This window comes from Leopardus geoffroyi, chromosome X (assembly GCF_018350155.1).
Source record: "Leopardus geoffroyi isolate Oge1 chromosome X, O.geoffroyi_Oge1_pat1.0, whole genome shotgun sequence".
In the NCBI taxonomy this organism is placed as follows: Eukaryota; Metazoa; Chordata; class Mammalia; order Carnivora; family Felidae; genus Leopardus; species Leopardus geoffroyi.
In genome coordinates, this window is record NC_059343.1 from 49,123,856 (window position 1) to 49,268,034 (window position 144,179).

Here is a 144,179-nt window from a genome sequence, read left to right on the forward strand (position 1 = left end):
ACTTAAAACAAAACACAATAAACCAAAAAGTCAAAACAGTAAGAAAGTCTTTAAAGTCAGCATGATTAGGATGCAGATTTAGATATGATTCATTATTCAATTACTGCAAAAATGTAGTATTTTTCCAATTTGTTATTCTAAATATATAACTTTACATGAAAACAGTTCATGGCATAAAAATAAATTTCAATATATTCATTTTTTTTTCTTTTTTGAACTTCATGGTTTATAGTCACAATACAATAGACACAATGCAGTTTTTACAGAAGTATTTGTATATAGGGGTACAGGTGTGAGGAATTTGCTAAAGCACATTGACTCCAAATCTCTTGTAGAGAATCTTGTTAATTTTTCTACATATCACTAGTTACTGTCTAGCACAGTACATATTTTATTTGTTTTGTCTCTTGGTCTTCATTTTCTGCTAGAACATAAACTTCATGAGGGCAGAGATTTTTGTTCATTGCTGTAACTCCAGCATCTAGAGTCGTCTCTAGTACATAATACACATTGGAAATTTTTTTTATAATATATGAAATTTATTGTCAAACTGGTTTCCATACAACACCCAGTGCTCATCCCAAAAGGTGCCCTCCTCAATACCCATCAACCACCCTCCCCTCCCTCCCACCCCCCATCAACCCTCAGTTTGTTCTCAGTTTTTAAGAGTCTCTTATGCTTTGGCTCTCTCCCACTCTAACCTCTTTTTTTTTTCCTTCCCCTCCCCCATGGGTTTCTGTTAAGTTTCTCAGGATCCACATAGCAGTGAAACCATATGGTATCTGTCTTTCTCTGTATGGCTTATTTCACTTAGTATCACACTCTCCAGTTCCATCCACGTTGCTACAAAAGGCCATAGTTCATTTTTTCTCATTGCCACGTAGTATTCCATTCTGTATATAAACCACAATTTCTTTATCCATTCATCAGTTGATGGACATTTAGGCTCTTTCCATAATTTGGCTATTGTTGAGAGTGCTGCTATAAACATTGGGGTACAAGTGCCCCTATGCATCAGTACTCCTGTATCCCTTGGATACATTCCTAGCAGAGCTATTGCTGGGTCATAGGGTAGGTCTATTTTTAATTTTCTGAGGAACCTCCACACTGCTTTCCAGAGCGGCTGCACCAATTTGCATTCCCACCAACAGTGCAAGAGGGTTCCCGTTTCTCGACATCCTCTCCAGCATCTATAGTCTCCTGATTTGTTCATTTTGGCCACTCTGACTGGCGTGAGGGGATATCTGAGTGTGGTTTTGATTTGTATTTCCCTGATAAGGAGCGACGCTGAACATCTTTTCATGTGCCTGTTGGCCATCCGGATGTCTTCTTTAGAGAAGTGTCTATTCATGTTTTCTGCCCATTTCTTCACTGGGTTATTTGTTTTTCGGGTGTGGAGTTTGGTGAGCTCTTTGTAGATTTTGGATACTAGCCCTTTGTCCGATATGTCATTTGCAAATATCTTTTCCCATTCCATTGGTTGCCTTTTAGTTTTGTTGGTTGTTTCCTTTGCTGTGCAGAAGCTTTTTATCTTCATAAGGTCCCAGTAATTCACATTTGCTTTTAATTCCCTTGCCTTTGGGGATGTGTCGAGTAAGAGATTGCTACGGCTGAGGTCAGAGAGGTCTTTTCCTGCTTTCTCCTCTAAGGTTTTGATGGTTTCCTGTCTCACATTCAGGTCCTTTATCCATTTTGAGTTTATTTTTGTGAATGGTGTCAGAAAGTGGTCTAGTTTCAACCTTCTGCATGTTGCTGTCCAGTTCTCCCAGCACCATTTGTTAAAGAGACTGTCTTTTTTCCATTGGATGTTCTTTCCTGCTTTGTCAAAGATGAGTTGGCCATACGTTTGTGGGTCTAGTTCTGGGGTTTCTATTCTATTCCATTGGTCTATGTGTCTGTTTTTGTGCCAATCCCATGCTGTCTTGATGATGACAGCTTTGTAGTAGAGGCTAAAGTCTGGGATTGTGATGCCTCCTGCTTTGGTCTTCTTCTTCAAAATTCCTTTGGCTATTTGGGGCCTTTTGTGGTTCCATATGAATTTTAGGATTGCTCGTTCTAGTTTCGAGAAGAATGCTGGTGCAATTTTGATTGGGATTGCATTGAATGTGTAGATAGCTTTGGGTAGTATTGACATTTTGACAATATTTATTCTTCCAATCCATGAGCAGGGAATGTCTTTCCATTTCTTTAAATCTTCTTCAATTACCTTCATAAGCTTTCTATACTTTTCAGCATACAGATCTTTTACATCTTTGGTTAGATTGATTCCTAGGTATTTTATGCTTCTTGGTGCAATTGGGAATGGGATCAGTTTCTTTATTTGTCTTTCTGTTGCTTCATTGTTAGTGTATAAGAATGCAACTGATTTCTGTACATTGATTTTGTATCCTGCAACTTTGCTGAATTCATGTATCAGTTCTAGCAGACTTTTGGTGGAGTTTATCGGGTTTTCCATGTATAATATCATGTCATCTGCAAAAAGTGAAAGCTTGACTTCATCTTTGCCAATTTTGATGCCTTTGATTTCCTTTTGTTGTCTGATTGCTGATGCTAGAACTTCCAGCACTATGTGAAACAACAGCGGTGAGAGTGGACATCCCTGTCGTGTTCCTGATCTCAGGGAAAAAGCTCTCAGTTTTTCCCCGTTGAGGATGATGTTAGCTGTGGGCTTTTCATAAATGGCTTTTATGATTTAAGTATGTTCCTTCTATCCCGACTTTCTCAAGGGTTTTTATTAAGAAAGGGTGCTGGATTTTGTCAAAGGCCTTTTCTGCATCAATTGACAGGATCATATGGTTCTTCTCTTTTTTTTTTTTTTTTTTTTTTAATGTGATGTATCACGTTGATTGATTTGCAAATGTTGAACCAGCCCTGCATCCCAGGAATGAATCCCACTTGATCATGGTGAATAATTCTTTTTATATGCCGTTGAATTCGATTTGCTGGTATCTTATTGAGAATTTTTGCATCCATATTCATCAGGGATATTGGCCTGTAGTTCTCTTTTTTTACTGGGTCTCTGTCTGGTTTAGGAATTAAAGTAATACTGGCTTCATAGAGTGAGTCTGGAAGTTTTCCTTCCCTTTCTATTTCTTGGAATAGCTTGAGAAGGATAGGTATGATCTCTGCTTTCAACGTCTGGTAGAACTCCCCTGGGAAGCCATCAGGTCCTGGACTCTTATTTGTTGGGAGATTTTTGATAACCGATTCAATTTGTTCGCTGGTTATGGGTCTGTTCAAGCTTTCTATTTCCTCCTGATTGAGTTTTGGAAGAGTGTGGGTGTTTAGGAATTTGTCCATTTCTTCCAGGTTGTCCAATTTGTTGGCATATAATTTTTCATAGTATTCCCTGATAATTGTTTGTATCTCTGAGGGATTGGTTGTAATAATTCCATTTTCATTCATGATTTTATCTATTTGGGTCATCTCCCTTTTCTTTTTGAGAAGCCTGGCTACAGGTTTGTCAATTTTCTTTATTTTTTCAAAAAACCAACTCTTGGTTTCGTTGATCTGCTCTACAGTTTTTTTAGATTCTATATTGTTTATTTCTGCTCTGATCTTTATGATTTCTCTTCTTCTGCTGGGTGTAGGCTGCCTTTGCTGTTCTGCTTCTATTTCCTTTAGGTGTGCTGTTAGATTTTCTATTTGGGATTTTTCTTGTTTCTTGAGATAGGCCTGGATTGCAATGTATTTTCCTCTCAGGACTGCCTTCGCTGCGTCCCAAAGCGTTTGGATTGTTGTATTTTCATTTTCGCTTGTTTCCATATATTTTTTAATTTCTTCTCTAATTGCCTGGTTGACCCACTCATTCGTTAGTAGGGTGTTCTTTAACCTCCATGCTTTTGGAGGTTTTCCAGACTTTTTTCTGTGGTTGATTTCAAGCTTCATAGCATTGTGGTCTGAAAGTATGCTTGGTATAATTTCAATTCTTGTAAACTTATGAAGGGCTGTTTTGTGACCCAATATATGATCTATCTTGGAGAATGTTCCATGTGCACTCGAGAAGAAAGTATATTCTGTTGCTTTGGGATGCAGAGTTCTAAATAGATCTGTCAAGTCCATCTGATCTAATGTATCATTCAGGGCCCTTGTTTCTTTATTGACCATGTGTCTAGATGATCTATCCATTTCTGTAAGTGGGGTGTTAAAGTCCCCTGCAATGACCACATTCTTATCAATAAGGTTGCTTATGTTTGTGAGTAATTGTTTTATATATTTGGGGGCTCCAGTATTCGGCGCATAGACATTTATAATTGTTAGCTCTTCCTGATGGATAGACCCTGTAATGATTATATAATGCCCTTCTTCATCTCTTGTTACAGCTTTAATTGAAAGTCTAGTTGTCTGATATAAGTATGGCTACTCCAGCTTTCTTTTGACTTCCAGTAGCATGATAAGTAGTTCTCCATCCCCTCACTCTCAATCTGAAAGTGTCCTCAGGTCTAAAATGAGTCTCTTGTAGACAGCAAATAGATGGGGCTTGTTTTTTTATCCATTCTGATACCCTATGTCTGTTGGTGGGCGCATTTAATCCATTTACATTCAGTGTTATTATAGAAAGATACGGGTTTAGAGTCATTGTGATGTCTGTATGTTTTATGCTTGTAGTGATGTCTCTGGTACTTTGTCTCACAGGATCCCCCTTAGGATCTCTTGTAGGGCTGGCTTAGTGGTGACAAATTCCTTCAGTTTTTGTTTGTTTGGGAAGACCTTTATCTCTCCTTCTATTCTAAATGACAGACTTGCTGGATAAAGGATTCTCGGCTGCATATTTTTGCTGTGTAGCATACTGAAAATCTCGTGCCAATCCTTTCTGGCCTGCCAAGTTTCAAAAGAGAGATCAGTCACGAGTCTTATAGGTCTCCCTTTATATGTGAGGGCACGTTTACCCCTTGCTGCTTTCAGAATTTTCTCTTTATCCTTGTATTTTGCCAGTTTCACTATGATATGTTGTGCAGAGGATCTATTCAAGTTACGTCTGAAGGGAGTTTTCTGTGCCTCTTGGATTTCAATGCCTTTTTCCTCCCCAGTTCAGGAAAGTTCTCAGCTATTATTTCTTCAAGTACCCCTTCAGCACCTTTCCCTCTCTCTTCCTCCTCTGGGATACCAATTATGCGTATATTATTTCTTTTTAATATATCACTTAGTTCTCTAATTTTCCCCTCATACTCCTGGATTTTTTTATCTCTCTTTTTCTCAGCTTCCTCTTTTTCCATAACTTTATCTTCTAGTTCACCTATTCTCTCCTCTGCCTCTTCAATCCGAGCTGTCGTCGTTTCCATTTTGTTTTGCATTTCGTTTAAAGCGCTTTTCAGCTCCTCGTGACTGTTCCTTAGTCCCTTGATCTCTGTAGCAAGAGATTCTCTGCTGTCTTCTATACTGTTTTCAAGCCCAGCGATTAATTTTATGACTATTATTCTAAATTCACTTTCTGTTATATTATTTAAATCCTTTTTGATCAGTTCATTAGCTGTTGTTATTTCCTGGAGATTCTTCTGAGCGGAATTCTTCCGTTTGGTCATTTTGGATAGTCCCTGGAGTGGTGTGGACCTGCAGGGCACTTCCCCTGTGCTGTGGTGTATAACTGGAGTTGGTGTGCGGGGCCGCAGTCAGTCCTGATGTCTGCCCCCAGCCCACCGCTGGGGCCACAGCCAGACTGTGTGTGCCTTCTCTTCCCCTCTCCTAGGGGCGGGATTCACTGTGGGGTGGCGTGGCCCATCTGGGCTACTTGCACACTGCCGGGCTTGTGATGCTGGGGATCTGGCGTGTTAGCTGGGGTGGGTAGGCAAGGTGCATGGAGGTAGGAGGGGCGGGCTTGGCTCGCTTCTCCTTAGGTGATCCCCTTCAGGAGGGGCCCTGTGGCAGCGGGAGGGAGTCAGATCCACTGCCGGAGGTTTGGCTCCGCAGAAGCACAGAGTTGGTTGTTTGTGCGGAGGGAGCAAGTTCCCTGGCAGGAACTGGTTCCCTTTGGGATTTTGGCTGGGGGATGGGCGGGGGAGATGGCACTGGCCAGCGCCTTTGTTCCCCACCAAGCTGAGCTCTGTCGTCCGGGGGCTCAGCAGCTCTCCCTCCCTTTGTCCTCCAGCCTTCCCGATTTCTGAGCAGAGCTGTTAACTTGTGACCTCCCAGACGCTATGTCGCGCTTGCTGTCGGAACACAGTCTGTCAGGCCCCTCCGCTTTTGCCAGCCAGACTCGGGGGCTCTGCTTGGCTGGCGAGCCGCCCCTCCGCCCCGGCTCCCTCCCGCCAGTCCGTGGAGCGCGCATCGCCTCGCCGCCCTTCCTACCCTCCTCTGTGGGCCTCTCGTCTGCGCTTGGCTCCAGAGACTCCGTTCTGCTAATCCTCTGGCCATTTTCTGGGTTATTTAGGCAGGTGTAGGTGGAATCTAAGTGATCAGCAGGCTGCGCCGTGAGCCCAGCGTCCTCCTAAGCCGCCATCTTCCTCCTCCCCCTTCTGCCCATTTTTAACTGGATTATTTGTGGGTATTGGTGTAGAGTTTGATAAGTTATTTATATATTTTGGATAATAATCCTTTATCAGATATGTCATTTGCAAATATCTTATCCCATTCCATAGCTTGCCTTTTAGTTTTGTTGATTGTTTCCTTCACTTTGCAGAAGTTTTTTTTTTATTTTGGTGAAGTCCCAATAGTTCATTTTTGTTTTTGCTTCCCTTGCCTCAGGAAACAAATCAAGAAAGGAGTTGCTATGATAGATTTCAAAGAGGTTACTTCATGTATTCTCCTCTAGGATTTTGATGGTTTCCTATCTCACATTTAGGTCTTTTATCCATTTTGGATTAATTTTTTGTGGAGTAAGAAAGTGGTCCATTTTAATTCTTTTGGAAGTTTCTATCCAGGTTTCCCCACACCATTTGTTGAAGAGATTGCCATTTTTCCATTGGATATTCCTTTCTGCTTTCTTAAAGATTAATAATTGACTATATAGTTGTGGGTCCATTTCTGGGTGTTCTATACTGTTTTATTGATCTATTTCTGTGCCAGTGCCATACAGTCTTGATCACTACAACTTTGTAATATAACATCAAATCCGGAATTATGATGCCTCAGCTTTGTTTTTGTTTGTTTGTTTGTTTGTTTTTTGTAAGACTGCTTTGGCTATTTGGTGTCTTTAGTGATTCCGTACAAATTTTATGATATTTGTTACATATATGTGAAAAATACTGGTGATATTTTGACAGGGATTGCATTACTTGTGGAGATTGCTTTGGGTACTATAGACATTTTAACAATAACTGTTCTTCCAATCCATGAACATGAAATGTTTTTCCAATTCTTTCTGTCAGTTTTTTTCTTCAGTGTTTTCTAGTTTTAAGGGTACAGATATTTTATCTTTTTGGTTAGGTTTATTCCTAGCTATCTTATGGTTTTTGCAACAAATGTAAATGGGATGGATTCCTTCATTTCTCATTCTCCTACTTCATTATTGGCATGTAGAAATGCAACAGATTTCTGTTCAATGATTATGTACCCTGTGACTTTACTGAATTCGTGTATCGGTTGTATCAAATTTTTGGTGGAGTCTTTCAGGTTTTCCATATATTGTATCATGTAATCTGCAAGTAGTGGAAGTTCAAATTCTTCCTTGATGATTTGATTCCCATTATTTCTTTGTGTTTTCAGATTGCTGTCTGGAACTTACAATGCTATCTTAAATAACAGTGGTGAAAGTGGATGCCTCTGTCTTGTTCCTGATAATAGAGGAAAAGCACTCAGTTTGTTTCCATTGAGGATGATATAAGCTGTGGATCGTTCATATATGGCCTTTATGATATTAAGGTATATTCCGCTATACCTAGATTGTTTAGGGCTTTTATCAAGAAATGATGCTGTACTTTGTCAAATGCTTTTTCACATCTGTTGAGAGGATTATATGAGTCTTATTCTTTCTTTTTTTAAATGGGTGTATCACGTTGATTGATTTCCAAATACTGAAACACCCCTGAAGCCAAGGAATAATCCCATTTAATCATGAATAATTCTTACATGTACTGATTCAATGTCCTAGTATCCTGTTGAGAGTTGTTACATTCATCTTCATCAGGGATATTGGCCAGTAATTCTTCTTTTTAGTGGAGTCTTTGGTTTTGGAATCAAGGTAATTGTGACCTCGTAAAATGAATTTGGAGGTTTTCTCGCCATTTTTTTTTTTTTTTTGTATTTTTTGGAACAGTTTGAGAAGAATAGGTATTACCTCATCTTTAAATGTTTGGTAGAATTCCCCTGGGAAGCCATTTGGCCCTGGACTTTTGTTTATTGCGGGATTTTTTTTTACTGATTCAATTTGTTTCCTGGTTATGAGTCTGTTCAGATTTTCTATTTCTTCCTGTTTCAGTTTTGGTAGTCTTTATATTTCTAAGAATTTATAAATTTCTCTCAGATTGCCCAATTTGTTTGCATATAATTTTCATAATATTCTCATAATTATTTGTATTTCTGTGCTGTTGGTTGTGATCTCTCCTCTTTCATTCCTGATTTTATTTATTTCAGTCCTGTTTCCTTTTAGATAAGACTGGTAGGGTTTCATCAATTTCATAGTCCTTTCAAAGAACTGGCTCTTGATCTCAATGATCTGGTTTCATTGATCTTTTCTCCTGTTTTCTTTCTATATAGTTTGTTTCTGCTGTAATCTCTATTATTTCTATTTTTCTGCTCTTTTTAAGCTTTATTTGCTGTTCCTTTTCTAGCTCCTCTAAGTGTAAGGTACTTTGTGTATTTGGGACTTTTCTTACTTCTTGAAGTAGCCATGTTTGGCTATATACTTCCCTATTATGACTGCCTTTGTTGCATCTCCAAGTTCTGGAAATTTTTGTTTTTAATTTTCATTTGTTTCCATGTATTTTTTAAATTTATTCCTTACTTTCCTGGTTAATCCATTCATTTTTTAGTAAGATGTTCTTTAACCTCCATATATTTGTGGTATTTCCAAATATTTTCTTGTGGTTGACTTCAAGTTTTACAGCATTGTGGTCTGAACAGATGTTTGGTATGATCTCAATCATTTTGTACTTGTTCAGTCTTGATTTGGTACCCAGCAAGTGATCTATGCTGGAGAATGTTCCATGTGCACTTGTAAAGAAAGTATTCTGCTGTTTGGGGATGAAATGTTCTGAATATATCTGTTAATTCCTCTGGTCAAGTATGTCTTTAAAATCATTGTTTCCTTGTTAATATTTTGCTTAGATGATCTGTCCATTGCTGTGTGGTGTGAAATTCCCCTACTATTATTGTATTATTATCAATGAGTTTGTGTTTGTTATTAATTGATATATATATTTTGGTGTTCCAATTTGGGAACATATATATTTATAATTGTTAGATCTTCTTTTTGGATAGTCCCCTTAATCATGATGTTGTGTCCTTCATTTCTTATGACAGTCTTTCTTTTAAAATCTAAAGAAATTTAAAATTTATTTTAAATTATAGCTTGTTTGGTTAAAGTATGGCTACTCTGGCTTTTTTATTTTTTGAAGTCCATTAGTATGATAGATGGTTCTGCATTACCTCACTTTTAATCTGGAGGTCTCTTTAGGTCTAAAATGAGTCTCTTGTCTTTCTGTTGCTTCATTGTTAGTGTATAAGAATGCAACTGATTTCTGTACATTGATTTTTTATCCTGCAACTTTGCTAAATTCATGGATCAGTTCTAGCACTCTTTTGGTGCAGTCTATCGGATTTTCCATGTATAATATCATGTCATCTGCAAAAAATGAAAGCTTAACTTCATCTTTGCCAATTTTGATGCCTTTGATTTCCTTTCATTGTCTGATTGCTGATGATAGCACTTCCAACACTATGTGAAACAACAGCGGTGAGAGTGGACATCCCTGTCGTGTTCCTGATCTCAGGGAAATGCTCTCAGTTTTTCCCCGTTTAGGATGATGTTAACTGTGGGCTTTTCATAAATGGCTTTTATGATGTTTAACTATGTTCCTTCTATCCCGACTTTCTCGAGGGTTTTTATTAAGAAAGGTTGCTGAATTTTGTCAAAGGTCTTTTCTGCATCGATTGACAGGATCCTATGGTTCTTATCTTTTCTTTTATTAATGTGATGTATCACGTTGATGGATTTGCAAATGTTGAACCAGCCCTGCATCCCAGGAATGAATCCCACTTGATCATGGTGAGTAATTCTTTTTATATGCCGTTGAATTCGATTGGCTAGTATCTCATTGAGAATTTTTGCATCCATATTCATCAGGGATATTGGCCTTTAGTTCTCTTTTTTTACTGGGTCTCTGTCTGGTTTAGGAATCAAAGTAATTCGGGCTTCATAGAATGAGTCTGGAAGTTTTCCTTCCCTTTCTATTTCTTGGAATCGCTTGAGAAGGAAGGTATTATCTCTGCTTTAAACGTCTGGTAGAACTCCCCTGGGAAGCCATCAGGTCCTGGACTCTTATTTGTTGGGAGATTTTTGATGACTGCTTCAATTTCTTCGCTGGTTATGGGTCTGTTCATGCTTTGTATTTCCTCCTGATTGAGTTTTGGAAGAGTGTGGGTGTTTAGGAATTTGTCCATTGCTTCCAGGTTGTCCAGTATGTTGGCATATAATTATCCATAGTATTCCCTGATAATTGCTTGTATTTCTGAGGGATTGATTATAATAATTCCGATTTCATTCATGATTTTATCTATTTGGGTCATCTCCCTTTTCTTTTTGAGAAGCCTGGCTAGAGGTTTGTCAATTTTGTTTATTTTTTCAAAAAAACAACTCTTGGTTTTTGATCTGCTCTACAGTTTTTTTAGATTCTATATTGTTTATTTCTGCTCTGATCTCTATTATTTCTCTTCTTCTGCTGGATTTAGGCTGTCTTTTCTGTTCTGCTTCTATTTCCTTTAGGTATGCTCTTAGATTTTGTATTTGGGATTTTTCTCGTGTCTTGAGGTAGGCCTGGGTTGCAATGTATTTTCCTCTCAGGACTGCCTTTGCTGCATCCCAAAGCGTTTGGATTGTTGTACTTTCATTTTCATTTGTTTCCATATATTTTTTAATTTCTTCTCTAATTGTCTGGTTGACCCATTCATTCTTTAGGAGGGTGTTCTTTAACCTCCATGCTTTGGAGGTTTTCCACACTTTTTCCTGTGGTACATTTCAAGATTCATAGCATTGTGTTCTGAAAGTATGCATGGTATGATTTCAATTCTTGTGTACTTATGAAGAGCTGTTTTGTGACCCAGTATATGATGTATCTTGGAGAATGTTCCATGTGCACTCGAGAAGAAAGTATATTCTGTTGTTTTGGGATGCAGAGTTCTAAATATATCTGTCAAGTCCATCTGATCCAATGTATCATTCAGGGCCCTTGTTTCTTTATTGACTGTGTGTCTAGATGATCTATCCATTTCTGTAAGTGGGGTGTTAAAGTCCCCTGCAATGACCACATTCTTATCAATAAGGTTGCTTATGTTTGTGATTAATTGTTATATATATTTCGGGGCCCCCCTATTCGGTGCATAGACATTTATAATTGTTAGCTCTTCCTGATGGATAGACCCTGTCATTATTATATAATGCCCTTCTTCATCTCTTGTTACAGCCTTTAATTTAAAGTCTAGTTTGTCTGATATAAGTATGGCTACTCCAGCTTTCTTTTGACTTCCAGTAGCATGATAAGTAGTTCTCCATCCCCTCACTCTCAATCTGAAAGTGTCCTCAGGTCTAAAATGAGTCTCTTGTAGACAGCAAATAGATAGGTCTTGTTTTTTTATCCATTCTGATACCCTATGTCTTTTCGTTGGGGCATTTAGTCCATTTACATTCAGTGTTATTATAGAAAAATACGGGTTTAGAGTCATTGTGATGTCTGTAGGTTTCATGCTTGTAGCGATATCTCTGGTACTTTGTGTCACAGGATCCCCCTTAGGATCACTTGTAGGGCTGGTTTAGTGGTGATGAATTCCTTTAGTTTGTTTGTTTGGGAAGACCTTTATCTCTCCTTCTATTCTAAATGACAGACTTGCTGGAGAAAGGATTCTCGGCTGCATATTTTTTCTGTTTCATCACATTGAAGATCTCCTGCCATTCCTTTCTGGCCTGCCAAGTTTCAGTAGAGATTTCGGTCACGAGTCTTATAGATCTCCCTTTATATGTTAGAGCACGTTCATCTCTAGGTGCTTTCAGAATTTTCTCTTTATCCTTGTATTTTGCCAGTTTCACTATGATATGCCGTGCAGAAGATCGATTCAAGTTACGTCTGAAAGGAGTTCTCTGTGCCTCTTGGATTTCAATGCCTTTTTCCTTCCCCAGATCAGGGAAGTTCTCAGCTATTATTTCTTCAAGTACCCCTTCAGCACCTTTCCCTCTCTTCCTCCTCTGGAATACCAAATATGCATAGATTATTTCTCTTCAGTGCATCACTTAGTTCTCTAATTTTCCCCTCATACTCCTGGATTTTTTTATCTCTCTTTTTCTCAGCTTCCTCTTTTTCCATAATTTTATCATCTAGTTCACCTATTCTCCCGTCTGCCTCTTCAATCCGAGCCGTGGTTGTCTCCATTGTATTTTGCAGCTCATTGATAGCATTTTTTTAGCTCCTCCTGGCTGTTCCTTAGTCCCTTAGTCTCTGTAGCAATAGATTCTCTAGTGTCCTTTATACTGTTTTCAAGCCCAGCGATTAATTTTATGACTATTATTCTAAATTCACTTTCTGTTATATTGTTTAAATTGTTTTTGATCAGTTCGTTAGCTGTTGTTATTTCCTGGACTTTTTTTTGAGGGGAATTCTTCCGTTTTGTCACTTTGGATAGTCCCTGCAGTGGTGCAGGACTGTGGGTCACTTCCCCTGTGCTGTCTTGAATAACTTGCATTGGTGTGCGGGGTCGCAGTCAGACCCGATGTCTGCCCCCAGCCCACCGCTAGGGCTACAGTCAGACTGGTGTGTGCCTTCTCTTCCCCTCTTCTAGGGGCGGGATTCACTGTGGGGTGGGGTGGCCCATCTGGGCTACTTGCACACTGCCAGGCTGTGGTGCTGGGGATCTGGCGTATTAGCTGGGGTGGATCCCAAGGTGCACAGGGGTGGGAGGGGCAGGCTCAGCTTGCTTTTCCTTGGGAGATCCACTTCAGGAGGGGCCCTGGGGCATGGGGAGGGAGTCAGACCCACTGGAGGGATGGATCCGCAGAAGCACAGTGTTGTGTGTTTGCATGGTTCAAGCAAGTTCCCTGCAGGAACTGGTTCCTTTTGGGATTTTGGCTGTGGGATCAGTGAGGGAGATGGCCCTGGCGAGTGCCTTTGTTCCCCGCCAAGCTGAGCTCTGTCATCCGGGGCTCACCAACTCTCCCTCCTATTTTCCTCCAGCTCTCTCGCTCTCGGAGCAGAGCTGTTAGCTTATAACCTTCCAGGTGTTAAGTCCCGCTTGTTGTCCAAACACACTTTGGCCCCTCTGCTTTTGCCAGCCAGACTCAGGGGCTCTGCTTGGCCAGCGGGCCGCCCCTCTGCCCTGGCTCCCTCCCACCGATCCGTGTATCGCGCACTGCCTCTCTGCCCTTCCTACCCTCTTCCGTGGGCCTCTCATCTGTGCTTGGCTCTGGAGACTGCATTCTGCTAGTCTTCTGGTGGTTTTCTCCAGAAGTGCAATTCTTTACTGATTTTCTATATGAAGATCTATCCATTGTTGAAAGTGGGATATTGAACTGCCTTGCTATTGTTGTATTGCTGTCTATCTCTCCCTTCATATCTATTAATATTTGCTTCATATATTTATGTGATTTTATTTGGGTTAAATAAAATTTACAATTGTCCTCTTTAGGTATAGACCTCTTTTTCATTATATTATTAGCTTCTTTGTCTATTAGTACCATGTTAAAGTTAGTTTTGTCTGATATAAGTATAGCTACCTCTAATTTATTTTTGTTTCCATTTTCAGGGGATGCATTTTTTTCCATACCCTCACTTCCAGTCTATGTATGTCCTTAAAGCTGAGGTAAGACTCTCTAAAGCAACCTCATATTTTTAAGTTCATTCAACCATTTCAACCTGCTTATGTTAGAGAACTTAGTACATTTAGATTTAACATAATTATTGATAAGTATGGACTTACTATTGCCATTTAGTTAATTCTTTTCTAGATGAATCATAATTCCTAGGTTACTTTCTCTCTGTCTTGCTCTATTCGTTGTGATTCTATGACTTAGTGTAAAGTTATGCTTAAATCCCTTATGTGTGTCTTTTGTGTATCTACAATAGGCTTTTGTTTTGTGCTTATAATGAAGCACACATAAAACATATATAATGTTTGGGTGTTGATGATTGCTTTGAATGCATAGAAAGGACCTCCTAACCCCCTATTTTATGTTTTTGATGGCATACTTTGCATCTTTTTATATTGTACATTCACTAACTAAATATAGTAATTTTTAAAACTTTAGCTTTTAAATTTCATGCTAGAGTAATATATGATTTATTCACAACCACTATGATATTAATACATCATGATTTTTAAATGTTTATCTTTTATACCAGAAGGCTTTATACTTATATATGTTTTACTCTTATTTTTTTTACAGCTTGAAAAACTACTTTTAACATTTCTTATAAGGACTAAGCCCACTGGTGATAAACTCCTTCAGCTCTTATTTGTCTGAAAAAGGTCAGCTTTGATGAGTACAGTATTACTGACTGGCAGGGTTTTATTTTTTTAAGCACATTCATTAAGTTTATCATCCCCTCCTTTCTGGCCTACAAGACTTCTTCCTTTTTTATTCTTATTTATTTACATACTTACATTTAACTTTTATTTTTTAATTTAAATACAAGTTAGTTAACATATACTATAATAAAGGTTTCAGGAAAAGAATTAAGTGATTCATCACATTACATATAACACCCAGTGCTCATTTCAACAAGTGCCCTCCTTAGTGGCCATCACCCATTTAAACCATTTCCCACCTACCTTCTCTGTAACAACCCTCAGGTTTTCTCTGTATTTACGAGTCTCTTATGGTTTGCCACCCTCTTTGTTTTTATCTTATTTTTCCTTCCCTTCCTCTGTGTTCATTTGTTTGTTTCTTAAATTCTACATGTGAGTGAAGTGATATGGTATTTGTAATTCTCTGAGTGACTTATTTTGCTTAATACTCTCTAGCTCTATCCACATTGATGCAAATGACAAAATTTTATACATTTTAATCAACGAGTTATATTGCATTATATATATATATAATGCACTATATATATGTATATATATGAATATATATGTAAGTATATATATATGTGTGTGTGTGTGTGTGTGTGTGTAATCACATCTTTTTTTTTGAGAGAGAGAGAGACTGCACAATCAAGGAAGGGACAGAGAGATAGAGGGAGAGAGAGGATCCCATGAAGGCTCCACGTTCAGTGCAGATCCTGGTGGGGGGCTTGATCCCATGACCCTGGGATCATGACCTGAGTCAAAATCAAGACTTGGACATGTAACTGACTGAACCACCCAGGTTCCAGTTATACCATATCTTCTTTATTCCTTCATCAGTCGATGGATATTTGGGCTTTTTCCATAATTTGGCTATTGTCGACAGTGCTGCTATAAATATTGGGGTGTATGTGCTCCTTTGAATCAGCATTTTTGTATCCTTTGGATAAATACTGAGTAGTTAAATTTCTGGGTCTTAGGGTAGTTCTATTTTTAGTTTTTTGAGGAACCTCAATACTATTTTCCAGAATGACTGCACCAGTTTGCATTCACACCAATAGTGCAAAAGGATCCCCCTTTCTCCACATTCTCGCCAACATCTGTTGTTTCCTGAGTTGCTAAGTTTAGCCATTGTGACATGTCTGAGGTGGTATCTCATTGTGGTTTTGATTTGTATTTCCCTGATGATGAGAGATGTTGAGCATCTTTTCATGGGTCTGTTAACCATCTAGATGTCTTCTTAGGAAAAGTGTGTATTCATGTTTTCTGCCCATTTTTTCACTGGATTATTTGTTTTTTGAAGGTTGTTGAGTTTGATTAGTTCTTAACATATTTTGAATACTAACCCCTTATGAAATATGTCACTTGCAAATATTTTCTCCCATTATGAATGCTGCCTTTTAGTTTTATTGATTATTATCTTCGTTGTGCAGTTTTGTTTGTTGATGAGGTCCCAATGGTTAATTTTTGCTTTTGTTTTCCTTACCTCCAGAGACATGTCTAGTAAGAAGTTGCTATGTCCAAGGTCAAAGAGGTTGCTGCCTTTCTCCTCTAGTATTTTGATGGAATCCTATGTCACTTTTAGTTATTTCATCCATTTTGAATTTATTTTTGTGTGTCGTGTAAGAAAGTAGCCCAGTTTTATTCTTCTCCATGACACTTCGGTCACTTCTGCACTTCTGCATGTCCAATTTTCCCAACACCATTTGCTGAAGAGATCATCTTTTTGGATACTGGATATTCTTTCCTGCTTTGTCGAAGACTAGTTGTACACACATTTGTGTGTCTATTTCTAGGTTCTCTATGCTGTTCCATTGATCTATGTTTCTGTTACTGTGCCATTACCATACTGTCTTGGTGATTACAGCTTTGAAATACAGCTTGAAGTCCAGAATTGTGATGCTTCCAGCTTTAGTTTTCTTTTTCAACATTAGTTTGGCTATTTGTTTTTTTCTAGTTCCCTACAAATTTTAGAATTGTTTGTTCCAGCTCAGTGAAGAATGCTGTTGTTATGTTGATAAGGATTGCATTGATTGATTAGATTGCTTTGAGTCGTATATATGTTTTAACAATATTTGTTCTTTTGATTCATGAGCAAGGAATGCTTTTCCATTTCTTTGTGTCTTCTTCAATTTCTTTTATAAGATTTCTGTAGTTTTCAGGGTAAAGATCTTTTACCTCTTTGGTTAGGTTTATTCCTAGGTATTTGATGGCTTTTGGTGTAATTTTAAATAGGATTAATTCCTTGGTTTCTCTTTCTGTTGATTAATTATTGGCATATAGAAATGCAACCAATTACTGTACGTTGATTTTATATCATGTGACTTTGCTAAATTCATGTATCAGCTCTCAGTTTTTTGCTGGAGTCTATCGGATTTCCCACGTAGGGTATCATGTCATTTGTGAAGAGTGAAACTTTGACTTCTTCCTTGCCAATTTGTATGCTTTTTATTTTTATTTTTTTGTTGTTGTTGTCTGATTGAGGCTAGGACTTCCAGTATTATGTTGAACAATAGTGGTGGGAGTGTACATCCCTGTTTTTTCCTGATCTTAGGGGGAAAGTTTTCATTTTTTCCCCTTTGAGGGTGACATTAGCTGTGGGTCTTTCATATATGGCTTTTATGATGTTGAGGTATGTTCCTTCTATCCTTACTTACTTGAGAGTTTTTATAAAGATGCTATATTTTATCAAATGCTTTCTCTGTGTCTGTTGAGAATATTATGTGGTAAACATGCTTTCTTTTATTAATGTGAATTATCATGTGGATTGATTTGTAGATATTGCACTGTCTTTGCAGCCAAGGATTAAATCCCACTGGATCATGATGAATGATTATTTTAATGTATATCTGGATTGGATTTGCCAATTTCTTGTTGAGAATTTTTGCATCCATGTTCATCAGGGATATTGGCCTGTAATTCCCTTTCTTAGTGGAGACTTTGTCTGGTTTTGGAATCAGGGTAATGCTGTCCTAATAAGATGTTTTTGGAAGTTTAACTTCCATTTATATTTCTTGGAGTAGTTTAAAGCTCTTTTCTAAGTACGTGGTATAATTCACCTGTGAATCCATCTGGCGCTGGACTTGTGTATGTTGGGAGATTTTTGATTTTTGATTTAATGTCTTTGTTATAAGTTTGTTCAAATTTTCTATTTCTTCCTGTTTCAGTTTTGGTAGTTAATATGTTTCTAGGAATTGATCCTTTTTGTCTAGATTGGCCCATTTGTTGCCATATAATTGTTCATAGAATTCTCTCATAATTCTTTACATTTCTTTGTTGTTGCTTCTTATTTATCCTCTCACATTTATCATTTTATTTTTGGATGCTTCCTCTCTTCTATTTAATAGAACTCCATGGTATGTTTATCAATTTTATTAATTCTTTCAAAGAACCAGCTCTTGGTTTCAGTGATATGTTCTATTGGGCTTTAATTTTTTCCATATCATTTATTTCTCCTCAAATATTTATTATTTCCCTTCTGCTGGATTGAGCCTCTATTTATGTTATTTTTAGCTTCTTTGGGTGTAGGTTCAGGTTGTATATTTGAGATGTTTTGCTTCTTGAGATAAGCCTGTATTCCTATATACTTCCCCCTTATGACTGCATCTGCTACATTCCAAATATTTTGAATTGTTGTATTTTCATTTTCGTTTGTTTCCATGTATTTGTTTACAATTTTTCTTTAATTTCCTGGTTGAGACGTTTATTGATTAGTAACATGTTTTTAACCTCCCTGTATTTGTGGTCCTTACAATTTTATTCTTGTGTTTGACTTCTTGTTTCAAGTGTTGTTGCCAGAAAGTATGCATTGTATGACCTCAATTTTTTTTTTTTACTTGTTGAGTCCTGATTTGTGACCTATATGTGATCTATTCTGTTTTAGGTCCCACCTGAAATCAATGTCTATTCTGTTGTTTTATTATTTTGTCTTTCTTTCTTTTTTTATTCTGTTGCTTTAAGATAAACTGTTCTGAATATATCTGTTAACTCCTTCTGGTCCAGTATGCCATTCAAACCCATTGTTTCCTTGATTTTCTGCTTAGATTTTCCCATTCACGTAATCGATGTGTTAAAGTCTTCTATTATTATTGTATCATTATCAAGAAGATCCTTTACATTTGCTATTGTTTTGTATATTTGGGTTCTTCCAGCGTGGGAGCATAAAAATTTATAACCATTAAATCATATTATTGACGTTCCCTTTATTATGATATAGTGCCCTTCTTCATCTCTTATTACATTCTTTGGTTTAGAATCTAGTTTGTGTAATATAAGTATTGCTACACCAGCTTTGTGCTGATGTACATTTTCATGACAAATATTTCTCCATCCCTTTTATTTCAATCTGCAGGTGATCTTAGGTCTAAAATAACTCTGGTAGCCCCTATACACATGCACACACAGAATTTTAAGATCTTAGAGAAATTTAGTTCAGACTTTGGAGATACCACCTCCATAATATATCAACTATATTAAAATAAGTCATGGAAATCACTTACAACTTTACAGGTTGAGCTGAAGTAGACTACTATATATAATATTATGTTCTAAAGATAGGTAAATTGAATATTATTTGGAGGAGGGGCCAGATGCTGGAATAGCATGGAAGTTCTTTTTGCATCTCTCGTCACTGAAATGCACCCAGATCAACAGTAAAACATCTTGCACACCTAGGAAACTGATTTGAGGATTAGCACAACAATAAACACAACCTGAACCACAGAACTTGGCAGGTATGCAGCACAGAAAGGTGAACAGGGGGAGAGAGAAGCTGCGGAGGACAGGGAGCTGTTTTGGCTTGAGGAGAGAGGACAGAGATGGGAGGAAAGTATGGGAAAGCATGCTTCCCATGAAGGCAGCTGGAGAGAAAAGCAAGAGTATGTAAAGTAGTGAACAAAATTGGAGAAAGGATAAAGGATAGGGTTAAAATTCCATTGAGACTCTATAAACAGGGGGAGTGCAGAGTCTGAAACTCTGCAGCTCAATACCTTGGTGGAGCTCTGGTGGGAAGGGAGAATCCCCAGGAGCAGAGAGCAAGGTCCAAGGGGACTTTGGGGCACATGGGGAGAGGCGGTTCCCCTGTTAGGAAGACATTTGGTAGAGGCGGTGTGGCCATCCCATAGGCAAAGGTACCAGCAGCCACTGGAGAACAACCACATTCACTGATGCGGGAACAAGGATGTTAATGAAGAAGCCTGGTGCCAGATGTGTGTTGTGATTTACCATGATCCCAGACACATCGCTACTACACGATCACATGAACTTTTTCTGAGTGGGCTGGCACCCAGCCACAGACTCTGGGCATCATGGTCCCATGAATGTTCGTGGGGGCAAGCAGGCACCTGGCCTGCTCAGTGAGACCTTACCCCAGAGGGTCAGAATGAGTCAAAGCCACAGTCTGTCAGAAGTGAGGGGTTGAGAAACACAGCTGCATATGAGATAAAACTCAGGAAGTAGATGCCCCTTGGCAGCCTGATGGCTTGATCACAGACAATGTAAAAGCAGGAAGTGGACGGAATCCAGAAACAAAGGAGGGTGTTTTATTGCCAGTCAGGAAGAGCACAGAGTTCTGATACTAGAGGCTGAGTTTCTAGGTGATGCCATTTCACCCCTCCAGTGCATGTGCATACACGCCTTTATGCGCCACAAGAATCCACCCCAGTAAACTAAGTAGCGCCATTTAGTGGACAATGGAGCTGTTACACTAAGCCCTACCCAACTAGGCCAACCTCGCTCTTCAGGAACAACACACATCTCTGTACTTGCTTCATTTACAGACTATAAAGGGCTTCATAGTTTGACTTCTAAGGGAAACCCATATAACTCCACAAGTCCATGTATTCAATTTTTTCTTTTTATTATTTTTCTTATTCTTGAATACATAAAGAGAAAAATATTATTTTATTTTCCATTTTCATTAAAAATAGTTTCTTTACTTTTTCTACTATATTTTTTGCTTTTTTGCACAATTTTTTAAATTTTTTTTACTTCCATCATTTCATTTTATTCTATTTTATTGTATTCTTTTTTCACATTTTCAAACGTTTTCCTTTTTTTTCTTTTTTTCCTTTTCTAGTCTCTCTCTTTTTTCCCTAATCAAGCTCCCTTCAAAAACCAGACCAAAACACACCTAGGATCTAGCATCCTTTGTTTGATTTTTTGTTTCTTTTTGATTTTTTAATTTTATTTTTTTACCTTAATAATTCATTTTCTTCCTTTAGCATGACAAAATGAATGAATTCACCCCAAAAGAAAGAACAGGAAGAAACGACAGCCAGGGACTTAACCAACACAGATAAGAACAAGATGTCCGAAACAGAAATTAGAATCACGATAATAAGAATACTATCTGTGGTTGAAAATAGATTAGAATCCCTTTCTGCATAGATAAAAGAAGTAAAAGCTAATCAGGATGAAATAAAAACATGTTATGAATGAGCTGCAATCTTGAATGGATGCCACAGAGGCAAGGATGGATGAAGCAGAAGAACGAATCAGCAATATAGAGGACAAACTTATGGAGAACAATGAAGCAGGAAAAAAGAGAGACACTAAGGCAAAAGAGCATGATTTAAGAATTAGAGAAATCAGTGACTCATTAAAAAGAACATGAGAATCATAGAGTTCCCAGAAGGTGAAGAGTGAGAAAAAGGGGTAGAAGGTTTATGTGAGCAGATCACAGCAGAAAACTTTCCTAACCTTGGGAGAGACACAGACATCAAATTCTAGGAAACACAGAGGATTCCAATTACAGTCAACAAAAATCGACCATCAACAAGGCATATCATAGACAAATTCAAAAAATACTCAGGCAAGGACAGAATCATGAAACATCAAGGGAAAAAAAAAGCCTTTATCCTACAAGGGAAGATAGAAAAAGGTCACGGCAGACCTATCCACAGAAACTTGGCAGGAAAGAATGGAGTGGCAGGATATATTCAATGTACTGAATCATAAAAATATGCAGCCAAGAATTCTTCATCTAGTAAGGCTGTTATTCAGATAGGAGAGATTAAAAGTTTCCCAAACAACAATTAAAGGAGTACATGACCACTAAACCAGCCCTGCAAGAAAGGTTAAGGGGAACACTCTGAGGGGAGAAAAGACAGGAAAAAAGAGACCAAAAGCAAGAAATACTAAAAAGGACCAGAGAACACCATCAGAAACTCCAACTCTACAGGTAATATAATGGCAATAAATTCATATCTTTCAGTACTCACTCTAAACATCAATTGACTAAATGCTCCAATCTAAAGACATAGGGAAACAGAATGGTAAGAAAACAAGTTCCATCTGTATGCTGTTTACAAGAGACCTACCTTAGACCTAAAGACACCTTCAGATTGAAAGTAAGGGGATGGAAACCATCTATCATGGTAATGGTCACCAAAAGAAAGCTGAGGTACCCATACTTATATCAGACAATCTAAACTTTAAAATAAAGATTGTAACAGGAGATGACTAAGGGCATTAAATCATAATTAAGGGGTCTATCCATCAATAATATCTAATAATTGTAAACATTTATGCTCCAAATGTGATAGCACCCAAATATATAAATCAATTAATTACAAACAAAATGAAACTCATTGATAATAATACCATAACACTAGGGGACTTCACACCCCACTTACAGCAAGGGACATACCATCTAAACAGAAAATCAACAAGGGAACAATGGCTTTGAATGACACATGACCTGATGAACTTAACAGATATATTCAGAACATTCCATCTTAAAGCAGCAGAATATACATTCTTCCCCAGTGCACATGGAACGTTCACCAGAAGAGATCACATAATGGGACACAAATAAGGCCTCAACAAATACAAAAAGATCGAGATAATACCGTGCATATTTTCAGACCACATGCTATGAAACTGGAAATCAAACACAAGAAAAAATGTGTAAAGATAACAAATACTTGGAGACTAAAGACCATCCTACCAAAGAATGAATGGGCTAACCAAGAGGTTAAAGAGGAAACTAAAAAGTACATGGAAGACAATGAAAATGATAATACCAAAGCCCCAAACCTCTCAGACTCAGCAAAGGCGGACACAGGATGTAAGTATATAACAATCCTTCCAAAAGAAGGAAGAAAGGTCTCAAATATACAACTTAACCTTACACCTTAAAGAGCTGGAAAAAGAACAGCAAATAAAACCCCAAAGTAGCAGAGGACAGGAAATAATAAAGATTAGAGCAGAAATCAATGTTATTGAACCCCAAAAAACAGAAGAGATCAATGAAAACAGAGGCATTTTCTTTGAAAGAATTAACAAAATTGATAACACCTAGACAGTTTGTTCAAAAGGAAAAAGGAAAGGGCCCAAATAAATAAAATCCAGAGTGAACGAGGAGAGATCACAACTAACACAGCAGAAATACAAACAACAGGGGCGACTGGGTGGCTCAGTCATTTAAGCAGCCAACTTTGGCTCAGGTCATGTTCTCGTGGTCTGTGAGTTTGAACCCCATGTCAGGCTTTGTCCTTACATCTCAAAGCCTGGAGCCTGATTTGGATTCTGTGTCTCCCTCTGTCTCTCTCCCCTCCCCCAATCTCTCTCTCTCTCTCTTTCTCTAAAAAATAAACATTAAAAAAATTAAAAAACAAGAAATAAAAACAATAATAAGAGAATATTATGAGCAATTATATGCCAATACAATGGGCAAACTGGAAGAAATGGCAAATTCCTAGAAACATATAAACTACCAAAACTGAAACAGGAAGAAATAGAGAGTTTATCAGACCAAGAATCATAAAGAAATTGAATTAGCAATCAAAAATATCCAAAGAAACAAGAGTCAAGAGTCAGATGGATTTCCAGGGGAATTCTACCAAACATTTAAAGAAGAGTTAACACCTATTTTCTCAAATCTTTTCCAAAAAATAAGAATAGAATGAAAACTTCCAAACTAATTCTTTGAAGCCAGCATCACCTTGATTACAAAACCAGAGAAGACACCATTAAAAAGGAGAACTACAGACGAATTTCCCTGATGAGCATGGCTGCAAAAATCCACAACAAGATACTAGCCGACCAATCTAACAATACATTAAAGAAGTTATTCACCACGACCAAGTAGGATTTCTAACCTGTGATGGAGGACTGGTTCAATATCCAGAAAACAATTAACGAGATTCATCACAACAATAAAAGAAAGGACAAAAACATGATCCTTGCAATAGATGCAGAGAAAGCAGTTGATAAAATACAGAATCCTTTATTGAAAATAACACTGAAGAAAGTAGAGATAGAAGGATCATACCTCAAAATCATAAAAGCCATATATGAAAGGCCAACTGCTAATATCATCTTCAATGGGGAAAAACTGAGAGCTTTCCCCCTAAGGTCAAGAACAAGACAGCGATATCCACTCTCACTGCTATTACTCAACATAGCATTGGAAGTCTTAGTCTCAGCAACCAGACAACACAAAGAAATAAAAGGCATCTAAATCAGCCATGAGGAGGTCAAACTTAAGCTCTTCCAGATGACAGTATACTCTATATGGAAAAGCCAAAAGATTCCACCAAAAAACTGCTAGAATTGATTCATGAATTCAACAAAGTGGCAGGATATAAAAATCAATGCATAGAAATCGGTTGCATTCCTATATACCACTAATGAAGCAACATAAAGAGAAATCAAGGAATTGATCCCATATACTATTGCACCAGAAAACACAAAATACCTAGGAATGAATCTAACCAAAGGGGTGAAAAATCTATACACGGAAAACTCTAGAAAGCTTATGAAAGAAATTGAAGAAGACACAAACAATTGGAAAAATATTCCATGCTCCTGGATAAAAAGAACAAATATTGTTAAAATGTCAATAATATCCAATGCAATACCTATCAAAATAATACCAGCATTCTTCACAGAGCTAGAACAAACAATTCTAAAATTTGTATGGAAGCAGAAGAGACCCTGAATAGAGAAAGCAATGTTGAAAAAGAAAAACTAAAGCAGGAGATATGACAATCCAGACTTCAAGCTTTATTACAAAGCTGTAATCATAAAGACACTATGGTACTGGCACCAATACAGACACTCAGATCAATGGAACATAATAGAAAACCCATAAATGGACCCACAAATGTATGGCCAACTAATCTTTGACAAATAAGGATAAGGAATAAAGACAGTCTCTTCAGCAAATGGTGCTGGGAAAACTGGACAGCGACATGCAGAAAAAAATGAACCCAGACCACTGTCTTACACCACACACAAAAATAAAGTCAAAGTGGATGAAAGACCTAAATGTAAGACATGAAGTCATCAAAATCCTCGAGGAGAAAGCAGGCAAAAAACGTCTTTGACCTCGGCTGTAGCAATTTCTTACTCAACACGTGTCCAGAGTCAAGGGAAACAAGCAAAAGTAAACTACTGGGACCTCATCAGAATAAAAAGTTTCTGCACGTGAAAGAAACAAACAGCAAAACTAAAAGACAACTGACAGAATGGGAGGATATATTTGCCATTGACAAATCACATAATGGGTTAGTATCCAAAAACTATAAAGAACTTCTCAAACTCAATACTCATAAAACAAATAATCCAGTGAAGAAATGAGCAAAAGACATGAATAGACACTTCTCCCAAGAAGACATCCAGATGGGCAAATGACACATGAAAAAAAATGCTCAACATCACCCATCATCAGGGAAATACAAATCAAAACCACAATGAGATACCACCCCATACTTGTCAGAATGGCTAACATGAACAATTCAGGCAAAGACAGATGTTGGAGAAGATGCAGAGACAGAGGATGTCTTTTGCATTGTTGGTGGGAATGCAAACTGGGCAGCCACTCTGGGAAATAGTATGGAGGTTCCTCAAAAAATTAAGAATTGAACTACCCTACGACCCACCAATTGTACTACTAGATATTTACCCACGGGATACAAGTCAGCTGTTTCAAAGGGGCACATGCACTCTAAGTTTATACTTGTGCTATCGACAATAGCCAAAGTATGGAAAAAGCCCAAATGTCCATCGATGGATGAATGGATAACGAAGATTTGGTATATGTATATGTAGTATACATACTATATATATATAGTATATATATGTATATATGTATACATATATATATATAGCATGTATACACACACACAATGGAGTATTACGAAGCAATTGAAAAATGCAGTCTTGTCATTTGCAACTACATGGATGGAATTAGAGGGTATTATGCAAAGCAAAATTAGAGAAAGTCAAACATCATATGACTTCATTCATATGACGACTTTAAGATACAAAACAGGTAAACATAAGGGAAGGGAAGCAAAAATAACATAAAAACATGGAGGGGGGCAAAAACATAAGAGACCCTTAAATATGGAGAAAAAACAGAGGGTTGCTGGAGAGGTTGTGGGAGGGGTGATGGGCTAAATGGGTAAGGAGCATTAAGGAATCTACTTCTGAAATCACTGTTGCACTATATGCTAACTTGAATGTAACTTAAAAATATAAATTATAAATTAACTATAATTCATTTCAAAATAATAAAATTAAAATAAAATGAAATGAAATGAAATAAAAAGTCTCCTGTAGACAACATGTAGACAGGTCTTCATTTTTATCCATTCTGACAACCTATGTGTTTTGATTGGAGCATTTAGTCCACTTATATTCAGAGTAATTACTGATACACATGTATTTAGTGCCATTTTATTACTTGTTTTGTCATTTTTGTGGAGATATTTTCTGTTCCCTTCTAGTCTTTGTCCCTATTCTTCTTTCTTCCTACTCAAAGTGTCCCCTTTAATATTTCTTTTAAGACTGGTTTAAATCTCATGAACCACTTTAGTTTTTGTTTGTCTGGGAAACTCTATCTCTCCTTCTATTCTGAATTATAGCTTCCTAGAGAAAGTATTCTTAGCTGCATATTTTTTCCATTCAGCTCGTGGAATATATCATCTCACTCTCTTTGGTCTTGCCACACTTCTCTGAAGAGATCTGCTGATAACATTATTTGTGTTCCCTTTTAAGTTAAGGATTTGTTCTGTCTTGCTACTTTTAATATTCTTTTCTTAACTACTGTATTTTCCCAGTTTAATTACAATATGTCCTAGTGTTGCCCTGCTTTTGTTGATTTTTATATGAATATAATTTACTGTCAAATTGGCTTACACAAAACTCCAAATTCTCATGCCAACAAGTGCCCTGCTCAATGCCCATCACCATTTTCCCTCTCCCTTACCCCCCATCCACCCTTAGTTTGTTCTCCGCTTTGAAGAGTCTCTTGTGGTTTGTCTCCCTTCCTCTCTGTTTGTAACTAATTTCCCCTTCCCTTCTTCCATGGTCTTCTGTTCAGTTTCTCAAGGTCCACACATGAAGGAAGACATATGATATCTGTCCTTCTCTGACGGACTTATTTCAGCACAATACCTTCCAGTTCCATCCATGTTGCTGCAAATGGCATGATTTCATTCTTTCTCATTGCCAAGTAGTATTCCATTGAATATATAAACACATATCTTCTTTATCCATTCATCAGTTGATGGACATTTAGGCTCTTTCCATAATTTGGCTCGTGTTGAAAGTGCTGCTATAAACATTGTGGTACATGTGCCCCTATGCATCAGCATTCCTGCATCCCCTGGGTAAATTCCTAGTAGTGCTATTGATGGGCCATAGAGAGTAGCTCTATTTTTAATTTTTTGAGGAACCTCCACATTGTTTTCCAGAGCGGATACACCAGTTTGTATTCCCACCAACAGTGCAAGAGGGTTCCTGTTTCTCCACATCCTCGCCAATATCTGTTTCCTGAATTGTTCATTTTAGCCTCTCTGACTGGTGTGAGGTGGTAACTCAGTGTAGCTTTGATTTGTATTTTCCTGATGAGGAGTGACATTGAGCATCTTTTCACGTGTCTGTTGGCCATCTGGATGTCTTCTTTAGAAAAGTGTCTATGTCTTCTGCCCATTTCTTCACAGGATTATTTGTTTTTCAGTTGTGGAGTTTGGTGAGTTCTTTATAGATTTTGGAACCTAGCCCTTTATCCAGTATGTCATTTGCAAATATCTTTTCCAATTCCATTGGTTGCCTTTTAGTTTTGTTGATTTTGTCCTTTGTATTGCAGAAAGTTTTTATCTTGATGAGGTCCCAATAGTTCATTTTTGCTTTTAATTTCTTTGCCTTTGGAGATGTGTCGAAACTATATGGGTTGATTATTCCAGAGAGAGAGAGAAAGAAAAGTAAAGAAGGAGGTGTAGAACATGTATCAAGAAAATAGATTAAAAATGTCTGTTTCAACAAAACAATAACTAGAGTAACCAGCCTAGAGGAGGAAAGAGAAAATGAGAAATGGAAGGGAGGATATCTCTATAACAAGAATTGTCCTAGAATTAATCCAGGCAATGCAGCAGTGCTGGTCTGGAGGAGGGGTCCGTCTGGTTCCACAGTGTCTATCGCTCTCTAGTAGATATGCAGTCACCCGGACAGAGGGGTTTGGTTTGGTGTAGGCCGGTCTCGCCTCCACTGTAGGCCCTGCAGAACAATCCCTGAGGCCCTGCCTTTGTGGTGGTGGGGAGAAAATGGCAACCCTGTAGTCTCTTCTACATGAGCCAGTGTCCCAAATCACTCCTTTGGAGCCATGATCACTGTGCTGCAGGCTCAGAGGAGACTCCTCTGCCCCCAAGCTTGGCTGGGATTTAAGCTTCCACTCTGTGCACGCAGGTACTGGGGAAGTGCCTCCCCATGCCACCTGATATGTAGTCCCAGCTGGTTTTATCCTGTACGCAGCACTTCAGGGGAGGAAACCAGTTTTTCCTGCTGTGGACTGTACCCATGACCTACCACGGAACCTGGAGGTGGCTCCCCTCCCCACCAGGTCTGCGAACAGGGCAGTCAGCCTCATTCTGAAGAAAGCCCTGCAGTTAAAGATGGGATCTCTCTCCATCCCAGTCCAAAGTTTTTTTTTTCTTTTCCAGATACAGTCCTATGCTTCCCCAGCTGCTCTTTCTCTTCCCTTTGTCTTTCAGCAGAAGATCCCTCCCTTCCATGCCTACACTGCCCGTTTTACCTCCCCCAGTTTGCAATCACCCACCTATGGCCTGTCAGGTTGTCCTGGTTTCTCCCTGGTAGACTCAGTCTCTTTTCCTCCCAGACTCTTGGGGGTCAAATCTTTGGGTTCAGCCCTTCTTTATTTGAAAGATGTGGGAAGTACGGATCCCCCAACATCTTCGCCATGTTGGCCCCTCACAAAAGCTCCTGTCTCACTTTTAGGTCTTTCATTCGAGTTTATTTTTGTGTATTGTGTAAGAAAGTGGTCCAATTTCATGTTGCTGTCCATTCTCCAATCACCATTTGCTAAAGAGACTGTCTTTTTTCCATTAGATACCCTTTCTTGTTGTCAAAGATTAGTTGGTCATACATTTGTGGGTCCAATTCTGGGTTCTTTTTTCTATTCCATTGGTCTATGTATATGTTTTTGTGCTAACACTATACTTTCTTGATGGTTACAGCTATGTAATACAGCTTGAAGTCAGGGATTGTCATACTCCTGCTTTGGTTTTCTTTTTCAATATTACTTTGGATATTTGGGGTCTTTTGTGGTTCATACAAATTTTAGGATTGTTTGTTCTAACTTTGAGAAGAGAGCCAGTGCAATTTTGATTGTGATTGCATTGAATGTGTAGATTGCTTTGGGTAGTATTCACATTTTAACAATATCTATTCTTCCAATCCATGAGCATGGAATATTTTTCCCTTTCTTTGTGTCTTCAATTTCCTTCATAAGCTTTCTATACTTTTCAGCATACAAATTTTAAATCTTTGGTTAGGTTTATTCCTAGGTATTTCATGGTTCTTGATGCATTTGTAAATGGCATTGATTTCTTGATTTTTATTTCTGTTGCTTCATTATTGGTGTATAGAAATGCAACTGATTTCTGTACATTGATTTTGTATCCTGCAACTCTGTTGAATACATATATCAGTTGTAGCAGCTTTTTGGTGGAATCTTTCAGGTTTCCTATATAGAGGATCATGTCATCTGCAAAAAGTGAATGTTTGACTTCTTTCCCAACTAGGATGCTTCTTATTTCATTTTGTTCTCTGATTACTGATGCTAAGAATTCCAAAATTATGTCAAACGACAGTGGTGAGAGTGGACATCCCTGTAGTGTTCCTGACCAGAAGGGGAAAGCTGTCAGTTTTTCCCCATTGAGGATGATACTAGCTGTGGGATTTTCATATATGGCTTTTATGATGTTTAAATTCTTTCCTTCTATCCCAACTTTCTTGAGGGTTTTTATTAAGAATTGATGCTGTATTTTGTCAAATTCTTTTTCTGCATCTATCAACAGGATCGTATGGTTCTTATCCATTCTTTTATTAATGTGATGTATCACACTGATTGATTTGTGAATATTGAACCAGCCCTGCAGCCCAGGAATGAATCCCACGTGATCATGGTGAATAATTGTTTTTATATGCTGTTGAATTCGATTTGATTGTATCTTGTTGAGAATTCTGCATCCATGTTCACTGGGAATTTTGGCCTATAATTATCCATTTTTGTGGGGTCACTGTTTGGTTTTGGAATGAAGGTAAGGCTGGCTTCATAGATGAGTCTGGAAGCTTTCCTTCCGTTTTTATTTTTTGGAACAGCTTGAGAAGGATAGGTAATAACTCTGCTTTAAACATCTGGTAGAATTCCCCTAGGAAGCTATCTGGCTCAGGACTCTTATTTGTTAGGATATTTTTGATAATTGATTCAATTGCTTTGCTTGTCGTGAGTCTGTTCGAATTTTCTAGCTTTTCCCATTTGAGTTTTGGTAGTGTTTGGATATCTAGCAATCTGTCTATCTTTCAGGTTGTCCTGTTTGCATATAATTTTTCATAGTATTCCCTGATAATTGTTTGTATTTCTGAGGGGTTTGTTGTGATATGTCCGATTTCTTTCAAGATTTTATCTATTTGGGTCCTCTCTCTTTTCTTTTGAGAAATCTGGCTAGGGATTTATCTTTTTTGTTCTTCAAAAAAATAGCTTTTAGTTACATTTATCTGTTCTATGTGAGGTTTTTTTTGGATTCTATATTGTTTATTTCTGCTCTAATCTTTATTGTTTCTCTTCTTCTGCTGGCTTTGGGGCTTCTTTGCTGTTGTGCTTCTATTTCCTTTAGGTGTGCTGTTAGATTTTGTACTTGGGATTTTTCTTGTTTCTTGAGATAGGTCTGGATTGCAATGTATTTTCATCTTAGGACTGCCCTTGCTGCATCCCAATGTGTTTGGACTGTCGTGTTTTCATTTTCATTTGCTTCCACATATTTTTTAATTTCTTCTTTAATTGCCTGGTTGACCCATTCATTCTTCAGTAGGTTGTTCTTTAACCTCCATGCATTTGGAGGCTTTCCAAACGTTTTCTTGTGGTTGATTTCAAGTTTCATAGCATTGTGATCTGAAAGTGTGCATGGCATGATCTTAATTCTTTTGTATTTTTTGAGGGCTGTTTTGTGACCCAGTGTGTGATCTATCTTGGAGAATATTCCATGTGCACTCGAGAAGAATGTGTATTCTGATACTTTCGGATGAAAAGTTCAGAATATATCTGTCAAGTAAATCTGGTCCAATGTATCATTCAAGGCCATTGTTACTTTATTTTCTGACTAGATCATCTATCCATTGCTGTAAGTTCAATATTAAAGTCCTCTACAATTACAGTATTTTATCAATAATATTGCTTATAATTCTGATTAATTGATTTATATATTTTGGTTCTCCCAAATTGGTGTATAAACATTTATAGTTGTTAGTTCTTCTTGATGGATATAGCCCATAATTATGATATAATGCCCTTCTTCATCTCTTGTTACAACCTTTAGCTTAAAATCTACTTTGTCTGATATAAGTATGGCTACTCCAGCTTCCTTTTGACTTCCAGTAGCATGATAGATGGTTCTCCATTCCCTCACTTTCAATCTGAAGGTGTCCTCAGATCAAAAATGGGTCTTTTGTAAACAGCAAATAGACAGATAGTGTTTTTGTTATCCATTCTGATACTCTGTGTCTTTGATTGGAGTGTTTAGTCCATTTAGATTCCGAGTTATTATTGAAAGATATGGATTTATTGTCTTTGTGTTACTTTTAGGTTTCATGCTTGGTGATGTCTCTGGAACTTTGTAGTCTTTGCAGTATTCCACTCACAGAGGCCCCCTTAGGATCTCTTGTAGTGGTGGTTTAGTGGTCATGAACTCTTTCAGTTTTTTGTTTTTTGTTTGTTTTTGTTTTGTTTTTGTTTTTTGGTCTGGGAAAGCCTTTGTCTCTCCTTCTATTCTGAAGAAAAGCCTTGCTGGATAAAGGGTTTTTGGTTGTATATTTTTTTTCTATTCAACACATTAAATATTTCCTGCAACTGTCTTCTGGCCTGCCAAGTTTCAGTGGACAGGACTGCTACTACCATTATGTGTCTACCTTTGTTGGTTAAGGCCCATTTGTCCCTAGCTGCTTTCAGAATTCTCTCTTTACCTTTGTATTTTGCCAGTTTCACTATAATATGTCCTAGAGAAAACCAGTCCCTGTTACATCTGAAAAGAGTTCTCTGTGCCTCCTGGATTTGGATGTCTGCTTCCTTCCCCAGATGGGGAAGTTCTCTGCTATAATTTGTTTAAGTAAACCTTCTGCCCTTTCTCTCTCTTCTTCTTCTTATGGAACTCTTATAATATGGATATTACTATGCTACATTGAATCAGTTAGTTCTATAATTCTCCCCTTGTGGTCTAGTTTTTTTTTTGTCTCTCTTTTTCTCAGGTTCATCATTTTCCATAATTTTATCTTCTATTTCACTTATTCTCCCATCTGCCTCTTCCATCCTCACTGTCACCCCATCTAGTTCATTTTTTCACCTCATTTACAGCATTTTTAAAGTCATCATGACTATTTTTTAGTCCCTTGATCTCTGCAGCAATACATTCTCTGCTGTTTTCTATGCTTTTTTCAAGCACAGTGATTAATCTTATGACTATTATTCTAAATTATTGTTGAGTTTTATTTTTTATATCTGTTTTGAGCAGTTCTTTAACTGTCATTGTTTCATGCAATTTCTTTTGAGTAAAATTCTTCTGATTCATTATTTTGGCTAGTTTCTGGTTCCTTATATGTTTTAAAAAGCTTGTTATGTGTCTTGCACTTGCAAGCACTACTATTAAAGAGTGATCATACACTGTTCAGGACCGTGCCCTTCGGGAGGTATCTTTGGAGTCTGTTACATGCTCTCTGTTGTCATCACTCTGGTTTCTGTATCTCCCTAGTCGTCATGGTGGTTTGGACCCTCTGCTAAGTGTGCTTTGATTTGTTCATTGAAGTAAACCTGGAAAAAAAATAAAAAGGAGGGGTGGTGTTGGTTGAAGAAGCCTATTCCATGCAAAGAGAGAAATGACAGGGGTGGGGAAAAAAGATAGAAAATAAAATTGACCAGGCAGAGAAACTATATGGCATAATCCTAGGAGAGAGGAAAATAAAGAAGGAGATACAGAACATATGTAAAAAGAATATACTATGTCTGCTTAAACAAACCAACAACCAGAATAACTAGACTAGAGAGTGAAGAAAGTGAGACTGAGAAGTTCCACCTGACCACAGGTGTGTGGGGTTTGGTGTAAGTTAAGCAGCCAGTGTCAATGCCTCACTGCTTCCTGTAGTTGACTGTGCTAAGAGGTGGGACCGTGAAATGTTGTCAGCTAGATCCTTTGTTATTGGAAAGTTGACTCTTATCATGGTTGCCTATCAAGGACACACTCTAATAATCTCCCCACTGTGTGACACAGCCACTCCAAGATTTCTGGTTTCATGGTGTCTTCCCCTGCATTGTTTGCCTGCCTTCTATCCAGGAACAGAGCAGTTTTCTCTGTGCTCTACCACATGCAAGCCTGTTGACCTCTAAAACTCCATGCTTTAAGCCTTATTGTTTGCAAAAACTCATAAAATTTAGTCCCTCTATTTTTTCAAGCCAGTGGCTTTGGGGAAATGTTATCCTTGTGTGTCCCCCTATGTGTTCCTCTTCCTCACCCTTCTCTGTGACCAAAGCTCCCTCCCCTCTGCAGCACAAGGCATCCATTTCCCCTAAACCCAGTTTCCAATTTTCCTACCTTCTTCGAGGTGGCCTCTTCTCTCCTTTAATAATGTAGTTTATTCTTTCATTCTTCAGGTCTATTTCTGGGGTATTTAGGATGATTTGATAGTAATCTAGTTGTGTTCATGAGACAAGTGGGCCTAGAGTCCTCCTACTTTGCTGACATCTTCCTCTCCCTTGTTTAGATTTATTTTAACTGATGATTATAAACTGGACAAAGTTGAGTTCACCATGTTATAATTTATGTTACTAGGTTTCTTCCTTGCAATATCTAGAGTAAAGATAGCTTTCTTTGCATAATTAGGCAGAACATTAGCACAGTAACACCTTTCAAGATGATATATCACAAATGAAACCCTCAGAACAAGATCATCTTGAGTTTTGTTTTGTTTTACTTTGTTATACTTCCTGAAAATCTGTCATAACAATAATTTTTAATTGTGGGTACTTGAAAGTTAATGTGCTTTTTAGTCTTCTGAAATTACCTACAAATATTTGTGTGTGTTTGTTCATATAAGAATATGTATATTTTATAGAGAGATTTTTCACAGCTCTCATCAGATTCACTTGGGATCCATGACCCATAAATGATTAAGATCAACTGTGCAGAATACTTATATTTCTGATTACTGCAACTGCTGAGGTTAAGCAACCATGAAAGTTAAAAAAAAAAAAAAAACAACAACCTGAACTCAGAGTTTGATTCAATGCCAACAATTCCACACATAACTTTATCACTTCCAGTCATATCTAAGGTTATTTCCACCATAATTTTGATTAGTGGCATGGTGGGGTTTTTTTCCCCTATACCTACTGGTATAACAAACATTTTTTAAATTTTTTAAATGTTTATTTACCTTTGAAAGAAAGAGTGAGAGACAGAGGCATGAGCAGGGGAGGGGCAGAGACACAGACTGCAAGATCATGACCTGAGATGAAGTCGGATGCTCAACTGACTGAACCACCCAGGCACCACTGGTATAACAAACAGTTTTAGCAAAAGGGAAATCACTGATAACAAGATTTAAAACTAAGAAGCTAAGGGCATTATATATTCTACAGTATACTGAGCTTGTCATTTAGGAAGGAGCAAGAATGAGGAATATGAAAGAAACATTTTTATAATGATATAATGAAATAGACATGGTCAAATTGGTTAAGGCTTTCCTTCTCCTAGTGTGAGAACATGCAAACCATTGTATTCTTCAAGTGTGCTGCATAAGTTTAGTGGATAGATACATTCCTTTTGGGTTTTGGTGAGGGAACAGAAGGATAAGAAGGAAATAAGGATGGAAATATCTCTAGGTTGATAAGCCTGGAACAAAGCCATGCATTTTCCAAATCTGATAAAAAGGCTTTGTTGAGTCACTTAATCGGTGTCCCTCTTTGAGACTTTTTTTTTTTTGTCATGGAGGAAGAAAAAAAAAAACAGAGGGGAGTTTAAAGCTTAAAAGGGAGAGATTTTTAGTTACATACTGTCATCCTACTCCTCTCTCTCTTAGAAAAATAGCCCTAAGACCAGAGTGACAAAACCCGATTACAACATCATACCTTCCCTTTTCTATGGTTGCAGCTGTTCTGAGCACCATAACATTCTGGTTACCAAATTAGTAAATATAACATATGCCTAACAGTTTGTATCAGAATTGGCTTTCTCATATGAGATTTTGTTTGCATTTCCCAACTCTGGAGCCTTCAACCTGTTGGCTTCTGTAGCAACCAAGGTTGAGAGCAAATGAAAACTACATGGAAACCATCTGAGGAAATAATATTATACTTAAACTTCATGAATTTTGACCATCTAATGAAGAATTTGTATAATCCAGAACCAGGCTGTAATAAATTTAATTGCCATAGTACACATGTTAGAAGTTATCTAAGCAAATTCATGTTATAAACAATTCTTCAAGAGTAGGTATTTAACAAACAATGGAGAGGACACATTTATCTAGCTTTTAGCAGCCGCCATCTAGAAAAACAATTAGTGCACTGGTTATAAATTCTTATAAATCAGATCCCAATGTCTTTATAATCCAACTCTTTGTTGTCCAGTTTGGTTATTGAATTTCCTTCAAAAGATTACATTTCCATCTCTTTAAATATCAGATTTGTCATGAGTTCAAACTGCGTTTTCTTTCTCTGTTAAAATTAGGAAATTGAGACTATTTCAAACAATCAAAACCTCTATTTTAGTTTGTTAGTAAGAAAAGTCATTGTAAAAGCTTCTCTACCACTTTTCCTGGCACCCATACAACAATTATTATAAGCATACTCCTGAATGACCCCATGCTTTTCATACAGACTAAGAGCATAACTCTGATGGAGTATTGACAAAGATAAAGTAATGGCTGAAATCTCTTTCAAAAACTTCAATGCCTCTACTCATTATAATTATCTTTAGTCTTTAGTGGCCAGGTGTTCAGGCCTTGAAAAGAGGTTTAGACAGGGATGTCATAAAGCATACTCAGCAGGGTCTCAGCTTCTAGCAGGGAGCATGTTGCCAGGCTGGCTAATAACTATAATTTCCTCTTGAATCACCCTCCTGATTTGGACATTAAGGAGGATTCAAGATAAAATGTCTTAGGTCCCAAGAAAACTTTGATGTTTTCAATTAAGTTAAATGAAAAAATAGGGTCATGAATACCACGGAGTGGCACTGGCACTTCTAGTCTAGTAACAACCATGTGCATAACATACATTAAATCCTTTGTTCTGACAAATCAAAACCAATCCTTAGATTATTCTACATTTTCCCAGGATTGATTTTTCTCTCTTATTGCTAAATTACCTTAGTTGGGCATATTTCATATCTTTCCTTTAGTAATACCCCTAAATTTAAAAAGCTGAACACTCTTGCTTAGTGTCGGGTGTAAGAGAGATCCAAAACTGTTAAACAGGTTAAAGTGGTTTAACTTTTCAGTTCATTGGGACATATGGTGGGTAGCAGGCTATCATGACAATTCAAATGACTATCCCTTTTTTCAGGCAATAAACATACCAAAAGAGAGAAAAAGGTAAAAATTTGTTTGAAAAAGAATGTGAGAAACAAGGCACTAAAAAACCTAAAATATTCTGGGGCATCTTGGTGGCTCAGTCCGTTAAGCATCGGACTTCAGCTCAGGTCATGATCTCACAGTTCGTGAGTTTGAGCCCCGCACCACAGAGCCTGGAGCCTGCTTTGAATTCTGTGTCTCCCTCTCTCCCTCTCTGCCCCTCCCCCACTCATGCTCTGTCTCTCTCTCTCTCTCTGCTCTCAAAAACAAACACTAAAAAAATTTTTTAAAAACCTAAAATATTCTGTTAATGTACAGAAAGCTTTTGTGTTTGTTTGTCATAGTAAGATTCAACCCATTTAAAAGAGACTAAGATACAAAAATTTAAAATACCAAAATAATAGAACAAATAATTTTATGATGATTTCTCTGGGGTGACATTGAGGAATCACTTAGAATTTGACAGAGAAAAAGCTACCTATTTGGAAGAAAAAACAACTCTTGAAATATTGAAAAAAATTTTTTCTAGGTATTATCATTCAGACATATGACATTATCTATTATTTCCTAACTCCAACTATGTGTGAGGATCTGTGTGGTGTATTTTACATCTACTATCTCACATTTCAAAAGCAACTGTGGACTCTTATTATGGCTTTTTTAATAGGTTAGGAAACTATGGGTTATAGAAATCAAGTAATTTTGCCAAAGTCACATTGCTAAAATAGAAAAATATTGAAAATGCCAGTCCACAGGGACAGTTAAGATGGCAGAAGAGTGGGGAGACCCGGAGCTTGTTTCATCCTTCAAACACAGCTAGATAGTTATCAAATCATTCTGAACATCCCCAAAAAATGAATTGTAGGTCTGAAAGAACAAAAACTGCAAGTCTAAATGTAAAAAAGTGGCCAAATTCTGCAAGTTGGGAGGTGCAGAATGTTGACATGGGGAAGAAAAAGCTACAGGTACAGTGGCAAGGAAGGAATCCTGCTTATAAGAGACTGCCACAAAATAGTATAAGCAGTGGCATGCAAAACCTGAACTCCTAGAAGTCTGATACAGTGGGCAATGTGCCTGGCTTAAAGGTGCACAGGTGGCCGAGTAGGGAGGAATCTCATGAGTGATACCATTGTGTCTGAGGATTCCCTGGATCACAAGAAAGACACGTGGTGCCAACATGCTCTGCTGTTCCCAGGAATAGGAGAAAGTTACTGGGACTGAGGATAGCAAGGAAGGGTGCCAGCTATCTGCTGTTTTGACATAAACTCTGAACTACTGCACAGTCATGCGACCACCTTCCTTGCAGAGGCCAGCAAACTGCGGCAAGACTGTCTCCCAGAGAAACAAAGTGTTCTGTAGCTGGGAATCTCTAAAGTTTGCTTTTTTGAAATTAAGTAATGCACCTAAAATAAAAAGGCTTAGATGCATGCAGGGTGAACGCAGGACTCTGATGGAAACTGGGACACAAGAAGGGTGATTGAATACTCTTCTATGAGGGTTCCCTGAAGAGTAGCAGGTGTGATTTTTCACAAGTGCTGGAGATTGGGGAGTTACCATATTCACCCTGCCCTTCAACACTGAAAATCTTCAGGGAACAAAGCGATGCCACCTAGTGGAAACTGGAGATGCTTACGCCAGGCCCCGCACCCCTGCACCATGGAAGTGCATTTCTATTGAAATAAATCATCCTGAGAACCACCATAGTAGTCCCATAAACCAGAAGACCAGCACAACCAACTTGCCTATAACAAATCTACTGATCATAGAGTGCTACAAAAGCTTCAGGTCTAGGGGAAATAAGATCTAGCTACCTGTTTAATTTTATTATTTATTTTCTAATAGTTTTCATTTATTATATTTTAATTACTTTTTATTGTAATCATTGTTTTTTTATTTTTAGTTATATATGTATATATATATATATATATATATATATTTTTGTTTGCTTAATTTAATTTTCATTTTTGGATCTAAGTTGTTTTATCAAGCAGACCAAAACACACCCATGATCTAGTTTCTTGGTTTTGTTTGTTGTTTTTCCTTTCTTGTTTTCTTTTCTGGACAAAATAACGAGGCAGGGAAATTCACCCAGAAGAAAAAAACAGGAAGTAGAAACCATGGCAAAGGATTTAATCAATATAGATGTAAGTTACATGTCTCAGCTAGAATTTAAAACAATTATAGGAGGAGCCAAGATGGCAGAACAGCATGGAAGTTTTTTGTGTGTCTCGCATCCATGATATACAGCCAGACCAACACTAAACCATCCTGCACACCTACAAAACTGAGTGGAAGATTAACACAACAATCTGCACAACCTGAATCACAGAATTCAGCAGGTATGCGGCACGAAGTGAACTTGGGGAGCAAGAAGACGCAGGAAGGGAGTTGCTTTTGTGAGCAAAGAGAGGAAGTAGACTGGGGGGTGGGACAGAATATGGGAAAAGCAGCCCTCCCAAAAAGCAGCTGGAGAGAAAGTGGAAAATTGGAAACAGCTGCAGGGAATAAACTAAAAAGGGAGAAAGGAGAAAGGACAGGGTTTAAATTCCATTAAGACTGTAAACAAGGGGAGGGGTGCCTGGGTAGCACAGTCAGTTAAGCGTCCGACTTCAGCCAGGTCACGATCTCGCGGTCCGTGAGTTCGAGCCCCGCATCAGACTCTGGGCTGATGGCTCAGAGCCTGGAGCCTGTTTCCGATTCTGTGTCTCCCTCTCTCTCTGCCCCTCCCCCGTTCATGCTCTGTCTCTCTCTGTCCCAAAAATAAACGCTGAAGACTGTAAACAAGGGGAGCACAAAGGCTGCAACGCCGCAGCTCAATACCTGGAGGTTCTCTGGTGGGAAGGGTGACTCCCCAGGAATAGAGTGGGGTCCAAGAGGATCTCAGGCCACATGGGGAAAAGCGGTTCCACTGCTGGAAGGACATTTGGTAAAGACTGCTGAAGCCACATGGTCCCAGCAGACCCCAGAAAATGGCCACATTCTCTGGTGCTGGAACAACGTCATTAAGGGTGAAACCTGGTGCCAGATGTGTTTTGTAATTTTCCATAATCCCTGAAATTCTGCTGCTACACTATCTCATGAAGTTTTTCTGGGGCAGGCTGGCACCTGGCCACAGTCTTGGAGCACCAGCAACAGCAGGGTCAAACAAGCCTTCCTAGGTACAGCCGGCATTTGGCCATTGTTCATTTGGTCATTGCTCAGTGAGACCATTCCCCAGAGGGACGGAACAGGTCAAAGCCTCAGTCCTTCAGAAATAAGGGGCTGGGAAAAACAGCTGCATCTGAGACAAAACTCGGGAGAGAGGTACTGCCTAGGGCCTGGTCACAGAGAGTGAAAAAGTGGGGAGTGGACAAAAGCTAAAGACAGAGGAAGGGTGCACGATTGCTGATCTGGGTGAACAGACTGGGTAGCTGGCTGGCACCATTTTCACCACTCCCATGCATGCACGTACGTACTAAGGAGCACCACAACACTCCACCTCAGTAGGCTAGCAGGGCCATTCACTGGAGAGTGGAGCCATTACACTGAGCCCCACCCAACTGGGCCAACCTTCGAGAATACAAGTCTCACCACCAGCTTAGTTTATGGACTATGAAGTGCTACATAGACTGACTTCTAGGGGAAAATGAAGTAATTTCAGTCCTACTTCAGTCTCTTAGCAGGTCCATCTATTCATTTTTTTTTCTTTTCTCTTTCACACTTCTTTTTCTTCAATACAGAAAGAGAAAAATTTATTTTTAATTTCAATTTTTATTAAAAATATCTTTCTTTAATTTATATTACTATATTTTTTACTTTTGTGTATTTGTATCAAATTGTATTTTACTTCCATCATTTTATTTTAGTCTACTTCATTGTATTCACCTTTTCAAATTTTCAAACGATTTCTTTTTTTCCTTTATCTTTTTTCTCTTTTTCGTTTCTTTTCTTTTTCTTCAACGCAGAAAAACTTCATTTTTACCTTCAATTTCTATTTAAATATTTTTCTTTAATTTTTTACTATATTTTTTGCTTTTATGCAATTTTTTTCAAATTCTATTTTACTTCCATCATTTTATTTTAGTCTCCTACAGTGCATTCCCTTTTTCAAATTTTCAAACGATTTCCTTGTTTCCTTTTTTTTCTTTTTTCTCTTTTTTGTTTTTCTGTTTCTTGAATATATAAACAGAAAAAAAATTCTTTTTTGTTTTTAATTTTTAATAAAAATATTTTATCTAATTTTTTCTACTATATTCTTTACTTCTGTGTATATTTTTTTCAAATTATATTTTAACTCAACCATCTCATTTTAGTCTAATTCAGTGCATTCATTTTTTCCAATTCTCAAATGATTTCCTTTCTTTTCTGTCCCCCCCTTTTTTTCTCTAATCTGTCAAACCACTTTCAACACCCAGAACAAAATACACCTAGGATCTAGCATCATTTATTTGATTTTTGGGTGTGTGTTTTTAATTTTTATTTTAATATTTTCTAAAATTTAATTTCTTCTTAATTTTAAATTTTCTACCTCATTGATTCCTTTTCTCCCTTCAAAATGACAAAACAAAGAAATTCCCCCCAATATAAAGAGCATGAAGAAACGACAGCCAGGGACTTAACCAACACAGATACAAGCAAGATGTCTTAACCAGAATTTAGAATCATGATAATAAGAATACTAGATGGAGTCGAAAATAGATTAGAATCCTTTTCTGAAGAGATAAAAGAAGTAAAAAAATAGCATGAAATCAAAAATGTTATAACTGAGCTGCAATCATGGATGGATGCAGCAGTGGCAAGGACGGACCAGGCAGAACAGAGAATCAGCGATATAGAGGACAAACTTATAGAGAATAATGAAGCAGAAAAAAAGAGGGAGATTAAGGCAAAAGAGCATGATTTAAGAATTAGAGAAATCAGTGACATTAAAAAGGAATAACATCAGAATCATAGGGGTCCCAGAAGAGGAAGAGAGAGAAATAAGGGTAGAAGGGTTATGTGAGCAAATAATAGGGGAAAATTTTGCTAACCTGGGGAAAGACACAGATATCAAAATCCAGGAAGCACAGAGGACTCCTATTAGATTCAACAAAAAACATCAACAAGGTATATCAGAGTCAAATTCACAAAATACTCAGGCAAGGAGGGAATCATGGAAGCAGCAAGGTAAAAAAAGTCCCTAACTGGGGCGCCTGGGTGGCGCAGTCGGTTAAGCGTCCGACTTCAGCCAGGTCACGATCTCGCGGTTCGTGAGTTCGAGCCCCGCGTCGGGCTCTGGGCTGATGGCTCAGAGCCTGGAGCCTGTTTCCGATTCTATGTCTCCCTCTCTCTCTGCCCCTCCCCCGTTCATGCTCTGTCTCTCTCTGTCCCAAAAATAAATAAACGTTGAAAAAAAAAAAAAAAAAGTCCCTAACCTACAAGGGAAGACAGATCAGGTTTGCAGCAGACTTATCCACAGAAACTTGGCAGGCCAGAAAAGAGTGGCAGAATATATTCAGTGTGCTGAATCAGAAAAATATGCAGCCAAGAATTCTTTATCCACCAAGGCTGCAATTCAAAATAGAAGGGGAGATAAAAAGTTTCCCAGACAAACAAAAATTAAAGGAGTTTGTGGCCACTAAACTAGCCCTGCAAGAAATTTTAAGGGGGATTCTCTGAGGGGAGAAAAAATTAAAATATATGTACACACACACACACACACATATCAAAAGTAACAAAGATTAAAAAGGACCAGAGAACACCACCAGAAACTCCAACTCTACAAGCATCATAATGGCAATAAATTCATATCTTTCAGTACTCACTCTAAACGTCAATGCACTCAATGCTCCAATCAAAAGACATAGGGTAACAGAATGGGTAAGAAAACAAGATCCATCTATATGCTGTTTACATGAGACCAACTTTAGACCTAAAGACACCTTCATATTGAAAATAAGGGGAAGGAGAACCATCTATCATGCTAACAGTCAACAAAAGAAAGCTGGAGTAGCCATACTTATATCAGACAATCTAGACTTTAAAATAAAGACTGTATCAAGAGATAAAGAAGGACATTATATTATAATCAAGGGGTCTATCCACCAAGAAGATCTAACAATTGTAAGGATTTATGTGCCAAATGTGGTAGCACCCAAATATATAAATCAATTAATCACAAACATAAACAAACTCATCAATAGTAATACCATAATAGTAGGAAACTTCAACACCTCACTCACAGCAATGGACAGATCATCTAATCAAAAAATCAACAAGGAAACAATATTTTTGAAAGACACAGTGGACCAGATGGACTTCACAGATATATCCAGAACATTTCATCCTAAAGCAACAGAATATACATTCTTCTCCAGTGCACATGGAACGTTCTCCAGAATAGACCATACACTGGGAGACAAATCACCCCTAAGTAAATACAAAAAGAATGAGATCATACCGTGCATATTTTCAGACCACAATGCTATGAAACTTGAAATCAACTGCAAGAAAATTTTGGAAATGTAACAAATACTTGGAGACAGAAGAACATCCTATTAAAGAATGAATGCATTAACCAAGCAGTTAAAGAGGAAATTAAAAAATATATGGAAGTCAATGAAAAATAACACCACAACCCAAAACCTCTGGGATGCGGCAAAGGTGGTCATAAAAGGAAAGTATATAGCAATCCAGGCCATCCTAAAGAAGGAAGAAAGATCTCAGATACACAACCTAACCTTACACCTTAAGGATCTGGAAAAAGAACAGCAAATAAAACCCAAAACCAGCAGAAGACAGGAAATAATAAAGATTAGAGCAGAAATTAATGCTATAGAAACCAAAGAAACAGTAGAACAGATCAATGAAACCAGAAGGTGGTTCTTTGAAAGAATTAACAAAATTGATAAACCACTAGCCGGTTTGATCAAGAAGAAAAAGGAAAGGACCCAAATAAATAAAATGAAGAATGAAAGAGGAGAGATCACAAGCAACACAGAAAAAAGAAAATAAGAGAATATTATGAGCAATTATATGCCAATAAAATGGGTAATCTGGAAGAAACGGACAAATTCCTAGAAACATATACACTACCAAAACTGAAACAGGAAGAAAGAGAAAATTTGAACAGACCCATAATCAGTAAGGAAATCGAATTAGTAATAAAAAGTCTGCCAAAAAACAAGAGTCCAGGGCCATATGGCTTTCCAGGGAAATTCTACCATACATTTAAGAAAGAGTTAACACCTATTCTCTTGAAGTTATTCCAAAAAATAGAAACGGAAGGAAAACTTCCCAACTCTTTCTATGAAGCCATCATTACCTTGATTCCAAAACCAGAGACCACACTAAAAAGAACGATAGACCAATTTCCCTGATGAACATGGATGCAAAAATCCTCAACAAGGTATTATCCAACCAGATCCAACAATACTATAAAAAAATATTCACGACCAAGTGGGATTTATACCCGGGATGCAGGGCTGGTTCAATATCCACAAAACAACTAACATGATTCAACACATCAATCAAAGAAAGGACAAGAACCATATGATCCTCTCAAGAGATGCAGAGAAAGCATTTGACAAAATACAGCATCCTTTCTTGATAAAAACCTTCAAGAAAGTAGGGATAGAAGGAACATACCTCGAGATTATAAAAGCCATATATGAATGACCCAATGCTAATATGATCCTCAATGGGGAAAAACTGACAGTTTTCCCCCTAAAGTGAGGAAAAGGACAAATATGACCACTCTCGCCACTGTTATTCAACATAGTATTGGATGTCTTAGCCTCTGCAGACAACACAAAGAAATAAAATGAATCCAAATCAGCCAAGAGGAGGTCAAACTTTCACTCTTTGCAGATGAAATGATACTCTGTATGGAAAACCCAAAAGATTCCACCGAAAAACTGCTAGAACTGATTCATGATTTCAGCAAAGTTGCAGGATATAAAATCAATGCACAGTAATAGGTTGCATTCCTATACACCAACAATCAAGCAACAGGAAGACAAATCAAGGAATTGATCCCATTTACAGTTGCACAAAAAAACCATAAAATACCTAGGAATAAATCTAACCAAAGAGGTGAAAAATCTATACGCTGAAAACTATAGAAAGTTTATGAAAGAAATTAAAGAAGACACAAAAACAAATGGAAAAAGATTCCATGCTCCTGGATAGTGTTATGCCCAGAATTCACGATCCCCAAAGACCACCAGGGAGCTGAATCCAATGCAAAAGCAAAGAGCCTTTATTCGAGCTAGCTAGGGCTCAATACCATACCTGCACTGACGCAGCAGTGAGATGCTGGAGAGAGCCAGCAAGTTTCAAAAGCACAAAGGTTTTATAGGGGTCTAGGGACAGTTGGTGAGGTAATGGCTGTGGCCTTAGCCGATTGGCTGGGGAAGGGTCATGGCCTCAGACGATTGGCTGGGGAAGGGTTGGAGTCCCATTACGCAGGTTGCCAGGCGTATTTTGATCAGGAAGTTTGAACGGGTGAGCGGGAGGTTACTCAAGGGGAGGAGGCGTGGTCTGAGGTTTCTGCGGTTTTCCCGGAAAGGGGTCCATGTCGGGGACATAGTCACTCAAGATGGAGAACACAGAACACGATGGAGTCAGCTGGCATAGGTCCACTCTTTCAGATAGGAAGAAAAAGTATTGTCAAAATGTCAATACTACCCAAAGCAATCTACATATTCAATGCAATCCTTATCAAAATAACACCATCATTCTTCACAGAGCTAGAATAAATAATCCTAAAATTTGTATGGAACCAGAAAAGACCCCGAATAGCCACAGTAATTTTGAAAAAGAAAACCAAACCAGGAGGCATCACAATCCCAGACTTCAAGCTATACTAAAAAGCTGTAATCATCAAGACAGTATGGTACTTGCACAAGAACAGACACTCAGATCAATGGAACAGAATAGAGAACCCAGAAATGAACCCACAAACGTAGGGCCAACTAATCTTTGACAAAGCAGGAAAGACTATCCAATGGAATAAAGACAGTCTCTTCAGCAAGTGGTGCTGGGAAAACTGGACAGCGATATGCAGAAGAATGAACCTGGACCACTTTCTTACACCATACACATAAACAAACTCAAAATAGATGAAAGACCTCAATGTAAGACAGGAATCCATCAAAATCCTTGAGGAGAAAGCAGGAAAAAACCTCTTTGATCTTGGCCGCAGCAACATCTTACTCAACATGTCTCCAGAGGCAAGGGAAACAAAAGCAAAAATGAACTACTGGGACCTCATCAAAATAAAAATCTTCTGCACAGCGAAGGAAACAATCAGCAAAACTAAAAGGCAACCTGCAAAATAGGAGAAGATATTTGCAAATGACACATCAGATAAAGGGTTAGTGTCCAAAATCTATAAAGAACTGATCAAACTCAACACCCAAAGAACAAAGAATCCAGTGAAAAAAAGGGCAAAAGACATGAATAGATGCTTCTCCCAAGAAGACATCTAGATGGCCAACCAACACATGAAAAAAATGCTCAACATCACATATCATCAGGGAAATACAAATCAAAACCACAATGAGATATCACCTGACACCTGTCAGAATGGCTAACATTAACTCAGGCAAAAACAGATGTTGCCAAGGTTGCGGAGAAAGAGGATCTCTTTTGCCTTGTCGGTGGGAATGCAAGCTGGTGCAGCTGCTCTGGAAAACAGTATGGAGGTTCCACAAAAAACTAAAAATAGTACTACCTTACAACCCAGCAATTTCACTACTAGGCATTTATCCAAGGGATACAGGTGTGCTGTTTTGAAGGGACACATACACCCCTATGTTTATAGAAGCACTATCAACAATAGTCAAAGTATGGAAAGAACCCAAATGTCCATTGATGGATGAATGGATAAAGAAGATGTGGTGTATATATATACAATGGAGTACTACTCGACAAACAAAAAGAATGAAATCTTGCCATTTGCAACTTCTTGGATGGAACTGTAGGGTATTATGCTAAGTGAAATTAGTCAGAGAAAGACAAAAATCATATGACTTCACTCATATGAAGACTTTAAGATACAAATATATGAACATAAGGGAAGGGAAACATAAATAATGTAAAAAAACAGGGATGGGGACAAAACAGAAGAGATTCATAAATATGGAAAACAAGCTGAGGGTTACTGGAGGGCTTGTGGGAGGGGGAATGGACTAAATGGGTAAGAAGCACTAAGCAATCTACTCCTGAAATTGCTGCACTATGCTAACTAATTTGGATGTGAATTGTAAAAAATAAAAAATAAATTAAAGAAAAAAAGAAACCTTGGAATTCTTAGAAAAAAACTTAAAATTAAAAAAAAAGTTTGATGAATTTGAAATAAAATAAAATAAAATAAAATAAAATAAAATAAAACAACAATTATAGGAATACTAACTGAGCTTGAAAAAAGTATAGAAGATACCAGAGAATCACTTTCTGCAGAAAAAAAAAAAGAATTGAAATGTATTCAGACTGCAATTAAAAATGCTATACCTGAGATGCAAAGGATGCCATGACAATAAGGATTGATGAGCAGAGGAATGAACTAGTGATATAAAAGATAAAATCATGGAAAATAATAAAGCTGAAAAGAAGGAAACAAAAAATTGTGTATCACCGAGGCAGACTTAGGGAACTCAGCAACTTATTAAAACAGAACATATGTATCATAGGAATATCAGATGATCAGGAGAGAGACAAAGGGGCAGAAGGTTTATGTGAGCAAATTACATCTAGAAATTTCTCTAATTTAGGGAAAGACATAGACATCAAAATCCAAGACAAAACCTGACCATTGCCAAAGCATATCATATTCAAATTCAGAAAATGCTCAGAGAAGGAAAATCTGGAAACCAACAAGGGAAAAAAAACGTTTGTTACCTACAAGAGAAGACTGATAAGGTTGTCAGCAGATCTGTTGACAGCAATTTTTCAAGCAAAAAGGAGGGGAAAGTAATATTCAAAGTGAGAGTGGGGAGAATATGCAGCTAAGAAGTCTTTATCCAGAAAAGTTGTCATTCAAAACAGAAGAAGAGATAAAGAGTTTCCCAGACAAAAAATGAAGGAGATTATGATCACTAAAACAGACCTGCAGGAAATTTTATGGGGGACTCTTTTAGTGGAGAAAAAAAAAAAAAACACGACCAAAAGCAACAAATACTAGAAAGTACAAGAGAACATCACCAGAAACACCAACTCTATAGTTAACACGATGGCAAGGACCTCATATTTTTACAATAATCATTCTGAATGTAAATGGACTAAATGCTCCAATCAAAAGACATAGGTATAATAATGGATAAAAAAAAAATCCATCTATCTGTTGCTTACAAAAGACTCATTTTATTTTATTTTATTTTTTTTTTTGTATATTTTTTTATTTATTATTTTTTTTATGATATATGAAATTTATTGTCAAATTGGTTTCCATACAACACCCAGTGCTCATCCCAAAAGGTGTCCTCCTCAATACCCATCACCCAACCTCCCCTCCCTCCTACCCCCCATCAACCCCCAGTTTGTTCTCAGCTTTTAACAGTCTCTTATGCTTTGGCTCTCTCCCACTCTAAACTCTTTTTTCCTTCCCCTCCCCCATGGGTTTCTGTTAAGTTTCTCAGGATCCACATAACAGTGAAACCATATGGTATCTGTCTTTCTCTGTATGGCTTATTTCACTTAGCATCACACTCTCCAGTTCCATCCACGTTGCTACAAAAGGCCATATTTCATTTTTTCTCATTGCCACGTAGTATTCCATTGTGTATATAAACCACAATTTCTTTATCCATTCATCAGTTGATGGACATTTAGGCTCTTTCCATCATTTGGCTATTGTTGAGAGTGCTGCTATAAACATTGGGGTACAAGTGCCCCTATGCATCAGTACTCCTGTATCCCTTGGATACATTCCTAGCAGTGCTATTGCTGGGTCATAGGGTAGGTCTATTTTTAATTTTCTGAGGAACCTCCACACTGCTTTCCAGAGCGGCTGCACCAATTTGCATTCCCACCAACAGTGCAAGAGGGTTCCCGTTTCTCCACATCCTCTCCAGCATCTAGAGTCTCCTCATTTGTTCATTTTGGCCACTCTGACTGGCGTGAGGTGATATCTGAGTGTGGTTTTGATTTGTATTTCCCTGATAAGGAGCGACGCTGAACATCTTTTCATGTGCCTGTTGGCCATCCGGATGTCTTCTTTAGAGAAGTGTCTATTCATGTTTTCTGCCCATTTCTTCACTGGGTTATTTGTTTTTCGGGTGTGGAGTTTGGTGAGCTCTTTATAGATTTTGGATACTAGCCCTTTGTCCGATATGTCATTTGCAAATATCTTTTCCCATTCCGTTGGTTGCCTTTTAGTTTTGTTGGTTGTTTCCTTTGCTGTGCAGAAGCTTTTTATCTTCATAAGGTCCCAGTAATTCACGTTTGCTTTTAATTCCCTTGCCTTTGGGGATGTGTCGAGTAAGAGATTGCTACGGCTGAGGTCAGAGAGGTCTTTTCCTGCTTTCTCCTCTAAGGTTTGGATGGTTTCCTGTCTCACATTCAGGTCCTTTATCCATTTTGAGTTTATTTTTGTGAATGGTGTGAGAAAGTGGTCTAGTTTCAATCTTCTGCATGTTGCTATCCAGTTCTCCCAGCACCATTTGTTAAAGAGACTGTCTTTTTTCCATTGGATATTCTTTCTTGCTTTGTCAAAAGATTAGTTGGCCATACGTTTGTGGGTCTAGTTCTGGGGTTTCTATTCTATTCCATTGGTCTATGTGCCTGTTTTTGTGCCAATACCATGCTGTCTTGATGATTACAGCTTTGTAGTAGAGGCTAAAGTCTGGGATTATGATGCCTCCTGCTTTGGTCTTCTTCAACATTACTTTGGCTATTCGGGGCTTTTTGTGGTTCCATATGAATTTTAGGATTGCTTGTTCTAGTTTCGAGAAGAATGCTGGTGCAATTTTGATTGGGATTGCATTGAATGTGTAGATAGCTTTGGGTAGTATTGACATTTTGACAATATTTATTCTTCCAATCCATGAGCAGGGAATGTCTTTCCATTTCTTTAAATCTTCTTCAATTACCTTCATAAGCTTTCTGTACTTTTCAGCATACAGATCTTTTACATCTTTGGTTAGATTTATTCCTAGGTCTTTTATGCTTCTTGGTGCAATTGGGAATGGGATCAGTTTCTTTATTTGTCTTTCTGTTGCTTCATTGTTAGTGTATAAGAATGCAACTGATTTCTGTACATTGATTTTGTATCCTGCAACTTTGCTGAATTCATGGATCAGTTCTAGCAGACTTTTGGTGGAGTCTATCGGATTTTCCATGTATAATATCATGTCATCTGCAAAAAGCGAAAGCTTGACTTCATCTTTGCCAATTTTGATGCCTTTGATTTCCTTTTGTTGTCTGATTGCTGATGCTAGAACTTCCAGCACTATGTTAAACAACAGCGGTGAGAGTGGGCATCCCTGTCGTGTTCCTGATCTCAGGGAAAAAGCTCTCAGTTTTTCCCCGTTGAGGATGATGTTAGCTGTGGGCTTTTCATAAATGGCTTTTATGATCTTTAAGTATGTTCCTTCTATCCCGACTTTCTCAAGGGTTTTTATTAAGAAAGGGTGCTGAATTTTGTCAAAGGCCTTTTCTGCATCGATTGACAGGATCATATGGTTCTTCTCTTTTTTTTTTTTTGTTAATGTGATGTATCACGTTGATTGATTTGCGAATGTTGAACCAGCCCTGCATCCCAGGAATGAATCCCACTTGGTCATGGTGAATAATTCTTTTTATATGCCATTGAATTAGATTTGCTAGTATCTTATTGAGAATTTTTGCATCCATATTCATCAGGGATATTGGCCTGTAGTTCTCTTTTTTTTACTGGGTCTCTGTCTGGTTTAGGAATTAAAGTAATACTGGCTTCATAGAATGAGTCTGGAAGTTTTCCTTCCCTTTCTATTTCTTGGAATAGCTTGAGAAGGATAGGTATTATCTCTGCTTTAAACGTCTGGTAGAACTCCCCTGGGAAGCCATCAGGTCCTGGACTCTTATTTGTTGGGAGATTTTTGATAACCGATTCAATTTCTTTGCTGGTTATGGGTCTGTTCAAGCTTTCTATTTCCTCCTGATTGAGTTTTGGAAGAGTGTGGGTGTTTAGGAATTTGTCCATTTCTTCCAGGTTGTCCAATTTGTTGGCATATAATTTTTCATAGTATTCCCTGATAATTGCTTGTATCTCTGCAGCATTGGTTGTAATAATTCCATTTTCATTCATGATTTTATCTATTTGGGTCATCTCCCTTTTCTTTTTGAGAAGCCCGGCTAGAGGTTTGTCAATTTTCTTTATTTTTTAAAAAACCAACTCTTGGTTTCGTGGATCTGCTCTACAGTTTTTTTAGATTCTATATTGTTTATTTCTGCTCTGATCTTTATGATTTCTCTTCTTCTGCTGGGTTTAGCCTGCCTTTGCTGTTCTGCTTCTATTTCCTTTAGGTGTGCTGTTAGATTTTGTTTTTGGGATTTTTCTTGTTTCTTGAGATAGGCCTGGATTGCAATGTATTTTCCTCTCAGGACTGCCTTCGCTGCGTCCCAAAGCGTTTGGATTGTTGTATTTTCATTTTCGTTTGTTTCCATATATTTTTTAATTTCTTCTCTAATTGCCCGGTTGACCCACTCATTCGTTAGTAGGGTGTTCTTTAACCTCCATGCTTTTGGAGGTTTTCCAGACTTTTTCTGTGGTTGATTTCAAGCTTCATAGCATCGTGGTCTGAAAGTATGCATGGTATAATTTCAATTCATGTAAACTTATGAAGGGCTGTTTTGTGACCCAATATATGATCTATCTTGGGGAATGTTCCGTGTGCACTCGAGAAGAAAGTATATTCTGTTGCTTTGGGATGCAGAGTTCTAAATATATCTGTCAAGTCCATCTGATCCAATGTCTCATTCAGGGCCCTTCTTTCTTTATTGACCGTGTGTCTAGATGATCTATCCATTTCTGTAAGTGGGGTGTTAAAGTCCCCTGCAATGACCACATTCTTATCAATAAGGTTGCTTATGTTTATGAGTAGTTGTTTTATATATTTGGGGGCTCCGGTATTCGGCGCATAGACATTTATAATTGTTAGCTCTTCCTGATGGATAGACCCTGTAACTATTATATAATGTCCTTCTTCATCTCTTGTTACAGCCTTCAATTGAAAGTCTAGCTTGTCTGATATAAGTATGGCTACTCCAGCTTTCTTTTGGTTTCCAGTAGCATGATAAGTAGTTCTCCATCCCCTCACTCTCAATCTAAAGGTGTCCTCAGATCTAACATGAGTCTCTTGTAGACAGCAAATAGATGGGTCTTGTTTTTTTATCCATTCTGATACCCTATGTCTTTTGGTTGGCGCATTTAATCCATTTACATTCAGTGTTATTATAGAAAGATACGGGTTTAGAGTCATTGTGATGTCTGTATGTTTTATGCTTGTAGTGTTGTCTCTGGTACTTTGTCTCACAGGGTCCCCCTTAGGATCTCTTGTAGGGCTGGTTTAGTGGTGACAAATTCCTTCAGTTTTTTTTGTTTGGGAAGACCTTTATCTCTCCTTCTATTCTAAATGACAGACTTGCTGGATAACAGATTCTAGGCTGCATATTTTTTCTGTCTAGCACACTGAAAATCTCGTGCCAATCCTTTCTGGCCTGCCAAGTTTCAAAAGAGAGATCAGTCACGAGTCTTATAGGTCTCCCTTTATATGTGAGGGCACGTTTACCCCTTGCTGCTTTCAGAATTTTCTCTTTATCCTTGTATTTTGCCAGTTTCACTATGATATGTCGTGCAGAAGATCGATTCAAGTTCCGTCTGAAGGGAGTTCTCTGTGCCTCTTGGATTTCAATGCCTTTTTCCTTCCTCAGTTCAGGGAAGTTCTCAGCTATTATTTCTTCAAGTACCCCTTCAGCACCTTTCCCTCTCTCTTCCTCCTCTGGGATACCAATTATGCGTATATTATTTCTTTTTAGTGTATCACTTAGTTCTCTAATTTTCCCCTCATACTCCTGGATTTTTTTATCTCTCTTTCTCTCAGCTTCCTCTTTTTCCATAACTTTATCTTCTAGTTCACCTATTCTCTCCTCTGCCTCTTCAATCCGAGCTGTCATCGTTTCCATTTTGTTTTGCATTTCGTTTAAAGCGCTTTTCAGCTCCTCGTGACTGTTCCTTAGTCCCTTGATCTCTGTAGCAAGAGATTCTCTGCTGTTCTCTATACTGTTTTCAAGTCCAGCGATTAATTTTTTGACTATTATTCTAAATTCACTTTCTGTTATATTATTTAAATCCTTTTTGATCAGTTCATTAGCTGTTGTTATTTCCTGGAGATTCTTCTGAGCGGAATTCTTCCGTTTGGTCATTTTGGATACTCCCTGGAGTAGTGAGGACCTGCAGGGCACTTCCCCTGTGCTGTGGTGTATAACTGGAGTTGGCGGGCGGGGCCGCAGTCAGTCCTGATGTCTGCCCCCCGCCCACCACTGGGGCCACAGTCAGACTGCTGTGTACCTTCTCTTCCCCTCTCCTAGGGGCGGGATTCACTGGGGGGTGGCGTGGCTCATATGGGCTACTTGCACACTGCCAGGCTTGTGATGCTGGGGATCTGGCGTATTAGCTGGGGTGGGTAAGCAAGCTGCACGGGGGCAGGGGGGCAGGCTTATTTCGCTTCTCCTTAGGTGATCCATTTCAGGTGGGGCCCTGTGGCAGCGGGAGGGAGTCAGATCCGCTGCCAGAGGTTTGGCTCTGCAGAAGCACAGAGTTGGGTGTTTGCAGGGAGCGAGCAAGTTCCCTGGCAGGAACTGGTTCCCTTTGGGATTTTGGCTGGGGGATGGGCGGGGTAGATGGCGCTGGCGAGCACCTTTGTTCCCCTCCAAACTGAGCTCTGTAGTCTGGGGGCTCAGCAGCTCTCCCTCCCTTTGTCCTCCAGCCTTCCCACTTTCCAAGCAGAGCTGTTAACTTATGACCTCCCAGACGCTAAGTCGCACTTGCTGTGGGAACACACTCAGTTCATCTGGCCCCTCCGCTTTTGCCAGCCAGACTCGGGGGCTCTGTTTGGCTGGCAAGCTGCCCCTCTGCCCTGGCTCCCTCCCGCCAGTCCATGGAGCATGCACCGCCTCGCCGCCCTTCCTACCCTCTTCGGTGGGCCTCTCGTCTGTGCTTGGCTCTGGAGACTCCGTTCTGCTAATCCTCTGGCGGTTTTCTGGGTTATTTAGGCAGGTGTAGGTGGAATCTAAGTGATCAGCAGGACGCGCGGTGAGCCCAGCGTCCTCCTACGCCGCCATCTTCCAATACCTGCTCAGAGAATGAGTGATTCTGTTTGTATGGGAAGAAACATTTGCGCTGTAAAAACCACAGGAGTCGTTTTGATTTTGCAGAGACCAGGGGCAGGGGAGCCCGGCAGAGGAGTTTCTCAGGTTTAGATCGCAATCTCCCGGTCATCTCTCCCAGGCGGTTAAAGGACCGCGGTGGTGACTGCGCTGGCGTGGACGCCACCTCGTGGGGCTCTGACCAAGACTCATTTTAGACATAAAGACACTTGAAGATTGAAGGTGGTGGGGAACCATCTATCATGCTAATGGATGTCAAAAGAAAGCCAGGGTAGCCATACTTACATCAGACAAACTAGATTTTATAACAAAGACTGTAATAAGAGATGAAGAAGGGGTCATATAATTAAGAGGTCTATCCATCAAGAAGATCTAACAATTGTAAATATATATGCAGCCAAATTGGGAGAACCAAAATATATCACCCAATTAATCACAAACATAAAATCTCGAAAACAATGCGACAATAGTAGGGGACATTAACACCCCACTTACAGAAATGTAATCATCTAAGCAATTAATCCAAACTGAAAATCAACATGGAAACTATTGCTTGGAATGACATACTGGACTGGATGGTCTTAACATATATATTCAGAAATTTCATCCAAAAGCAGCAGAATAAACATTTTTTTTTGAGTACCCATGGGATATTCTCCAGAATAGATCACATACTGGATCACAAATTAGGCCTCAACAAGTACAAAAAGATGGAGGTCATACCATGCATATGTTCAGATAACAAAACTATCAAACTTGAAATCAACCACAAGAAAATATTTGGAAAGTCCTGAAACACATGGAGGCTAAATAATATCCCACTAATGAATAGCTTGGGAGTTTAGTAGGTGGAGAAGTAGGGGGACCCTGGGATTTCCTCGTCCCAGAAACACACCTGTATCGAAGTCAGATCACTTGGAACACCCAGGAAATTGAGTGGCAGTGGCAGAAAGATCTCCATAGTTACAGGGGGACATCTTGACAAGTGCAAAGTGCGTAAAAGTGAATTGGGGGAAATAAACATGGCGGTGCCACAGAGTGGAGGGATCCATTTCCATGTAGAGACAAAAGGAAGAGAAAGACAGAGGTTGAAAAAGTGCAGCATCAAGATAGCACAAGAGGAAAACCTTTCTGAACTGCAGACTGGTTTGGGAAGTACTGAGTTTCCCAGGTCTTTTTTTTGCAAACAGGGTTTGGAGGTTACACTCTGTGGTTTTGGAAGTGTGCAACTTTCTCCAGAGTGGGGCTATAGTACACACTCCTGGGAAGAAATTAGCCAGCCCTGAAGTGTATAAGGATGTGTAGAGATATCCAGGGCACACTGACAGAGAACATTAGCTTCCTGGAATACTTTTTGAAGAGGCTTTATTGCCCCCCAAGGACAAAAGACGCTACAGGTGCTAAAGCCTTTCATCAGCAGGGTGGAGAGGCTCTACTCTGGAGGAGGGGAGCATATCAGTGTGGTGCCAGGTCATCTAAGGCTTTGGGCTTTTAATCAGTTGCATACAAAAGATAAAACACAGGAGAACTGTGGCACAGGGCTCGCTTACTGCCCTCACTATTCTGTGAAGGACTCTTAAATAGATGAGGATGTGAGATCCCCGGTCCAGGGATGAGAGGTTGGGGTGGCCCCATTTTCCTCACAACATCCACATGGTGGGACATCAGAGAGTAACACAGCGGCCAGCAATGGAGGTGGGACCCACTGACAATACCACACCCTGTCCTCCCTCACCCCCACTGAGCCTGGCAACTGCATATTTACTGGGGAAAGACTGACTCTGATACAATGCAGTGGACCTCTCCTCAAGAAGACCAGCACAGCCAGCACCCAACATGCACCAAGTGCAGTGAAAATCAGATGCCTCAAAACAAACACCAATAATTGTTTTTTTTTCTCTCTCTCTCTTTTCTTTCCTCTTTTTTTTCTTTTGGAATCCGTCACATAGCTTCTTGTTTATTTTTCATTTACTTTTTTTCTCTTGGATCAGCATTTTGGATTCCTCTTTTATTCCTTCTTCTTCTTTCTTCTTCTTCTCTCTTATTCTTCTCTTTCTCCTTCTCCTTCTTCTCCTTCCCTTCCCCTTCTCCTTCTTCTTCTTTCTTCTTCTTTCTTCTCCTTCCTCTTTCTTCTCCTTCTTTCTCCTCCTTCTTTCTCCTCCTCCTCCTTCTCCTCCCTCCCATTCTCCTCCTCCTTCTTCTTCTTCTTCAGAATCAGCCTTATCATTTTTTGATTCTCTGGTTGGGATTTTTTTGGTGTTTTTCCTAGTCTTTTTTTTTTTTGGATCAGACTCCCCCCATCTTTTCCCCAAAGTTACTTCAACAAAGAAATCAAATTCACCTACTGAAAAGTTCCAACATTCCATCACATCATTGCAAGCAAGGAGGAGATCTGCAGAGGACTGACCAGTGGTAAATAGCAGTCAAAACACAAGGGAAGAGTGCACACAACATGCACAAGAAACACTTCCTGAAGTGCCAGGCCCTAGGCAGTGTATGTCCACTTTTTAATATAGCAGTACTCTCAGATAAGAACATAAGTTTTGAAACACGCAAAAGACAGAAACTTAGCCAAAATGATCAGATGGAAGAATTCTCCCCAAAAGAAATGTCAATAAAAAAATCAGAGTGAGCAACTTGCTCAAAACAAATATAATCAATATATATGAACAAGAATATAGGACAAGAGTAATAAGACTACTACTACCTGGGCTTGAAAAGAACATAGAAGTCACCATAGAAAACTTTGCTGCAGACTTCAAAGATCTAACAATTAGGATGAGATACAAAATGACATAACTCAGATGCAAAACACACAGGATACAGTGATAGTGAGGATTGAAGAAGCAGAGGATAAAATAGGTGAAATTGAAGATAAAATTATGGAAAATAATGAAATTGAAAAAAAGAGGGAAATTACTACATCACAAAGATGACACTGAGAACTGAGTGATCCATTAAATCAAATGATATCCATTTCATAGGAATCCCAGAAAGAGAACAACATGGAAAGGGGGCAGATGGTTTATTTGAACAAATTATAGCTGAGAACTTCCTTAATCAGGGGAAGAAAATATGCATTCAAGTCTAAGGGGCACAGAGAACTCCACTATAAATCAGCAAAACAGGTCAACACCATGACATATCATAGTGATATTTGCAAAATACAAATATAAAGAGAGAATTATGAAAGCGGCTGGCACAAAATGTACTTAACCTACAAGGCTAGACACATAAGGTTAGTAGCAGACTTGTCCACCAAAACTTAGCAGGCCAGAAGGGAATGGTAGGAAATATTCAATATGCTGAGTGGGAAAAATATGCAGTCGAGAATCTTTTATCCAATGAGGCTGTCATTCAGAATAGGAAGAGGGATATAGATTTTCCCAGACAAAAGCTAAAGGAGTTCATAAACAATAAACCAGCACTGCAGGAAATTTTAGGTGGGACTCTCTGAATGGGGAAAGAAAAAAGAACAAAAAAGCAACAAAGACTAGAAAGGACCAGAAAACATCACCAGAAACGTGAACTCTACAGGTAATATAATGACACTAAATTAATAACTTTCAATAAGCCCTCTGAATGTAAATGGACTAAATGCTCCAATCAAAAGACATGGGATATCAGAATTGATTTAAAAAAAGGTGACCCATCTTTATGCTGCCTAAAAGAGACTCATTTTATACATAAAGAGACAATGCAGATTGAAAGTGAGGGGATAGAGAGCCATCTATCATGATAATGAAGATGTAAAGAAAGCCAGAGTACTCGTACTAATATCAGACAATCTAGATGTTAAAACAAAGACTGTAATGATATAATGTAAAGGAGCATTATGTCATAATTAAGGGGTCTATCAAACAAGAAGATATAACAATTGTAAAGGTTTATGCCCCCAACATGTAAAAAACCCAAATAGATAAATTAGTTAATCACAAATATAAAGAAACTCATTGATAATAATACCAGAAGAACAGAGGCTTTAATATCCCACTTACAGCTATGGGCAGATAATCTAAGCAGGAAATCAAAAAGAAAGCAATGGCTTTGAATGACACACTGGACTTGATGGTCATAACAGTTATATTCATCCTAAAGCAGCAGAATATACATTTTTCTCAAGTATACATGGAGCATTGTACATAATAGATCATGTACTATGTCACAAATCAGCCTTCAACAAGTACAAGAAGATATAGATGTTACCATGCATATTTTCAGATCATAACGCTCTGAACCATGAAGTCCACCATAAGAAAAAACTTAGAAAGCCCTCAAGTACATGGAGGTTAAATAATATCCTACTAAGGAATGAATTGTGGAGTACCTGGATGGCTCAATCAGTTAAGCGTCCAACTTCAGCTCAGGTCATGATCTCATTGTCCATGGGTTCAAGCCCCACATGAGGCTCTGTGATGACAGCCCAGAGCCAGGAAACTGCTTCAGATTCTGTGTCTCCCTCTCTCTCTGCCCTCCCAAACTCACAATCTGTCTCTATCTCTGTCTCTCTCTCTGTCAAAAATAAACACTAATTTTTTTAAATGAATTTCTTACCCAAGAAATTTAAGAAATAATAAATACATAAAAGTAAATGAAAATGAAAACATGACAGTCCAATCTCCTTGGGATGCAGTAAAGGCAGTCCTAAAAGGAAAGTATATTGCAATTCAGACCTATCTCAAGAAGCAAGAAAGGCCCCAAATACACAAGCTAACCTTAACCCAAAGGAGCTTGTAAAGGAAAAGCAAATAAAGCCTAAAGCCAGCATAAGAAGGAAAATAATAAATATTAGAGCAGAAATAAGCAATATAGAAACAAAAAAATCAGTAGAATATATCAATGAAACTAAAAGTTACTATTAAAGAATAAACAAATTGATAAAACCATAGCCAGATATATAAGAAAGAAAAGACAGAGGAACCAAATAGATAAAATCATGAATGAAAGAGGAGAGATTACAACCAACACCACACAGAAATACCAAAAAATAAAGTGAATACTATGAAAAAGTATATGCCAGCATACTGGGCAATCTGAAAGAAATAGACAAATTCCTAGAAACTCGCACACTACCAAACTGAAACAGACAGGCACAGAAACTTTGAGTAGGCCCATAACCAAAAATGAAATTGAATCAACTATCAAAAATCTCCCAAAAAACAAGAGCCCTAGGCAAGATGGCTTCCCAGGGGGAATTCTACCAGAAATTTAAAGAGGCAATACCTATTCTTTTCAAAATATACCAAAAAGGAAAATGGAAAGAAACTTTCCAAACTCAGTCAATGAAACCAGCATTACCTTGATTCCAAAACCATACTAAGACCCCACTAAAAAGGAGAATTACAGGCCAATATCCCTGATGAACCCATATACAAAAATTCTCAACATGTTATTAGCAAGTCAAATTCAACACTATATTAAAAGAATTATTCACCACAATCAAGTTGGATTTATTCCTGGGTTATAGGGCTGGTTCAACATTAACAAATCAATCAACATTATACACCACATTAATAAAAGAAAGGACAGGAACCATATGATCCTTTCAATTGATGCAGACAAGTGACTTAACAAAATACAGCATCATTTCCTGATGAAAACAACCCTCAAGTAGGGATAGAAAGAACATTCTTCAATATCATAAAAGCCATACATGAAATATCATCTTCAATGGGGGAAAAACTGAAAACTTTCCCCATAATGTCAGGAACACGACATGGATGTCCACTCTCACCACTGTTGTTCAACATAGTACTGGAAGTCCTAGCCTTAACAATCAGACAACAAAAAGAAGTAAAATGCATACAAATTGGCAAAGGAGTAAAACTTTAACTCTTCCCAGGAGGCATGATATCATACATGGAAAACCTGAGAGACTCCACCAAAAAATACTAGAACTGATATGTGAATTCAACAAAGACAGTCTATAAAGTCAAAGTACAGAAATTGGTTACATTTCTATACACCAATAATGAAGCAGCAGAAAGAGAAATCAAGGAATCAATCCCATTTACAATTGGAGGAAAAAACATAAGATACTTAGGAGTAAACCTCATCAAAAAGGTTAAAGAGCAGTACAATGAATACTATAGAAAGCTTATGAAAGCAATTGAAGAAGACACAAAGAAATGGAAAAACACTCATCGGTTGGAAGAATAAATATTGTTAAAATGTCCATGCTACCCAAAACCTATCAAAACAATGTCAGTATTTCCAGAGTTAGAACAAACAATTCTAAAATTTGTATGGAACCAGAAAAGACCCTGAGTAGCCAAAGGAATGTTAAGAAAAACAAAGCTGAAGGCTTTGGACTTCCAGATGTGAAGTTATATTACAAAGCTGTAATAATGAAGAGAGTATGGTAATAGCACAAAAACAGACACATACATCAATCACATAAATCAGTGGAACACAACAGGGCACCCAGAAATGGACCCAGAAATGTATGGCCCGCTAATCTTTCACAAAGCAGGAAAGAGTATCCAATGAAAAAAAGATAGCCTCTACAGCAAATGGTCCTTTGAAATTTGGACAGTGACATGCAGAACACTAAAACTGGGCCACTTTCTTACACCATAATCAAAAGTAAATTCAAAATGGATGAAAGACCTAAATGTGAGACAGGAAAACGTCAACATACTATAGGAGAATACAGGCAACAACCTCTTTGAACTTGGCCAGAGCAACTTCTGAATGGACTAGTGATTGAATGCAAGGGAAATAAAATCAAAAAATGAATTATTAGAACCTCATCAAGATAAAAAGCTTCTCCAGAGTAAAAGAAAAAATCACTAAAACTAAAAGGCAGTGTACATAATGGGAGAAGATATTTGCAATGACATAGTGGATAAGTGGTTAGTATCCAAAATCCATAAAAAACTTATCAAACTCAAAACCCAAAAAGCAAATAATCCAGTGAAAAAATGTACAGAAGACATGAATAGACACTTCTCCAAAGAAGGCATCCAGATGGCCAACAGACACATGAAAAGATGCTCAACATCACTCATAATCAAGGAATACAAATCAAAACCATGATGAGATATCACCTCACACCTGTCAGAATGGCTAACATTAACAACTCAGGCAACAACAGATGTTGGCGAGGATGCAGATAAAGGGGAACACTTTTGCATTGTTGGTGGGAATGCAAACTGGTGCATCCACTCTGGAAAACAGTATGAAGTCTCCTCCAAAAATAAAAACAGAAGTACTCAATGACCCAGTAATGGTATTATTAGGTATTTATCCAAAGGTTACAAAGATGCTGTTTTGAAAGGGTACATGCACCTGAATATTTACTGCATTGCTATCAACAATAGCCAAAGTATGGAAAGAGGCCAAATATGCATCCACTAATGAATGGATAAAAAGATGTGGTATTTATATACAATGGAATATTACTCAGTGATCAAAAGAATTAAATCTTGCCATTTGAAGCAGTGTCGATGGAAATAGAGTGAATTTTGATAAAGGTAACAAGTCAGTTAGAGAAAGACAAATATATGATTTTATACATATGTAGAATTTAAGAAACAAAACAGATGAGTATAGGGGAAAGGAAGGAAAGCTAAGATAAAGTCATAAAAAGAAACAAATCATAAGAGACTCTTAAATACAGAGAACAAACATACTAAAGCTTGCTGGAGGAGAGGTGTGTGGAAGGAAGGGGTTAAAAGAGTGATGGGCATTAAGAAGGGCATTTGTTGGGACGAGCACTAGGTGTTATATGTAAGTGATAAATTACTGGGTTCTACTCCTGAATCTGATACTATACTCCATGTAAACTAACTTGAATTTAAGTAAATAAATTTTTCAAAAGAATGAATTAGTTAACCTGGAAATTAAAGGTGAAATAAACACATACATGGAATCAAATGACAATGAACAAGATAGTCAAAAACCCTTGGGATGCAGCAAATGCAGACCTCAGAGGAAGGTATATTGCAATTCAGACCTATCTCATAAAGCAAGAAAGTTCCCAGTACACAACAGAATATTGCACCTAAAGGAGGTAGAAAAGGAGTAGCAAATAAAGCCTACATCCTGGAGAAGAAGGAAAAAAAAAAGATTAGAGAAAAAAATAAACGATATAGGAAAAAAAGAGTAGAACACACCAAAGAAACTGAGAGGTGGTTCTTTGAAACAACAGAATTGATAAACCTTTAGCCAACCTCATCAAAAAGAAAAGAGAAAGGATCCAAATAGATAAAATCATGAATGAAAGAGAGAGTTCACAACCAGCAACAACAACAAAACAACAACAAAAACACGAACATTTATAAGAGAATACTATAAAAACTATATGCCAAAAACTGGGCAATCTGGAAAAAAAATGGACAAATTCCTAGACATTCACAAACTTCCCACTCTGAAATTGGAAGAAATAGAAAATTTTAACAGTCCCATAACCAGCAAAGGAAAGGAACCAGTAATCAAATATCTCTAAACAAACAACAGCCCATGGCCAGGTGGCTTCCCAGGAGAGTTTTACCAGACATTTAAAAAAGAGTTAATACCTATTCGTCTCTAAGTAATATGAAAAGTAGAACTGGAAGTACAATTACAAACTCAATCTACAAAGCCAACATTTCCTTCATTCCAAAATCAAAGACCCAATTAAAAAAGAGAATTGCAGGCCAATATTCCAGATGAACATGGAAGGAAAAATTCTCAATAAAATTATATCAAATTAAATTCAACAGTACATTAAAAAGATTATTTACCATGATCAAGAGGGATTTATTTCTGGTCTGAAGGGATGGTTCAAAATTTGCAAATCAATCTGACATGCCACATTAATAAGAACCATATTATCTTTTCCATAGATGTACAAAAAACATTTGACAACATAGAGTGCCTGTTGTTGAAAAAACCCTCAACACAGTAGGGAAAAACCTCGACATCATAAAGGATATATATAAAATACCTACAGCTAATATCAGCCTCAATGGAAAAAAAAAACTGAGAGCTTTTCTCCTACACTAAGGAACAAGACAAGGATGTCAACTCTCATTATTACTATTTAACATTACAGTGGAAGTTTTGGCCTCAGCAGACAACAAAAGTAATAAAAAGGATATAAATAAGTAAGGCAAAACCAAATTTTCACTAGTTGCAGATGAGATGCAACTCTATGTACAAAACCCAAAAGACTCCACCCAAAAATTGCTAGAACTAACTCATGAATTCAACAATGTCACAGGGTATAAAATAAGTGTGCAGAAATCTGGTGTATTTCTACACACCAATAATGAAGTAGCAGAAAAAGATATCAAGGAATCAATGTCATTTGAAATTGCACCAAAAACAATAAGATACCTCAGAATCAACCTAACCAAAGTGATCAAAGTTCTATACTCTGAAAACTGCAGAACACTTATGAAAGAAAGTGAATAGGACACAAAACTGAAAAGCATTTCATGCTCACAGATTGGAGGAAAAACATCATTAAAATGTCTATAATACCTAAAGCGTTCTACACATTTAATCAAATTCCTATCAACATACCACCATCAGTGTTTGCAGAGCTAGAACAAACAATCCTAAAATTTGTATGAAACCACAAAATACCTGAATAGCCAAAGCAATCCTGTAGCAGAAAAGCAAAACTAGAGGCATCACGATTCTGGATTTCAAGCTATATTGCAGAGCTGTAGTCATCAAGACAGGAATGTGCTGGCAAAAACAGACACATAGATTAACGGAAGAGTAGAGAACTCAGAAATGGACCCACAACTATATGGTCAACTAATCTTTGACAAAGCAGGAAACAATATCCAATAGAAAAAAGACAGTGTCTTCAAAAAATGATGTTGGGAAAACTGGACAGCACCATGCAGATTAATGAAACTGAACCACATTCTTACACCATACAGAAAAATTAATAAAAATGAGTGAAATACCCAAATGTGAGACAGAAAATCATCAAAATCCTAGAGGAGAAAAGAGGCAGCAACCTCTTTGAACTCAGCTGTAGCAACTTAATAGACATGTCACTGAATGAAAGGGAAACAAACTAAACATGAATAATTGGGACTTCATCAAAATGAAAATCTTCTGCACAGTGAAGGAAACAATTAACAAAACTAAAAGGCAGCCTACAGAATGGGAGAAGATATTTGCAAAGGAAGCGTCTGGTGAAGGGTTAGTATCCAACACCTATAAATAATTTATCAAACTCACCCCAAAAAACAAATAACCCAGTGAAGAAATGGGCAGAAGACATAAGTAGACACTTTTCCGAGGAAAACTTCCAGATGGCTAACAAACACATGAAAGATGCTTCACATCACTTATCATCAGGGAAATACAAATCAGAACCACAATGAAATACTGCCTCACAGCTGTCAGAATGGCTAAAATTAACAATACAAGAAACAACAGATGTTGACAAGGATATGGAGAAAGGAGAACCATCTTGTACTTTTGGTGGTAATGCAAACTGGTGCAGCCACTCTGGAGAAAAGTATGGAGTTTCCTCAAAAAACTGAAAATAGAACTACTCTATGACCCAGCAATTGCACTATTAGGTATTTACCCAAAGGATACAAAAATACCATTTTGAAGGGGTACATGCACCCTAATGTTTATAGCAGCATTATCAATCTTAACCTAACTATGGAGTGAGCCCAAATGTCCATCGATTGACAAATGGATATAGAAGATGTCGTGTACATTACAATGGAATATTACTCATCCATTAAACAGAATGTAATATTTCCATTTGCAAAGAGGTGGATGGAGCTGGAATGCATTTTGCTAAGCAAAATAGTTCAATCAGAGAAATACAAATACCATAGTATATCACTCATATGTGGAATTTAAGAAACAAATAGTTGAATATATGGGAAGTGCAGGGAAAGAGGAGACAAAGGGAACATACCCCAAGAGACTCTTAACAATGCAGAATAAACTGAGGGTTGATGGAGTGAGGTGTGTGGGAGATGGGCTAGATGGGTTACTGGTATTAAGGAGGGCACTTGTTGTGATGTGCACTGGGTGTTGTATGTATGTGATTAATCACTGAATTCTACTCTTAAAACCAATTTTGCACTGTATGTTGGCCAACTAAATTTTAAATTAAAAAATATATATTACGTTAGCTGAAATTTTTACATATATGTCCTTTATTATTGTAAGGTATGTTCCTTTAAAAACACTTTGTTGCAGTGAATAAAACAGAGAAAAGTCTCTGCCCTCATGAAGCTTACATTCTAGTGGGGTAGGGAGATAATTAACAAATTAATCATAAAATCTACTAAATGTCAGATGGTAATAAGAATAATGGAGACAAATGAAGCAGAGAAGAGGGATACAGTGTTGATATGGGGTAGGGGTGTTATTTTAAATAAAGTGGTCAGGGAAGAACAAAAATAAAAAATAAAAAATAAATAAAAAATAAAAGTAAAAACACTTTGTCAAGAGCTTTAATCATAAATGAATACTGAATATTGTCAAATTATTTTTCTGCCTTTATAAAATAATCATACAAATTTTATCCTTCATTTTGTAAACAGCATTTATGATGTTGATTGATTTGCATATATTGAACCATCCTTGAATTCCCAGAATAAATCTGACTTCATAGAGGTACATGATCCTATTAAGTTATTGTTAAATGTTATTTGCTGATATTTGGTTCAGAATATTTGGAAAACTGTTCATTAGGGAAACTGGTTTTTTTCTACTTCTTTTATTTTTTATCTTTCTCTTTCCTGTGTTTGTCCAGTTTTGTAAACAGGTTAATGTTGACGTTATACAATGTATTTGGAAGCTTTCCTTTCTCTTATAAATTTTGGAGTAGTTTGATGGGAATAGGTACTAATTTTTCATTAATTGTTTAATAGAATTGACTTGCGAGGCCATCTCATCTTGGACTATTTTCCGGGAATATGTTAATTTTATTTTATTTTTTTTAATTTATATCCGAATTAGTTAGCATATAGTGAAACAATGATTTCAGGAGTAGATTCTTTAATGCCACTTACCCATTTAGCCCATCCCCCCTCCCACAACCCCTCCAGCAACCCTCAGTTTGTTCTCCATATTTATGAGTCTCTTCTGTTTTGTCCCCCTCCCTGTTTTTATATTATTTTTGTTTTCCTTCCCTTATGTTCATCTGTTTTGTCTCTTAAAGTCCTCATATGAGTGAAGTCATTTGCAACTACGTGGATGGAACTGGAGAGTATTATGCTAGGTGAAATTAGTCAGTCAGAGAAAGACAGAATCTTTTTTTATTACTGATTCCATTTAATTGCTTTTTACTTGTTCAAATATTTTATTTCCCCCGTTATAGTTTAAGAGGTTATATATTTCTTTCAAGTTGTCCAATTTACTGGCATGTAATTTTTCATAATATGTGCTTATAAGTCTTTGTATTTCTGTGGTGTTCATTGTTGTTTCTCTTCTAAGAGGGAAATTTATAACAATACCAGATAAAAACACTACAAAAAAAGAACTAAAGGCCAACAACTCTGATTACTATAGACGCAAAATTCCTCAAAATATACTAAAATGGAAACCAACTATACATTAAAAAATCATTCACCATGATGAGGTGGGATTTGTCACTTGGATGCAAGGGTGGTTCAATATTCGCATCACAGCAACAAGAGAAAAAGTAAAAACCATATGATCACTTCAATAAATGCAGCAAAAGCATCTGACAAATTCCCACCTCATTTCATGATAAAAGCCCTCAACAAAGTTGGTTTAGAGGTAGCATGACTCAACATATTAAAGGCCTTATCTGAAAAACCCACAGCTAACATCATACTAATAGTGGAAAACTGAGTTTTTCTCCTAAAGACAAGAAAAAGACAAGGATTCCCACTCTCACCACATTTATTCAACATAGTACTGGAAGTTCTAGTCACACCATAAACTCAAGAAAAATAAATATAAGTCATCCAAATTTGTAAGTAAAAAGCATAACTTTTACTATTTGCAGATGACATGATACTATATATAGGAAACCCTTAAGCATCTACCAAAAAACTACTAGAACTGATACATAAATTCAGTAATGTCATGGGGTACAAATTCAACATACAGAAATCTGTTGCAATTTTCTATAAAAAATACTGAAGTAAGAGAAAGAGAAATTAACAAAACAATCCCATTTTCAATTGCACACAAGTTAATATGATAACAAGAATGAACTTAACTAAGGAGGTGAAAGACTTGGACTAAATTAGAAAATTAGAAAATATTAATGAAAGAAATTGAAGATGATACAAAGAAATGGTAAGATACTACATGGTCATGAATTGGGAGAATAAATATTGTTAAAACATACATACTACCAAAAGTAATCTACAGATTTAATGAAACATCTATCAAGAGATCAGCAGCAGTTTTTCATACAACTACATCAAATAATTGAAAAATTTTATGGGACTTCAGAAGATCCCAAATAACCAAAGCAATTTTTAGAAGTACAAAACTGTAATATCACAATCCCATATTTAAAGATATCAAAAAAAGCTGTAGTAATCCAAACAGTAGGTACTGGAACAAAAAATGTAAAAATATTCCAATGGAAAAGATTAGAGAGGAAAATATAAGCACTTGATTATAGGCCAATTAATCTACAGAAAGTAGGCAAGAATATGCAATAGTAAAAAGACAGTCTTTGAAAATGGTGCTAGGAAAGCTGGTCAGCTAAATGCAACAGAGTGAAAGTGGACCACTTTCTTATACAATAAACACAAATAAAATCCAAATAGATTAAATACCTAAATGTGACACCTGAAACCATACATTTTTTTAGAAGAAAACATAGGCAGTAATTTCTCTGACATCAGCCACAGCAATACTTTTTCAAAATATATCCCTAAGGCAACAAAAACAAAAACAAAAATAAACTATTTGGAACACATTGAAATAAAAATCGTTTTCCCTGAGGTTTGAGAAAAAGACTAGGAGGACTCTAGGCTCACTTTCTCCCATGTTTACTACTATGTATCACTCACATCTGAATAAAGAAACAAGATAGCGATTGGTGGACTGGCGGAAAAAATTCCACAACTAAATGTGGAGAAGAAGGTGCATTGAGAGGTTAGGAAGTGCAACAATGGTGGTGAGGAGCTACCTGAAGGAAAGAGAGAGCTGTGATTACAGAGACTGGAAAGCACCAGGGAGCCCACACATGGAAAACGAATCCCTATTAAGTCTGGCCTTGAAAAAAAGAGAAGTTCAATTCCACAAGTTTGTATAAGCAGTGTTTCTTGGAGACTGGAGTTTTAAAGTCAGCTGACTCATCACTGGGTGAGTCACGAGGGCCAGTGGTAACTGAAGCCCTACCCATAAAGAGACAACAGCCTGAGGAGAGACAACATAGAAGTGACAGCTTGCACGATGGGCAGATCTGTTTATTGGTTTCAGAGCATGTTGGGGGACTTCTCTGGGAAGAAAGGAGCTGGTAGGCACCATTTTCCTCCTGTGCCCTCCAGCATAAACACAGGCCATCTGTGAGAGGCAATGCTGCATAGACACTTGCTACCTAACTCACTAGCAATATGTCCAAGGACTTGCCCACTCCAAGTGTGCTGACCTTGGCCCTGGGCTCAGCACAAAGTTTGTTACCTATGCTGCACCCCCTGCAGCCACCAGGTCTAGGACTAGAGGTTCAAAGCAAATTTCACTAACAGGGCCATTCCACACCCAGGGTCATCTGTGGTCATGCTTCCTCAGAGACAGCCTGCCTGGGGCTCACTATCATCAAAGAGAGCAAGCACAGCACACAAAAGGAACAGAGTCAATGCAGGTGTCTGGATTGAAAGGAAAAGCAACTCAGACACAATAGTAGGATGCAAGCAACACACATAAGAGATTCTAGTGAAGTGCCAGGTTCTGGTGAACAGGAGACACTGCACTGTAGGGCACTACAGGAACTCTTCTTCATAAAGCCACTGCATTCAAGAGCAGAAGATGTAGCTTAATTTCCTTTTTCTCCCCCTTCAAGGGTTAAAAAATAATACATTTAATTATTTTACCTTTAATATTTATTCATTTTTGAGAGAGAGAGAAGGAGGAGGGGCAGAAATAGAGGGAGACACAGAATCTGAATCAGGCTCCAAGCTCTGAGCTGTCAGCACAGAGCCTGATGTAGGGCTCGAAGTCATGAATGGTAAGATCACGACCTGAACCGAAGTTGGATGCTTAACCAACTGAGCCACCCAGGCACCCCAAATTATTTTATCTTTAAAATCTATACTCAAAGTGTAAATCATTCAACTCCTCTGGTAATATTGAAGCTTTCCTCAGGTATAGCCATAAAAAATTACAGCATTTCTTCAATTTTATCATGTTGGCACAGTATGGAAGATCATTTGTGAAACACAGACATAAGGAATATACTAACAATTTTACAAACATTAGAACCTTTAGTTTCAGAATTGGTTGGATTCTGGGCATCTAGAACCTAATGTGATCCAAATTTTGCAATAACACATTTTTGTTTTTAACATTTAATTTATAATTTCCTCCAATTTCAAAAATGAAGTAGACAACAATAGAAGTAATATATTGTCATAGGAGGACATATTTATGTCACTGGGGAGAAATGCAGATGGCTTTCCTAATTCAGAGAGAAAGGCATAGAGAGAGAGAGAGACAAAATGAGTAAACAGAGAAATACGTCCAAAATCAAAGAAAAGGACAAAATCACAGCAGGAAATCAAAGAGAAAAGGAAATAAATAGTAAACTCGATATGGAATTTAAAGTAATGATCATAATGAAACTCATTGGACATCAGAAAAAGGTGCAGGATATCAGTGAGACCCTTGACAAAGAGATTAAAAATAATATATTGGAGATGAAGAATTCGATAAATGAAATTAAAACTACAGAAAATGGAATAGTAGGAGGCTACAAGAAGAAAAGAAACATAACAGTGACCTGGAGGATAGAGTAATGGAAAGCAATCAAGATAAGTGGGTTGGAGACAAACAAACACTGTTTAATGAAAATAGACTGAGAACTCAGTGACTACAACAAACATAATAACATTTGAATTGTAGGGATCCAAGAAGAATAAGAGAGAGAACTGGGGTCAGAAAGAGGATTTGAGGAAATAATAGGTGAAAACTTCCCTAATGTGGGGAGGGAAACACAGATCCAGATTTAGAAGGCACAGAGATCCTCCAACAAATTCATCCCAAGGAGGTCCACACCAAGACAAATAGAAATTAAAATGCAAAGAATAGTGATAAGAAAAGTAATTTTTAAAGGTTCAACAAAAAAGAAGACAGTTACATCAAAAGGAAACCAAATAAGGCTGTCAGCTGATTTTACAGCATAAACTGCACAGGCCAGAAGGGAGTTCATTGATATATTCAAACTGCTGAAAAGGAAAAATCTGCAGCCAACAGTAGTGTACACATCAAGGCTATCATTAAGAATCAAAGGACAGATAAAGAGTTTTCCAGACAAAAAAATAAAAAAAATAAAAAAAAATAAAAGAATTCATGTCTGCTAAACTAGACCTAAAAAGAAATTAAGGAAGACACTTTAAGTAGAAAACAAAAACCATAACTATGAGTAAGAAAAATAGGAAGCAAAAAATAAAATAATGTTAATGATGATAACAAATATAAGACAAAATTTGGTGACCATCAGCTTAATATAGACTGCTATATGCAAAGTATGTTGTATAAAAACTGATGGTAAACCCAAATACAAAAAGAGTAAGGGCGCCTGGGTGGCTCAGTTGGTTAAACATCCAACTTTTCATTTTGGTTCAGGTTATGACCTCGTGGTTCGTGATTTTGAGCCCCACATCGAGATCCACAATGACAGCACAGAGCCTGCCAGAGATTCTCTCATTCCCTCTCTCTCTGCCCCTCCTCTGCTTTCTCTGTCTCTCTGTGGGGAATAAGCTTAGGAATTTCCTGAGCTTGCACGGATGGGTTAACAAGGCATAAAGAATTAGAAAGCCATAGGATGTACACACCCAAGTTTGGGTAAACAAGATTAGGTAAATAAGATTAGGTAAACAGGGCAAATTCTCCCAGTATATGTAAATGGGGCAAAGGACCCCAGTGTAGGATAAGTGGGGCAAAGTCCCAGTATAAACAAAGATATAGGAATAGGGAATCTCAGAATGAAAACATCCAATATGAGGTAAACAAGATTAGGTATTCAGGGCGAAAACGCCCCCCAATTTAGTACAATAGCAGAAAGCTGCTTTCACAGGAAGGAAGAACTAAATTAGGTAGACAGGTAATAGGACTATAGACTGCTGCATGGTGAAGTTTCCCAGATCAGAGCTAATTAGCAAAATAAAGGTGCCTTGTTAACCTTGAGGTAACATGCTCTGTCTTTCTTGTCCCCTAGACTGGTTTAGGTAAACAGAGCTGGTGCCTCAAATCTGCTTTAAACAACCTTCCACCTGGCACCAGGATTTTGTTTTGTATTAACCCAAGCACCTAACACCGCATATCTTCAAAACCCCCTTTCCCTCATGCCCATGAGTTAATCTTGACTATTTCATTATCTCTTTGGGCCTACCCATTACCACGTTGGTAAACCTTCTGATCCTAATAAAAATGGAGCAAGGACCCTTTCTCGGGGCTATGGCTTCTCCTGGATATTAGCCTCTCTTGAATTTTTTTTACATTTATTTATTTTTAAGAGACAGAGCATGAGCAGGGGAGCGGCAGAGAGAGAGGGAGACACAGAATCAGCAGCATGCTCCAGGCTCCAAGCTGTCAGCACAGAGCCCAATGTGAGGCTTGAACCTATGAACCATGAGATAATGACCTGAGCTGAAGTTGGATGCTCAACTGACTGAGCCACCCAGGTGCCCCTCACATTTTTAATCCTGCATCCCTCTTTCATGCTGGACAAGAGAGAACTCCAGACCCAGAGTCTACAACATCTCTCAAAATAAAGTTTTAAATTTTTTTTAAAAATTCAAATACAAAAAAAAACCTAATAGATATCCAAAAATAAACAGTAAGGAACAAAAGTGTATATGACACTGAAAAACCCCAGTAAACCATGAAACAGAGGAAGACAAAAAAGATCAGGAAAAAATATAGAAACAAAACAAAAAAATAATAAAAAAGCTGTAAATACATATCTTTCAATAATTACTTTAAATTAAAATGTACTAAATGCTCCCATCACAAGACATAAGGAGACAGACTGGAATAAAAACAAGACCCATCTAAAAACTGCCAAGAAGACATTCATTTTACACCTAAAGACATGCAGTATGAAACTGAGGGGATGGACATTAAATTCAAAAATTCCAGCCGTTACCAAGGCATATCATAGTCAACGTCACAAAATACTCAGACAAGGAAAGAATCCTGTAAGGAACAAGGGAACAAAAGTCCTTAGCTTATAAGGAAAAAGAGATCTTGTTCACATCATATCTGTCCACAGAAACCTGGCGGGCCAGCAGGAAATGGCGGGATACATTCACCATACTAAATGGGAAAAATGTGCAGTCAAGAATTCTTTATCCAGCAAGGGTGTCATTCAGAACAGCAGGAGATATAAAGAGTTTCCCAGACAAACAAAAACTAAAGAAGTTCGTGTCCATTAACCAGACTAACAAAAATATTAAAGGGACACTATGAGTGAGGAAAAAAGACCAAAAGCAACAAATAATAGAAAGGATCAGAGAACATCACAAGGAACTCCAATTTTACAGGTAACAAAATGGCACCATACTCCTAACTTTCAATACTCACTGAATGTAAATGGACTAAGGGTTCAATAAAAAGACATAAGGTATCAGAATGTATTAAAAAAAACAAAACCCAGCAATATGGTACTTACAGAAGACTCATTTTAGACCTAAATACATTGGCATATTGAAAGTGATGTGATGGAAAACCATCTATCATTCTAATGAACTCCAAAAGAAAACTGGAGTAGCCATACTTATATCAGAGAAACTATAATAAACTAAACATTTCAACAAAAAATGAAAAGGCACATTGTATCATAATTAAGCAGTCAATCCACCAAACTCTAATAATTGGAAATATATATGCCCCCAAATAAAAGCACCCACATATATAAAGAAATTAGTAACAAACATAAAGAAGTGTTTTGAAAATAATACAATAATAATATGGGACTTTCACACCCTATTTAAAACAATGGACATGTCATCTAAGCAAAAAATGAACAAGGAAACAGTGGCTATAAGTGACACACTAGACCAGATAGACTTAACAGATATATTCAGAGAATTTCATCATAAAGCATCAGAATACTCATTCTTTTTGAGTGCACATAGAACATTCTCCAGAATAGATCACATACTGGGTTACAAGTAAGCCCTCAACTAGTATAAGAAGATTGAGATCATAGCATGCATATTTTCAGACCACAACACTATGAAACTTGAAGTCAACAACAAGAAAAAAAATTTGGAAAGACCACAAGTACATGGAGGTTAAGGAACATCCTACTGAAGAATGAATGGGTTAACCAGGAAATTAAAGAAAAAATAAAAAAGTATACAGAACTCAATGAAAAATAAAACACAATGGTCCAAAACCTTTGGGATGCAACAAAGGCAGTCTTATGAGGGAAGTATATTACAGTACAGGTCTATCTTGATAAGCAAGAAAAGTCTCTAATACACGATCTAATCTTACACCTAAAGGAATGAGGAAAGAAACAACAAATAAAGATTAAAGCCAACATAGGAGAGAAATAACTAACGATTAGAGAAGAAAAAAATTTATATAGAAACAAAAAAGTAGAAAAGATTAATAAAACTATTAGTTCAAAAGAATTAATAAAATTGATAACCCCATAGACAGACTTATCAAAAAGAAGAGAGAAAGGACCCAAATAAATGAAATCAAAAATGAAAGGGGATAGATCACAACCAAGACCACAGAAATAAAATTATAAGAGAATACTATGAAAAATTATATGCCAATAAAGTGTGCAACCTGGAGGAAATGGACAAATTCCGAGAAACTCACAAAGTACCAAACCTGAAAAAGGAACAAAATTTGAAAAGACCCATAACCAGCAAAGTAAAGTAATTGCATCAGTAATCAAAAATCTCCCAATAAAAAGAGTACTGGACCAGGTGTCTTGCCAGGGAGAATTCTACCAGATATTTAAAGAACAATTAGTAGTTATTCTTCTCAAACTGGTCCAAAATGTAGAAATGGAAGGACAATTCCAAACTCATTCTACAAAACCAGCATTACCTTGATACCAAAATCAGACAAAGACCCCACTAAAAGGCAGAATTACAGATCAATATCGCTGATGAACCTATATGCAAAAAATCTCAACAAGATTCTAGCAAATGGAACCCAACAGTATATAAAAAGAGTTAGTCACCATGATCCAGAAGAATTTATTCCTGGGCTGCAGGGCTGGTTCAATATTCGCAAATCAAACAACATGATACACCACATTAATAAAAGAAAGGATAAGAACCATATGATCTTGTCAATAGATGCAGAAAAATCATTTGACAGAATACAACATCCATGCTTGATAACAGTCCTCAATAAAGTAGGGATAGATGGAAAATTCCTCAATATCATAAAGGCAATGTATGAGAGACACACGGCTAATATCATCTTCAGTGCAGAAAAACTGAAAGCTTTCCCCTACAGTCAGGAACAAGACAAGGATGTCCACTCTCACCATTCCTATTTAATGAGGTACTGGAAGTCTTAATTTCAAAAACAAGACAACAAAAATATCAAAGGCATCAAAATCAGCAAGGAAGAAGTCAAACTTTCACCATTTGCAGACAACATAAAACTTGCATTTTCACTATTTGCAGACGACATGTAGAACACCTGAAAGATTCCACCAAAAAAATTGCTAGAACTAATACACGAATTCAGGAATGTGGCAAGTTATAAGATCAATGTACAGAAAATTGTTACATTTCTATATGCCAACAATGAAACAGCATAAAATGATATCAAGAAATTGATCTCATTTTCACTTGCACCAAAAAAAATTAGATACCTACTAATAAACTTCACTTAAGAGGCAAAAAGATTTGTACTTTGAAAACTATTGAATACTTATGAAAGAAACTGAAGAGGACACAAAGAAATAGAAAAGCATTCCATGCTGATGGATTGCAAGAAACATTGTTAAAATGTCTATACTACCAAAGCAATCTACGCACTTAATGAAATCACTGTAAAAATACCACTAGCATTTTTCACACAGCTAGAACAAACAATCCTAAAATTTGTATGGAGCAAAAGACCCCAAATAGCCATAGAACTCTTGAAAAAGGAAAACAAAACTGGAGACATCACGATTCCAGATTTCATAATATAAAACGATAGACATCAAGACAGTACAGGACAGGCGCAAAAACCGACATGTAAATAAATGAACAGAATAGAAAACTCAAAAATGGACTCCACAATTGTATGGTCAACTAATCTTCAACAAAGCAGGAAAGAGTATCCAATGCAAAAAGTCTCTAGAGCAAATAGTGTTAGGAAAACTGGACAGCACCATGCAGATTAATGAAACTGCACCACTTTCTTACACCATACACAGAAATAAATTAAAAATGGATGAAAGAACTAAATGTGAGACAGAAAACCATAACAATCCTAGAGAACACAGGCAGCAACCTCTCTGACCTTGATTATAGCAACTTTTTACTACACATGTCTCTGGAGGCAAGGGAAACAAAAGCAAAAATGAACTATTGGGACTTCATTAAGATAAAAGCTTCTGCATGGTGAAGTAAACAATCAACAAAACTAAAAGGCAGCCTATGGACTGGGAGAAGATATTTGCAAAGCACACGTTTAATAAAAGGTTAGTATTGGGGCGCCTGGGTGGCTCAGTTGGTTAAGCGTCCAACTTTGGCTCAGGTCATGATCTCACAGTTCGTGAGTTTGAGCCTCACGTCGGGCTCTGTGCTAACAGCTCAGAGCCTGCAGCCTGCTTCAGATTCTGTGTCTCCCTCTCTCTCTGCCCCTCCCCACTCATGGTCTGTCTCTCTGTCTTAAAAATAAATAAAACATTTAAAAAAAGGTTAGTATCCAAAACGTATAAAGAACTTATCAAACTCAACACACAATAAAACAAATAACCCAGTGAAGAAATGGGCAGAAGACATGAATAGACATTTTTTCAAAGAAGGCATCTAGATGTCTGATACATGAAAACATGCTGGGCATCACTCATCATCATTGAAATGAAAATCAAAACCACGATGAGATACCACCTCACACCTGTCACAATGGCTAAAATTAACAGCACAAGAAACAACAGGTGTTGGCGAGAATGTGGAGATAGGGGAACCATCTTGCATTGTTGGTAGGAATGCAAACTGGTGCAGTTAATCTGGAGAACAGTATGGAGATTTCTCAGAAAGATAAAAATAGAAATACCCTATGATTCAGCAATTGCATTACCAGATATTTACACAAAGGATACAAAAATACAGATTCGAAGAGGTACATGCACCCCAAAGTATATAGCATACTTATCAACAATAGCTAAACTATGGAGAGATCCAAAATTTCCTTCAATTGATGAATGTATAAGGAAGGTGTGATATATAAATTTTTAACGTTTATTTATTATTGAAAGACAGAGAGTCAGAATGTGAGCAGGGAAGGGGCAGAGGGAGAGGGAGACACAGAATCTGAAGCAGGCTCCAGGCTCTGAGCTGTCAGCATAGAGCCCCACGTGGGGCTCCAACTCACAAACCACGTGATCATGACCTGAGCCAAAGTTGACGCTTAACCGACTGAGCCACCCAGGCGCCCCATATATATATATCACACCTTCCTTCATATATATATACACACACACACACATAATTGAATATGGAATATTACTCAGCCATCAAAAACAATGAAATCTTGCAATTTGCTATGACATGGATGGAGCTAGAGTGTATTTTGCTAAGTGAAATAAGCCAGTCAGAGAAAGCCAAATATCATCTGATATCACTCTTATGTGGAATTTAAGAAACAAAACAAATGAACATATGGGAGGGGGGAAAAGTGAGAGAAGGAAATAAACCATAAGAGACTCTTAAAGAAAAAACTGAGGCTTGATGGAGGGAGGTAGGCAAATTATGGGCTGGATGGGTAGTGTGTATTAAGGATGGCACTTGTGGGGGAAGAGCCAAGATGTTGGAACAGCATGGAAGTTTTTTGTGTGTCTTGCATCCATGAAATACAGCCAGACCAACACTAAAACATCCTGCACACCTAGGACACTGATCTGAGGATTAACACAAGAATTTGCAAAACCTGAACAGAATTCAGCAGGTATGAGGTGTGGAAAGGTGAACTTGAGGAGATAAAAGACGCAGAGGGCAGGGAGCCACTTTTGTGTGGAGAGACAGGATGGAGACAGGGATGTAGAATATGGGAAAAGCACCCCTCCCCAAAAGCAGCTGGAGAGAAAGTGGAAAATTGGAAACAGACACAGGGATTGAAAAAAAAGGGAGAAAGGAGAAAGGAAAGGGTTTAAATTCCATTAAGAATGTAAACAGGGGGAGCACAGAGTCTGAAACTCTGCAGCTTGATACCTGGCGGTACTCTGGTGAAAAGGGTGAATCCCCAGGAGCAGACTGGGGTCCAGAAGGTTCTCAGGCCACACAGAGAGAAGTGGTTCCACTGCTGGAAGGATATTTGGTAGAGACTGTGAGGCCACCTGGGCCCAGCAGACCCAAGAGAATGGCCAAATTCATTGATGCTGGAACAAGGTCGTTGGGGGTGAAATCTGGTGCCAGAATGGGTGTTTTGATTTTCCATAATCCCTGAGGTGCTGCTGGTACACTGTCTTGTGAACGTCTTCTGGGGTGAGCTGGCACCTGGCTGCAGTCTCTGGGCATCAGGAGTACTTTGGTCCCACAAGTGTTCTTGGGTGTGGCCAGCACCTGGCTTTTGCTGGGTGAGACCCTCCACAGACTGGTGGAGCAAGTCAAAGCCTCATTCCCTCAGAAGTGGGAGGGCTGGTGAAGGCAACCATATCTGAGAAAAAACTCAGGAGGGAGGTGTTGCCTGGGGCTTGGTCATGGACAGTGTGGGAGCAGGGAGTGGATGGATGCTGAAGATGAAGGATGGGTGCACAATTGCTGATTGGGGAGAAGAGACTTCCAATACTAGAGACTGGGTAGCTGTGTGACGCTATTTTCACCATTCCCGCGCATGCACATACACACCTAGAAGTGTGATGACACTCCACCCCAGTAGGCTAGCAGCACCATCTAGTGAAGAACTGAGCCATTACACTAAATCTCGCCCATCCGGGCCAGCTTCACTCTTCAAAAACAGAAGTCTCACCGCCTGCTTAGTTTATGGACTATAAAGCACTTCATACTTTGACTTCTAGGAGAAAAGGAAGTAATTTCAGTCATATTTTAGTCTGTTAGCTGGTCCAACTATTCAATTTCTTTCTTTTTTTTCTCTTTGTCATTTCTGTTCTTTTTCTTCAATACAGAAAGAGAAAAAATTAATTTTTATTTTTATTACAAATATTTTTCTTTATTTTTTTCTACCATATTTTTTCCTTTTTTGAAAATTTGTTCAAATTCTTTTACTTGCATCATTTCATTTTAGCCTACTTCAGTAATTCACTTCTTCAAATTTTCAAATGATTTCCTTTTTTTTTCCCCTTTTTTTTTTTCTAATCTATCAAGCCACTTTCAACACCCAGAACAAAACACACCTAGGATCTAGCATCACTTATTCGAATTTTGTGTGTGTATTTGTTTTTAATTTTCTAATTTTAATATTTTTTTTATTTTAATTTTTTAAATTTGAATATTTTCTACCTCATTAATTCCTTTTCTTCCTTCAAAATGACGAAATGAAGGAAGCAACCCCAAAGAAAGATCAGGAAGAAAGGACAGCCAGGGACTTAACCAAGACAGATACAAGCAAGATGTTTGAACCAGAATATAGAATCATGATAATAAGAATACTAGCTGGAGTTGAAAATCGATTAGAATCCCTTTCTGCGGAGATAAAAGAAGTAAAATGTAGTCAGGATGAAATAAAAAATGCTATAACTGAGCTGTAATCTTGAATGGATGCTGCAGAGGCAAGGATGGATGAGGTAGAACAGAGAATCAGTGATATAGAGGACAAACTTATAGAGAATAATGAAACAGAACAAAAGAGGGAGATTAAGGCAGAAGAGCACGATTTAAGAATTAGAGAAATCAGTGACTCATTAAAAAGGAACAACATCAGAATCATAGGGGTCCCAGAAGAGGAAGAGAGAGAAATAGGGGTAGAAGGGTTATGTGAGCAAATCATAGGGGAAAACTTTCCTAACCTGGGGAAAGACACAGACATCAAAATTCAGGAAGCACAGAGGACTCCCATTAGATTGAACAAAAACTGGCCATCAACAAGGGATATCATGATCAAATTCACAAAATACTCAGACAAGGAGAGAATCATGAAAACAGCAAGGCAAAAAAACTCCTTAACCTATAAGGGAAATACAGATCAGATTTGCAGCAGACCTATCTACAGAAACTTGACAGTCCAGAAAAGACTGGCAGGATATATTGAATGCGCTGAATCAGAAAAATATGCAACCAAGAATTCTTTATCCAGCAAGGATGTCATTGATAAAGAGAGATAAAAAGTTTCCAGACAAACAAAAATTAAAGGAGTGTGTGACCACTAAGCCAGCCTCACAAGAAATTTTAAGGGGGACTCTCTGAGGGGAGAAAAGATGAATAAATAAATAAATAAATAAATACCAAAAGCAACAAAGATTAGAAAGGACCAAAGAGCACCATCAGAAACTCCAACTCTACAAGTAACATAATGGCAAAATTTCATAAGTTTCAGTACTCAGTCTAAATGTAAATGGATTAAATGCTCCAATCAAAAGACTTATGGTAACAGAATGGATAAAAAAAAAAACTAGATCCATCTATATGCTGTTCACAAGAGACCCACTTTAGACCTAAAGACAACTTCAGATTGAAAGTAAGGGGATGAAGAACCATCATCATGCTAACAGTCAACAAAAGAAAGCTGGAGTAGCCATACTTATATCAGACAATCTAGACTTTAAAATAAAGACTGTATCAAGAGATTAAGAAGGGCAATATATCATAATTAAGGGGTCTATCCACCAAGAAGACCTAACAATTGTAAACATGTATAGGCCAAATATGGGAGTACCCAAGTATATAAATTAATCATAACATAAAGAAACTCATCGATGGTAATAATATACGAGTAGGAGATTTCAACAACCCACTCAGCAATGGACAGATCATCTAATCAAAAAATCAACAAGGAAACAATGGCTTTGAATGACACACAGGACCAGATGGACATAACAGACATATTCTGAACATTTCATCCTAAATCAGTGAAATATGCATTCTTCTCCAGTGCACATGGAACGTTCTGCAGAATAGGCCAATACTGGGACACAAATCAGCCCTCAGCAAGTACAAAGAGATTGAAATCATACCGTGCATATTTTCAGACCAGACACTATGTAACTTGAAATTAACCACAAGAAAAATTTGAAAATGTAACAAATGCTTAGAGACTAGAGAACATCCTACTAAAGAATGAAAGGGCCAACAAAGAAGTCAAAGAGGAAATTAAAAATTATATGGAAGCCAATGAAAATGATAACACAACAACCCAAAAACTTTGGGACGCAGCAAAGGGGGTCATAAGAGGACAGTATGTAGCAAATCTAGGCCTTCCAAAAGAAGGAAGAAAGATCTCAGATACACAACCTAACCTTTTGCCTTAAAGAGCTGGAAAAAGAACAGCAAATAAAACCCAAAGCCAGCAGACGACAGGAAATAATAAAGATTAGAGCAGAAATTAATTCTATCAAAACCAAAAAAACAGTAGAACAAATCAATAAAACAAGAATCTGGTTCTTTAGAAGAATTAACAAAATTAATAAACCACTAGCCAGTTTGATCAGAAAGAAAAAGGAAAGGAAGCAAATAAATAAAATGAAGAATGAAAGAAGAGAGATGACAACCAATACAGCAGAAATAAAGACAATAATAATAGAATATTTTGAGCAATTATATGCCAGTAAAATGGGCAATCTGGAAGAAATGGACAAATTCCTGAGAAAATATACACTACCAAAACTGAAACAGAAAGAAATAGAAAAATTGAACAGACCCATAACCAGTAAGGAAATCAAATTAGTAATCAAAAATCTCCCAAAAAACAAGAGTCCAGGGCCAGATGGCTTTCCAGGGGAATTCTACCAACTATTTAAGTAAGAGTTAACACCTATTCTCTTGAAGGTGTTCCAAAAAATAGAAATGGATGGGAAACTTCCAAACTCTTTCTATGAAGCCAGCAGGACTTTGATTCCAAAACCAGACAGAGACCACACTAAAAAGGAGAACTATAGGCCAATCTCCCTCATGAACACGGATGCAAAAATCCTCAGCAAGATATTAGCCAACCGGATCCAACAGTACATTTAAAAAGTTATTTACCACCACCAAGTGGGATTTATACCTGGGATGCAGGTTGGTTCAATATCCGCAAAACAATTAACGTGATTCATCACATCAATCAAAGAAAGGACAAGAACCATATGATCCTCTCAATAGATGCAGAGAAAGCATTTGATAAAATACAGCATCCTTTCTTTATAAAAACCTCAAGAAAGTAGGAATAGAAAGATCATACCTCGAGATAATAAAAGCCATATATGAATGACCCAACGCTAATATCATCCTCAGTGGGGAAAAACAGAGCTTTCCCCCTAACGTAAGGAACAAGACAGGGATGTCCACTCTCATGACTGTTATTCACTGTTGTATTGGAAGTCTTAGTCTCTGTAATCAGACAACAAAAAGAAATAAAAGGCATCCAAATTGGCCAAGAGGAGGTCAAACTTCCACTCTTTGCAGATGACATGATACTCTATATGGGAAAGCCAACAGATTCCACCAAAAACTGCTAGAAATGATTCATTAATTCAAGAAAGTTGCATGATGTTAAATCAATGCAACGGAAATCAGTTGCATTCTTATTCATCAACAATGAAGCAAGAGAAAGAGAAATCAAGGAATCGATCTCATTTACAATTGCACCAAAAACTGTAAAATACCTAGCAATAAATCTAACCAAAGAGGTGAAAAATCTATATGCTGAAAGCTATAGAAAGCTTATGAAAAAAATTGAAGTCACAAAAAAAAAAAGAAAAAGATTCCATGCTTGTGAATAGGAAGAGCAAATATTGTTAAAATGTCAGCACTACCCAAAGAAATCTACATGTTCAATGCAATCCTTATCAAAATAACACCAGCATTCTTCACAAAGGTAGAACAAATAATCCCAAAATTTGTTTGGAACCAGAAAAGACACCGAATAGCCAAAGCAATCTTGAAAAAGAAAACCAGAGAGGGGAGGGAAGATGGCGGCGTAGGAGGACGCTGGGCTCACCGCGCGTCCTGCTGATCAATTAGATTCCACCTACACCTGCCTAAATAACCCAGAAAACCGCCAGAGGATTAGCAGAACGGAGTCGCCGGAGCCAAGCGCAGACGAGAGGCCCACGGAAGAGGGTAGGAAGGGCGGCGAGGCGGTGCGTGCTCCACGGACTGGCTGGAGGGAGCCGGGGCGGAGGGGCGGCTCGCCGGCCAAGCAGAGCCCCGGAGTCTGGCGGGCAAAAGCGGAGGGGCCTGACGGACTGTGTTCCGACAGCAAGCGTGACTTAGCCTCTGGGAGGTCATAAGTTAACAGCTCTGCTCGGAAAGCTGGAAGGCTGGAGGACAAAGGGAGGGAGAGCTGCTGAGCCCCCGGACGACAGAGCTCAGTTTGTTGGGGAACAAAGGCGCTCGCCAGCGCCATCTCCCCCGCCCATCCCTCAGCCAAAATCCCAAAGAGAACCAGTTCCTGCCAGGGAACTTGCTCGCTCCGCGGAAACACCCAACTCTGTGCTTCTGCGGAGCCAAACCTCCGGCAGCTGATCTGACTCCCTCCCGCTGCCACAGGGCCCCTCCTGAAGTGGATCACCTAAGGAGAAGCGAGCTAAGCCTGCCCCTCCTGCCCCTGAGCACCTTGCCTACCCACCCCAGCTAATACGCCAGATCCCCAGCATCACAAGCCTGGCAGTATGCAAGTAGCCCAGACGGGCCACGCCACCCCACAGTGAATCCCGCCCCTAGGAGAGGGGAAGAGAAGGCACACACCAGTTTGACTGTGGCCCCAGCGGTGGGCTGGGGGCAGACATCAGGTCGGACTGCGGCCCCGCCCACCAACTCCAGATATACACCACAGCACAGGGGAAGTGCCCTGCAGGTCCTCACCACGCCAGGGACTATCCAAAATGACCAAGCGGAAGAATTCCCCTCAGAAGAATCTCCAGGAAATAACAACAGCTAACGAGCTGATCAAAAAGGATTTAAATAATATAACAGAAAGTGAATTTAGAATAATAGTCATAAAATTAATCGCCGGGCTTGAAAACAGTATACAGGACAGCAGAGAATCCCTTGCTACAGAGATCAAGGGACTAAGGAACAGTCACGAGGAGCTGAAAAACGCTTTAAATGAAATGCAAAACAAAACGGAAACCACCACAGCTCGGATTGAAGAGGCAGAGGAGAGAATAGGTGAACTAGAAGAAAAAGTTATGGAAAAAGAGGAAGCTGAGAGAAAGAGAGATAAAAAAAATCCAGGAGTATGAGGGGAAAATTAGAGAACTAAGTGATACACTAAAAAGAAATAATATACGCATAATTGGTATCCCAGAGGAGGAAGAGAGAGGGAAAGGTGCTGAAGGGGTACTTGAAGAAATAATAGCTGAGAACTTCCCTGAACTGGGGAAGGAAAAAGGCATTGAAATCCAAGAGGCACAGAGAACTCCCTTCAGACGGAACTTGAATCGATCTTCTGCACGACATATCATAGTGAAACTGGCAAAATACAAGGATCAAGAGAAAATTCTGAAAGCAGCAAGGGGTAAACGTGCCCTCACATATAAAGGGAGACCTATAAGACTCGTGACTGATCTCTCTTTTGAAACTTGGCAGGCCAGAAAGAATTGGCACAAGATTTTCAGTGTGCTAGACAGAAAAAATATGCAGCCGAGAATCCTTTATCCAGCAAGTCTGTCATTTAGAATAGAAGGAGAGATAAAGGTCTTCCCAAACAAACAAAAACTGAAGGAATTTGTCACCACTAAACCAGCCCTACAAGAGATCCTAAGGGGGACCCTGTGAGACAAAGTACCACAGACATCACTGCAAGCATAAATCATACAGACATCACAATTACTCTAAACCCGTATCTTTCTATAATAACACTGAATGTAAATGGATTAAATGCGCCAACCAAAAGAACATAGGGTATCAGAATGGATAAAAAAACAAGACCCATCTATTTGCTGTCTACAAGAGACTCATTTTAGACCTGAGGACACCTTTAGATTGAGAGTGAGGGGATGGAGAACTATTTATCATGCTACTGGAAGCCAAAAGAAAGCTGGAGTAGCCATACTTATATCAGACAAACTAGACTTTAAATTAAAGGCTGTAACAAGAGATGAAGAAGGACATTATATAATAGTTACAGGGTCTATCCATCAGGAAGAGCTAACAATTATAAATGTCTATGCGCCGAATACCGGAGCCCCCAAATATATAAAACAACTACTCATAAACATAAGCAACCTTATTGATAAGAATGTGGTCATTGCAGGGGCCTTTAACACCCACTTACAGAAATGGATAGATCATCTAGACACATGGTCAATAAAGAAACAAGGGCCCTGAATGAGACATTGGATCAGATGGACTTGACAGATATATTTAGAACTCTGCATCCCAAAGCAACAGAATATACTTTCTTCTCGAGTGCACATGGAACATTCTCCAAGATAGATCATATACTGGGTCACAAAACAGCCCTCCATAAGTTTACCAGAATTGAAATTATACCATGCATACTTTCAGACCACAATGCTATGAAGCTTGAAATCAACCACACAAAAAAGTCTGGAAAACCTCCAAAAGCATGGAGGTTAAAGAACACCCTACTAACGAATGAGTGGGTCAACCAGGCAATTAGAGAAGAAATTAAAAAATATATGGAAACAAACGAAAATGAAAATACAACAATCCAAACGCTTTGGGACGCAGCGAAGGCAGTCCTGAGAGGAAAATACATTGCAATCCAGGCCTATCTCAAGAAACAAGAAAAATCCCAAATAGAAAATCTAACAGCACACCTAAAGGAAATAGAAGCAGAACAGCAAAGGCAGCCTAAACCCAGCAGAAGAAGAGAAATAATAAAGATCAGAGCAGAAATAAATATAGAGTCTAAAAAAACTGTAGAGCAGATCAACGAAATCAAGAGTTGGTTTTTTGAAAAAATAAAGAAAATTGACAAACCTGTAGCCAGGCTTCTCAAAAAGAAAAGGGAGATGACCCAAATAGATAAAATCATGAATGAAAATGGAATGATTACAACCAATCCCTCAGAGATACAAACAATTATCAGGGAATACTATGAAAAATTATATGCCAACAAATTGGACAACCTGGAAGAAATGGACAAATTCCTGAACACCCACACTCTTCCAAAACTCAATCAGGAGGAAATAGAAAGCTTGAACAGACCCATAACCAGCGAAGAAATTGAATCGGTTATCAAAAATCTCCCAACAAATAAGAGTCCAGGACCAGATGGCTTCCCAGGGGAGTTTTACCAGACGTTGAAAGCAGAGATAATACCTATCCTTCTCAAGCTATTCCAAGAAATAGAAAGGGAAGGAAAACTTCCAGACTCATTCTATGAAGCCAGTATTCCTTTGATTCCTAAACCAGACAGAGACCCAGTAAAAAAAGAGAACTACCGGCCAATATCCCTGATGAATATGGATGCAAAAATTCTCAATAAGATACTAGCAAATCGAATTCAACGGCATATAAAAAGAATTATTCACCATGATCAAATGGGATTCATTCCTGGGATGCAGGGCTGGTTCAACATTCACAAATCAATCAACGTGATACATCACATTAACAAAAAAAAAAGAGAAGAACCATATGATCCTGTCAATCGATGCAGAAAAGGCCTTTGACAAAATCCAGCACCCTTTCTTAATAAAAACCCTTGAGAAAGTCGGGATAGAAGGAACATACTTAAAGATCATAAAAGCCATTTATGAAAAGCCCACAGCTAACATCATCCTCAACGGGGAAAAACTGAGAGCGTTTTCGCTGAGATCAGGAACACGACAGGGATGCCCACTCTCACCGCTGTTGTTTAACATAGTGCTGGAAGTTCTAGCATCAGCAATCAGACAACAAAAGGAAATCAAAGGCATCAAAATTGGCAAAGATGAAGTCAAGCTTTCGCTTTTTGCAGATGACATGATATTATACATGGAAAATCCGATAGACTCCACCAAAAGTCTGCTAGAATTGATACATGAATTCAGCAAAGTCGCAGGATACAAAATCAATGTACAGAAATCAGTTGCATTCTTATACACTAACAATGAAGCAACAGAAAGACAACTAAAGAAACTGATCCCTTTCACAATTGCACCAAGAAGCATAAAATACCTAGGAATAAATCTAACCAAAGATGTAAAGGATCTGTATGCTGAAAACTATAGAAAGCTTATGAAGGCAATGGAAGAAGATTTAAAGAAATGGAAAGACATTCCCTGCTCGTGGATTGGAAGAATAAATATTGTCAAAATGTCAATACTACCCAAAGCTATCTACACATTCAATGCAATCCCAATCAAAATTGCACCAGCATTCTTCTCGAAACTAGAACAAGCAATCCTAAAATTCATATGGAACCACAAAAGGCCCCGAATAGCCAAAGGAATTTTGAAGAAGAAGACCAAAGCAGGAGGCATCACAATCCCAGACTTTAGCCTCTACTACAAAGCTGTCATTATCAAGACAGCATGGTATTGGCACAAAAACAGACACATAGACCAATGGAATAGAATAGAAACCCCAGAACTAGACCCACAAACGTATGGTCAACTCATCTTTGACAAAGCAGGAAAGAACATCCAATGGAAAAAAGACAGCCTCTTTAACAAATGGTGCTGGGAGAACAGGACAGCAACATGCAGAAGGATGAAACTAGACCACTTTCTCACACCATTCACAAAAATAAACTCAAAATGGATAAAGGACCTGAATGTGAGACAGGAAACCATCAAAACCTTAGAGGAGAAAGCAGGAAAAGACCTCTCTGACCTCAGCCGTAGCAATCTCTTACTCGACACATCCCCAAAGGCAAGGGAATTAAAAGCAAAAGTGAATTACTGGGACCTTATGAAGATAAAAAGCTTCTGCACAGCAAAGGAAACAACCAACAAAACTAAAAGGCAACCAACGGAATGGGAAAAGATATTTGCAAATGACATATCGGACAAAGGGCTAGTATCCAGAATCTATAAAGAGTTCACCAAACTCCACACCCGAAAAACAAATAACCCAGTGAAGAAATGGGCAGAAAACATGAATAGACACTTCTCTAAAGAAGACATCCAGATGGCCAACAGGCACATGAAAAGATGTTCAGCGTCGCTCCTTATCAGGGAAATACAAATCAAAACCACACTCAGGTATCACCTCACGCCAGTCAGAGTGGCCAAAATGAACAAATCAGGAGACTATAGATGCTGGAGAGGATGTGGAGAAATGGGAACCCTCTTGCACTGTTGGTGGGAATGCAAAATGGTGCAGCCGCTCTGGAAAGCAGTGTGGAGGTTCCTCAGAAAATTAAAAATAGACCTACCCTATGACCCAGCAATAGCTCTGCTAGGAATTTATCCAAGGGATACAGGAGTACTGATGCATAGGGGCACTTGGACCCCAATGTTTATAGCAGCACTCTCAACAATAGCCAAATTATGGAAAGAGCCTAAATGTCCATCAACTGATGAATGGATAAAGAAATTGTGGTTTATATACACAATGGAATACTACGTGGCAATGAGAAAAAATGAAATATGGCCTTTTGTAGCAACGTGGATGGAACTGGAGAGTGTGATGCTAAGTGAAATAAGCCATACAGAGAAAGACAGATACCATATGGTTTCACTCTTATGTGGATCCTGAGAAACGTAACAGGAACCCATGGGGGAGGGGGAGGAAAAAAGAAAAAAAAAAAGAGGTTAGAGTGGGAGAGAGCCAAAGCATAAGAGACTGTTAAAAACTGAGAACAAACTGAGGGTTGATGGGGGGTGGGAGGGAGGAGAGTGTGGGTGATGGGTATTGAGGAGGGCACCTTTTGGGATGAGCACTGGGTGTTTTATGGAAACCAATGTGGACAATAAATTTCATATATTATAAAAAAAAATAATAAAAAATAAAATAAAATAAAATAAAAACAAAGAAAACCAAAGCAGGAGGCATCACAATCCCAGACTTCAAACTATATTACAAAACTGTAATCATTAAGACAGTATGCTACTTATACAAGAACAGACACTCAGATCAATGGAACAGAACAGAGAAACCAGAAACGGACCACAAAGGTATGGCCAACTAATCCTTGACAAAGCAGGAAAGAATATCCAATGAAATAAAGTCAATCTCTTCAGCAAATGGTGCTGAGAAACCTGGACAGCGACATGCAAAAGAATGAACCTGGACCACTTTCTTACGCCATACACAAAAATATACTCAAAATGGATGAAACACCTAAATGTAAGACAAGAAGCCATTAACATCCTCGAGGAGAAAGCAGGCAAAGTCCTCTTTGATCTTGGCCGCAGCAACTTCTTACACAACACATCTCCAAAGGCAAAGGAAACAAAGGCAAAAATGAACTACTAGCACCTCATTAAAATAAAAAGCCTCTGCACAGCAAAGAAAACAATCAGGAAAACTAAAAGGCAATTGACAGAATGGGAGAAGATATTTGCAAACGACATATCAGATAAAGGGTTAGTATCCAAATCTACAAAGAACTGATCAAACTCAACACCCAAAAAGCAAATAATCCAGTGAAGAAATGGCCAAAGACATGAATAGACATTTCTCCAAAGAAGACATCAAGATGGCCTACCAACACATGAAAAAATGCTTAACATCACTTATCATTAGGGAAATACAAATCAAAAGCCACAATGAGATACCACCTCATACCTGTCAGAATGGGTAATATTAACAACTCAGGCAACAACTGATGTTGGTGAGGATGTGGAGAAAGAGGATCTCTTTTACATTTTTGGTGGGAATGCAAGCTGGTGCAGCCACTCTGGTAAACAGTATGGAGGTTCCTCAAAAAATTAAAAATAGAACTACCCTATGACCCAGCAATTGCACTACTAGGTATTTATCCAAGGGATACAGGTATGCTGTTTCAAAGGGACATATGAGCCCCAATGTTTATAGCAGCCCTATCAACAATAGCCAAAGTATGGAAAGAGCCCAAACGTCCATCGATGGATGAATGGATAAAGAAGTTGTGGTATATATATACAATGTAGTATTACTCGGCAATCAAAAAGAATGAAATCTTGTCATTTGCAAGTACGTGGATGGAACTGGAGGGTATTATGCGAAGCGAAATTTGTCAGTCAGAGAAAGACAAATATCATATAACTTCATTCATATGAGGACTTTAAGGGAATAAACAGATGAACATAAAGTAAGGGAAACAAATATAATATAAAAACAGGGAGCGGGACAAAGTATAAGAGACTCTTAAATATGGAGAACAATGAAAAGGTTACTGGAGGGGGTGTGGAAGGGAGGATGGGCTAAATGGGTAGGGGCATTAAGGAGTGTACTTCTGAAATAATTGTTGAACTATATGCTAACTAATTTGGATATAAATCTAAAAAAATAAAATTAAAAAAATAAACCTTCCCCAGGGGAAAAAAAAAGAGGGCACTTGTTATCATGAGCACTGGGTGTGTATGTAAGTGATGAATCCCTAAATCCCATTTCTGAAACCAGTATTGCACAATATGTTAACTACGTAGAATTATAATAACCATCCGAAAAGATAAAATAAAGAAGCAGTGCCATTATAAGTTATCAACAATCACAGTTTGTACTCAAATAAATGTTAATTAAATTAATGTTCAAAGAACGAATAAAAATAAAGTGAATTATTTCCATTAAAAAAGATAGCGAGGGGATGGAGAAATACTTATCATGCAAATGGATGTCAAAAGAAAGCTAGTGTAATAATACTTATACACAATGAAATTTTAAACAAACACTGTAAAAAGAGACAAAGAACACCACGTAATAATAAAGGGGACTATCCAACAAGAAGATACAACAATTGTAAATATATATGCAACCAACATGTGGCCACCCAAATACATGAAAAAGTTAATAACAAATGTAAGGAAACTAATTTATAGTAATACAATAATAGTAGGGGACTTTAACACCCTACTTAAAACGATGGAAAGATCATCCAAACAGAAAATCAACAAAGATATAGTGGTTTTGAATGACACACTAGACTGGGTGGATTAACAGATATATTCAGAGCACTCCATTCTAAAATATAAGAATACACGTTGTTTTCATATACAAGGAACATTCTCCAGAATAGATCACATATTAGCCCACAAAACAAACATCAAAAATTTTTAAAAATCAACATTATAACATTCACCTTTTCTCACCACAACACAATAAAACCGGAAATCAAGTACAAGAAATTATCTGGAAAAACCACAAATGCTTGGAGAGACAAGAAGATGGCAGCAGAGTAGGCGATGCTAAAATTACGTCATCAGAAGTATACAACTAGAAAGCTATTAAAACATCGTAAATACCTTATAAGTTGACCTGAAATCTGACAGAAGAAACTCCACAACTAAAAGGAGAGAAAAGGCTATATCAGAGAAGGGAGTAAGTGTGGAGATGTGGTTTATGGGAGAAACGGATCCTGGCTGCTGTGGATGGGAGGGCATCATTGTTGAGGAGAAGGGCAAAAGAGGGAGGAGCACACAGGGGAAGGTGAAAAGAGAATGTTTCCCCATAGCCATTGGCTTGGAAAATGGGAGGGGCTGAATTTCATGAGGTCTTTCCACCAGATTCACTTAAAGCCTGGAGTATTAAAGGTCAGAGGCATTAACTGGGATAGCACTGCACTGCTCCTGGATAGAAGGCAGGCAAACACCCAAGGGGCATATAACATGTAGACAGTGATCTGAAGAGCACCTGGTGCACAACTGGAGAAATTATTTGCTCTTCAGAGGAACCATTTATGGGGACAACTCTCTGAGAACAAAGGAGTTGGCAAGTGACATTTCTCTCCCCAGCCAGTAAGAATAAACACATAGGCACCTGTGCAAAACAGTGCAGACTGGACACAGGCTACCTAATTTGTTTATAGTAAGCCTCACCAACCAGGATCTCCAGTAGAACTGCCCCTTTCATTCATGCTTATCTGGAGCAGGACCCTACCTCAGAAAACAAGCACAAACCCCTGCCCATGCCAAATGTCCTGACCAGAGTTCTGCAGGGTCTCAGTTCTGGTGGAGACAGATCTTATTTCACAAGCAGACCAGAGCACCTAGTTAAACCTCATCGTACTTAGGATAAGAACCAATCATTGCCCAAAGCAGACAAGGATATCCTATGAAGATGACTGGCCTGCAAGATAGAACAGCTAGAACACAACAGCAGAACACACGCAGCACACAGTGGAGACACTCCTTGGGCACTACACAATCTCTTCTTTATAATGCCATTAATGTTAGGAGCAGAAGACATAACTGGCTTTTCTAACACAGAGAAGCAGTCAGAGATTTAGACGAAATAAGAAGACAGAAGAATTTGTCCCAAATGAAAGAACAAGATAAAGCCAAATCCAGAGACCTAAGTGAAACAGATATAAATAATATGCCCAATGGAGAATTTAAAGCAATGATCATAAGGATACACACAGGATGTAAGCAAAGAATAGAAGACATCAGTGAGACCTTTACCAAAGTAATAAGAGTTATAAAAGAATCAATAAAAGACGAATCATGTCTAAATATTTAAATCATAATATTTAAAACATACTTGATGCAAAGAGCAGCAGACTGAAAGAAGCAGATGACTTAGTTAATGATCTAGAAGACAAAGTAATGGAAAGCAATGAAGGTAAACAAAAGAGCAGAAGAATTATGCAAAATCAGAACATACTTAAGAAACTCAGTGACTCCATTAAGTGTAATAATATTTGTATTAGAGGATTCCCAGAAGAAAAAGAAGATAGAGAAATGGGGGCAGGAAATTTATTTGAACAAATAATAGTTGGAAGTGTTCCTAATCTGGGGAAGGAAACAGGCATCCAGATCTAGGAGGCACAGAGAACTCCCATCAAAATCAACAAAAGTAGGCCAACACCAAGACATATTGTAATTACATTTCCAAAATATAGTGATAAAATAATGTAAAAGCACCAAGACAAAACACGTGAGGGAAAACCCATAAGGGTAGCAAGATATTTTTCAAATGAAACTTGGCAAGGCAGAAGGGAGTGGCATGATATATTTAAAGTGCTGAATGGGAAAATCTGCAGCCCAGAATATTCTATATGGCAAGGCTATCATTCAGAAACAAGACAAGATAAATATTTTTTCAGAGAAACAAAAAATAAACAGTTTATGACCATTAAAGTAGACAGTTTGTGTGGAAAGCAGAGACCAAAATTGACAGTATAAAGGTAGGAAACACAAAAGCAGTAAAACTGAATATTTCTGTAAAAAATCAGTCGAGGAAATAACCAAAAAGAAAAATAAGGGTAAAATATATAAAAACATATACATAAATATAGGGAGGAGAGAAGAAAAGAATAGATTCAAACTGAAATGACCTTCAACATAGCACAGACTTCTGTACACAGAAGACATTATATACAAACCTAATGGTAACCATATATGAAAACCACTAGTAAATATGCAAAGAATAAAAAGAAAGAAATATAAATATATAACTAACGAAAATCATCAAAACATGTAAGACAGAAAGGAAAGAAAGGATCAGAGGAAATCTCCAGAACAGCCACAAAACAAGTAATAAAATGACAATAAATACATATCTATAAATACTTGTGTTGAATGTAAATGTAATAATCACTTGAATCAAAAGACATAGAAGTCAGAATGGAATAAGAAAACAAGACCCATCTATATGCTGCCTGCAATAGACTCATTTTAGACATAAAGACATCTAGAGATTGAAAGTGAAGGGATGGAGAAATATTTATCATGCAAATGAATATAAAAATAAAGCTGGAGGAGTAATACTTGCATTGGAAAAACTAGACTATAAAACAATGACACTAAGAAGAGACAAAGAGGGGCATTATATAATAATACAATGGCCAATTTAAAATGATATACAAATTATAAATATGAGTCAATAATAATACAATAATACTAGAGGATTATGACACCCCACTTATGTCAATGGACAGATCATCTATACAGAAAATAGAGCAAGAAACAATGACTTTGAATGACATATTGGACCAGATGGACTTAACAGATATATTCAGAACATTTCATCCTAAATCAGGAGATTACACATTCATTTCAAGTGCACATAGAACATTCTCCAGAATAGATCACATAATAGGCCACAAAACAGGCCCAAATAAATTCAAGAAGATGGAGGCCATACCATGCAACTTTTCTAACCATGACGCTATGAAACTAGTAGTCAACCACAAGAAAAATGTGGAAAAGACCAAAAATACATGGAGGTTTAATAACATGCCGCTAAGCAATGAATAGGTCAATCAGGAAATAAAATAAGAAATAAAAATTACATGGAAACAAATACAAATGAAAACAAGATTATCCAATACCTCTGGGATGCAGCAAAAGCAGTCCTAAGAGGGAAGTATATAACAATACAGTCCTCATCAATAAGCAAGTAAAATCACAAATAAACATACAATAAAAGGACTAGGAAAAGAACAAAACAAGCCTAAAGCCAGCAGAGGAAGGAAATAATAAATATTAAATCAGAAATAAATGAGGGTTTATAAGATGGTGGTGTAGTAGGAGGACCCTAAGCTCCTCTCCTTCCTCAAACACAACTAGGTAACTCTTAAATCATTCTGAATAAAATTTGAGTACTGAAAGAACAAACTAAAGGGAGAGACGAGGCCATATCAAGGAAGGTAGGAGGTGTAGAGATGTGGTTGGGGTGAGAAATGGATCATGGGTGCTGCAGAGGGGAGGGAGCACAGGTCACAGAGAAAAGCTAGAGGGAGAGAGGGTGCACACAGGGGAATGCACAAGAATACCTCCCCAAAGCCATTGGTTGGGAAAATGAGAGGTGTTGATTTTCATGTTTTTGCACCCAGTGGGGCTTGAAAAATAGAGTTTTACAGGTCGGTGGATTGGCTGGGATAGAACTCTGAAGGCATTGCCCTACTTCTGAACAGAAAGCAGACAAACAACCTGGGGGCAGATGGCATTATATGAGTAACACCCGGGACACACAGCGGGAAATTATTCACTCTTCTTAGAGTCCATCTGTGAGAGATAGTACTTTTAAAGATGCCACTCCAGGGACCAAAGTTCTTGTGGATTCCATTTCCATTACCTGCCTCTCAGCATGAACACAGGGCCACCTGCCAAGGGCAGCTCAGCCCTGACATTGACTGCCTAGTTTGCTTGTGCCAAGGCCCAGGCCTAATGCTCTGACCTAATTGCCCTTCTTGGTCAAACTTCCCTCAGTCCCACCACAGTGAGGCCATCCCCCAGAAGAGGCCCCTATTCACACCATGTTTCTAAAGCCTGTAGTTTTAAAAGTCAGAAGACTTGGCTGGGATAGAGCCTGCAAGGCCCTGTGCTACCCATGAAGAGAAGGCAGGCAAACAACTTGGAGACAGACACCATAAAAACAATAATCTGAAAAGTGCCGGGGATACATGGTGGGAGTGAGGGAGATTATTCACTCTTCTCAGAGGGCTTCTGTGAAGGGCTTCCCTTCTCCAAGAAAGAAGACCCCTCTCCAAGGACAAAGGAAATGGCTGGCACCACTTCCCTCCTTGTCCCTCAACATAAACACAGAATAACCTTCGGTAAATACCACAGTGCCCAGACTGGTTGTCTAACCTGTTTACACCAGATCTCATGCCCCAGTGTTCTATCAGTACAGAGCTTCTTAGTCGAGTTTTCTTCAGTCCCAGCACAATGGACCCTATCTGGAAGACCAGCAGGAACCACTGCCCACACCAGGTCTACAAAGCAGGGCATTCTGCAAGGCTTCAGTTCTAGTGGAAGTAGCATCAGGTCTCATTTAGCAAGCAGACCAGAGCACACCTAGTTAATACTGGCCACATTCTGTCCAATTATGGAGAATTTAAAGCAATAACCATAATGGTACTCAGTCTGAGAAAAGAATAGAAGACATCATCACATACATAAAAGAGTTAGAAAACCAATCAAAGATGAAGAGTGTAGGGGCGCCTGGGTGGCGCAGTCGGTTAAGCGTCCGACTTCAGCCAGGTCACGATCTCACGGTCCGTGAGTTCGAGCCCCGCATCAGGCTCTGGGCTGATGGCTCAGAGCCTGGAGCCTGTTTCTGATTCTGTGTCTCCCTCTCTCTCTGCCCCTCCCCCGTTCATGCTCTGTCTCTCTCTGTCCCAAAATAAATAAAACGTTGAAAAAAAAAATTAAAAAAAAAAAAAAGATGAAGAGTGTAATAAATAAGATTGTAAATAGGCTTAATGCAATAAACACCAGGATGAAAAAAGCAGAGTAATGAATAAGTGATCTAGAAGACAAAAAAAGTGGAAAGTAATGAAGCTGAACGAAAGAGAGAAAGAATTATGCAACATGAAAATAGACTTAGGGAACTCAGTGACTCCATCAAATGTAATAACATTCATATTATAGTAGTCCCAGAAGAATAACAGATAAAAGGGGCATACAATTTATTTAAAGAAATAATAGCTGAAAACTTCCCTAATCTGGAGAAAGAAACAGACATCCAATTCAGGAGGCACTGAGAACTCCCATCAAAATCAACAAAAGCAGTGCAACACCAAGACATATTATAATTAATTTTGCAAAATACAGTGATAAAGAAAAATCCTAAAAGCAGAAAGACAAAACAAGTCAACCTACAAGGGAAGACCCATAAAGTTAGTTGGAGATTTCTTAGCAGAAACGTGGCAATCCAGAAGGGAGTGGCATTATGTGTTCAAAGTACTACAGGGGAAGAATCTTCAGCCAAGAATACTCTGTCTATCAAGGTTACCATTCAAAATATAAAGAGTGGTAAAGAGTTTCCCAGACAAACAAAAAATAAAGATGTCCATGACCACTAAACCCACACTGCAAGAAATATTAAAGTGGACACTTTGAGTGGAAAGAAGAGACAAATAGGGACAAACACAAGAAAGGAACATAGAAATCTCCAAAAACAACAAAACAAGTAATAAAATGACAATAAATACATAACTATCAATGATGACTTTGAATATAGATTAAATGTTCCACTCAAAACATAGAAGGTGTCAGAGTGAATAAAAAAACAACAACATCCATCTATATACTGTCTAAAAGAGACTCATTTTAGACCTAAAGATATGTGCAGATTGAAAGTGAAGCTATGGAGAAACATTTACCATGCAAATGGATGTAAAAGAAAGCTGGAGTAGCAATACTCATAATACATGAAGTAGATTTTAAAACAAAGACTTTAACAAGATGCAAAGAAAGAGACTATATAATCATAAAGGGGACAATCCAACAAGAATATCTAAGAATTGCAAGTATTTATGCACCCAAAATAGAAGCCCCAAAATATAAAAACTCAATAACAAAAATAAAGGAACTAATTGGAAATAATGCAATAATAGTAGGGAATTTTAACACCACACTTATGTCAATGGACAGACCACCTAAACAAAATCAATAAGGGAACATGGTTTTCAATGTAACACTGGACCAGATGGACTTAACTGAGATATTCAGAAGATTCCATCCTAAAACATCAGAATACACATTCTTCTCGAGTGCACATGTAACATTACGTCACAAAACAGGCCTCAACAAATACAAAAACTTTGAAGTCATACCATGCAACTTTTTTTTACCACAATGCTGTGAAACTAGAAGTAAACCACAAACACACACACACACACACACACACACAAACACACACAAACACACACACAAAGTGGGAAAGATAACAAATACATGAAGGTTAAACAAATGCTACTAAACAATGAATGCGTAAAACATGACATAAAGGAAGAAATAGAAAAGTACATGGGCACAAACAAAAATGAAAACACAATGGTCCAAAACCTTTGGGATGCAGCCAAGATTGTCCAAAGAAGGAAGCATAGTGGTTGGGAGGTAAGATGGTGGAGTAGTAGGAGAACCCTGGTTTTGCCTTATCCTTCAAACACAGCTAGATAAATATCAAATAATTTTGAATACCCAAGAAATCTATCTGAAGACTGAACGAACAAAATGCACAACTAGAGGGAGAGAAGAGACCACATCATGGAAAGTAGGAGGTGTAGAGGAGATGTGATTTTGGGGAGAAAAGAATCACAGGTGCTGTGGTGGTGAGGGAGCCCTGGTTATGGAGAGAGGTGCATGAGAGAGAGAAGAGTACACAAAGATTATACAAGGAAAACACTTCCCCCAAAGACATTGATTGGAAAAATGAGAGGTTCCGATTTTTGTGAGCTTTTACAACCAGCAGGGCTCAAAGACTTGAGTTTGAGAGGTCCATGGCATGGTCTGTGTGGAACTTGACTGGTGTTGCAGTGCTTCAGTGGAGAAGGAGGGCAGGTAGCCCAGCAGTGGACAGAGCAATCTGAGGACCCCATGAGATGCACTAGGAGTGATGGTTCTCTGTTCTTGGAGTGCATCTGGGAGAGGTGGCTTTGCTTTTCCAGGGACAAATGAGGCCGTGGGTGACATTACATGGCCCAGAAACAGACAAGGTGAAGGCAGGCGTCTGTGGTATGCATGGGATGCACGATGAGAGACTGTTTGCTCTGGAAATGTCAGGCATGGACTTCCCACTCCAAGGATGAGGTAGAAGACTGGCACAAGTTCTCTCCCTCACCCTTTACAATAAACTAACTTCAGTAAGAAGTACAGTGCCAACAGTGGCAGCCTAAACTGCTTACACCAAGCCCTGCCAACTTGTGCTTTGCAGGTGCTACATTTCAAGGGCAAGCATGCCTGACAAATAAGAGCAGTGGGCCCCACACCTAGAAGTCCAGCAAAAATCCACTCTTCATACCCCATCTACTGATGATAGAGTTCTACAAAGGTTCAGATCTAGTAGAAGTAGTATCAGGTCTCTTTTAACAAGCTTGCCTGAGCACACCTAGTTAAAATGCACCACACTCTAGCAAGTCCAATTACTGCTAGTCCAATTATTCAAAACAGACTAGATATAAGGACCACAAGGATGGAGAATCAGAGGAATGAATAAGTGATATAGAAAATAGAATTGAAAATTATGAAACTGAGCAAAAGAGAGAAGGAAGAAATACAGATCGCAAGAATAGACTTAGGGAAATCAGTGACTCAATAAAAGGTAATGAAATTTGTATAATAAGAGTCCCAGTGGGGCACCTGGGTGGCTCAGTCAGTTGAGTGTATGACTTCAGCTCAGGTCATGATCTCACGGTTCGTGGGTTTGAGCCCTGCATTAGGCTCTGTACTGACAGCTTACTCAGAGCCTGGAGCCTGCCCAGATTCTGTGTCTCCTTCTCTCTTTGCCCCCCCTCACTCTGTCTTTTTCTCTCTCTCAAAAATAAATAAATATGAAAAAAAATTAAAAAGAGTCCCATAAAAAGTATATAAATAAAAGGGGACATAAATGTACTTGAGGAAATGATACCTGAAAACTTTCCTAATCTGGGGAAGAAAACAGACATCAAAATCCAAGATACACAGAGAACTCTCCTCAAAATCAACAAAAGCAGGCCAACACCAAGATATATTGTGATACAATTTGCAAAATATAGTGATAAAGAACAAATCCTAAAAGCATTAAGAAAAAAGAAGTCCCTAACTTACAAGGGAAAATCCATATGGCTAGCTGGAGATTTTGTAACAGAAACTTGGTGAAGCAGAAAGGAGTGACAAGTTATATTCAAAGTGTTAAATGAGAAAAATCCTCATCTAAGAATACTACCTCCAGCAAGGCTATCATTCAAAATAGGATACATACAGATTTTCCCAGACAAACAAAAACTAAAGAGTTCATGAGCACTAAAACAGCCCTGCCAGAAATATTAAAAGGGACTGTTTGAATGGGAAGGAAAGACCAAAAATGACAAAAACTTTAAAAATCTTCAGAAACGATGACAAAACAAGCAATAAAATAGCACTAAATATGTATTTAACAATAATTACTCTGTATATAAATTGACTAAACACTCCAATCAAAAGATATAGCATGTCAAAATGGACAAAAACCAGGCCCATCTAAATATTGGATACAAGAAACTCATTTTAGACATAAAGATGCCTGCAGATTGAAAGTGGGGAGTCAGGAAAAAATATCATGTAGGTGGACATTTGCCGAATGGCCAAAGTAATTTTGAAGAAGAAGACCAAAGCAGGAGGCATCACAATCCCAGACTTTAGCCTCTACTACAAAGCTGTCATCATCAAGACAGCATGGTATTGGCACAAAAACAGACACATAGACCAATGGAATAGAATAGAAACCCCAGAACTAGACCCACAAACGTATGGCCAACTCATCTTTGACAAAGCAGGAAAGAACATCCAATGGAAAAAAGACAGTCTCTTTTACAAATGGTGCTGGGAGAACTGGACAGCAACATGCAGAAGGTTGAAACTAGACCACTTTCTCACACCATTCACAAAAGTAAACTCAAAATGGATAAAGGACCTGAATGTGAGACAGGAAACCATCAAAACCCTAGAGGAGAAAGCAGGAAAAGACCTCTCTGACCTCAGCCGTAGCAATCTCTTACTCAACACATCCCCAAAGGTAAGGGAATTAAAAGCAAAAGTGAATTACTGGGACCTTATGAAGATAAAAAGCTTCTGCACAGCAAAGGAAACAACCAACAAAACTAAAAGGCAACCAACGGAATGGGAAAAGATATTTGCAAATGACATATCGGACAAAGGGCTAGTATCCAAAATCTATAAAGAGCTCACCAAACTCCACACCCGAAAAACAAATAACCCAGTGAAGAAATGGGCAGAAAACACGAATAGACACTTCTCTAAAGAAGACATCCGGATGGCCAACAGGCACATGAAAAGATGTTCAACGTCGCTCCTTATCAGGGAAATACAAATCAAAACCACACTCAGATATCACCTCACGCCAGTCAGAGTGGCCAAAATGAACAAATCAGGAGACTATAGATGCTGGAGAGGATGTGGGGAAACAGGACCCCTCTTGCACTGTTGGTGGGAATGCAAATTGGTGCAGCCGCTCTGGAAAGCAGTGTGGAGGTTCCTCAGAAAATTAAAAATAGACCTACCCTATGACCCAGCAATAGCTCTGCTAGGAATTTATCCAAGGGATACAGGAGTACTGATGCATAGGGGCACTTGGACCCCAATGTTTATAGCAGCACTCTCAACAATAGCCAAATTATGGAAAGAGCCTAAATGTCCATCAACTGATGAATGGATAAAGAAATTGTGGTTTATATACACAATGGAATACTACGTGGCAATGAGAAAAAATGAAATATGGCCTTTTGTAGCAACGTGGATGGAACTGGAGAGTGTGATGCTAAGTGAAATAAGCCATACAGAGAAAGACAGATACCATATGTTTTCACTTTTATGTGGATCCTGAGAAACCTAACAGAAATCCATGGGGGAGAGGAAGGAAAAAAAAAAAGAGGTTAGAGTAGGAGAGAGCCAAAGCATAAGAGACTCTTAAAAACTGAGAACAAACTGAGGGTTGATGGGGGGTGGGAGGGAGGGGAGGGTGGGTGATGGGTATTGAGGAGGGTACCTTTTGGGATGAGCACTGGGTGTTGTATGGAAACCAATTTGACAATTTTATATATTAAAAAAATAAATTAAAAAAAAAACATTCTACTAAACAATGAATGGATTGACCAGGAAATCAAAGAAGAAATACAAAATTACATGGAAACAAATAAAAATTAAACAAAGCAGTCTAAAACCTATGGGATGCAAAAAAAGAGATGCTATGAGGGACGTATATAGCAAAAATGGCCTATCTCAAGAAGGAAGAAAAATGTCAAATAAACAACTCAAAGGAGCTAGAAAAAAAAACGAAGCCTAAAGCCAACAGAAGAAAAGAAATAATAAGGATTAGACAAAAATAAATGTTATAAAAAATTAAAAACAAAACAAAACCATAGAACAGATCAATGATACCAGGAGCTACTTCTTTGAAAAACTAAATAAAATTGATAAACTCAAAGCGGATTTATTAAAAAAAGAGAGAGAGAGAGAGAAAGAACCAAATAAATAAAATCACAAATGAGGGAGGTGAAATAAAAACCAAACCACAAAACAGTACAAAAACAATTACAACAGAATATTATGAAAAACTATATACCAAGACTGGACAACAAGGAACAAATGGGTAAATTCCTAGAGATATACACTACCAAATCAGAAACAGGAATAAATAGAAATATTGGGCAGACTGATAATTAGCAAAACAATTAAATCAGTAATCAAAAATCTACCAACAAACAGCAGTCCAGGGCCAAATGGCTTCCCAGGAGAATTCTACCAAATAGTTGCAGAAGTTAAAAGAGTATTAACATACCTATTGTTCTCCAACTGTTCAATAAAATAGAAATTAGAGGAAAATATCCAAATTCATTCTATGAGACCATTATCACAGTGATACCAATCCAAAAACTCCACTAACAAAGATAATTACATGTCAATATCACTGAAGAACATAGAGGCAAAAATTGTAAGCAAAATACTAGCAAATCGAATCCAACAGCACATTAAAAGAATCATTTACCACGATAAAGAGGGATTTATTCCTGGACTGAAAAGGTGAATCAATATTCACAAATCATTTAACGTGATACACCACATTAATAATAGAAAGGGGATTGATTGGAACCAACATGGTGGAGAAGTAGGGTGACCCGAAGTTCCCTCCTCCCTGAAACACAGCAGTGTTGAGGACAGAAGACTTTGAATTACAAGATACCAGGCTGCAGAGTGACAGAGATATCTCCAGGGACCCACAGGGAAAACCTGGTGAGCCATAGATGCATGATTATGAACTGGGAGAGATAAAAAGGGCAGCATAGGCATGGAGGGGTGGGGTCCCCTTTTGCAAAGAGACAAAGGGAAGAGAAAGAGAGGGTGTGGAAGTGTAGGGCTGTGTTTGGACAAGAAAAAAACCAAGGACCGGAGACAGAGAGAGATCCAATCTCTAACTTCAGTGCTTTCTCAGGACTGGGGTTGGCTGCCCAGTTCATGCACCTGGGGAGGAGGGGAGCCAGCTGCAGGCTCAGAAACTGGTTCAGAGGTACAGTCTGCAGTGGGAGAAAGCAAACTCCTCCCTCAATTTCTGTGGGAAGAAGGTGTATTACTGTTCAAAGGACACAGGAGTCTGCCTGAGCCCACCAGCCAGAGGCCATTTATTGGGGAGGCGGTGCTTCTCTGGAACAGGGGCACATGAAGCAGAACCCTTTAAGATGTCAGAGTTTAAATCCCAACCAAGCACCAGAGAGGCGTGGGAGTCTGCAGAGTGGGGCAAACCAACTCCTTATTCGGCCCATGCTGCACTGGGAGGAGGCCCTCCATTGGTGGGGTGGAGTAGCACTTCCTCAGAACCAGGGTGCATGGAGCGGGACCCTTTGGGATATCTGGGTTTGAATCCCAGACAAGTCCTAGGGAGGCACAGGAGACTGTGGAGTGGAAAAAAACAAAAACAAAAACAAAAATGGCCTGCACATGCCTATGCAGCACTGTGAGCATTGCCTAAACAGAGTGGTTTGGGACACCCGGTCCAGGGAGGATAGACTGGGGTGTTGCCATTTTTCTCCCCATCACCAATAAGGTGGGGCCTCAGGGAACAGACAGAGGGCCCACAGTGGAGGTGGGACCCACCTACACCAAACAATGCCCCTCCACATCTGGTAACCGTGTATCTACCTGAGCAGGATTGACGCAGGCAAATCAGACAGTCCCTCCTCCAGACCCGTGGTGCCACTGGTTCCAAGGCACCAAGCAGTTTTGCATTTTTGAATATAATTCTTGGACAATTCTTATTATATATATAATCTTTTCTTCATTTTATCCTTCTTACTTCTTCCCTCCTCTAGTATGGTTATTCTGGTTGTTGGTTTGTTTAAGCAGACATATTTAATTTATTCCCTTTATAACTGTTCTATATCTTCTTCTTTATTTCTCTCTCTCTCTCTCTCTCTCTCTCTCTTTCTCTCTCTGGATTAAGCTGTATAGAATCTCTGCCTGGTCAATTTTCTTTTCGTTTTCCCCATCCTTGCATTTTTCTCCTTGCATGGAATAAACAGACACCACACCCACCCTGTTGTTTTGTTGTTGTTGCTGCTGTTGTGTTTGGGTTTTTGTTTTGGTTTGGTTTTGTTCTTCGTTTTGTTTTCTTTTGATTTTCCAGGGCTACTTCAATGAACAAATCAAAACACACTTGGTGAAGGGTTCAAAACATCACTATGGGTATGGAGATGAAGCAACCAGAGCCACAACAAAAGAGAGCAAGTAATACTGTGGGAGGCCAGGCCCCAGTGCCAGGCTGAGACCGGGTCGAGCAATGGCTCCCTGTTGACTCAGCCAACCCGGTGGTTCCCCCTCCCATTCCCCCACTTGCAAGGGCATACGAAAGCCTTGTCAAGGCTGAGGAAGTTAATTCCTAAAGCCTGTGGTCTGTGGGTGTTGGTAGTAATGTTACCCCCCTTTTTCTACCCTGGGTCAAATAGAAACAAACATGGGAACTGTGTTTTGCTAGTAATCTATCAACAAGGTCTTGTTGTGACCTGTTTAGAAAGTTCACAAGGTACACAGAACTAAATGTTTTGGCTGACAGCGATCATGTGAAACCTGTTTATTCTTAGAATGACCTGACCCATAAGAGTCTTGATATAAAAGATTGTGTACAGCAACAATAAAGCCGTCACTTGGGCCATCAGCCCAGGGGACCCTCCTGTTCCCAAACTAGCTTCTCTTCTCTTTTTTTTTCTTATATTCCCCTACCCTCAGGACCCTGATCTCAGTGTTTGTTGCGCCGGTCGCAACATAATACACTCCCAAAAAAATAAACACCTTTTGAAGGGTCAAGCACTGGACAGTGTATGACCCTTCTTTAATATAGTAGTGGTCACAGGTGCAGTACATATAACAAGCTTTTAAAACACATAAAGGACAGAAAACTATCCAAAATGACAACACAGAAGAGTTCTCCTCAAAGGAAATTCCAAAAGAAATGACAGCTAAAGAAATGGTCAAAACAGATATAAACAATAAAACTGAACAAGAATTTAGAATAATACTCATATGATTCATAAATGGGTTTGAAAAAAGCATAGAAGACAGCAGAGAATCTATTGATGCACAGATCAAGGAAGTAAAAAATAGTCATGATGAATTTAAAAATGCTGTAAATGAGGTGCAAAATAAACTAAAGGTGGTAACAGCAAGGATGGAAGAGGCAGAGGGAAGAATAAGTGAAATAGAAGATAAAATTATGGAAAAAGATGAAGGTGAGAAAAAAGAGATAAAAATATTCTAGACCACGAGGGAAGAATTAGAGTATTAAGTGATTAAATGAAGAGTAAAATATCCTTATCATTGGAGTTCCAGAAGAAGAAGAGAGAGAAAAAGGCAGAATGAGTATTTGAACAAATCATAGCTGAGAACTTCTCCAATCTCGGGAAGGAAACAGATATTGATACAAGAGGCACAGAGAACTCCCTTCAGATGTAACAGGAGTCAATCTGTGTGATACATCATAGTGAAACTGGAAAAAATACAAAGATAAGGAGAGCATTCTGAAAGCAACTAGGGACCAAGGGGCCCTAACCTACAAGGGTAGACACATAAGGGTAGCAGCAGACTTATTTACTGAAGCTTGCCAGGCCAGAAGGGAGTGGCAGGAAATATTCAATGTGCTGAATAGGAAAAACCATGCAGCCAATAATCTTTATCCAGCAAGGCTGTCATTCAGAACAGAGGGAGAGAAAAGTTTCCCAAACAAAAACTGAAGGAGTTCACCATTAAATCAGCCCTACCAGAGATCCCAGGAGAACTATGTGAGTGGAATGTTGCAAAGACCACAAAGGCCCAGAAACATCACTACAAGCATGAAACCTACAGATAAAACAAAGACTCTAAATCCATATCTTTAAATAATAACACTGAATGTAAATGGACTAAATGCTCCAATAAAAAGATATAGCATATCAGAATGGATTTAAAAAAACCAGACCCATCTATTTGATGTTTTAGACCTGAGGACACCTTCATATAGAAAATGAGGGGATGGAGAACCATCTATCATGCTACTGGAAGTCAAAAGAAACCTGGAATAACCATACTTATATCATACAAAGTACATTTTAAACTAAAGGCTGTAACAAGAGATGAAGAAAGGCATTATATTATAATTATGGGGTCTATCCATCAAGAAGAGCTAATTGCTATACATATTTAAGCACCCAATTTGGAGGAGCAAAATACATAAATCAATTAATCAGAAACATAAGCTATCTTATTGATAAAAATACAGTAACTACATGGGGCCCCTGGGTGGCTCAGTCAGTTGAGCGTCCAACTTCAACTCAGGTCATGATCTCATGGTTCGTGAGTTTGAGCCCAATGTCAGCCTGTGTGCTGACAGCTCCGAGCCTGGACACTGCTTCAGGTTGTGTGCCTCCCTCTCTCTCTCTTCTTTCTCTCTCTCTCTCTCTTTCAAAAATAAATAAACATTAAAAAATTAAAAAAAAACAATATGGTAATTACAGGAGACTTTAATACTCCACTTACAACAATGGACAGTTCATCTAGGCAGAAATTAATAAATAACCATTGGCCCTGAATGACACACTGAACCAGATGAACTTGACACATATGTTCAGAATTTTTCATCCAAAAGCAACAGAATGAACATTCTTCTCGAGTGCACATGGAACATTTTCCAGGATAGATCACACACTGGGTCATAAAACAGCCCTCAATAAATATAAAAGTATTGATATCATACCATGCACATTTTCAGGTCACAATGCTATGAAACTTGAAATCAATCACAGGAAAATTTTGGAAAACCTCCAAATGCATGAAGGTTAAAGAACATCCTACTAAAGAATTAAATGGGTCAACCAGGAAATTAAATAAGATCTTAAAATATATACAGAAACAAATGAAAAGGAAAATACGACAGTCCAAACCTTTTGGGATACAACAAAGTCCTAAGAGGAAAATACATTGCAATCCAGGCTTATCTCAAGAAACAAGAAAAATCTCAAATACAGAATCTAAGAGCACACCTAAAGGAACTAGAAGCAAAACAGTAAAGAAACCCCAAGGCTAGCAGAAGAAGGGACATACTGAAGACTAGAGCAGAAATAAACAATATAGAATCCAAAGAAACAGTAAACAGATCAATAAAACTAAAAGCTGTTTTTTTTTAATAAACAAAATTGATAAACCCTTAGCCAGACTTCTCAAAAAGAAAAGAGAGAGGACCCAAATCCATAAAATGATAAATGAAATTAGACTTATCACAACCAATCCCTCAGAATTACAAACAATTATCAGAGAATACTATGAAAAATTATATGTCAACTAATTGGACAACTTGGAAGAAATGGACAAATTCCTAGACACACAATACCAAAATTGAAATGGGAAGAAACAGAAAATTTAAACAGACCCACAGCTAGCAAAGAAATTGAATCATCTATCAAAAATAAGTGTCCTGGGCCAGATGGCTTCCCAGGGGAATTCTACCAGACATTTATAGCAGAGATAATACCTGTCCTTCTCAAGCTGTTCCAAAAAATATAAAGGGAAGGAAAACTCCCAGACTCATTCTATGAAACCAGCATTACTTTGATTTCCAAACCAGACAGTAACTCAGCAAAAATAGAGAACTACAGGCCAGTATCCCTGATGAATATGGATGCAAAAATTCTCAACAAGATACTAACAAATCAAATTCAACAGCATTTAAGAAGGATTATTCACCATGAATCAAGTGGGTTTCATTCCTGGGCTGCAGGGCTGGTTCAATATTCGCAGATCAATCAATGTGATACTTCACATTAACAAAAGAAAAGAGAAGAACTATATGATCCTGTCAATCGATGCAGAAAACGCATTTGACAAAATACAGCACCATTTCTTAATAAAAACCATCAAAAGAGTTGGGATAGAAGGAACATACTTAAACATCATAAAAGCTCTTTATGAAAAACCCACAGCTAATATCATCCTCAATGGAAAAAAAACTGAGAGCTTTCCAAATGAGATCAAGAACATGACAGGGATGTCCCCTCTCACCACTGTTGTTTAATATAGTGTTAGAAGTCTTAGCATCAGTAATCAGAGAAAAATATTAAATAAAAGGCATCCAAACTGACAAAGAAGAAGCCAAACTACAACAAAAACCCAGAAGACTGCACCAAAAGGTTCCTAGAACTGATCAAAAATATCGCAGGATGCAAAGTCAGTGTAAGGAAATCAGATGTATTTCTATAAACTATTGATGAAGAAACAGAAAGAGAAATCAAGAAATTGATCCCATTTACAATTGCACCAAGAACCATAAAATAACTAAGAATAAACCTAACCAAAGGTGTAAAAGATCTATATGTTGAAAACTATATAAACTTATGAAAGGAATGGAAGAAAGCAAAAAGGAATGGAAAAACATTCCATGCTCAAGGATTGGAAGAATAAATGTTGCTAAAATGTCAATACTACACAAAGCAATGTACACATTCAATGCAATCCCAATCAAAATTGCACCGTCTTTCTTCTCAAAACTAGAACAAATAATCCTAAAATTTGTATGCAACCACAAAAGACCCAAAATAGCCACAGTAATGTTGCAAAAGAAAACCAAAGCAGGAGTCACCACAATCCCAGACTTTAGCCTCTACTATGAAGCTGTAACAATTAAGAGAGTATGGTATTGGCACTGAAACAGACACATACACCAATGGAATAGAATAGAGAACCCAGAATTGGCCACACAAATGTATGGCCAACTAATATTTGACAAAGCATGAACAAGTATGCAATGGAAAAAAGACAGTCTTTTTAGTAAATCATCCTGGGAGAACTAGACAGCAACATGCAGAAGAATGAAACTAGACCACTTTTTTTAACCATACACAAAAATAAACTCAAAATGGATGAAAGACCTAAAATCGAGACAGGAAACCGTCAAAACCCAAGCAGAGAAAACAGGCAACAACCTCCTTTACCTCAGCCAGAGCAATTTCTTGTCTGACATGTCTCCAAATGCAAGGGAATTAAAAGAAAACAATGAACTATTGGGACCTCATGAAGATAAAAAGCTTCTGCACTGCAAAGGAAACAATCAACAAAACTAAAAGACAACCAATGGAATGGGAAAAGTCACTTACAAATGACATATCAGATAAAAGGTTAGTATCCAAAATCTATGAAGAACTTACCAAACTCAACACCTGAAAAACAAATAATCCAGTGAAGAAATGGGCAGAAGACATGAATAGAGACTATCCCAAAGAAGACATCCAGATAGCCAACAGACACACGAAAAGATACTCAACGTCACTCATCATCAGGAAAATACAAAGCAAAACCACACTGAGATACCACTTCACACTGGTCAGGGTGGCTAAAATTAACAACTCAGGAAACAACAGATGCTGGCACCAATCTGGAGAAATGGGAACCCTCTTGCACTGTTGGTGGGAATGCAAAATGATGCAGCCGCTCTGGAAAACAATGTGGAGGTTTCTCAAAAAACTACAAAAAGAACTACCCTCCAATCCAGCAATAGCACTACTAGGAATTTATCTAAAGGATGCAGGAGTGCTGATTCATAGGGCACATGTACCCCATTGATTACAGCAGCGCCTTCAACAATAGCCAAATTATGGAAAGAGCCTAATTGTCCATCAACTGGTGAATGGAAAAAGAAGATATGATTTATATATACAATGGAATACTAGTTGGCAATGAGAAAGAACTAAATCCTGCCCTTTGCAGCAATGAGGATGGAACTGGAAGTTATTACGCTAAATGAAGTAAGTCAGTCAGAGAAAGAGAGATATCATGTGTTTTCACTCATATGTAGAACTTGAGAGACTTAACAGAAGACCATGGGGGAAGGGAAGGGGAAAAATAGTTACAGAGAGGGAGGGTGGCAAACCATAAGAAACACTTAAATACAGAAAACAAAATGAGGGTTGATCAGGGAGTGGAGGAGAGGGGCTAATGGGTGATGGGCACTGAGGAGGGCACTTGTTGCAATGAGCACTGGATGTTGTATATAAGCGATGAACCACAGGAATCTACCCCAAAACCAAGAGCCCACTGCACACACTGTATGTTAGCCAATTTGACAATAAATTATATTTAAAAAATAAAAAATTGCAATATTACAAAAAGTTTAGGAAAAGAGCAAATACAAATTACAAAACAAAAACAAAAACAAAAAGACAAATCACATTTCAGGTCTTTCCCTGATTGCAAGGGGATGGAGGCAGGGAGAATTATGATGAAAGCATATACTGAAAGAAAAGCTGCTGAGCTTTCTAGTTTACTCATTAAACAAACCTCCACTGAGAGAAAGAAAGGAAATGATATGATCCTTTCAATAGATGCAGAAAAAGCATTTGACAAAGTAAAGCATCCAATCATGGTTAAAAAAAAGCAAAACCTCAACAAAGTTGGGATAGAAGGAATGTAACATAATAAATGCCACATGTGAAAAAAAAGAAACCATAGCTAATATCATCCTCAATGGGCAAAAACTGAGAGTTTCCCTCTGTGGTCAGGAAGAAGACAGGATGCCCACAACCACCACTGTTATTAACATACTACTGGAAGTCCTACCCCAGAAATCAGACAACAATAAGAAGCAAAAGTCATCCACATCAACAAAGAAGTCATACATTCACTATTTGCTGATGGCATGATAATATAGAAAATCTGAAAGACTCCACACACAAAAAATTCTAGAACTGATACACAAATTCAGTAAAGTAACAGGATACAAAATCAACATAAAGAAATTTGTTGAATTTCTATCCACCACTAATGAAGCGCCAGAAAGAGAAATCAAAGAATCTATCCCATTTACAACTGCATCAAAAGCCATAAGGTACCTTAGCATAATACCTTCCAGTTCCAGAGAAAGACAAAAATCATATGACATCACTCATATGAGGACTTTAAGAGACAAACCAGATGAACATAAGGGAAGGGAAACAAAAATAATATAAAAACAGGGAGGGAGACAAAATAGAAGAGACTCATAAATATGGAGAACAAACTGAGGGTTACTGGAGGGGTTGTGGGAGGGGGGATGGGCTAAATGGGTAAGGGGAACTAAGGAATCTACTCCTGAAATCATTGTTGCATTATATGCTAACTAATTTGGATTTAAATTTTAAAAAATAAAAGAATTAAAATAAAAAAAAAAACATAAGATACCTAGGAAGAAACCTAAACAAAGAGGTGAGGATCTGGATTCTGAAAACTATAAAACACTGGTGAAAGAAATGGAAGATAATGCAAAGAAATGGAAAGACATCCCAACCTCATGAATTGGAAAAAAACAAATATTGTTACGATGTCTATATTACCCAAAGCAATCTACACATTTAATGCAATTTCCACCAAAATACCATCAGTATTTTGCACAGAGCTAGAACAAACAATCCTAAAATTTTTATGAAACCACAAAAGACTCCAAATGGAAAAAAGCAATCTTGTAAGAGAAAAGCAAACCTGGAGGAATAACAATTACAGATTTCATGTCACATTCCAAAGCTCAATTGATCATGACAATATGATACTGGTACAAAAATAGACACAGAGATCAATGTAAAAGAATAGAAACCCAAGAAATGAGCCAGAACTTTATGGTCATTTAATCTTCGATTAAGAAGGAAAGAATATGCAATTGGAAAAAGAAAATGTCTTTAATAAATGGTGTTGGGAAAACTGAACAGCAACATGCACAAGAAATAAAATGGACCACTTTCTTACACCATTCAGAACAATAAATAAAAAATGGATGAAAGACCTAAATGAGAGAAAGGAAACCATCAAAACCCTAGAGAAGAACACAGCCAGTAACCTCTTTGACCTCGGCCCTAGAAAGTTCTTACTAGATATGTCTCTTGAGGCAAGGGAAATAAAAGCAGAATTAAATTTTTGTGTTTTCATTAAAAGAAAAATTTCTGCACAGTGAAGGAAACAATCAACAAAACTAAAAGGCAACAAAGTGTATGGGATAAGATGCTTGCAAATGGCATATCTGATAAAAGGTTAGCATCCAAAACATACAATAAATGGATACAACTCAGCACACAAAAAACCAATATGCCAATTAAAAATGCACAGAAGAAATGAACAGTCTTTAGGCCAAAGAAGACATCAAGATGTCCAAAAGATACATGAAAAGATATTCAACATCATTCATCATCACATAAATGCAAATAGAAACTATCATTAGACATCACCTCACACCTGTTAGAATGGCTAAAGTAAAAAACACAAGAAAAATCAAGGGTTTGTGAGAATATGGAGAAAAAGGAACCCTCATACACTGTTGGTGGGAAGGCAAACTGGTGCAGCCACTGTGAAAAACAGTATGGAGTTTCCTTAAAATTTTGTAAATAGAATTTCCTCATAATCCACCAATTACACCACGAGGTATTTACCGTAAGTATACAAATATACTGATTCAAAGGTGCACATGCACTGTGATGTTGATAGCAGCAATACAACAACAACCAAACAACAACAACTAAACTATAGAGAGAGCTGAAAAGTCCATCAATTGATAAATGTATAAAGAAGAGTTGAGATATACATATACATATATATATATATATATATATATATATATATATACACACACACACACACAATGGAATATTACTCAGCCATCAAAAAGAATGAAATCTTGCCATTTGCAACATGGATGCAGCTACAGTGTATTAGAGTGTAGTATGATAAGCAAAATAAGTCAGTCAGAGAAGGACAAATACCATATGATTTCACTCATGTGGAATTTAAAAAACAAAACAGATGAATATATAAGAAGGAAAAAAAGAGAGGGGGGAATAAAACATAAGACTCTCTTACCTGTAAACTGAGGGTTGTGGGTGGGAGATGGTTTGGGAATTGAGCTAACTGGGCAAAGGGCATTAAGGACGGCACTTGTGATGAGCACTGGGTGTTGTATCTAAATGAAGAATCAATAAATTCTACTTCTGAGTTTTTTTTTAAGTTTCTTTATTTATACTGAGAGAGAGAGAGAGAGAAAGAGAGAGAGAAGGAATGATCAGGAGAGGGGCAGAGAGAGAGGAAGAGAGAGAATCCAAAGCACGTTCTGTGCTGTCAGCATGGAGCCTGATATGGGGTTTGATCTCATGAACCTTGAGACTATGACCTCAGCTGAATCCAAGAGTTGGACACTTATCCAACTCAGCCAGTCAGGCTACCAGTGAGAGACTCTTAATGACAGAACACATGTGAGGGTTTGTGGATTGATGTAGGTGGGGTATGGGCTAAATGGTTGATGGGTATTGAGGGCTCTTGCTATGACAAACATTGGGTGTTGTATATAAGTGATGAACCACTAATAGTACTCCTGAAACCAATAATGCACTTTATTTTACCTAAGTAGAATTTAAATAAAAATTGAAGAAAATTACCTAGTAGTGTAACTGATGGGTCATAAGGTAGAAAAAGAATGAAATATTGCCATTTGCAATAATGTGGCTAGAACTAGAGTGTATTATGCCAAGCTAAAAAAGTCAGTCACAGAAAGAGAAATATCATATGATTTCACTCACATGTTAAATTTAAGAAACAAAATGGATGAAGATGGGGAAGGGAAGGAAAATAAAATAAAAGCAGAGGGGAGGGGAATCATCAGAGACTCATAAATACAGAGAACAAAGTGAGGGTTTCTGGTGGGGATGTAGGTGCGAGATGGTCTAAATGGGTGATGGCCATTAAGGAGTACACTTGTTGAGATGGGCACTGGGTGTTATATTTAAATGATGAATCACTGTGTTCTACTCCTAAAACCAATACTACACTGTATGTTAACTAAATTTAATTTAAATAAATAAATTTTAAAAAATAAAATAAAGTTTAGTTAAAATTAAAAAAATAAACAAGAACAAAGTAAAATAAACTGAAATAAATGAACTAAAACAAAATAAAATAAAATAAAAAGACAGCTTCTTAATCCTTAGAATCTTAAGGCATATTTAAATGGCAAATTGTCACTTAGCCAATAAGCTAATAATTCAGAATATAAAAATCCTATTTGTCATGGGAACAGAATAAAAGTTGTTGTTTCCTTTACTTTGTCACCAATATTGGGCAACCTAAACGAATTCGTAAAAAAATGTTAATAAAATCTATAAGAGTGATAACAATGGGAAAGTGTAAAACTGAAGATAATACAAGATAGAAATAAAAATATTTGCTTATAACAAATTACGAGAAATAACAGGTGTTGACAAGTATGTGGAGATAAATGAACCCTCATGCACTCTTACTGGGAATGCAAACTGGTGCAGTCCCTGAGGAAAAAAGTATGCAGTTTTCTCAAAAAATTACAAATAGAATAACGATGTGATGCAGTAATTTCTCTACTGGGTATTTACAAAAGAATATGAAAACACTAGTTGAAAAAGATTATTCTCCCCTATATTTATTGCAGTATTCTTTATAATAGAAAATATATGGAAGTATCCCAAATGTCTATAAAGAAGTGAATGGATAAAAGAGATGATAGAGACTAAGCATATCTTTTCCTAAAATTTTTATCTGTAAAAGAGAGATGATTTTACCTATCTCTTGAGTGGTGGTGAGGAGGATTACATTAGATGATGCACGTGAAACTACCTAGATGGATTTCTCCACAGTAAAGGAGAGAGTTAAGATGGCAGAGCAGCATGGAGACCCTGAGCTTGTCTCATCTCTCATATGAAACTAGATCAGCACCAAACAATTTTTAACACTTAAGAAATTGATCTCAGGATTAACAGAACAATCTGCATAATTGAGCCACAGAACTCAGTAGAATGACAGAAGGAATTCACCCCAAAAGAAAGAAGAAGAAGAAATGACAGCCAATCAACACAGATATAACCAAGATGTCTGAATTAGAATTTAGTACCACAATATTAAGAATACTGGCTAGGGTTGAAGAAAGCATGTAATCCCTTTCTGCAGAGATAAAGAAATAAAACCTAGTCAGGCCAAAATTTAAAATGCTATAATTGAGATGCAATCTCAAATGGATGCCACAACAGCAAGGAATGGATGAAGCAGAGCAGAGAATCAGCGATAAAGAAGATAAAATAATGGAGAATAATAAAGCAGAAAAAAAAGAGGGAAATAAAGACAAAAGATCACGATACAAGACTTAGAGAACTCAGTGACTTATTAAAAAAGAATAACATCTGAAATATAGGAGTCCCAGAAGATGAAGAGAGAGAAAAGGGGGCAGAAGATTTATGTGAACAAATTACAGTGGAAAAAGTTTCTACTCTGGGGAAGGACACAGACATCAAAATTCAAGCACAGAGAATTCCCATTAGATTCAACAATAACTGCCACCACCAAGGCATATCATAGTCAAAAAATAAACAGACAAGGAAAAGATTTTGAAAACAGCAAGGGAAAAAATTCCTTAACCTATAAGGGAAGATACACTAGGTTCATAGCAGACCTAGCCACAGAAACTTGGCAGATCAGAACGGAGTGTCAGGATATATTCAATGTGATGAACAGGAAAAATATGCAGCCAAGAATCCTTTATCCAGCAAGGCTGTCATTCAAAAGAGGAGAGATAAAGAGTTTCCCAGACAAATAAAAACTAGAAGAGTACATGATCACTAAACCATCCCTGCAAGAAATTTTAAGGGGAACTCTGAGTGTAGAAAACACAAAACAAAACAAAACAGACCAAAAGCAACAGACTAGAAAGGACCAGAGAACATCACCAGAAACACCAACTCCACAGGCAACACAATGGCGCTAAATTAATAACTTTCAGTACTCACTTGAAATGTCAATGGACTAAATGCTCCATTCAAAAGACAGAGACTATCAGAATGGATAAGAAAATAAGACCTATCTATATGCTGCTTACAAGAGACTGGTTTTAGGACTAAAGACACTTGCAGATTGAAAGGGGATGGAGAACTATCTATCGTGCAAATGGTTGTCTAAAGAAAGCTGGAGTAGCCATACTTATATCTGATGAAATTGATTTTAAAATAGACTGTACCAAGAGATGAAGAAGGCCATTATACTATAATTAAGGGGTCTATCCACTAAGAAGATCTAACAAATATAAATATTTATGTCCCCAACGTGAACACCCAAATATACAAATCAGTTAATCACAAAAATAAAGAAACTCATTGATATTAATACCATAATAGTAGGGGACTTCAACACCCCACTTATAGCAATGGACAAATGATCTAAGTAAAAAATCAACACGGAAACAATGGCTTTGAATGACACACTGGACAGGACAGACTTAACAGATATATTCAGAACATTCCATTCTAAAGTAGCAGAATACACATTCTTTTTGAGTTCACATGGAACATTCTCCAGAATAGATCACATGCTGGATGACAAATTGGCCCCCACAAGTACAAAAAGATCAGGGTCATGCCTTGCATATTTTCAGACCACAACTCTGTAAAACTCGAAATCAACTACAAGAAAAAAATTGGAAAGACCATGAATACTTGGAGATTAAAGAGCATCCTACTAAACATTGAATGGATTGACCAAGCAATTAAAGAAGAAATTAAAAAGTACATGGAAGACAATGAAAATGAAAACATTCCAGCCCCAACTTCTGAGATGCAGCAAAGGAGGTCATAAGAGAGAAGTATATAGCAATCCAGGCCTTCCTAAAGAAGGAAAAAAGGTCTCAAATACACAACCTAAACAAGCTGGAAAAATAATAGCAAATAAAGTCCAAATCAACAGGAAAATGGAAATAGTGAGGATCAGAGAAGAAATCAATAACATTGAAATTTTAAAAAAGTACAACAGATCAATGAAACCAGAAGCTGGTTCTTTGAAAGAATTAACAAAATTAATAACCATCTAGCCAGATGGATCAAAAAGAAAAAGGAAAGGACCCAAATAAGTGAAATCAGGAATGAAAGAGGAGAGATCACAACCAACACCGCAGAAATACAAACTATAATGAGAATATTATGAGGAATTATATGCAAACAAATTGAGCAGTGTGGAAGAAATGGACAAATTCTCAGAAACATATAAACTACCAAAATTTAAACAATAAGAAATAGAAAAGTTGAACTGAATCATAACCAGTAAAGAAATTGAATCAGTAATAAAAAAAATCTCCCAACAAACAAGAGTCCAGGGACAGATGGCTTTCCAGGGGAATTATACCAAACATCTAAAGAACAGTTAACAACTGTTCTTTTGAAGCTGTTCCAAAAACTAGAAATAGAATTAAAACTTTCAAACTCATATTACTAGGCCAGCATTATTTGATTCCAAAACTAGAGAAAGACCCCAGTAAAAAGTAGAACTACAGGCGAATTTCCCTGATGAATATGAATGCAAAAATTCTCAATAAGATACTAGCAAACTGGATCCAACAATACATTAAAAGAATTATTCACCACAGTCAAGTGGGATGTATTCCTTGGATGCAGGGCTGATTCAATATCCGCAAATCAGTCAGTGTGATACATCACATTAATAATAATAAAAAAGAAAAAAAAGCACATGGTCTTCTCAAAAGATGCAGAAAATACATTTGACAAAATACAGCATCATTGCTTGACAAAAACCCTTAAGAAAGTAGGGATAGAGGATCATACCTTAAGATCATAAAGGCCATATATGTAAGACCCACAGCTAATATCATACTCAATGGGGAAAACCTGAGAGCTTTCCCCCTAAGTTCAGGAACACAATGATATCCACTCTCATCACTGTTATTCAACATAATGTTGGAACTCCTAGCCTCAGAAATCAGACAACACAAAGAAAAAAAAGACGTCCAAATCAGCAAGGAGGGAGTCAAACTTTTACTCATTACCGATGACATGATACTCTATGTGAAAAACCTAAAAGACTCCACCAAAAAAAAAATGCTAGAGCTGATACAAGAATTCAGCAAAGTCACACGATATAAAATCAATGTCCAGAAGTTGGTTGCGTTTCTATACACCAATAATGAAATGGCAGAGAGATAAATCAAGGAATCGATCCCATTTACAATTGCACCAAAACCCATAAAATACCTAGGAATAAACCTGACCAACGAGTTGAAAAATCTGTTCACTGAAAATGATAGAAAGCTTATGAAAGAAATTGAAGAAGACACAAAAAAATGGAAAAACATCCCATGTTCATGGATTGAAAGAAAAAGTATTGTTTAAATGTGTATACTACCGAAAGCAATCTACATATTAAATGCCATCCCTATCAAAATAACACCACCATTCTTCACGGAGCTAGAACAAACAATCTTAAAATTTGTAGGAACCACAAAAGACCTCGAATAGCCAAAGCCGTCCTGAAAAAGAAAGCCAAAGCTGGAGGCATCACAATTCTGGACTTCAAGCTGTATTATAAAGCAGTAATTATCAAGGCAGTATGGCACTGGCACAAGAACAGACACATAGATCAGTGCAACAGAATAGAGAACCCAGAAATGGACCACAAATGTATGGCCAAGTAAAATTCAGCAAAGCAGGAAAGAATATCCAATGGAAAAAAAAAAGTCAGTCTCTTCAGCAAATGATGTTGGGGAAAACTGGACAGCAACATGCAAAAGAATGAACCTAGACTACTTTTTACACCATACACAAAAATAAACTCTAAATGGATGAAAGAACTAAACGTAACACCGGAAGCCATCAAAACCCTAGAGGAGAAAACGGAACAATTTCTATCCGACCTCAGAATCCGACCTCAGCTGGAGCAACTTCTTACTTGACATATCTCTAGAGGCAAGGGAAACAAAAGCAAAATTGAACTATTGGGACCTCAATAAGATACAAAGCTTCTGCACAGTGAAGGAAACAATCAGCAAAACTAAATGGCAACTGAAGATATTTGCAAATGACATATCAGGTAAAGGGTTAGTATCCAAAATGTATAAAGAACATATCAAACTCAACACCCAAAAAGCAAATAATCCAGTGAAGAAACGGGCAGAAGACATGAATAGACAATTTTCCAAAGGAGACATCCAGATGGCTAACAGACACATGAAAAAATGCCCAACATCACACATCATAAGGGAAATACAAATCAAAACTACAGTGAGGTACCACCTCACACCTTTAAGAATGGCTAAAATTAACAACTCGGGCACCAACAGATTTTGGCGTGGATGTGGAGAAAGAGGAATCATTTTGCACTGCTGGTGGGAATGCAAAGTGGTGCAGCCACTCTGGAAAACAGTATGGGGGTTCCTTAAAAAATTGGAAATAGAACTACCCTATGACCCAGCAATTGCACTACTAGGTATTTATTCAAGGGATACAGGTATGATGTTTTGAAGGGGCACATGCACCCCAATTTTTATAGCAGCACTATCAACAACAGTCAAAGTATGGAAGAGCCCAAATGTTCATCGACTGATGAATGAGTAAAGAAGATGTGGTATATGTGTGTATTTATATGTGTATATGTATATGTATATGTATATACATATATGTATATGTATATATGTGTATATATGTACATATACATGTGTATATATGTGTATATACATATATACACAATGGAATATTAGTGATCAAAAAGAGTGAAATCTTGTCATTTGCATCAATGTGGTTGGAACTAGTGGGTATTATGCTGAGCAGTCAGAGAAAGACAAATGTCATATCATTTCGCTCATGTGGAATTTAAGATACAAAATAGATGAACATAAGGGAAGGGATGCAAAAATAATATAAAAACAGAGAGGGAGACAAACCTCAAGATACTCTTAAAGACAGAGAACAAACTGTGGGTTGCTGGTGGGATGTTGAGTTGGGGGAAGGGCTAAAGGGGTGAGAGGCATTAAGGAGGATACTTATTGGGATGAGCACTTGGTGTTATATGTAAGTGATGAATCACTGACTTCTATTCCTGAAATCATTATTACACTGTATGTTAACTAACTTGAATTTAAATTTCAAATAAATAAATAAATGTTCATCAGAAAAAAAAAAGAAAGAAAAGGAGGTGGTAGATCTATAAAATGGAAAACTACTCAGCCAAAAAAGTATGGAATCCTGCCATTTGAAACAACATGGATGGATCTAGAGGGTATAATGGTAAGTGAAATAAATCAGCTAGACAAAGACAAACCCAAAAAAATGGTAAAAGTCAAATACTATATGATTTCACTCTATGTGGCGTTTAAGAAACAAAACAAATGAGGAAGAAAACCAAGACAAAAACCATACTCTTAAATGTAGAAAAGAAACTGTTGGCTTCTAGAGGGCATGCGGATGGGGACAAGGGGTAAAATAGGTGAATGGGATTATATGTACAGATATTGTGCTGGCTACTCACAGAGTAAGCTACAGAAATGTTCAACAGTTTTATTATATACCTGAAGCTAATATACCACTGTATGTTAATTACACAGGAAATAAAAAAATAAATATAAAAATGTTTTCTTTTAGAACTGCTTTCACTGTATTTCCAGATTTTACACTATTGTGTTTTCATCAGTTTTGTTTCCATGCTATTTTTTAAAATGTCTTCTTTGATTAATCATTGAGCATGAGCAGGGGAGGGACAGAGAGAGGGAGACACAGAATCCGAAGCAGACTCCAGGCTCTGAGCTGTCAGCACAGAGCCCGACACGGGGCTCAAACCCACAGACTGTGAGATCATGACCTGAGCCGAAGTCAGATACTCAACCAACTAAGCCCCCCAGGCACCCCATAAGTCCATCTGTTCTAATGTATCATTGAAAGATATGGCCTTATTATTGATTTTCTTCTTGGATGAATATATATAAGACGGGCATTCAAGTTCCCTACTATTATTGTATTATTGTTAAATTTTCCTATTATGTTTGTTAATCTATCCTTCATGTATTTAGGTGCTCCAATGTTGGGTCCATAGATATGTATAATTTTTGTATCCTTTTTTTAGACTGGCCCCTTTATCATTATGTAATGTCCTTATTTGTCTATTATTAAAGTCTTTTTAAAGCCTGTTTTGCCTGACATAAGTATTTCTATCTCTGCTTTATTATCCACTTCCATTTTCATGGATTTTTTTTCATCCATTCTTTTAGTCTGAGTTACCTTTAGGTATTAAGCAAGTCTCTTGTAGGCAACATGTAGATAGATCATGTTTTTTATCCATTTGTCACTCTTTTTACTGGAGCATTTAGGTCATCTATATTTAAAGTAATTATTGGGGCGCCTGGGTGGCGCAGTCGGTTAAGCGGCCGACTTCAGCCAGGTCACGATCTCGCGGTCCGTGAGTTCGAGCCCCGCGTCGGGCTCTGGGCTGATGGCTCAGAGCCTGGAGCCTGTTTCCGATTCTGTGTCTCCCTCTCTCTCTGCCCCTCCCCTGTTCATGCTCTGTCTCTCTCTGTCCCAAAAATAAATAAACGTTGAAAAAAAAAAAAAAGTAATTATTGATAGGTATGTACTTATTGCCATTTTGGTAATTGTTTTCTGATTCTGTTTATGTTCTTTTTTAAAATTTTTTAAATGTTTTTATTTATTTTTGAGAGAGAAAGAGAGAGACAGAGTGTGAGCGAGGGAGGGGCAGAGAGAGAGACAGAATCCAAAGCAGTCTCCAGGTTCTGAGCTGTCAGCACTGAGCCCAATGAGGGGCTGAAATTCACACACCGCAAGATCACAACCTGAGTCACAGACGATTAACCGACTGAGCAACTCAGGCCCCCCTCTTTTTATGTTCTTTTTAGTTCCTTCAACTTCTATTGCTATGTGTGTGTGTGTGTGTGTGTGTGTGTGTGTGTGTGTGTGTGTGTGTGAATGATCACTTTCTTTAGTGTTATGCTTGGCTTTCTGTTTATTTTTTGCTTATATATTACAGGTTTTGGATTTGTGCTTACCTTGTGTTTCATATATAACATCCTATGTATATAAGTCTGTATTAAAGTGATGGTCACTTAAGTTAAAGGCATTTTTTTAAGTTAAAGGCATTTTAAAGGTACTTCATTTTTATTCCCCCTCCCCGTGTTATGTATATGTTGTCCTTTTTTACATATATTTATTTTGTGAGTCTCCTTAACTCATATATTAAATATAGTTGATTTTATTTTTGTCATTTAACCCTCAGAATAGCTATAAGTGATCACTCTACAATCTTCACTGTACATTTGGTTCTACTCTTGAAATTTTTATCATTTCATGATTTTTTTTAACTTGTAAGTCCTTTTTTTCCCCCTTTAAATTCCCTTCAACATCTCTTATAAGCTCAGTTTAATAGTGATGAACTAATTTAACTTTGTTTGGGAAACTCTATTTCTCCATCAATTTCAAATGATAACTTTTCAGGTAGAATATTCTTGGTTGTTACTGTGTTTTTTTTTTCCTTTCAGCTCTTTGAATACACCATGCCACTTTCTTCTTGCCTGCAGATTCTGCTGAAAATTCAGCTCATAGTCTTATGGGATTTCCCCTGTACATAACCAGTTTAATCTCTCTTCTTCTGCTTTGAAAATTCTCAATAATTATTCTTTTAAATTTTAATTATTATGTGTCATGATGTGGACTTTTTTTCAAGTTTTTATTTAAATTGTAGTTAGTTAACATATATGGTAAAATTGGTTCCCAATGTAGAATTTAGTGATTCATCACTTATTTGTAACATCCAATACTCATCACAAGTGCCTTCACGCATTTAGTGCCATCATCCACTTAGCCCATCCCCTACCCACCTCCCTCCATCAACCCTCAGTTTATTTTCTATACTTAAGAGTCTCTTATGTCTTGTTTGCCCCTCTCTCTTCCCCCTTCCCATATGTTTATCTCTTTTGTTTTTAAATTCCACATATGAATGAAATTATATGTTCATTGTCTTTCTCTGAATCACTTATTTTGCTTAGCATAATACACTCAAGCTCCGTCCACGTCATTGTAAATAGCAAGATTTCATTCTTTTTGATGGCTAAATAATATATGTGTGTGTGTGTGTGTGTGTGTGTGTGTGTGTGTGTGTATCATGCCTTCTTTATCCATTCATCAGTCAATATACACCTGGGCTTTTTCTATAGATTCATTATTATTGATAATGCTATCAACATCAGGGTGCACGCTTCCCTTTGAATCTATATTTTTGTATCCTTTGTGTAAACACCTGGTAGTGCAATTGCTGGGTCATAGGGTAGTTCTATTCTTAACTTCTTGAGGGGCCTCCATGCTGTTTTTCACAGTGGCTGCACCAGTTTGTATTCCTGCCAACAGTGTAAGAGGGTTCCCCTTTCTCTACATCCTTGCAACATCTGTTATTTCCTGTGTTGTTAATTTTAGCCATTCTGGCAGGTGTGAGGTTTTGATTTGTATTTCCCTGATGATGAGTGATACGGAGCATCTTTTCATGTGTCTGTTAATCATTTGTATGTCTTCTTTCGAAAAAATGTCTGTTCATATCTTCTGCCCATTTCTTAACTGGATTATTTATTTTTGTGTGCTGAGTTTCATAAGTTATTTATAGATTTTGGATACTAACCCTTTATGATGTTGACCTTTTTGGGTTCATCTTATTTGGGACTCTCTGTGTGTCCTGAATTTGGATTTGTTTCTTTCCCTAGATTATGAAAGTATTTACTCTTATTATTTCAAATATGTTTTCTTTCTATTTACCTTCTCCTTTCTGGGATCCTTACATGTGAATTCTTGTCAGCTTGATGTTGTCAAAGAGATCTCTTAACCTATCCTCTTTTTTTAAAAAAAAATCTGTTTAGCCTGGGTGCTTTCTATTACTTTGTCTCACAAATTACTGACCCACTCTTCTGCATTCTCTAATGTCCTGTTGATTCCCTCTAGTGTATTTTTCATTCTGTTCATTGTATCCTTCAACTCTGATTGGTTATGTTTTTATGTTTTTGACCTATTTGTTGACCTTCTCACTCAGTTTATCCACTCTTTTCTCCAGTAAGGTGAGTATATTTATGACCATTACTTTGAACAGCTTTTTTTTCCCTGAGGTTTTGTTTTATTTCATTTAGGGCATTTTCCTCTGAGTCCTCATGTTATTGACTATCTATGTATCTTTCTCTGGTTTCAGCACAACAGCTGCTTTTCCTAACCTTCACGGACTTATATTGTGTATAGTAACCATCCCTCAGCTTAGACTGTGTGTGCCTGGTGACATTGGCTGGCTGGTTGGCATGAGATAGGTTTCCCTGGTTACTGCTTGCTGAGTTTACTCTGATAAGATGGCAGCAGGTGAAGTGGGCACAGGCTGGAATTGTCCTGGGGTCTTTCTGCAGAAGACATCTTGTGAGAGCAGGTGAAGTGGGCATGAGCTTTGATGGTCATCAAGCTCTCTGTACAGAGGGCCCCCCATAGGATAGCTGAACCTGACATTGGTTAAAGCTGGGGATTCATGTGTGCTTGACTCAGATAGCACTATGGCAGAGGGGCTGGATCCAAAGTGGGTGCATTCTGGGGTTTCCTGGATCATTCCACTGGTGGAACTCTGACAGAGTGATCTGATCCTCAGTATGCACATGCCAGGAGTTCCAAGGGCACTCTGCACTGTGGGTGCCATGGCAAGTTTTCTGTCACCAGGTGATACATTCTTGGGTAGTGCAGGGGTTCTTTAAACCTATTTAACATTGGCAAGATGGCTGGAGCTCTAGTGAGCACTGACCAGGGGTCCAGTTTGTGTCATGCTATGTTTGCCTTGGTGAGATCGCTGGGGCTGGTTTAGTATAGGGGCTCTCAGCTCGTTGAGGTTACAGGATGGCTATAGCACCTGCTTCCTGCTCCCATCTCTGCTATCAAGTTGGAAGAAGAAGACACTGTGGTGTTTACCAGTCCCTCTGACCTATAGAGTGTTCCAACAGCTTCCTTGACATTTGGCAAACTTTTAGGGAATGTCTTTTATAGTCTAATTAACATTTCAAACTGTGGCTTCTTCACTGTGCCCCAGGGTAAATAAATCTGCTCACTATCCCACAGTACAATCCTCTCACACCACAGTTCACAGCATTGGAGGTGGGAGTCCCTTTTTTACTCTGTCTCCATCTCTCTTGCCATTCTCTCTGTGGTTTATTTTTGTGCAGAAGCTGTTCAGTCATCCCTCAGTTCCTCAGGAAGAATTGCTGTATAAACAGGTGTAGATTGGGTATGTAGGTGAAGGAGGTGAGTTCACATTCTCCCTACATCACCACCTTGGACCCTCCCTCCTACAAATGTCTTTTGATTGGAACATTTATTCCATTTTCATTTCAAACAATTATTAATAAATATGTACTTGTTGCCATTTTATTAATTGTTTTCTGTTTGTTTTTGTAGTTTACCTCTATTCCTTTTTTTATTTTCTTGGTCTCTCTCTTGTCGTTGGTAGTTTTCTTTAAGTGTTTTGATTGGGTATCTTTCTCATTTTTTGTGTGTATCTATTGTAGGTTGTTAGTTTATGGTTACTATGAGGCTCAACATTTCTATATATGTGTATACACATATATATATATGTATACACATATATATGTATATATACATATATATATACATATACACACACAATACACATATATACACATGATACACACACATATCACTCTATTTTCAGCTGATAGTCTCTTAAGTTTAAATACATTATAAAAATATATTTTTATACCTCACCTCATGTTTTATGATTTTGATGTCATATTTTTCATTTTTATGTATTCATTAACTACTTATTATAGTTGATTTTACTATTTTTGTCTTTTAATATTTATACTAGCTTTTTGAGTGGCTGAACCACTGCCTTTTCTATATATATGCCTTTAGCAGTGAAATTTTTTGTTCACATATTTTTTTTATTTCTAGTTATGGGTTTTCATTACCCACTTAAATAATATTCCTCAATATTTTTGTAAGAGTGATTCAGTGGTGTTGAACTCCTTTAAAGTTTGAAAGTCTGTGAAATTATCTCTTCTTTAAATCTGAATGATAAACTTGTTGGGTAGAGTACTCTTGGTTGTAAGATTTTCCCTTCAGAACTTTAAAAACATCTTGCTACTAATTTTAGCAAATTTTCTGCTGAAAAAAACCCTGATTATCTCATGGGTTTCCCAGCATGTGATTACTTGTTTTCCTTTTGATGCCTTTAAGATTCTCTCTTTATCTTTAATTTTTGCCATTTTAATTATAATATGTCTTGGTTTAGTTCCCTTTGGGTTCATCTTGTATAGGGCTTTCTGTGCTTCTTTCACCTGAATCTCTGTTTCTTTCCTCAGGTTGGGAAAGTTTGCTGCCATTATTTCTTCAAATAAATTTTCTGACCTTTTCTCTCTTTTCTTTTTTTGGGGGACCCCTCATAAGAATATTAGTATATTTGATGTTAGTATACCACAGAGGGCCCTTAAACTATCCTATTTTTACTTATAGCTTTTTTTTTTCTTTTTCTGTTCTGATTGGGTGATTTTCACTAGTCTGTCTTTAAGTTCATTGATCTGTTCTCCTGTATTATCTAATCTGCTGGATTTTTTTTTTCATTCTAGTGTATTTTTCATTTCAGCTATTATATTTTTCAGTTCTGATTTATTTTTATATTTTCTATATCTTGATTGACATTCTCACTGCATTCCTGCAATTTTCTCCTGTGTTCACTGAGTATGATTATGAATTCTTTATAAGGTAAATTATTTATCACTGTTTTATTGGTGTTTTTTTCCTGGTATTTTATCTTGTTGTTTTGTTTGGAACATAGTCCTCTGTCTCTTCATTTTGTTTGACCTTCTGTGTTTGTTTCTATCATTTAGGCAAAACAGCTAACTCTACCAGTCTAGAAGGAGTGGCCTTGTATAGGAGTCTCTTTTTGCAGAATGAATGTGCCGGATGGCTTTGGTAGGCTTACCAGTGCTGGAGCAGGTGTGGGGTGAGGGTTTCTTGCGGCATGCCACATTGGGGCTACCTTGGTGTGATAGCCTCAGCTGGAGCAAGTGTGGGCTGAGGACTTTCTGGTGCATTGAACCAGGGCTGCCTTGATGTAATGGCTAGAGCTGGAACAGGCCAATGATGGGGCTCCTGGAATGTGCCATGCCAGGCCCACCCTGGCAAGATGGCTAGAGCTGGATCAGGCAGGTAAGGATAGTCTCACAGAATACCACATTTGTGTCACCCTGGCAGGGCATCTGGAGCTGAAGCAAGCACAAGTTAGAGGTCTGAGGGTTATCTGCACTGGGTCACTCTGACAAAACTACTGGAGCTAGAACAGGCATGGGCCAGGGTGGTCTGGTGCACTGCACCCAGGGTTGCCCTTGTGTGACTGGTGGAGCTGTAGTGGGCACATAATGGGCATTGCAGAGCATGCTGCACTAAGGGCACCATGGTGTAATAGCACATGTAAGCTGCACGATTCCTGGGATGTACTTCCCAGGGACACTTTTGTAAGATGACTAGAGAAGTTGCCAGCTAGAGGTGTCCTGGGGCATAGTGCAGAAGGGTCACCCTAGTGGTATAGCTAAAGCTACAGCAGGTATGTGCTAAGAGTGTACATTGCATGCTGTCCTAGGTCAGCCTTACTTGGATTGTTGGGTTAGGTATGGGCCAGGGAGATCTTGGAGCATCCTGCACCAAGTGTGCTTTGAGAGGATGGCTGGACCTGGGGTTAATGCAACTGGGGGGCTCTGTGTGTACTGTCCTGGGGATGTTTTGGGGGACAGATGAAGTGTATGGGGACAGAGGCATGGTGAGCACTGGGGTTGTTTTAGCTGACCAACTATGGCACCTGGACCCTGTTCCTTCCCACATACTCAAGGCAGAGCATAACATTAAAAAAAAAAAAGGAACTCCCCAGTGACTTCAACCCTGGAAAGAGTTCCAGCAGTTCCTTGTTTGGTTGGCATACACTCTAAGGTTAGTAGATTGATTTCCTCTATTTATACTCCAGTTTCCCTTCAAAGTGCTGTGTTGTTTTGTTTTGTTTTGTTTTTTGTTTTTTTTGTTTTTGTTTTTGTTTTGTTTTTTTTGCTGTATCTCAGGACAGCAAGTCTGTGCATTGTCCCCTCAGTGATATCCCTCCATATTGCAGATAAACATTGGGGTAAGGTTCCATTACTACTGTGTCTCACCTCTCCTACCCTCATCTATGTGGTCCCTCTATCATTGTGTGTGTGTGTGCAGAAGCTGTTCAATCAGCCCTCAGTTCTTCAAGAGTTATTGCTCTATATGTAGGTAAATACTGGGTGTGTCCATGGAGGAGGCAAGTTCAGGCTCTTCCAATGCCATCATTTTGAACTGCCCTCTCCTTGGGGTTTTCAATTTTTTTATCTTTAAAAAACTCAATAATTTTTTATATTTTCTATTGTTTCCTATTGTCTTTTTCCTTTGCTTCTGTTCTGATTTTTATAATCTCTTTTCTTCTGCTAACTTTGGGCTTGGTTTGTTCTTTTGAGAGTTTCGTTAGGTATAAAATTAAGGTGTTTTTTTTCGTAGATCTTTCTCTTTTCTTATTATAGGCATTTATTATTATAAACTTTTATCTTGCAACTACATTTGCTGCATTCCACAAGTTGGTATGTTGTGTTTTTATTTTCATTTGTATACAAATATTTTCACTTTCATTTTGGTTCCTCCTTTTTGGCCCATCAGTTGTTTACTTTCTACATGTTTGTTAACTTTCCAGGTTTCTTCCTGTTTTTGATTTCTAGTTTAGCACCATTTTGGTGGAAAATATACTTAGTATTACTTAAATATTTTAAAATTTGGTAAGAGTTGTTTTGTGACCAAACATATAATATAACCTGCGGGATGTTTTAGGTAAATTTGAGAGGAATGTGTGTTCTGCTGCTATTGGGTGAAATGTTTTCTATATGACAGGTCCCTTGATTCCTTAATTATTTTGTTTCTGGTAATTTATCCATTTTTGAAAATGAGGTATTGAAGTCCTTTGCTATTATTGTACTGTTGTCTATTCTTCCCTTCATATCTGTTAGATTTACTTATATATTAAATGATCCAATGTTGGGTATATATGTACTTATAATTGCTATATTCTCTTAATAATTGATCCCTCTATTACTATATTACCTTCTTTGGATCTTGTTTTTTTTTTTTTTTTTTTTTTTTGGACTTCAAGTCTATTTTGTCTGATCTAAGTGTAGCTACACTTTTTTTTTTCTTTCCATTTTCATGGAATATCTCTTTTCATCCCTCTACTTTGAGCTTATGTGTATCCTTAAAGCTAAAGCAAATCTCTTGCAAGAAGTACATAGTTGGATCTTGTTTTTATCCATTCACCACTCAAAGCTTTTTGATGGGAGAGTTTAATTCATTTATAGATCAGCAATTATTGATAGGTAAAGATTAATTGTTTCCTATTAGTACTTTTCTGTCTGTTTTGTAATATATTTGATGCTTTCTTCCTTTTGTTGTCTTCCTTTGTGAATTAATTATTTTCTGTAGTGGTATGCTTTAATATCCTCCTTTGTATCATTTATGTATTTACTGTAAATATTTTCTTTGTGGTTATTATCAGGCTTACATAAATTATTTTACAGCAGTCTATTTATGTAATGCTTTTAAAAATTTTAACTTTAGTTGCATACAAAACTTCTACACTATTATTCTTCCCATCATAAAATTTACATCCTTTTATATTGTAAATCCTCTAGCAAACTATTATAGTCATAGTTATTTTTAAAACTTCTATTCTTTAACCTTATAATAGAGTCAAATGTTTAACAAACCACCATATGACATTATTAGAGTATTTTGAACTTGACTTACTTTTACAGGTATGTTTTATATTTTCTTTATATGTTTTATGCTAATAATCCATGTCCTTTCATTTAAGCTCCAAGAACTCCTTTTAATATTTTTTCTCCCCTAGACCATGTCTCTATACTTCCTACCATCCTCAATGTGGCTTCTTCTCTCCCCTTAGTTGTGGAGTTTATTCTGTCAGTCTTCAGGTAGATTTCTGGGTTATTTAGGATGACTTGATGGTTATCTACTTGTATTCATCAGACAAGGGAAACCTAGGGTCCTTCTACTCCACTGCCATTTTCATGAGACATCGTTTTTAGTATCTCTTGTAACGCAGGTTTAGTGGTGACAAATTCCCTCATATTTTCATTGCCTTAGAAAGCTTTTGCTGCACTTTCATTATTAAAAGACAACTTTGCTGTGCAACATGGCCTTGGTCTTGGTTGACATTTTTTGCTTATTTCAGCACTTTTGCTGTAATATTCTACTCTGTCCTGGCCTGTACAATGTCTGTTAAGAAATGTGCTGATATGTTGGGATGAGCACTGGGTGTTGTATGGAAACCAATTTGACAATAAATTATATTTTTTTAAAAAAATACATGTGCTGATAGTCTTAAAGAGATTCCCTTCTAAACGACAAGTGTTTTCTTTTTCTTCTTCTTACATTCAAGAGTCTCTGGCTTTGAGTTTTGACAGTTTTATTATAGAATATCTTAGAGAAGTTCTTCTTGTGTTTTATTGTTTGGTAAACTATAGAGTTCATGAACTTGGATGTCCTAATATTTCTCCAGGTTTTGATGTTCTCCGCCATTATTTTTGTTTTAAATAAGCTTTCTACCCCTTTCCCTTTTTTGTCCATATGTGAGGCAAAAAATGCATAGATTGTTTCTTTTAATGGTGTTTTATAACTCCTGTACATTGATTTCATATCCTGTGTCTTTACTGGATTCATGTATCAGTTCTAGATTTTTTTTTTAATTTTAAAAAAATATTTATGTATTTTGAGGGGGGGAGGGGCAGAGAGAGGGAGAGAGAGAATCCCAAGCAGAATCTGTGCTGACAGATGTTTATAGGAATTCCTATAAAATTCCTATAAAATTCCTATAAAATTCCTATGTTTATAGGAATTTATCCATTTCTTCCAGATTGTCCAAATTGTTGGCATGTATTTCTTTATAATATTCTCATAGTTGTTTTTATTTTTGTGGTGTTGGTTGTTATTTCTCCTCTCTCAGTTGTGATTACATTTATTTTCATCTTTCTCTTTTCTTTTTGACAAGTCAGCTATGGGTTTATCAATTATATTAATTTTGTCAAAGACCCAGCTCCTGGTTTCATTGATCTGTCCTTTGGGGGTTTTCTAAGTTTCTATACCATATATCCCTGCTCTAATCTTTAGTAATTCATTCTGCCGGTTTTACATTGTTTGTTGTTTTTTTTTCAAAGCTCCTTTAGGTGCAAAGTTAGGTTCTTTATTTGATATTTTTCTTGATTCTTGAGGTAGGCCTGTATTGCTATATACTTCTCTCTTATGATCACTTTTGTTGCTTCCCAAAGGTTTTGGACCATTGCATTTTTTTTTATTTAAAAATTTTTTTTTCAACATTTATTTATTTTTGGGACAGAGAGAGACAGAGCATGAACGGGGGAGGGGCAGAGAGAGAGGGAGACACAGAATGTGAAACAGGCTCCAGGCTCCGAGCCATCAGCCCAGAGCCTGACGCGGGGCTCGAACTCACGGACCGCGAGATTGTGACCTGGCTGAAGTCGGACGCTCAACCGACTGCGCCACCCAGGCGCCCCCATTTTTTTTTTATTTTAGAGAGAGAGTGAGAGATAGTGGAAGAGAGAGACAGAAGGAGAGAAAGAGAGAGAGAGAGAGAGAGAAAGAGAGAGAATCTTAATCAGGCTCCATGCTCTGCATGGAGCCCAATGCAGGGCTCAATCTCACAACCATGAGATAATGACCTGAGCTGAAATAAAGAGTTGTACGCTTAGCCAACCGAGCTACCCAGGCACCCCTGGGCCATTGCATTTTTATTTTTACTTGATTCCATGTTATTTATTTATTTATTTATTTATGGGAGAGCACAAGCAGGGGAGAGGCAGAGAGAAGGGTACAGAGGATCCAAAGTGTGCTCTGTGCTGACAAACTGACAGTAGCAAGCCTGATGTGGGGCTTGAACTCATGAACAGCAAGATCATGACCTGAGCTAAAATCAGATGCTCAACCGACTGAGCCACCCAGGTGCCCCAGTTTCCATGTATTTTTTATTTCCTCTTTAATTTCCTGGTTGACCCTTTCATTATTTAGTAGCCTATTCTATAACCTCCATGTATTTGTGGATATTCCAAATTTTGTATTCTGATTCATTTCAAGTTTCATAGCACTCTGGTCAAAAAATATGCATGCCATACTCGCAATCCTTTTGTACTTGTTGAGGATTGATTTGTGGCCCAGTATGTGATCTTTTCTGGATAATGTCCCATGTGCACTTGAAAACAATGTGTATTCTACTACTTTACTATGCAATGTTCTGAATATATCTCTAAGTCCATCTGGTCCAGTGTGTCATTCAAAGCCATTGTTTCCTTGCTGACTTCCTGCTTAGATGATCTGTCCATTGCTATAAGTGGGCTGTTAAAGTCTCCTACCATTATTGTATTATTATCAATGAGTTCTTTTATATTTGTTATTAATTGTATTTTATATTTGGGTGCTCTCAAGTTGAGGGTATAAATATTTATAATTGTTAGATCTTCTTGTTGGATAGTCGCTTTTACTATGATATTGTGCCCTTCTTCATCTCTTGTTACAGTCTTTGGTTTAAAATCTAGTTTGTCTGATACAAGTATTGCCACTCTGGCTTTCTTTTGACGTCCATTTGCATGAAAATTTTTATCCCTTTCTTCACTTTCAATCTGCAGATGTCTACAGGTCTAAAATTAGTCTCCTATAGGCAACGTATACATGGGTCTTGTTTTTTTTTTTTTTTTAACCCTTTCTGACATCTTATGTCTTTTGATTGGAGTATTTAGTCCATTTACATTCAGAGTAATTATTGATGTATATGTATTTAGTGCCATTTTATTACTTTTTATAATGTTTCTGAAGATTTTCTCTGTCCTTTTCCAGTCTTTGTCACTTTTGGTATTTCCTTCTCTCTCAGAGTCCCTTTTAATATTTTTTTCAGTTCTGTTTTAGTGGTCACAAATTCCATTAGTTTTTGTTTTTCTGGGAAAACTCTTTATTTCTCCTTATATTCTAAATGATAGCCATGCTAGATAGAATAGTCTTGGATGAATATTTTTCCCATTCAGCACATTGAATATATCATCCCACTCCCTTCTGGCTTGCCAGTTTTCTGTGGACATATTTGCTGCCAGGCTTACTGGCCTTCCTTCATAAGTTAAGGAATTCTTTTATCTTGCACTTAGGTTTTTTTCTTTATCATTATAATTTGCAAATTCAACTACAATTTTTCTTGGAGTTGGCCTGCTTTTCTTGGTTTTGATGGGCGTTGTCTCTGCCTCCTGTATTTGATGTCTGTTTCCTCTTCAGATTAGGAACGTTTTTTGATATAATTTCCTCAGATAAACTTTTTGGCCCTTTTTGTCTCTATTTTTCTTCTGGGACTCCTATGATATGAATATTATTACATTTCATAGAGTCACTGAGTTTCCTGAGTCTACTTTTTTGGTCCAAAAATTTTCCTTTTTTTTTTTTTTTTTTTTTTTTTTGTTTAGCTTCATTTTTCCCCCATTATTCAATATTCTATATCACTTTTTTGTTTCTCTGCTTCTTCCATCCTTGTCATCATTAAATCCAGTTGGTTTCAAATCTTGGCTATTGCATTTTTCATTTTGGTCTGATTGTTTTTTAGGTCTTTTATCTCTGTAGTAAGGATCTGCCTGATGTCTTCTATGCTTTTCTCACCCCAGATAGTATCTTTATGATTGTTGCTCTAAATTCTGGACCAGACATATTACTTATATGTGTTTCTTTTTTTTTTTTTTTTTTAATTTTTTTTTAACGTTTATTTATTTTTGAGACAGAGAGAGACAGAGCATGAACGGGGGAGGGGCAGAGAGAGAGGGAGACACAGAATCGGAAACAGGCTCCAGGCTCTGAGCCATCAGCCCAGAGCCCGACGCGGGGCTCGAACTCACGGACCGCGAGATCGTGACCTGGCTGAAGTCGGTCGCTTAACCGACTGCGCCACCCAGGCGCCCCACTTATATGTGTTTCAATTATATCCCTGATCATGACCTTTTCTTGTTCTTTCTTTTGGGATGAATTCCTCCTTCTTGACATTTTGTCTAGGCCTCTGTCTTCTCTGTGTTAGGAAAGCTTGTTATGTTTCCTGCTTCTGAGAGTAATGGCTTTACGAAGAAAAGGTAATTTAATGTTCAGGGCCTGGTACTTCAGAAAGTGTCTCTGGTGTGTGCTGCTGTGTTTTGGCTGCTCTTTCCCTCAGGTCAGTTGTTTGCAGAGTTTCTCCTTGCCTTCAGTAAGGAGTGTTTCTACCTCGGCCAGAATGTTGCAACTTTTAACTAGGTGTGCTCTGGTTCACTTATTAAAAGAGACCAGATGCTATTTACACTAGAACTGAGGATCTACAGAATTCTGTGGTCAGTATATGTGGTGCAAGCAGGGGTTTATGCTGGTCTTTTAGGTGAGGAGCCTGCTGTGCTGGTCCTAACGCACACTCGCACACTCACTAGAGAAAAGCAGTACCAACAGAATACAGTGGGGTGGGACTCAGTGTAAGAAGTTTGGGCAGCCAGTGTTGGGGCTCTGCTGTTTACTGAAGTTGGTTTATGCTGATGGGTGAGGGAGGGAAATGTGGTTAGCCTGCTTCTTTTTCCCTGGAGAGGGTAGTCCATGCTTTTTGCTCTCAGAGAAGCACTTTCAGAGGAATGAATTATTTCCCCTTGTGTGTCACAGGCATTTTTCAGATTGCTGATTTCACACTGTCTGTCTCTGGGTTGCTTGCCTGCATGGAGTTGCTCAGTGCACCTTGGACTGTACCCTAGTCAGGACTGCTTACTTTTTGAAATTCTAAACTTCAGGGACCTGGTATTGTGGAGACCTGTGCTAGTCTTCTGGGAAAGGGTCTTGCCACACTGGGACTGATGGAGGTTTGACCCAGGGGGGCAATTGTGCCAGAGTGCAGGGGCATGGGACTTGGAGCAAGTAGGCTAAACAGCCAGTGTCTTGGTTAGCTGCCCTTAGCCTGTGTCTCTGTGCCTATTCTGAGTGGCAGGGAGGGAAATGGCACCTAGTGGTTTATTTTTTCCCATTAAGGCAATGCCACCTCTCACACATGTGCTCCAGAAAGTACTAGCAGTCTTTCCCATGCCCCTTAAGCAATCCTCAGATTGTGCATTCTGCTGTAGGGTTGTTTGCCTGCCTCTTCTCCTAGGGTAAGGCAGCGTCCTCAGGTCTCTATCCCAGCCAAGCCCATGCACCTGTAAAACTCCAGTCTTTGAGCCCCACTAGTTGCAAAATCTCACAATATTCAACCCCTCTCATTTTTCCAGCCAATGGCTTTGGGAGTGTTTTTCTTGTGCAATCCTCTGTGATCTCTCTCTCTCTCTCTATCTATCTCTCCTCTTTCTGTGATCAGAGCTCTCTCCCCTCTGCAATACTGGTGATCCATTTCTCCCCCAAACCACATCTCTGCACTTCTTAACCTTCCTCAAAGTGGGCTCTTCTCTCCCTCTAGTTGTGCAGTTTGACCTGTGAGTCCTCAGATCTGTTTCTTGAGTATTCAGAATGATTCAATACTTACCTAGCACTGTTTGAATGATGAGGTAAACCTAGGATGTCCTACTACACTGCTGTCTTAGCTCCCATAATGAAATTGTTTCCTTTTAATCTATGTTTATCTTCCTCCTATTTGAATAGACCTTGTATAACCCAATTCAAGTTTGAAGATTTACCTTAGATAATACTGCTACCACTTGTGTATCGCCTGTCACAATTGATTTTTACCATCAAAGATAACCATAACCTTTGTAAGAGTTTGAAATTTCTTAATTTTAGTATCTTTATTTTACACTTCACCATCTACAGAACATAAGACTTTTAAAATAAATATTGCATTCTCCTTTGATTTGTACCTGGGTCCTTTCAATGTCTGATAGATTTGGGCTGCAACATTACAATTAACCAAGAGATGCCATCTGTAAATGCCAATCTGAAGACTGCAGGCTATATCAAAGTAAATATCAGCTATTCTATTTGTCTAGTTTAGAAATTTGCTAATGAAAGCAGTCATCTTGGAAAGGGATTTGTTTTATGGTTTAAGTACAATACAACTTTATTTTTCTGTTGCCATTGGAGATTCTCAAGTACCTGCTTCCTTTTTTATGATTTTCTCCATTGACACTCGTCTCTTGGTAATGCACTTGCAAAGGCATGTGGAAGAATTATCTCATCCCACTGCTCTCAGATATATTTCTGTTGGCCTTCTGATTTGCATTTTAGGATAAGTTTTTATATATAATATTTTCAATGATGACACATTCCAATTTGATTGTAAGGTACCTAATTTCAACTCTTAACCATGCTGTAAATTAATTGAGCTTTATAATCTTTCCTGGAAATTTAAACTCTATATAGTTATTTGTATGCTTATATAATTGTATCAGTCCTAGGGCATTTTTAATGCCTAAAATATAACCTATAACCAACATTCTATCCTTAAAGAGATTAAGCTTTGATGACCTGTAAAATGATAGGTTCATCTTCTTCTGACACTTTCACTTTGTCAATCGGTTCTATCTCTTGGTCTGAATGAGATTGAAAATAGCAGCTGTTCAGATGACCACAGGGGAAGGGAAGGAAAAATAAGATAAAAACAGGTGGAGGCAAACCATAAGAGACTCTGAAATACAGATAAAAAACTGGGTGTTGTTAGAGGGGAGGTGGGTGGGGAGATGGGATAAATGGGTAATGCGCATTAAGGAGGGCACTTGTTGGGATGAGCACTGGGGGTTATATGCAGGTGATGAATCAATAGGTTCCAGTCCTGAAACCAATACCACATTGTATTTTAGCTAACTTGAATTTAAATAATAAATTTAAATTAAAAAAAAAAAGTAGCAGTTGTTCTACACATTTCTACATTCTGATGAAATACCTACGCTCTTACTTTTCTTTTCCATGTCCAGTCCTCCACATTCATTTTAATTATACCTGAGTATTTTTCTCCTACCTCTCATTTTCAATTTAATTTTTCTTCTATTTTATAAATCTAGATGGAATTTACTTATTATAAATTATTTTTGAGGACATTCCTAAAATGCAGCTTATGCCATAGTTTATAATCTAAAATCTCATTCTACCCAGAACAGTGAGGCAGACTTTCACTCCCATGTCATATCCTTCTCAAGTCCCAGTTTCCAGTTGGAAGTCCCTAAAGGTCATATAGCTCTGATGGTAAAAAGCATGGGTAAAAAGCATGGGAAGATAAACAGAAGGAAAGTACTCATCAAGTGAAAAAGAGTGTCTGTCCCAATCGAAACATATTTATACTCTTTATAGGATAAATACTTTACTTTGTAATAAAGTAACTCAAGTGTGTTTTTGGTGTTTTCCAAATCACCTCAGTGTTTCAGTGCTTCTATTCTTCAGGAGACAGACTGAGGGAAGGGAAAGCTTGAACTCCTCCATGAACAGCCTCAAAGTTCCAAAGCCTATGGGACCAACTACATAAGAAAATGAAGTACACCTGGTGAAATCAGATTGCATACCTTGTCTAAAGGATACAGCCATTATCAGCTCCAGTCAAATTGTGGCCCTTCAAGTGTATGAGTCCAGTGTAGTCAAGTCATCCAGTTTTGAAAGAGAAGTTTGGACTATGGATTTGTATGGGATTTGCCATGTTTTAGGTGTTGGCAGTCCAAAGACAGCTCATGAGTTGCCAGTTTGTAACTTATGTCCTAGAGGTTAAAGTGGCTAACACTAGAATTTCTGGCACATTCAAGAAAGCTTAACTTGCACATTCTTTCTTTATAGATAAACTAAATGAAAAAAATCAAAATTATTAGAAGATTATAAGGAGCACTCAGTCAAAACAAAAATGATAGATAATTTGAATATACATTCTCCAGAAGAGAATATATGTCTGCCCAATGGTCTGTACCTGTGTTCTGATTTTAGTTTTCATTTCATAGTTTAATTTACCAAGGGCACATTTATTTCATTCATTTAATTTTCAGAGGTGAGGAGATGTCAGAAAATCAATGTTTTTCCATGTTTTTTACTGCCTGTAACTACTACCCTGAATTGTATGCATAGTAATTATTTTTTTCTGGTGAAAAAATTGAGGTTCAGAGAAATGAAATGAACTGCAGTAAGGCCATACAGCCATAAGTGACCAAGCCTGAGTTAAAATCCCAAGCTTTTTGGATTAAGTCTATGCTTTTGTCACTGTACCTCACATTGTCTCTCTAACACTGATTGTATTATTTGTCCCCACGTGCATGAATAGGAGTGGAGAACAACCATGGGATTTTCCTTAAGTTCTAAATATATACTCCAGGAAGGCAAAACAGCATTTAATTAGTAAAATCACCTCAAGACCTCAACAAAAGGAGTTACTTCCTCTAAATAAATTCCTAAAAGATCAATTGCTTAATAAAATTATGTTTTATCAGCTTTTGGTATTTATTAGCAAATTGTCTTTCAGATAAGCTGTACCTACCAAGTAACCTAATTCCACGTGGAGTCTGCAATACCTGTTTCCTTTAATAACAATAATATTGTTAGTCATATAGTGCTTACTATGAATAGTGCATTGTTTTTTTAAGTGCTTGATGTATGTTAATTTATTGGATTCCAAAATTGCTCTTCATTTTACAGATGAAGAATAATGAGGTACAGAAAGGTTAAATTAGTTGCACAATATCATGCACCTAAGAAGTGGAAGTAGTGCAACCAGAATTTGAACCTAAGCAGTCTTAAATCAATGATGTCAAGACGAAATATTATCAGTGTCTTTAATCTTATAGGCAAAAATATTTCACAGTTATATTAATTTGTATTTTTTAATTAAAGAAGATTATGTGTATATATATATAATATATATATGTATATTATATATATATATATATCCCTTTCTTCTTCCTTTCCGTCCTTTCTTCTTCCCTCCCTTCCTCTCTTCCTCCTTCATTCCCTTCCTTCCATCCTTCTTTTCTATCTGACCTGTTTCTACCTTTTCTAACATTAACACACCAGTTAATGTCCTCTGTCTAATTTTTTCTTTGCATGTTCATTTTAAACTAGTGATTTGTAAGAAGTCTGTTATATCAAGAATGTCAAGACCTTCCTTATGTGTTATAAATGTAAACTTTTTAGTTTGACTTTAAACTTTTATTTTTATTGTATATTTGACATATAGAAATTTTAAAATTTAAAAAATTTAAATTTAAATTTTTGAAATCCTGAGGCACCTGGGTGGCTCAGTCAGTTGACTCTTGATTTTGGCTCAGGTCATGATCTCATGGTCTGTGAATTCAAGCCCCATGTAGGGTTCTGCATCGACAGTGAAGAACCTGCTTGAGATTCTCTCTCTCCCTCTCTCTATGTCCCTCCCCTGCTTTCTCCCACTCTCTCAAAATAAATAAATAAACGTAAAAAAGTTTTCAAATCCTTATTTAATGAAATCTATCAATTCTTCCAATTTTTTCTTTGCTGTTTTAGGAAGGCTATCATCATACCAAGGTTATATAAATATTCACTCTAACACTTTTTGGCAAACATTATTTAATTTTTCATCTAGAATTTATTTTGGTATATAACATGAAGATTCAGGAGGACACTCTTTCCATCTTTCCAATACTTTTAGGGATCTATTATTTTTCTCAGATCATTTCTATCAGTTCAATGGGATTTGATAAAGAGAGGAAGTAAAAGCATAAGCTTAGCTGTCACTTCGAGCAAGAAAGCCGACTTTCAAAATAGCTAATTTAATTTATTATTCTTTTTCTTACAAGTTTCTTACCTATCTGTTAAGATTTTCTTTTTTTAAAAAAGAACACATATTTATTGTTGAGAGACAGACAGAGACAGAGCATGAGCAGGGGAGGGGCAGAGAGAGAGGGAGACATAGAATCCGAAGCTGGTTCCAGGCTCCAAGTAGTCAGCACAGAGCCCGACATGGGGCTCAAACCCAAGAACCGTGAGATCATGACCTGAGCCGCAGTCAGATGCTTAACTGACTGAGCCACCCAGGCACCACTATCTGTTAAGATTTTCTACTTCCTTTTTTTTAAAATATGAAATTTATTGTCAAATTGGTTTCCATACAACACCCAGTGCTCATCCCCAAAAGGTGCCTTCTTCAATATCCATCACCCACCCTCTCCCACTGCCCATCAACCCTCAGTTTGTTGTTAGTTTTAAAGAGTCTCTTATGTTTTGGCTCCCTCCCTTTCTAACCTTTTTTTTTTCTTCCTCTCTCCCATGGACTTCTGTTAAGTTTCTCAGGATCCACATAAGAGTGAAATCATATGGTATCTGTCCTTCCCTGTATGACTTATTTTACTTAGCATAACACTCTCCAGTTCCATCCACGTTGCTACAAAAGGCCATATTTCATTCTTTCTCATTGCCACGTAGTATTCCATTGTGTATATAAACCACAATTTCTTTATCCATTCATCAGTTGATGGACATTTAGGCTCTTTCCATAATTTGGCTATTGTTGAAAGTGCTGCTATAAACATTGGAGTACAAGTGTCCCTATGTATCACACGCCTGTATCTCTTGGGTAAATTCCTAGCAGTGCTATTGCTGGGTCATAGGGTAGATCTATTTTTAATTTTTTAAGGAACCTCCACACTGTTTTCCAGAGCGGCTGCACCAGTTTGCATTCCCACCAACAGTGCAAGATGGTTCCCATTTCTCCATATCCTCGCCAGCATCTATAGTCTCCTGATTTGTTCATTTTAGCCACTTTCTTACACCATTCACAAAAACAAACTCAAAATGGATAAAGGACCTGAATGTGAGACAGGAAACCATCAAAACCCTAGAGGAGAAAGCAGGAAAAAACCTCTCTGACCTCAGCCACAGCAATTTCTTACTTGACACATCCCCAAAGGCAAGGGAATTAAAAGCAAAAATGAACCATTAGGACCTCATGAAGATAAAAAGCTTCTGCACTGCAAAGGAAACAGTCAACAAAACTAAAAGGCAACCAACGGAATGGGAAAAGATATTTACACATGACATATCGGACAAAGGGCTAGTATCCAAAATCTATGAAGAGCTCACCAAACTCCACACCAGAAAAACAAATAATCCAGTGAAGAAATGGGCAGAAAACATGAGTAGACACTTCTATAAAGAAGACATCCAGAGGACCAACAGGCACATGAAAAGATGCTCCACGTCGCTCCTCATCAGGGAAATACAAATCAAAACCACACTCAGATATTACCTCACGTCAGTCAGAGTGGCTAAAATGAACAAATCAGAAGATTTTCTACTTCTTGAATATACTTTGATCATGTTTAGTTTCCTAGAAAAGTAATACAGATGCCCATTTTTCTTTGTTATAAGCAAAAGTTGTGATTTGTTTGTTATTGTACAGAGTATTTTTTCATAATTTCAAAAAATATCTCCTTCATATATGATTTAATCTACTCAGGCAATCCTAATTTTATATATTTATTTTGTTCTTTCCTTAAAATTCAACTAATTAATGTGCTTCACACTAACAAAAGCATGTTTATTCAACCACTGGAATGCTGTTATTTAGTTGTAAGTAATTTAAACATTAAAATGGATATTTTTTTTTGTAAAAAAAGGGAATAAAATCATATGATCTATAAAATAAAAGAAAGGAACTCAAGCAAATGTGTTTTTGGCCAACCTTACAGAAACAGAGAGTAGAGTGTTGGTTACCAGGGACAGGGATGAGGGGAATGGGGAAATGTTGGTAAAAGTGTACAAACTTCCCATGATAAGATCAATATGTTTCTGGGATCTAACATACAGCATAGTGATTATAGTCAATAATACCATATTATATACTTGAAAGCTGCTAAGAGAGTAATTCTTAAATATTTTCATTACAAAAATAAAAAGTAATTATGTGAAATGATGGAGATGTTAGATAATGCTATGGTGGTGATCTATTTTTAATATATGTGTATCAAACCAATGAGTTGTACACCTTAAACTTACACAATGTTATGTGTCAATTATATTTCAATAAAACTAGGGGAGGGGAGAAAACAACAATGGCCAGAACAATACTAATCTCTGTCTGTTGCGCCCAGATCATTTGATAAGGCTTTTATTTTGGTTTCTCAAACTCCCTTTTACGGAGGGACTCCAATATGATTGCTATTTATTGTTAATTCTGCTCTCTTGATAAAGCGTTCACAATAGAAAAAAAATGTGCTTTGGGGAGACATCAGGAAGAAGACGAGTGTGCTTTTGCTACTTGCTGTTTTCTTTGGTAAGGAACTTGTAAAAGAATCACCTAATGATGGTTTATCTAATTGACTTGCTTCTTCAAAGAATTTCTTTTTTTTTTTTTTTTTTTGTCAAGTTATCTCAATTCCAGTTAGTTAACATACAGTGTAATATATTAGTTTCAGGTATAGAATTTAGTGATTCATCACTTATATATAACACCCAGTGCTCATCCTAACAAGTACCCTCCTTAATGCCCATCACCTATTTAACCCATCTTTCCATCCATCTCCCCTCCAGCAGCCCTCATTGTTTTCTATACCCAAGAGTCTGTTTTATGGTTTGCCTTTTCCCCCCTAGTTTATCTGTTTTGTTTCTTAAATTCCACATATGAGTGAAATCATGTGGTATTTGTCTTTCTCTGACTGCCTTATTTTCCTTAGCATAATACTCTATAGCTTCATCCACATCATTGCAAATGGCAACATTTCATTCTTTTTTTTTTTTAATTTTTTTTTTCAACGTTTATTTATTTTTGGGACAGAGAGAGACAGAGCGTGAACGGGGGAGGGGCAGAGAGAGAGGGAGACACAGAATCGGAAACAGGCTCCAGGCTCTGAGCCATCAGCCCAGAGCCTGACGCGGGGCTCGAACTCACGGACCGCGAGATCGTGACCTGGCTGAAGTCGGACGCTTAACCGACTGCGCCACCCAGGCGCCCCAACATTTCATTCTTTTTGATGGCTAATATTCCAGTGTGTGTGTGTGTGTGTGTGTGTGTGTATCACCTTCTTTTTAAAAATTTTTTTAAGAAAGAAGGAGAAAGAGAGAGGGGGAGGGACAGAGGGAGAGATACAGGGAGAAGTTTAAGTGGGCTCATGTACAGCATGGATCCCAATTCAGGGCTTGATCTCAAGACCATGAGATCATGACCTAAGCAAAAATCAAGAGTTGGACGTTGAACCAACAGAGACAGTCCGGCGCCCCAATACCATACCTTCTTTATTCATTCATCAGTTGATGGACATTTAGGTTCTTTCCATAACTGGGCTATTGTTGATAATGCTGCTATAAACATCCCTTCAAGTAAGTATTTATGTATCTTTTGGGTAAATATCAGTAGTGCATTGCTGGGTCATAGGGTAGTTCTATTTTTAACTTTTTGAGGAACCTCCATACTGTTTTCCAGAGCGGCTGCACCAGTTTGGATTCCCACCAACAGTGTAAGAGGGTTCTCCTTTCTCCACATCCTTGCCAACACCTGTTGTTTTCTGTGTTGTTAATGTTAGCCATTCATCTTCAAAGAATTTCTTGGATTTACTGAACAAATCTTTTTTTCTATTATTTCATTAATGTTTGCTTTTACCATTTTGTAGCCAGTGTCCTTCTTCCCTCTTTTGTTTTCTGTTGTCTTTTTTATTTGATTGCCTAACTCATTTATTTTCATCCTTTATGTTTGGTACTTAAGGTCTTTGAGTGTGTAAATTTGCTTGAGTTCATTCACATAGTACCTGGTATTTCAAATATCATTAAATTGGAATTTGATAAGAATGTACACTCCTGAGCACCACTTAGTTTGGTAGATTTGGAGTGGAGCCAAGAAATGTGGATTTTTTTTTTGACAAGATCTTCAGACAACACATCGGAAAATCCATCATAATTATTGAGGTATTTGTTCTCATTATTGTTTTTTTCTAAATTCACTCTAATAAGAACTCTGATTTGCATTTTGTTCCATAAATGGTTAATTCTGTTTTAATTTTCAAAAAAGATGGCATGATATTTTTTTAAGTAAGCTCTATGTCCAATGTGGGGCTTGAACTCACAATCCTGAGATCAAGAGTTGCGTGCTCTACTGACCAAGTTAGCCAGGTGTACCTCTATGATATTTTCTTTATATTTTAAGAGAATTCAATATCTGAAAAATACAACAGTATTATAACAAATACTTATATCCCCACCGCCAATAATTAACTGTTGCTATTTTGTCATATTTCCTTTCATTTTTAAAGATGAAATAGATTTAATTCAAATTCCTTTTAGTAACTATTCTGTGTCCTATTCTATTTAGGGTTCCTCATGACTGTAAGTTTGGTAGGAGTCACTCTAGCATATTTCCATTAGTTTCACATACATATGAATGCATCTATAAACACCATAAAGTGTTGTACTAATTAAGTTTTTGAGATCTATACACATTAATATATTTAGATCTAGTTCACTCCTCTTATCTTCTGTATTCTATTAATCATACTATATTTTTTTAATTTAAATCCCAGTTTAAAAAAAACAGTGTAATATTACTTTCAGGTGTACAATATAGTGATTCAATAGTTCCATACATCACTTGGTGCTCATGACAACAAGCAATCTCCTTAATCTCAATTACCTATTTCACCCATCCCCCCACCCATCTCCCCTCCAGCAACCACCAGTCTGTTCTCTATAGTTAAGAGTCTGCTTCCTGGTGACCTCTATCTCTTTTTTACCATTCTGTTCATTTGCTTTGTCTTCCAAACTCCACATATGAGTGAAATCATATGGCACTTGTTCTTTCTGACTGACTTATTTTGTTTAGGATAACACTGTCTAGCTCTATCCATGTCCTTGCAAATGGCAAGGTTTCATTCTTT